At 42.2% G+C, this 122010-nt stretch overlaps 5 protein-coding genes, 1 non-coding gene and 1 pseudogene across 9 annotated transcripts; 6 read left to right on the top strand and 1 right to left on the bottom strand.

The window, feature by feature from the left end:
* Window positions 1-77: 77 nt before the first annotated feature.
* LOC125346164 (acyl-CoA desaturase 3-like) lies at window positions 78-14195 on the bottom strand. The gene is made up of 5 exons (XM_048338477.1): window positions 14154-14195; window positions 8050-8272; window positions 5013-5143; window positions 3190-3395; window positions 78-444 (listed from the first exon to the last, which is right to left on the bottom strand). The coding sequence occupies exons 1-5, from the start codon at window positions 14178-14180 to the stop codon at window positions 189-191; spliced, it is 843 nt and encodes a 280-aa protein (XP_048194434.1). The 5' UTR covers window positions 14181-14195; the 3' UTR covers window positions 78-188.
* A 2817-nt stretch (window positions 14196-17012) lies between these two features.
* Pkd2l1 (polycystin 2 like 1, transient receptor potential cation channel) lies at window positions 17013-47543 on the top strand. 3 transcript variants are annotated; one of them, XM_048338476.1, is made up of 15 exons: window positions 17013-17537; window positions 21928-22021; window positions 22538-22651; window positions 38319-38446; window positions 38873-39126; window positions 39981-40205; window positions 40370-40598; window positions 41221-41391; window positions 41530-41711; window positions 41994-42114; window positions 42883-42981; window positions 43171-43292; window positions 44963-45089; window positions 45765-45871; window positions 46153-46820. In XM_048338476.1, the coding sequence occupies exons 4-15, from the start codon at window positions 38330-38332 to the stop codon at window positions 46361-46363; spliced, it is 1965 nt and encodes a 654-aa protein (XP_048194433.1). In that variant the 5' UTR covers window positions 17013-17537; window positions 21928-22021; window positions 22538-22651; window positions 38319-38329; the 3' UTR covers window positions 46364-46820. The 3 variants fall into 3 exon arrangements, with proteins under 3 accessions (XP_048194433.1, XP_048194432.1, XP_048194430.1); XM_048338475.1 differs by lacking the exon at window positions 17013-17537 and adding an exon at window positions 46922-47543 and having other exon boundaries at window positions 21492-22021; window positions 46153-46276; XM_048338473.1 differs by lacking the exon at window positions 17013-17537 and having other exon boundaries at window positions 21492-22021.
* On the top strand, window positions 34685-35709 carry LOC125342089 (annotated as a pseudogene).
* Window positions 47544-49480: 1937 nt separating the features above from the next.
* Window positions 49481-56252, top strand: Bloc1s2 (biogenesis of lysosomal organelles complex 1 subunit 2). Its single transcript, XM_048338478.1, has 5 exons — window positions 49481-49577; window positions 49852-49968; window positions 53692-53811; window positions 54470-54574; window positions 55778-56252. The coding sequence occupies exons 1-5, from the start codon at window positions 49523-49525 to the stop codon at window positions 55807-55809; spliced, it is 429 nt and encodes a 142-aa protein (XP_048194435.1). The 5' UTR covers window positions 49481-49522; the 3' UTR covers window positions 55810-56252.
* Window positions 56253-62103: 5851 nt separating this feature from the next.
* On the top strand, window positions 62104-83105 carry Cwf19l1 (CWF19 like cell cycle control factor 1). Its single transcript, XM_048338481.1, has 14 exons — window positions 62104-62235; window positions 62775-62859; window positions 64017-64095; window positions 65206-65307; window positions 66300-66514; window positions 69644-69762; window positions 71782-71866; window positions 74144-74284; window positions 76229-76343; window positions 77507-77586; window positions 78956-79165; window positions 79888-80007; window positions 80171-80268; window positions 82681-83105. Exons 1-14 carry the CDS (start codon window positions 62213-62215, stop codon window positions 82823-82825), a joined length of 1617 nt encoding a protein of 538 aa, XP_048194438.1. The 5' UTR covers window positions 62104-62212; the 3' UTR covers window positions 82826-83105.
* LOC125347463 lies at window positions 79566-79703 on the top strand. Its single transcript, XR_007210232.1, has one exon. It is a non-coding gene; the product is annotated as a small nucleolar RNA SNORA12 (small nucleolar RNA).
* A 1912-nt stretch (window positions 83106-85017) lies between the features above and the next one.
* Chuk (component of inhibitor of nuclear factor kappa B kinase complex) lies at window positions 85018-121408 on the top strand. Of its 2 annotated transcripts, none has more exons than XM_048338480.1 (21): window positions 85018-85197; window positions 90177-90271; window positions 92548-92662; window positions 93786-93855; window positions 94841-94929; window positions 96512-96601; window positions 96744-96868; window positions 97038-97145; window positions 98072-98207; window positions 101336-101530; window positions 103001-103103; window positions 105521-105644; window positions 106755-106906; window positions 110305-110366; window positions 111461-111570; window positions 112688-112737; window positions 115515-115611; window positions 115902-116049; window positions 116651-116767; window positions 119502-119601; window positions 120601-121408. In XM_048338480.1, the coding sequence occupies exons 1-20, from the start codon at window positions 85093-85095 to the stop codon at window positions 119568-119570; spliced, it is 2160 nt and encodes a 719-aa protein (XP_048194437.1). In that variant the 5' UTR covers window positions 85018-85092; the 3' UTR covers window positions 119571-119601; window positions 120601-121408. The 2 variants fall into 2 exon arrangements, with proteins under 2 accessions (XP_048194437.1, XP_048194436.1); XM_048338479.1 differs by having other exon boundaries at window positions 85019-85197; window positions 116651-116784.
* The last annotated feature ends 602 nt before the right edge of the window (window positions 121409-122010 follow it).

A 122010-nucleotide genomic window follows, 5' to 3' on the forward strand; every position in this document is an offset into this window, starting at 1 on the left:
AAATGAATTTCAAAACTTGGAACTAAGAGGAAGCCTTATTTTTCACCTTTTTTGCATAAAACTTGTTGTATGACTTGCAAGGTTATCCCCATTTGGTAACTACTAGTTTTGTGGCGAAAAATCTCAGACACAAAATGTCTCACAGACTCAGATGGCATTTCCAGCGCTTAACTGAATACTGAATGTGGTCACGTTGACACTGCTGACTTACCCAGAGATCCCAATGAAACCAGGACATTTTCACGGGCATCAATGTTCTTGTCAAAAGGGCGATATCCATAGAGGTGGGCAACGCTGTTCACCAGCCAGGTCACATGGAGCACTACAGCGTATCTCAGGAAAGTAGCAACATACAAGCTGTGTCGAATAGTTTCACCCCAACAATACCAGGGAACTAGTGTGGGCAGGATGAAGCACATCAACAGGAGACTAGGCTTGTAGTACCTACATGAGAGACCGCACAGTGAGAGAGCATGGGCTCAGGATTTTCACACAAACCTGGATTATTCAGTCTTTCTGGGCGGGGCCTAGTATTCTGTCCTATACTGTGAATACAGGGGCAAACAAGCTAAAGGAAATAGGGTGGAAAACCTTCTGGGAAGACAAAAATTGGTCTTTCACTTTTTTTGTTTGTTTGCTTTTGTTTTTTGGCCCGTCTGAGCACTGTCCTGGCTTCTTTTTTGCTCAAGGCTAGCATTCTACCTCTTGAGCCACAGTGCCACTTCTGGCTTTTTCTGTTCAGTGGTGCTGAGGAATTGAACCCAGGGCTTCATGCATGCTAGGCAAGCACTCTACAGCTAAGCCATATCCCTAGCCAGCTCTTTCACTTTTTAAATAATGCTATAGGGATGTGTTAAATAAATGTTCTAAGTGTTAACCTGACATGCTCCTTTTCTCAGGTTGGCCCACAAAGGGCCCTTTTGGTGCAGGCAGCAAATGACCAGCTTTGTCCTTCTCACCTTGACATTCCATTTGGTTAGTTTCAGTCATAAATGGTAACAGCAGCCCCCCTTATCTACTATTTGGGAAGCTTCCATAAATTTTAACCCACCGCAGTGGAATCCTCTGCTCTCACATCCCGCATTAAATCCCAACATAGCTCCTCTAGATTTTAAGAACCTCGTTAGACAGAGACAAGCACTGGTGAGAGAAATACCCTTGTCAGCACTTCTACTGACAATAAAGCTCTTTCTCTGTATGTGACTGTGTGTCCTTGTGGTTTTCTGGAAGGGGTTCTGTCACTAAGATTGTCCCATTAGGAATAAAAAGATAAGAATATCATATCATCATGCTAAATGCCTTGTTTCTTTTCTGTGTGTGCTGGTCCTAGTGAAGTTAGGAGGCTGAGTCTAAGTAATTTACAGCCATCCTGGTGCTTCTTTCTGGGGGGAGGTGAGAAAGGCCATTCATTGAACACAGATGCCTACCTCAAGGTGAGCTTGGAGGGCTCCGCTTCAGAGAAATGCAGATGCCACAGCCTTAGGAAATCTTTGCATAGCCAATGCTCTGATTTTGCCTTGATTGCCTCCCTAAATGGCTTGAATCACCCACCTCTGAGTAGCCTCTTAAGATATCCCCTGTATGGAAGGAGGTTGAGGTGTATCTTCCCTAGATGGAAAAGTTCTGCTGGTACTTGAGCTTGTACTTAAGTATGTCCATATAAAGTGTGCTTTTGTTAAGGCTTAGTCTCCACACTAAGTACATTGCTGTTGTGTGTGAAAGCTTGGTGCAAGCTCTACTGGGGGCTGCTGGGTCTTTGAAACAGGAGTCCACCATGCAGTCACTGGCCTTTTAATAAAGACTCCTGATTCAGTCTTTCAAAATAAGGCTTCTCTGTTTTCTTACCATACAACACTAAGGCTTGAACTCAGAATGTGGGCACTGTCCCTGAGTTTGTGTGCTCAAGGCTAGCACTCTGCAACTTGAGCCACAGCTCCACTTCCAGCTTTTTGGTGGTTCATTAGAGGTATGAGTCTTCACAGACTTTTCTGCCCAGAATGGCTCTAAACCACTGTCTTCAGATCTCAGCCTCCTGAGTAGCTAAGATTACAGATGTGAGCCACTGGTACCAGGCTTGCATCATACATGGGTTGCATCTTTTCTTTTCATGGGACCATGGATCATGTTGGTCACATAGGCAGGGGCAAATCACAACCACATCAGCCAAATTCTGCTGCCTGAATGGTCTGCCTCTGGACACCATTCTCTTGTTCACTAGTGTCATTTGCAGAAAGTATGGTAAATGTCATGCCTTCATTTCCTGCTATCACCCCTTAGTTCTTTGCTCTGCGTTTCCCTCAGGAGGTACACTAAGTGTCTGTGACCACAGCAAGTCTCTCCTTCAGGAGGCCCTGTTTCCTTCAGTCCGATGTAGACAAAAGAACATTGTCATTCCAAGAGAATCAGTTGCCTGTGTGCGTCAGTAACATCTTCTGTTTTGATGTCACTGACATTCTTAAATAAAACTCTTCCTCTGTCCTGCCACTGCTTCCTTGGCTTGAGTCCTCCCTAACATCAGTCTTGTGTTTCCACTCCTCATCTCTGCCTGAATGATACTTTCACTTGTCCTGAGAGTGACCTCTTCAAAGCATACCTGACTGTCACACATGCTGCTGGAAAATCTTTTATAATTCCCTGTTGATGACTGAATGAATCCTAAATTTTTATAAAAGCCACAGCTATATCTGTCTACCTTTCAGTCCCTTTCCCTGTCATACAGGGAAAGATTGCTTCAAGTACCTGCTTGATGTGTTAGCTCATGCTTTTCTTTCTGAGTGCTATCTACTCATCCATATTCATAATAGTCTCTCTATATAGGTAGGCTCAGTTATACGTTGTTCATGAACATCGACCTCATGTTCCTAACTGACCAATTTGTTTTGCTTTGTATAATGGGTATCTTGAGTACTTCCTTATCTCTCTACTCCACTAGGTTACACACTCCCCAAAAGAAAGATGTCAGCCACATTCATTTTTCTGTCTCTGACTATCCTACTTCAGTGAAATTTGTTGCACTTAATTGATTTTATTAAGATAATTCAGAGAGAAAGAAACAGAAGAATAAACCATGGCTGTGGGCTTTTATACCATAAAAATGATCAAAAATAACAATTTTGAAATTTTGAATACAGAAACTTAGGAAATTACTCAGGTATTATAGTACATGTCCTAAGAGAGAGAGTTCCTCACCTCCTCTGGAACATCACCAGTTTCTCCGCTTTGAGGTCAGATAGGTCTAGCAAATCACCCTTCTCTTTGACAGCTCGGTGTTTGCGCACAAGCAGCCAACCCATGTGACAGAAGAAAAAGCCACGACGAGAATTGTGAGGATCAGCATGAGTTTCTGAGAACTTGTGGTGGGCGCGGTGATCTCGGGCCCATTCATATACATCATTCTGAAGGGACAGAAAAGAAGGAAACTAGGCTTGCGGAGAGATGCCCTCTCGGGAGGATTGAAATGCTCATATGTCTGCAATGGCCCAGAGCTCTCAGCCCAGCACCACAGTTCCTAGGACCTGGGCTCCAATGAAGGCACAGGGATCTGTTTTCTTCTCAGCATTATCTCCTGACACTAATGTGGAAAATCAACTTCCAAAGCATAGGAATACTGCTGGTGCTTCCTGAAGGTTATATGGCAACAGCCAAGGAGTTTCATTAGCCAAGAACTGCAGTTCTTCATCAGGGCATGAGGAGTAAGTACTCTTGGGTGTGACATCCGTGAGCACAGAGAGTACAAGCTAGATGGCATGGACCCTAAGGTGCTGCTCTCTGGATAAAGCTTTGAGAAGCTCCTTTCCCACACAATAAATACCCAACACCATAACTTGACCAGAATGTAGTCATGACCGTGAGCACATTTCCAAAGGACCCTGGGCTTGTTAGAGACTATCCATTCCTCCCAAATTTGTCAGTATGTCTCCTCCTTCCCTTTGCCTCATGAGGACATTGTGCAGGCAGGGATGATTAGTGAGCCCTTCAGATCTGCCACGACAGTGGAGACTAATATGGGTTCTTTTTTTCCCCTCTTAAATTATGCCTCACATAACTATAGCCAGGAGAGTTCTCCTTCCCTAATTACCTTTAATCTGTCTGTTGAAAGCTTGTAGCCTGATCTAACCTCATTATTTGAGTTCACTAGCATGGCATCCCTACTTAACACTAACCTCTCTGACTCAGTTTCCTCAGTTTCCTGGACAATAGGTATAACATTGCCTCCTACCTCCTAAGACCTCTGTAGAGAGGTAGTGAGTTAATTTATATCAGTTTTTTACCATAGTGCTGAGCACATAGTCATTGCTACACAAGTAGTCTGTGTGTGTGTGTGTGAGTGTGTGTGTGTGTGTGTCTGTCTGTCTGTCTGTATGCAAGAGTGTACACATGTGCTGGTCATGGAGCATGAACTCAGGGCCTGGGTGCTATTCTTTAGCTTTTTTGTTCATAGCTGTTTTGCTTTACTTATGGACCACAGTTCCATATCTGGGTTTTTGGTAGTTAATTGGAGATAAGAGTCTCACAGACTTTCCTGCCCAAGCTGGCTTCAAACTGATTCACAGATGTTAGCCTATTGAGTAACAAGGATTACAGGTGTGAGCCACCAGTGTCTGGCTGTATTTACCCTAGTTATCAGCAATTATCACTATGTGCTACATCACCTTTAATCCCATTGTCTTGAGTCCTAAGATAGTAACCATTAAATTTAATGTCAACCGACTGCCCTAGAAACCAAGGTCAGGGCCTGGCTCTTACACTATGGTCATCTATTCTGAAGGACCACAATGGCCACACTGTTAGATAAAACATAGACCTAGGATGAAAAATGACCATATACCCGGTGAACCTTTCCTCTCTACTTCTTTCCCAGTGACTCCAGTTGGAGTGACCATATGAGACTGGAAAAAGCCATGTCTATGTCTATCCTGCTGGGACTCCTCTCCAGGTGTCAGTCCCCTTCTCTCCATCCTGGATCATTGATAGAATAGAGACACAGGAGCTGAGCAGTGCCAGCTTCTCACCTGGAATGCCATGGTGTTGGCAATGATGAGGAAGATCCTGAGAGGCAGCCGTGCTTTGTAAGTCCGGTGGCTCCACAGGCGATGCACCCCTGCTGTGATGCCCAGGATACTGATTACATAGCACAGAAAAGCTGCCAGGATAAAACAGTAGAAGAGTCACCACCTGATGAGAGTACAGCGAGGCGGAGGGGAGGCATGGCAAAACACTCCTGTGATGCCAGAGCCAGCTTCTTTAGACTTTAGGAAACGATCTGCTTTATCTTAAACACTAGGAATGCCTAGTGTTCGAAGCTTCCACCACTTGAAAATGTGTGCTCATCACTTACCCTCTCCTTCCAAGAGTGGAGATAAGCTAGAGTCACAGAAGCTAAGAAGGAATGCAAAGGAATAGGGCTCTCGCCCACTTGTCATTGTCAGGCCCTAGACATATGGTTCTCTCTCCTTTGGCCTTCACTGACCTTTCTAAAGTGTTCAGGACAGACTGTCATTTGCAAAGGCGAACTGAATATCATAGAACAGCTTAGACCTGCTCAATTGAAAACACCTTAAATTTCAGGAGACACAGAGGTGTGTCTGTCAATTTGTACAACATCATTTCAGTATTATAACAGACAATATGGCCCATGAGGGTCCCTCCACACAGTCATATTTGAATAGTGGTTCAAGCTTTATCAAAATTGTTAATCTCATATTTACCACACAGCTTGAACAGGGTAAATACTATTACTGTTGCATGTCACAGTTGAGAAAACAGATGAAGTAAGAGCTGTGTTATTCAGGGTCACAGGACTAGTGAAGCCATGTCTGAAGCTATGGAGAACTCCAAGAATGGCCTTCTAGAGAACTCCAAGTATGCTGTTCCCTGCCATCCTGAAGGCTTGCAGGCTCAGAAGATGCCACACATGATCTCTAGTGGGCAAGGGGTTCCTTGGTATATCCATTCTTCCCTTTCTTCAGTGGTACTAGGAGGAAGGGCTGAAGCTTTGGTTAAAAATTTATAACTCACTCTGAGAGAACAGATTGAAACAATAGATTGTTTGTGGTTATAGAACTACATGGAAGGCACCATACAACTTGTAAGTTGTCCTTTTCTACTGAAGCTAGAATGGATTTCTAAAGAGCTTTTTCTCCTCTCCCATCTCCTTCATCTTATCCTGTCCATCAGGATCCCTGGAGTAGCCATAGGATTAGTATTTATCCTACCCAACATTCTGTCCAGATTTCTCAGATCTGGAATAGATACCCTGGTGATATGTGGCCTGGCCATGTAGTGATTGATATCATCTTCCCACATACAATACTACCCACGTAATTAGGAAAAGTATGGTGAATTCAGAGCCCTATAATCATCCAGAAGGAAGGCCCTGGATTCAGGAAAAGCAGAAACTCTCTGCTCAGTGCCAAGAAGTCATGTGTGTTTGTGTCATGCTGCAGACATATTGGTTCTGAAAGAACATGCAATGACTATTAGCAGCGGAATTGGAACCAGAACCCAGGTACTAGGTGACCATTCTGTTATATATCATGTACCCAGCTGAAGTCACTTATTCATTCTCTATCACCAAGGAAGGACTGTTAGTGTCCACACTGATGTTTAAGCAACATCTGGTAGCTTTGCCCTGAGAAGTGGGCTGGAGAGTTTTGCCTTTCAGACCCTCAGTGATGTCAAACATATTTCTCAGACCTGCCTGAAGGGCTTTTCTGAGCAGCTCCAAAAATAAAGAGACAAACCATCCTTTTATTTTTTTTGCCAGTTCTGAGTCTTTGGACTCAGGGCCTGAGCACTGTCCCTGGCTTCTTTTTGCTAAAGGCTAGCACTCTACCTTTTGAGCCACAGCACCACTTCTGGCTTTTTTTGTTTATGTGGTGTTTATAGCATGCTTTATGCATGCTAGACAAGCACCCTAACACTAAGCCATATTCCAAGCCCAACAAAACATCTTAAAATCTGAAAATTTTCAGTTTCTTTTGGGATAAAACAAGAAAAGTACCTAAAAAGTGGCAAGGAGAAAATGCCCAAGCTAAGACCTCTACACTTTTTTTTTTTAACCACAGAGGAAATTTGAAATCCACATTTCACCATAGACATTCTGTCAACATAGTCACCCATCAAAAGGCCCAGGATCAAGAGTAGAATGAGTCACCATTTTAGTTCTGTGTACCAATTTCTGTCCAAAGTCACAGCAAATCCACAAAAGCAAGAGACTAAAGAGGTAGTAGCTAGTCAGGTGGCTAATCACAGACTGGTCAAATTAGGAAGTGGGTGAGGCCTACAGGAGTGCTACTGGCTGGAAGGGGCTTGCAACTGATGAACTTGTTTGTGAAGAATCTCCTGGGCAGAAGGGATGGAGAAGGAAACCCATTCTTGCTCTGGATTCATTATGCTAGAGCTCAAGCTCTCTGAGTGCACCAGTAAAAGAACACAAGTGTCCCTCTACAACTCTTCCCCAATATACAAACTAACCTTTCCTGCTGTATAATTGAACTTTGCTTCTGTGGCAGTGATGAAATCATGTAACTGAAGAAGCATAGCATTAACATGTGTTGTTACCCTTTACTTGGTACCCAGCCAAACAGTTGGCCTGAGGATTGGAGATATCAGTTGAATTTCTCCAGGGCACTGGAAGATTTCCCAAGACAAACCCCAGGGATCAGTTCCCACCACCTAGAATACCTAAAAGGCTGGGGTGGCTGTGGCAGCTCCTCCCTACCCTCCAAAAGAGCTGCCTAACACTCCCCTCACATTGGGCTGCTCCTCCTCCTGTCTTCTGGAGAGATGACACTAGGCTCCACTCCCACTCCTGACTAGTCATCCTCCCTGGAAACCAAAAGAAAGGGCTGGAAACCCAGATTGAGAGGGATGATGTCCTGTGGGGATCCTAATTCCATCAGGCTCTATTCCAACTCAGTCAACCTCTGAGGAACCATATAAAGAGCCGGGAAAGCTGAGAGGGGACACTGACCTATGTAGGATTGCACCTCATTAAAGAGTAGGGAGAAACCTGGGCACTGGCTCAGGAGGAGGGGAGCTGCTTACCCCAGAGCCAGGTGTAGGCCTTGCAGGCAGGAAGCAGTGTAATCCCATACAGGGCTCCCAGGTGCAGCAGAGCCATGAGGATGATGTTTCTCCACACGTACTCCAGCTTCGGAGGGGGGCCCACCTCATCCTGGTAGGTGGGGTCATAGATGTCCTCTTTCATTTCAGGGCGGATGTCTTCTTCAAAGTATAGGGGCATCTTCTTCAGCTTCTCTTTTCCATTCTGCAGGTCCATAGAAAGAGGTGTTGTGATGGTGGTTGTAGAGGAATTGGAGACTTACAGGGAGAGAGCATAGTGTGTGAGAAGAGCAGATGCCTGGTAGGTGACTGGGAGCACTTTGCTCCATGCTGCAGCTGTGGAAAGGGCACAGTAGAGGCACAGACCTTGTGCTTTAAGCAACAAGATGAAATGAAAGGGAAAGTGTCTCAACATTTTGCAGGTGATTGGTGCTAAAACCTCAAGGTGAAGGGGTAGACCTCAAGTGACCGACTCTGCATTTTCTTTTTTTTTTTTTTGGCCAGTCCTGGGCCTTGGACTCAGGGCCTGAGCACTGTCCCTGGCTTCTTCCCGCTCAAGGCTAGCACTCTGCCACTTGAGCCACAGTGCCGCTTCTGGCCGTTTTCTGAATATGTGGTGCTGGGGAATCGAACCTAGGGCCTCGTGTATCCGAGGCAGGCACTCTTGCCACTAGGCTATATCCCCAGCCCTGCATTTTCTTTTAATCTTGTGAAACAAAAGTCGATGAATCAACTCCTCAAACTGCAACTCACATCTTCACCAACAAATGCAGCATACCAAGTTCTTTGAAGCTCTTCACTGTCCTCACCTGCCCACAAGTTACTCAGAATCAGGAAACTTAGAATCTGGGTTTCCTTATTGAAGAAAGAAAAAGAAAGAAAGAAAGAAAGAAAGAAAGAAAGAAAGAAAGAAAGAAAGAAAGAAAGAAAGAAAGAAAGAAAGAAAGAAAGAAAGAAAGAAAGAAAGAAGGAAGGAAAGAAAGAAAGAGAGAGAGAGAGAAGGAAGGAAGGAAGGAAGGAAGGAAGGAAGGAAGGAAAGAAAGAAAGAAAGAGAAAGAAGGAAGGAAGAAAGGAAGAAAGGAAGGAAGGAAAGAAAGAAAGAAAGAAAGAAAGAAAGAAAGAAAGAAAGAGAGAGAGAGGGAGGGAGGGAGGGAGGGAAGGAGGGAGGGAGGGAGGGAAGGAGAGGGGAGAGAAGGAAGGAAGGAGAGAAGAGAGAAGGAAGGAAGGAGAGAGAGAAAGAAGGAAGGAAGGAAAGAAAGATATACGTATGGATGTGTAGATATATATATATATGGATATGGAGATATATATATATATATGGAAAGCCATTGTTTTAGTCTAAATTCCTGCACTAAGCTTCGAGACCAGACAAGTCCAAAAAGTAATCATTTCTTCTAAATGTCTAAATATCTAATTGTCGAAAGACAAAGTTTTTCACAAAAGAGGAAGTTCCAGTGTATTCCCCACTGCCTAATAAGAAATTCCCTGCCTTACAAACCAGAATCCTATGGCATTTTGTTGGTGGTGGTGGTGGTCGTGGGGCTTGAACTCTGGGCTTGGGCGCTATCCCTGAGCTCTTCAGCTCAAGGCTAGTGCTCTACCACTTGAGTCATAGTGCCACTTTCCAGTTTTCTGTGGTTAATGGGAAATAAGAGTCTCATGGACTTTTCCTGCCTGGGCTGGCTTTGAATCTTGATCCTTAGATCTCAGCCTCCTGAGTAGCTAGGATTACACGTGTGAGCCACTGGTGCCCACCCACTTTAGCACTCTTAATTACCTAAAATATGATGGGTGTGAAAAACTTCTTTAGGTAGTGCTACATCACTTATTTGCTCCCTGATTAGAAAATAAATATTTTAACATCACTATTCACCCATTTAAAAACCTTCAAGTGGGCTGGGAATATGGCCTAGTGGCAAGAGAGCTTGCCTCATATACATGAAGTCCTGGTTTCGATTCCCCAGCACCACATATATAGAAAATGGCCAGAAGTGGCCTTGTGGCTCAAGTGGTAGAGTGCTAACCTTGAGCAAAAAGAAGGCAGGGACAGTGCTCAGGCCCTGAGCCAAAGCCCAGGACAGGCAAAAAAAAAAAAAAAAAAAATCCAAAAACAAAAACCTTCAAGTTACTTCAAAATAGAGACCTGCCTATGCACCTAAGATTTTGCCATTTCTTCTCATCAATGTATTACATATACATAAAGTGCAAAGACAACCATTGCAGAATAGTAAAAGACAAAATATATAAAAAATGTATGTCACAGTAGCATTGTCAACATCTTACACCAGTAAAAATGGATGTTTTATTGAGTTAAATACAAGATGTTTTATTGTAGTCTTCTGATAATGACAATGGGAATTAACTGTCAGATACTGTCTTATTTCTAACTGGCACATAATTTGTATCTGGCACATAATTTGTATCCAACACAAGCCTGGGCTGGAGGCATGGCTCAAATAGTGGAGGGCCTGAAGTGGTAGCACACCTGCCTAGCAGGGCCCTGAGTAGACACCCAGCCACTGGCCCCCTCCATAACCCTGCCTCGAAAAGTTATTGTTCCAGCAGAAACACAGAAGATTTAACATATTTCTATATATTTGTTGCAAGTCTAAACTTAACTAAAGGTTAGTTTGCTACTTTGGATACTCTGGTCTCCATGTAGCAGTGGTTAGCCTCTGCTGTACCCAAATAAACTCTTTTCACAATTCAGATTTACGTTTTCAATGATGAACTGCTTCCCACATGAATTCATTAAGAAAATAAAAGGTATGATAGAGTATATTTTGTAAGTCCTGTAAATTGTTAGGTAAATGACTTCAGAATAATGTATTGAAGTGATTTCACTTAAGAAGTGCTAAGTGATCCATAAAAAGCTGTTGGTCACACTGAGATCCCCTGTTCTTCTCAGTGAGCCTCAGGGTTATAAGTTCCTTTCTGTTGAACTCTGTTTTTACACTTACCCCATGATATATTATTTTTGTTTTGTACTTTGAGCCCAAAGTTAGTGTGCCATGAAAATGCATATGATAAAGCTCAGAGGTAGAGCATTTGTCTAGCAGGCCTCTGGGTTTAATCCACAGCACCTTGTACATGTATGTGTACACACACATCTTATGGCTTCCAGTGAGGTGAAAGAGATCATGTGAACTTTTAGGTTTTCAATGGCTGACTAGTTATCATCAAGAGCAGAAATCATGACAGAAACAGGACTTGGTCCTGTAGGGAAACCTCAGGTATCTGACTAGGACAGTCACAAACTAGTTTCAATGACAATTACAGTACTTATCCACAGGAAGTGTGTTCCAAGATGCCAGAAGATACCTGAAGCTACAGCTAGTATTAAACTCTATATACCAGCATTGTGCCACTGCAGTCATCCATCTGATAACCAAGATAATTGCCACATGGCATACAGGTGGGTAACATATATACCATGAATATTCTGAGCAAAGGGAAGATTCTTCTAAATAGGATGAAGTAGTGAAAGAGGGTCCCAGTTACTAACAGATTAACTTCTTTTATTTCTCTCTTTAGCTCTATTTTGCATCTTTATTTTCCTTCTTGAGTCACTCTCTTCTATAGTTATCTTGGATCTAGGAACAACAGATTGCCCAATCAACATCTGCACGACAGAGCATCAACAAGCCTCACAGGACAGATCACCTCTTAATGAAATCACCCCAGATGAGAGCTGTTACCTGAGATGGGGAGGCTGCACACCAGAACCGGGATAATCAGCTTCTGGCATTGAGATTGCTCTTTTTTTTTTTTTTTCTTTGCCAGTCCTGGGCTTGCACTCAGGGCCTGAGCACTGTCCCTGGCTTCTTTTTTTTTTTTTTTTTTGCTCAAGGTTAGCACTCTGCCACTTGAGCCACAGCGCCACTTCTGGCCGTTTTCTGTATATGTGGTGCTGGGGAATCGAACCCAGGGCTTCATGTATATGGGGCAAGCACTCTTGCCACTAGGCCATATCCCCAGCCCAACATTGCTCTTTTCAAATGATGACAGTGATAATAGCTTTTCTACAACCACTTGCAGAATCTAAATTAAGATAATGATCAGGGCTGGGAATATGGCCCAGTAGTAAAGTGCTTGCCTCGCATACATGAAGCCCTGGGTTCAATTCCTCAGCACCATATACATAGAAAAAGCCAGAAGTGGCGCTGTGGCTCAAGTGGTAAAGTGCTAGCCTTGAGCAAAAAGAAGCCAGGGACAGTGCTCAGGCCCTGAGTTCAAGCTCCAGGACTGGCAAAAAAAAAAAAAAAAGATTATGATCCCTCCCACCATGGACCTAATTAGGATTATCCACTCTGTCAGCTGTGTACAACACAAATATATCCTTTGTTTTCCTCTTCTATAAAATCTCAAAAGTTCCTGTCAGTAGATTTTGTACCACTGGAGCCCTTTATCTGTTCTTCCCAATGTTGCTACATTGATTAAAATCTTTCTTTGCCCTGGCTTTTCTCTTCCCTTCACTACTACTGTGCTTTGTTTGGTGTATTGGGTAGATGCCATGGTATACTCTATTGGAATCATGGGAGCCTGGGCTTTTGCCCTAAACATATGCAATAATAGTGATGCAAGAGAATGTTGTTCAACCAACTGTATGTTAACTAAAAGCTTCTGAAACAGAAGAGCTGCCTCTCAACAGGATACCTTGTGACCACTCAAACAGAAATTCAAGAACTTTCCCTAATCAGCTTTAACCAACGCAACTAAGCAAGATCTGTCCTTATTGTTACTATTTTAGTAACATTTATTATTGTCATTATTATAATTTCCATCATGTATCTGGTGCCATTACACATCAGAAAACTATATACCAACAACAAACAAACCCTATGGAACAGAAAATGGGAATAGACTCTATTTTGGAAACTACCCAACTGCCATTCTGGGAATTCTTTACCTCTCCTAAGCCCACCTTAATCCTCACCTTTAATAAGCTTGACAATAAGATCTGCTGTCTAAAACTCAAAAGGGTGCAACTTAATGTGGAGAATATCTACATTTATCTTTTGGGTTTGTGTGTGTATGTGTGTGTGTGTATGTATTTGTGCATGCACGTGCATGTGCTAGTGCTGGGCCTTGAACTCATGGCCTGGGTGGTATCTATCCCTGAATTTTTTTGTTCAAGGTGACTGTTCTATCAGTTGAGCCACAGCTCCACTTACAGCTTTTTTGGTAGTTGTTGGAGATAAGAGTCTCACGGCCTTTCCTGCTCAGGCAGGCTTCAAACCATGATCCTCAGATCTCAGTCTCCTGTGTAGCTAGGATTACAGGCATAAAATGCCTATCTCTCACTTTCTATAACAATCAGTACAAACCTGGTGCCAGTGGATCACACCTGTAATTCTGTGTTTCTGATGGCATTACTTAATCAGGTTATTTTAAAAATTGTTTCTTTATTCTTACCTTATAAAACTCAAAATTATACAGTTGCTCAAATGGAGCATTCATTTCAGTTTTGAAGAATGGAAGATGCCCCATTCAGTGAACAATCAAAGTCAATTAGATAAATAACATATTTACTGTACTTGTGATATTTGAAAGTTTACCTAGGTGCTCCTGGCTCACACTTGTAATAATCCTTGTTGCACTGGAGACTGAGATCTGAGGATTCCAGTTTGAAGTCATTCTGTATAGGAAAATCTATGAGATTCAACTCTATTTAGCCCCCAAAATGTTGGAAGTGGAGCTGTGGCTCAATTGGTGAGTACTAGCCTTGAGCACAAAAGCACAGGGACAGGGCCCAGGCTCTGAGTTCAAGAAGACCAGCTTGCAAAAAAAAAAAAAAAAGAAAGAAAGAAAGGAAGGAAGAAGGAAAGACAGAGAGAGAGAGAAAAAGAGGATGTTATGTATAAATGGACCTGTTAAAAGAAAGCACCCTCATGCTACTAAATTATGTCAATTATAAACAAGCAAATATGCACATAAAAATTCCCAAATTATAGTTTCAATTCCAAAATTGTGGAAAAGATGACCAATCTTCCAAGATGCTCTGAACTCTCTTACCCACGGACAGCTTTGCTATAAGCCCAAACTGAGCTGCAAACATAGCTGCAGAACCATTCTGGGATGCTTACCTTCTCTTGCAGCAAGGGCACAGGCATTTTGGTTTCAGACACTGGGAAGACTTTCCCAGGACTGAGGCTGCAGAGTGGAGTGTGGTACTGCCAGGACAGAAGATGGTTTCTTCTCCAGAGCCTGCTTGTGTGCTGCAACTAGGCGCTGTCCTCGGAGCCCTTCACTCTGCACGATAGGCCGGATCTTTGTGTACGGATCTCTCTGAGCTATAGCAGCTGAGGGGTGACCAATGTGCTATATATCCTCAAGGACTTTTTTTCCACTGCCAAGATGAGCAAAGCTGTCCCAATTACCCCTAACCAAAGTGGAGAGTGCTTGAAGGGAGATAAGAGAAAGTGGATGCAGGCAGAGATTAAGCAAGAGCTTGAGGATGTTGCAAACACCTCTCCTACATCTAATCTTTCCCCCTGAGAAAATTCACCTCTGGCGCATAGTTGGCCAAAGAGAATTCATTGTCATCTCCACCCACCATTGCTACTGGCCTAGTATTGGACTAAATTCTTTCCAGCACAGCTCTATGCCCTTTCTCCCATGCCTTTTCTCTAGGCTTCAGTCCCAGAGGCTGTTTGTGTTCTCCCTGGCCTTAGAGGGTACTAAGGAGATTTCCTTCTGGAAAAGAGAGAAGACCTATTGCCCCATAGAGGGCTGAGTCCAAGCCTAGAGATTCCCTGGGAATATGGTGAAGGTTGAGCAGTGGGGTAGTTACACAGGAAAAATGAGAAAGCCATGGTGGTTCCCACCGTTCATGGTTCCATGTTGTTCTTCCCCAGGAGATGGTGCTGTACATCTTTCACTGTGTGGTCCTTGTTGGAGAAGAGATCAATGAAGTTGCCCAGCCCTGTTCTCTAGGTTTACCACATGTATGTGTCCATATTATACACAGACTGCCCCTGACCTCCTCTTCACTTCAACCCTTCCCTCCTGTTCCTCCTGTATCCAATACAGAGAGAAAGAAAAAAAAGGGGGGGGGGGGAGACACACACACACACACACAGATGCAAGCCTGTGTATAGGCACAGGTAGGTGGGCTAGAGAGGATTCTTGGGGCTGTGATTACCTATTTTGAGGATCTGTTGGCAGTGCTGCAGATCAGAGAGTGAGTGTGACTATGACACTTCATGTCACAGGGCAGACTGATAGGCAGAGTGGATGATAGGCGTTGATAGTCTGGAAAACAGACATGGAGCCAAAGGTTTTAGGGCTCTGCCAGGACTTTAACTTTCTGTGGTGGCTTGACTCTGTAATGATGGCTCTTCCTAGATTATAGTCTCTCTGTCTCTCCCTGTCTCTCTCTCCCCCTGCTTACAGCCCCTCCCACCCCATGGAGCCCTACAGACAACCTTTTCCAGCTGAGAGTCAGCCCCATACCCGAGTTTACACAGAAAGGACAGACACAGAGAAGGATAGGCTGACCACCAGCTCTGAGTCTCCAAGGATGAATTAATGAACAGAAAGGAGGTCCTTGCTCTGACTCTGCTTCTAAACCAATGTGGGAGATGAGAGGAATTTGCCCCATCTCCGCCTTTGTGGTAGAGCATGGTAGAGCTAGTCCCATTGGTCAGGAGTGCCCAGAGGGAGCTGCCATCATCTCCACAGTCCTGAACCAGTGCCCTCCTCTCTCCCAGAGGCACAAGAAACACATTTAACCCATTCCTGCTACCCTTGGCAAGTCTTTTATTTTTTAATCTTTATTTGTTTTTTGTTTTTGTCAGTCCAGGGGCTTGGACTCAGGGCCTGAGCACTGTCCCTGGCTTCTTTTTGCTCAAGGCTAGCACTCTGCCACTTAAGCCACAGTGCCACTTCTGGCCATTTTCTATATATGTGGTGCTGGGGAATTGAACTCAGGGCTTCATGTATACGAGGCAAGCCTCTAGGCCATATTCCCAGCCCATGGCAAGTCTTTTTTCTTTTCTTTATCCCTCCCTAGCTTCTTTCCCTCAACCTAACTCAACCCTCTTGCTACATCCTACGGCCTGACCCTGTTCTACAGTTATGCATCTGCACTGATATCACCCTCACTTTGCACTGGCTAGACTGGCCAGAGCATGTTTGCAAGACCCAGAGGACAGCTGCCCATGGCCTAAGAATGTTTCCCAACTAGGATTCTGTCTCCCAGCCAGTCCCTCTGTGCCAAGGTGCCTACCTGGGAATTGAGTGGCCACTGGAAGGCCAATACTCCCTCAATGCGGGAGAATGGAGAATGTTCCTCTGTGACGCTGGGGAATTCACAGGTTTCTAAGAGAAATGGGACAAAGCACAATAGCGCACTATGCTGGCCGGTATCTGATGGGCACAAAGAATAAACATACTATATTATATGGGGGTAGGAGATTAGGGAAGGGAGAGGGCTCTCAATAGAGGAGCAGGCTGGGAAAGGTTGCTGAGGTGGGGGATGCTGTGGTGGGAATATACTGGAGCCTAACATCTACTAGATGCATGCAGGTATCTTGTGTGTCTTCCATGCATAAAATAAGTCGTTGTGTTTTTTTCTTTCCCAACCATAGAAGAAACATGCTAATAAAAAACCTGGGCCCTGTTTCTCCTGGTCCCACCTCTACCCACACTGTTATCGACACTGTAGAAACTGGTCCTGAGGCTTGGGAAGGGAATGTCTGAAAGTTCCTCCAAGCCAATTAGAGGCATTTTCCTTTTACTCTACTGTCCAACTTAATTTCCTTCTCATCTCTCCCTGTTCAAGGGGGAAAAGGGAAGTTCCTCAAGCTAGTTCTCAGCTTTGCTTTTGTCATACAAGGTGAAAGTAAATGTAATTTTGGTGAACTTCCAGTCTTTCCTCAGCTGCTGCCCCACCAGAGGGTTTGGCTGGATTCTCTTTTTCACTTCTTACTTCCCAAGGGACCTAGATTTGCAATGCCATCTACCCCAGAGTTACTCTTTGGAATGCTTGTTTTTTCGATGGCCTTCTGTCATGCTGCAGTCCAAGGAGACAACTGCATTGATCCCTGGGGACCTGCCAGGCAGAGAGGAGCCATGTCCAGGGCTCCATACTCTATAGCCCCTATCCCTCCTCACAGAGGGAACACTTCCAGAGGCACTAAGGGGTCTTGTCTAATCCTTAAGACATAACAGGCCCCAGCATTCCTGCCAACCAATTTTATGTTCACAAATATCCATTTATCACAGACAACCTGTTTATCAACCTGCTCTGATGCTCAAGAGGTGGCTCCCTGTCCCTCTGAGCGACTTGGAAGTGCTGTGTCTGACGTGTCATCTAGCCTGGCATTGGCCTGAGCCACAACTTCATGGCTGAGTCTGATGCCAAGAGAGGGTAACCTGAGAACATAGTCTTCAGGGAAAGGGATCAAGCCTGACGCTCATCGCTCAACTTTCTGCCAGAACCTGTGGGATGTGGCTGAAGTTAACAGGTAAGAAGTCAATCTCATTTCTCCTGTAATGTTCTCCTACTATGAGCGAGAAGGAATCAAAGACAGAGATGTGAAGGGCTGAGGCTGGCACGGTGAGTCAACATATCTGGCTTCTTCAGGTCCAGAATCCCCTTCAGCAACTGGGATGAACCAAGAATTGAGTGAGATCAGCACAGGAAGTAAGGGGTGAGGAGCGAATTGTGCCTCCTGAGAGTTGGAGAGCACACAAGGCACTTGGTAGAGACTGCTCCTTCTGTAAAAGCGGGCATGGAGGCTACAGGGAAGAACCTCCCAAGCGTCTAGCTTTTGGGAGAGTCAGTGACTGACTGGTCACCTGGTGGCTGCCATTTCCAGCGCTGCTCCCTCATGGTCTCAGGAACCATTTTTTAGATTCTACCACAGTCATTCACCCAGTATGCCTTCTTCAATCTTACTTGCTGATTAGGCTCACTGCCTGTCAGCAAAAACATCCCTTCTACCTCATCCCCACCTCCCTGGCCTCTTGTTCCCCTGCCCTTCCCCCATGTTCTTTCACAGCTGTTTCCTCTCTAAAAGCCTTGAGGACATGTAGTCTTTGCATGCTGGCCAGAGCGCCCTGCTCCACAGAGGCTTTTAGGCCTCCAAATGGCCAATCCTTGTGGGTTAGCAGGGTAAGGTAAGACAGGAATCTTCACACTTACCCAGAGGAAAAGAGTAACAGAAAAGAGGTAGTGCCTGCACTGAGAGTACACAGCTCTCCAAACTGCATTGTAGGCATTTCCTTCAGGAAAGAGCCAGGGCTCCCTGTGGATGGTCATGCTGCCACCCAGTGACTGTGACAGGGAAGGAAGGACTGGAGACCCATCAGAGCCTGATTCTGAAGCTAGAAGTTCCCTCTCGCTGATTCCTCTGTCTTCATCTTATAATCCAAACCTGCCCTGTGACAACTAACTGAAGCAGTGCTGTTTAACATGTCTAGCCATGGATAGTAACTCAATCCTAGCTATGCTTTATTTCTGTTTCTTGAAACATTCCCCATCCTTCAAAGCCTGTCTCAATGTCATTTCCTCCCAAATTCCTTTTCTGACCTTCCTACTTCCTGGCCAAACCAACCTCCTACCTTAGCTTCTGTCTCACTGGCAGCCCAGGTGGGGTTATTCTCCTTGAAGCATCTGTAGGATGATAACAAGTAACCAGAAATGTGCCCCCAGAAGCAATGGACAAACTGACTGGAAGACATCCCACTGAGGGGTGTTTTTGGTTCTGATAGACCACAGGGGTGTCTTGTGATTTTTGTTTTGTTTTTCTTTGCTCTGTGTGTGTGTGAGGGGGTGTGTGTGCATGTATGTGCATGTGTGTGCAAGTGTAGACACACACACAGAGGCACCACCAGCCAGTGTTTGCCAGGCTTGAACTCAGGGCCTGGGCTTTGTTCTTTAGCTTTTTTGCTCAGGGCTCATGCTCTGTCACTCAAGACACAGCTTTTTTCATGGGGAGGAGATTAATTGGAGATATGAGTCTTTCACTGCTTTGGCTGGCTTGGAACCTTGATCTTCAGATCTCAGCCTCCTGAGTGGCTCAGATTACAGGTGTAAGCCACCAGCACCTGGCTCTCTTTAGAGTTGTTTTCATTCAGAGTCTACCTTCCAAGTCTCTGCAGCCTGCAGGTATTGTTCCATGCTTCTGTTCTCAGCAGGTGGGAATGGAACTGTGTGAACACAGCCAGTTCTGTCTCCATGTCCCTCAAAGACAATGTCAACCCAGCCCTGGCTCAAGGCCTTGCCATAAACTGCATAGCTTAATGGGACAGGAATAGATGATATGAGATGATGTGGTCTCAGCTTCAGAGAAGACCTCTTACAAGGCTTCTCCATTCTCTAAAGCGTTCCTTAGTAGCATCATGACAGGTTCACGGGTGTGGTGTGTGTGTGTGTGTGTGTGTGTGTGTGTGTGTGTGTGTGTGTGTGTGTGTGTGTTACTGGGGCCTGAACTCAGGACCTCAAGCTTGCTAGGCAGATGCTCAATAACTTGAGCCATGCCTCCAGCCTGTCTTTGTGTCCATTGTTTTTTAGGCAGGGTCTCATTACAAGTCAGCCTGGGTTGAAATCCCCCTACTTGTGCTTTCCCTGGAGCTGGTATAAAAGGCACTCAGCCACTGGTTGAGATTAAGTCTTGAAAATTTTTTGCCTAGGCAGGCCTCCATCTAAGATCCCCCAAACTCTGCTTCCCAAGTAGCTAGGATTACAGACTTGGACCATCACATTTAGCCTGGATAGGCATTTTTATCAACACTTTGTTCATATGTAAAATAATCTCCAAAGGGACTTGTCCAAAAGCATTAGTATGTTGCTGAGCAAATAGCTAAATTCAGAACTGTAATCCAAATTAAGGATTACAGTTCAAAGCTAACCTGGTCAGAAAACACTGTGAGACTTAAGTCCACAAAACTACCAAAAATGCCTGATATGAATCTGTACCTTAAGTGGTAGAATACTCGCCTTGTGCAAGAGAAGTTCAGGGACAGCACCCAAGCCCTGAGTTCAAACCCCAGGACCGGCACCAAAAAACAAAAAAATCAAACAGAAATAAAAAAAAGGAAAAGAAGAAGAATTTCAAATACCCAAAGGTAATAAGAAACCATCTTGAGTTTGTCTCCCTGCTTCTCAAGACCACACTGTTGCTTTCCTGTGCTAAATCTTGTCTTTTATTCATTTACTTACATATTTTTGGCAGTACTGAGGTTTGAATTCAGGACCTTACACTTGCTAGGCAAAAACTCTACCATTGCTTTAGGTATTTTTGATAAGTTCTCATGTTTTTGCCTTGGATAAACCTTGGACAATGACTCTCCTACCTATGTCCTCACAATTAGCTGAGATCTTAGGCACACAGTCCTGGCATATGTGTTTGGATGAAATCTCACTAACTTTTTTGTCCAGACTGGCCTCCTACCATAATCCAATTTTTTTTTTTTTTGCCAGTCCTGGGGCTTGGACTCAGGGCCTGAGCACTGTCCCTGGCTTCTTTTTGCTCAAGGCTAGCACTCTGCCACTTGAGCCACAGCGCCACTTCTGGCCATTTTCTGTATATGTGGTGCTGGGGAATTGAACCCCGGGCCTCATGTATACGAGGCAGGTACTCTAGCCACTAGGCCATATCCCCAGCCCCCATAACCCAATTTTTTGATAGCTATGATTATAGGTATGAGCTGATGCACTGTTACCCCTCATCCTGTCTTAAGATACTGTTTTGCAAGACAGGAGCCTTGGTGCAGCTATTGAAAAGGCTCTTTCTTGCGGGAAATGCAGTGGACAGCTCAGCTGGGTAGATGTCCATTCCCATGAGGGACTTCCAGGCGGCATGGTTCCTGCCCTGTGCTCATTATTCATCCCCCACATCAGGCCACACAGAGCATTTTTCCCAAGCTGAATTTGTTCTTGAGGAACATACTTCTATGGGTGCTGTGCCTGTAAACCATGGAACAAAAGCTTCAGGAAAAACACACACAAGAACCTGCAAGTCTACAGTCCTCTTTCCATCCCCATAAGGGGACAGAGTGTGTTCCTTAAGATGTGAGTTCAGGACTCCCCCTGCATCCTTCTTTCTCCCAGCTATGGAAGTGAGATGGGGGAGGGAGCCTCATTCCCCACTCACTAGGAGACAGCTCAAGGGGGAAGTCTGAAGGAGCCCCAAGAGACCACTGTGCTCACAATGGAGTCCTGAAGCCTGCCTCTTCCTTCAGCACTTCCTGTTGCCCTTTAATCAGCTTTTCCCTGAGACATAGGGACATTTCTCTCAAACCACCATCCCTCCACAAACCTCTGGTTCCCAGCTCCCTCACAGCCCTTTCTTCTTGTCCCTCAGGACTTCTGAGGAGACAAGAGCTGGAGGGGGGGTGGGGGGAAGACAGTCACAGACACGGACAGAGGGGGAAAGGGGGAGAGAGAGAGAGAGAGAGAGAGAGAGAGAGAGAGAGAGAGAGAGAGAGAGAGAGAGAGAGAGAGAGAGAGAGAGAGAGAGAGAGAGAGAGCATCTGTCCTGGCAGGACTGATGATCATCTCACCCCCACCCTCCTCTGTTCCCTCCCCTAATCTGTGTCAGCTTTCCTACTCAGCCCAGAGGCAGGGAATGAGTGAGAGCAGCCTGAGCAGCTGCTTTCAGACTTCTCTTCCTTGCCCTCTGCTGGCTGTGCTGAGCTGAACCTTCCTAGGGATCCTCCTGTGACAGTGGGCACCTGCAGTGCCAGGCCCCCACCTCCTTCCCCATGAATTCCATGAGAGTTGCCCAGGGGCAGGAACTGCACAAGCTGGATAATGGAGCCTGGGACAATCCTGCCTACAGTGGTCCCCCTTCCCCTCCTGGGATGCTCAAGATCTGCACTGTCTCCAATGTGGCAGCCCCCTCCAACCAGCCTCAACCCAGGAAGCCTGAACATGGACTCCAGGAGAAGACCCACAGGAACCTGGGGTCTAGCTGCTGCCTCTATATCTGTGGTTGCATCAGAGGTACCAGGCTCACTGGGGGTGGAAGGTTTCTGGGATATTGGGGTCAGGGGGATAGGGCACTAGAGCTTTGAGGGACAAAACTGATCTGAGGCAGAGGTGTCATCATGGTGTCTCTGATGGTCTGGGGTAGAGCCGCTTGCCCCAGGTGCAGAAGACAGTCTTGGGTCTGCCAGAGGAGTCAATTGCAGGGTTATCAATTGTAGACCCAGAAAGTTGAGTAGCAGTAAGTCTGAGAGAGGACTCAATTCAAGCAGGTGAGACTCCAGACTATTGCCTGGAACAGGTGCCTGTCTCATGGCTTCACTGTCTGTGACCCAGTGCCTTGTCCTGTCTCCTCAGGGGATTTGGGGAGGAAGAAGGCATGGATTTGAATAGAGTTAGCAGATTCCCCTGGAGGTCAGGGGATGGGAAAGGAAAGGCTGGGTGAAGATGGTGCAAAGGCTAGGGACCAGTGGGAATGGATAACTGGGCAGAAAGTGCTGTCAGAGACTCTGGGCCCCTGTCTGATTCCCTCAGCACTCTGGGGAACAGCCCTGACTGAGAACACAGCTGAGAACCGGGAGCTGTATGTGAAGACCACCCTTCGGGAACTTCTGATATACATTGTGTTCCTGGTGGACATCTGCCTGTGTGAGTAGCCCTGTCTCTGTGGCTGTTTGTCTGTGAGAAGCATGAATGGGTGTGACATACCTGTATACACCTGTCCGGGGCCATCACCTGCTGGGTAGCATCCTGCTGTGGGAGGTTTGTGTCCTGGAAACTCTAGGTATCAATTTCAATTTCCATATATTCCAGTTTTAGCTTAAGATAATGTCACAGAATTTGGTGGAAGGAGGCAGATAATTAGGAAGATTCTTTTTTTTTTTTTTCTTTTTGCCAGTCCTGGGGCTTGAACTCAGGGCCTGAGCACCGTCCCTGGCTTCTTTTTGCTCAAGGCTAGCACTCTGCCACTTGAGCCACAGCACCACTTCTGGCAGTTTTCTGTATATATGGTGCTGGGGAATCGAACCCAGGGCTTCATGTATATGAGGTAAGGAACTCTACCACTAGGCCATATCCCCAGCCCCATTAGGAAGATTCTTAAGGGAAGTGTATGGAGTTATTGTGGAAACCCATTTTTTTAAGTTGAACGTCCTTTGAGTCAGTGGCCATGGTTTTCTGTTGGCAGGAGAAAAGTTTTACTCTCTCTAAAGAGTGGGGTTCACCATTTTCTGTGTGGTAGGTTTCCTGTGTGCACTTACTGCACAACATCTCATCCGTGAGCCTTTAGAGGCAGGAAGAGAATGATTCCATTTGCAGGCTCATGAGAAGAGGATTAGGAGCCATGGTGGTGTCTTGTGAGAGAGCTCACCCCATAGGTGTCAGGGGAGCACCTGTGAGGCTCCTGCTGTAACCCCACACTGGGTGGATTTGGTCTCTGAGTTTGATAAGAGAAGCAAGTGGAAAGATGGAAGAGTAAACTATGGAAGGAGAGCTCAGGAACTGTGTGGAATAGTGAAGTTGAACACAAGCATCTGTGAATGAGGGTGAAAATTAATTCTTTCCTTAAAAATTTACAATCACCAAGTTATGCAAACAGCCTAGCTGCTCTACATGGATGAATGGATCAAGGAAATATCATATATTTATATATATACACATATATCACATTGTTTGTTTGTTTGTTTTGTTTGTTTGTTTGTTTGTTTGCCGGTCCTGGGCCTTGGACTCAGGGCCTGAGCACTGTCCCTAGCTTCTTTTTGCTCAAGGCTAGCACTCTGCCACTAGAGCCACAGTGCCACTTCTGGCCATTTTCTATATATGTGGTGCTGGGGAATCGAACCAAGGGCTACATGTATACGAGTCAAGCACTCTTACCACTAGGCTATATTCCCAGTCCTATCACATTGTATATATTATTATACATAATATATATTATGCCTATATGTATATATTATGATATCTACCTTTTTTTTTCCTCTAGTGTTCCTAAGGCTTGAAATCAGGGCATGCATACTGTCTCTGGCATTTTTTCCCCCCTCAAGACTGGCATTCTACATCTTGAGTCATGGCTTTACTTCCAGCTTTTTAGTTGTTAATTGGAGATAAGAGTCTCATGGAAACTTGGTGCTGGTGGCTCATACCTGTAATCCTAGCTACTCAGGAGCCTGAGACCTGAGAATCACAGTTGGAAACCAGCCTGCGTTTTAAAGTCTGTGACACTCTTGTCACCAATAAACTACTCAGAAAAAGCCAGAAGTGGTGCTGTGACTCAATAGTAGAGCTCTAGTCTTGAGCATGAAGAAGCTCAGGGACAGTGGCCAGGCCCCTGGTTCAAGCCCAACGTCTGTCAAAAAGGGGGGGTGGGGTGGGGAGGGCTATAGAATTCCTGCCCGGGTTAGCTTTGAATGGTGAGCCTTAGATCTCAGCCTTCTGAGTAGCTAGGATTACAGACTTGAGCCTCCAATGTCTGGCTGTTATACCAGTTTTTTGTTTGTTTGTTTTTTTACCCGTCCTGGGCCTTGGTCTCAAGGCCTGAGCACTGTCCCTGGCTTCTTTTTGCTCAAGGCTAGCACTCTGCCACTTGAGTCACAGCGCCACTTCTGGCCATTTTCTGTATATGTGGTGTTGGGGAATCGAACCCAGGGCTTCATGTATATGAGCCAAGCACTCTTGCCACTAGGCCATATCCCCAGTCCTGTTATACCAGTTTTTAAATGAAGCATTTAAAAGGTAAAAATATAAACAGAAAAATTCTGCTTCTGCTGGAGTGAGTAAGGGTGTTGTTTCTGCTAGCATGTCAGGGGTGTGAACAAAGTAATGTCTGACACATTTACAAGTATGCATTTATGGCCGACAACACCTGTTATGAGCCTTAGAATTTGGGTAAGCGCAAATAATTTTGTCTTGTTGCTTCATCCACTAGCTTCCTATGTGGCTTGGCCACATAGATAGCCAAATCTTTTTTTTTTTTTTTTGGCCAGTCCTGGGGCTTGGACTCTGGGCCTGAGCACTGTCCCTGGCTTCTTTTTGCTCAAGGCTAGCACTCTGCCACTTGAGCCACAGTGCCACTTCTGGCCGTTTTCTGTATATGTGGTGCTGGGGAATCGAACCCAGGGCCTCATGTACATGAGGCAGGCATTCTTGCCACTAGGCCATATCCCCAGCCCCCAAATCTTGTTTTGATTTGTGAAATGGAAGAGATTACAAAACAAATACTGTAGATCTGTTTGAAGCGGTCCAATGAGATAGCACAATGTTATGCATACTAAAAAATGATTCAATGGCTTGGTAAGGTGGCTCATACTTATAATCCGAAATACTTGGGATCCACAGATAAGAGGCCAGCCAGGATTAAAATAAAAGTGAGACTTTATCTCAATGAAAAAGCTGGGACTGGAACTAGGAATGTGGCAATGTGGGAACATAGCAGTAGAGTGCTTGCCTAGCAAGCACAAAGCCCTGGATTCCATTCCTCAGCACCACATATACAGAAAAAGCCAAAGTGGTACTGTGGCTCAAGAGGTAGAGTGCTAACCTTGAGCAAAGAGAAGCTAGGCATGGTGTTTAGGCCCTAAGTTCAAGCCCCAGGAAAGGCAAAAGAAAGAAAAAGCTGAGTCTGATAGTGCATATCTGTAATCCAACATAGAAATACCCTCCTCCAGTATTAAAATCATATTCTACTTGTTACACAATGGATTAGGTTGACACATTATTATCACCCAGTCAGTAGTACACAATGGGGTTCACTCTTGGTTTTTCATATTTTATAGGTTTAGGCAAATATAAATTGACATATTTCTGTCATAGTGGATTCATACAGAGTACTTTCAAATCTTAAAATCTATCTGAACACTAGTGGCTCACCCTTGTAATCCTAGCTACTCAGGAAACTGAGATTTGAGGATGACAGTTCAAAGCCAACTTGGTCAGGAAAGCCTGTGAGACTCTTATCTCCAATAAACTACCAAGAAAAAAAGCTGGAAGTGAAGTTGTGGATCAAATGATAGAGCATGGTATTTGAGCAAATAAGTCCAAGAACAGAACCCAGGCTCTGAATTCAAGCCCCAGGACTACCCCTCCACCCCAGTGAAAAGTCTTAAAATCTGACCTTCACCTGTTTGTCAGTCTCTCTGTTCATTCTCTGGCAACCACTGCTAATATTTACTATCTCCATAATTTTGTCTTTTGCAAAGTGTCATAGTTACAATGCAATATGTAGCTTTTCAAATTAACTTATTTGACTAATCTTTTTTGTAATCAGTCCACAGATCCAAATGAGTGTTTTTGAAATCCTACAAAATAACAAATCGATAATTATTAGCTGGGCTCTAGTGGTTCACACCTTTGATCCTAGCTACTCAACAGGTTGAGTTGTAAGGGTCACAGCTCAAAGCCAGCCTGCAGAGAAAAGTCCATGAGACTCTTATGTCCAATTGACCAGCACAAAATAATAGGAGCAGATGTGTGGATCAAGTAGTACAGTACCAGACTTGAGTGAAAAGCTAAGTCAGAGTGTGAAGTCCTGAGTTTAAATCCCAGGATAAGCATGCACAAAATAGTTTATGTAAAAACATTAAAGAGCCAGATACTGGGCTCCTGCCTGTAATCTTAACTACTCAAGATGCTGAGATGTGAGGTCAGAGTTTGAAGCTATTGTGAATAGGAAAGTATGTGAGAATCTTATCTCCAATTAACCCCCCAAATCTAGAAATGGAGCTATGGCTACAGCAAGGCTAGATCTCCAGCCTGGAGCATAAAAGCTCAGAGACAGCTCCCAGGCCTGGTTTCAAGTTCCATGACTACTACAAAGAAAAAGCAAAAAACTGAAACATAAACAATAAGAACAGGGGCTGGGGATATGGCCTAGTGGCAAAAGTGCTTGCCTGGTATACATGAGGCCCTGGGTTCATTTCCCCAGCACCACATTTACAGAAAATGGCCAGAAGTGTCGCTGTGGCTCAAGTGGCAGAGTGCTAGCCTTGAGCAAAAAGAAGCCAGGGACAGTGCTCAGGCCCTGAGTCCAAGCCCAGGACTGGCCAAAAAACAAAACAAAACAAAAAACAAAAAAAACCAACAATAAGAACATTTTGATCTATAATTCACCATTATCATATCCAAAGATATCTGCTTTTTCGTATCTCTAGTGCTTATGTATATAATACATATTTTACCCAATTGTAGTATGTTACACATTTTCACAAATAATTACATCACAAATAACCTGTTTTTTAATTTTATGATCACAGTCATATTTGTGCCTATTAGGTTCTACCCCCCCTTTTCTTGAATTGTAACCTTATAGTACTTTCCAAGGAGAGAGATAATTAGACCAAAAGACAGGAATAACTCCTTCACATTGGCTATGTGTTCTCATTATGCTTCTGTAAGGGATCAGACACATTGTGTATGCCATTCAGGTTGTGAGATCACACCAGTTTTGCCACAATCTCATCAAAACCGGATATTCTAGGCTGGGAATGCTCGCATGCATGAAGCCCTGGGTTCAGTCCCTCAGCACCATATATAGAGAAAAAGCCAGAAGTGGTGCTGTGGCTCAAGTGGTAGGGTGCTAGCCTTGAGCAAAAAGAAGCCAGTGACAGTGCTTAGACCCCGAGTTCAACCTCCACCAGTGGCAAAACAAACCAACAAAAAACCTGTATATTCACTTATAATTTTAGTCTTAATAATTCTTGAATGGTAAGATTTGCCTTGAATGTCTTGTCTTTGATTACTAATGAACATGGAAAATATTATGTTTAATTTATAATGTGCTTATTATTTTTTAAAAAATAAATTGCATAAAACAGAACTTAAGAGGGATGAGGGGAAGGCTTGAGGGAAGTTGTATCCTTAAACTTTTGTGAGAATCAACCACTCAGTTTCTCATGTCCACCACTGGAGCTTTGAAAGTAGAAAGAATAGCTTATGACATTGGTTGGATAGCTACTGCTTAGGGATTTTGACTATCACAGACATCAATACTGACACATTTCTTCCTTATGCTTTATTCTAGAGACCTGGTAGGCTTAGAAACCAGGGCTGTTCGTGACTCATTTGGATAAAATAGAGCTATCATTTTTTTTAGGCAGGTGATATGCATGAATCATCAATCTTCCTGAAACAATATCAGTTGTACAGTCCTTAAACCCATGATCCCATTTGACTCTGACATCAATCCTGCAAGCGGTAGATGCCTATTTATATCCTAGGAAAATGTCACTTTTATCATTGCACACAAGCTGGAATAATCAGTCATTAAGAAGAATTCCTAATGGTTACAGATGGTCATCAGCTATTGCTCAATGGAGAAACTGTTGAGAATAAGTGAATGATTTGTTCTCTTCTTCCTTCTGTCCCATTCCCCTCACTTTTCCCTTGTCATCATGATTTGTCATGAAAGCCTTCTGGCCTCAGTACTCTCGGAGGATTGGTTGTGGCCTTCTGTTGATAGAGGAAACAATGAAGGGCTTTGTATAGAAACAATAGCTGTTTGTTTTAGGAGATATTATTGTTATCTCAAAGGTGCACCTGGGACTGGGCCTGTGTAGGAGAGGCTGTGAGCCATGACCAGGCTCAATCTGGTCACCATGGATTCAGGGAGGACAGTAGACCGTCAGCCTTTGAGGACTCCTGTTGCCTATAAATTAATGTCTGTTGGAAGATCTTTGTCTATCTCTGGTTGTAAAAAAAAAAAAAAAAGCCTACTTCTGTTCACTCTGCTTTCTTTTAATGTGTTTCAGGGTTTGGCCACAGTTTGGTAGGATCTTACATCAAAGAAGAGAATAACTGAGCTTGGAGATTAGGAATGAATTGTCTTTTCTGACAGACTATTTCTAGAGCTAACAAGGGAAGCAACAGAATGTATATTGGAGATCCAGGTGACTGAGCCCCTATGTGTCTGTAAAGGTGAATGAAGGTGACTGGCTACATGATGTTAATGAAGGCACAGTGGTAGAACAGAAAGCATATGATGCCTGGAATAAAGCCACCAGTTAGTGTGAGGCCTTTTTGGTGAAAGTACTTAAGTCTCTGAGGATAACTGTACTTTGTGAGGTTGGTAGAAAAAAGAAGATACCTAGTGTTGATAGTAGGCTCTCAATAAGTACCAATTGCCATTCCACATGAAAATACAAATTAGGAAAGTTCTGAAAAATCACCCAATACTTTAGATTGCTATCGATGTGATCAGGCTCTGGCTCAGCTGTTGTAAATGGACAGAGAAGAGAAGGTAGCTCTTTTATTTTTTTTGGCCAGTCCTGGGCCTTGAACTCAGGGCCTGAGCACTGTCCCTGGCTTCTTTTTGCTCAAGGCTAACACTCTGCCACTTGAGCCACAGTGCCACTTCTGGCCATTTTCTGTATATGTGGTGCTGGGGAATCAAACCCAGGGCTTCACGTATACGAGGCAAGCACTCTTGCCACTAGGCCATATTCCCAGCCCCAGGTAGCTCATTTTATACAGCACCAATCTGAGTACTGGCTCTGCCTCCCACCAACTGAATGACCCTGTGCAGACCCTAGGAACTGAATATGATTCATGGAGAACTTTTCTCTGGGCTAGATCGAATCAGTAGACATGTCTGATAGACAGCTTAGAGATAGTCTGAGGAAAAAGCCTTGAGAATTATGAAATATGGTACACAGGTAAAAAAAGCTAAGGACATTGTTATGGGTCATAATGACAGCAGATTTTGTTTTGTTTTGTTTTTGCCAGTCGCGGGGCTTGGATTCAGGGCCTGAGCACTGTCCCTGGCTTCTCTTTGCTCAAGGCTAGCACTCTGCCACTTGAGCCACAGCGCCACTTCTGGCTTTTTTTGTTTATGTGGTGGTGAGGAATTGAACCCAGGGCTTCATGTATACGAGGCAAGCACTCTTGCCACTAGGCCATATTCCCAGCCCGTTTTTTGTTTTTATATTTTTAAAAATTGGAGCTGGGGGCTATGAATATGGCCTAGTAACAAGAGTGCTTGCCTCCTATACATGAAGCCCTGGGTTTGATTCCCCAGCACCACATATATAGAAAAGGCCAGAGGTGGCGCTGTGGCTCAAGTGGTAGAGTGCTAGCCTTTTGCAAAAGGAAGCCAGGGACAGTGCTCAGGCCCTGAGTCCAAGCCCCGGGACTGGCAAAAAATAAAAATGTAGCTGGGAATGTGGCTCAGTGGTAGAGTGCCTGTCCATCATGCACGAAGCCTGTGCCACATAAACAGAAAAAAAAATGGAAGTGGAGCTGTGGCTCAAGTGGTAGAGCACTAGCTTTGAGCAAAAGAAGCTCAAGGACAGTGTCCAGGGCCTGAGTTCAACCCCATGACTGACAAAAAAATTAATTTACTTTATTGTTATTGTAGAGGTGATGTACAAGGGGTTACAATGACATGTCAGCTAACGAGCACATTTTCTTTCTGGCTCCACTCATGAGTGGTATAGTTCACTTTCATCAATGTCTAGTGAGCTCCAGTGGTTCACTTTTTCACCATTTTCGCCTAGACTTCTGTGCCCTCCCCTCTCCATCCTCCCAAAGATATACACGTGAACACACCATACATAATATAAAGAAGACAGAATCATTAAGAACTAAAAAAGAAAAAAAGTCTGTTTCCTTATCTTGAAGTTCGCTTTAGTGTGTGTACTATTTTATGTAAATATGAAGAGGCACTTAGGCATCACACCTTTGTATTTCTCTCCTAAAGAGAGTACCCTCTTTTGGTCTCTCTGTGAGTGACAATCTAGAATCCTGTATAATTTATCATATCTCAACACGTTTTAGAGCTAATTTCCTCATATCAGAGATAACATGCACTGTTTGCCTCCCTGAGCTTGGCTTATCTCACTTAGCATGATTTGTTCCTGTTCTGTCCATTTCCCTGCAAATGACGTTATTTTATTCTTTCATCATGATGGCTGTATAAAAGTCAATTGTGTAGAAGTATCGCATTTTTTTGGCAGCAGGTTTTAAGTTCAAAATCTGGCAGAAGTTTTAATCCCAGCAATGAGGCACAGGGCAATGTTCTCAAGTGTGTGCTTTGAGGCACCTGGGGGCTTCTTAAGACCCAGAGGGACATTAAATGCCTCATTTAGCCAATAGTGTGTATTTGTATAACACTACTTTCTTCCTCAACCAAAGCAATACATTGCAATAGTTTGAACATAGAAGCAGTTATGAGAATCTAGCCATCAGATCAACCCAAACATCAAGTAGATTTGCAAATGTATAACACAATACCATGTTTCATAGTAATTTTTTAAAGAAATATAGCGATTTTGAGCTAGGCACCAGTGGCTCATTTCTGTAATTCCACCTACTCAGAAGGCTGAGATCTAATAATTGAAGTTCAAATCTAGCCAGGCAAGAAAGCCTGTGAGATTCTTATCTGTGTAACACTCCACCCCCCCCAAAAAAAGCTAGAAGTAGAGCTGTGTGTCATGTGGTAGAGTGCTAGCCTTGAGCAAATAAGCTCAGGGACAGTGCCCAGGTCCTTGGTTTAAGGACAAGTGTGCACAAAGGCACGCACGCACACACACACACACACACATTGTATATATAGTGATTTGGGGCTGATGGAATATGCTTGTAATTCCAGCACTGAGGAGGCAAAAAGCAGAAGAATCACAAGTTTCTAACTAGCCTGAGAGATATGTGTGTGTGTGTGTGTGTGTGTACACAACATACATATATATGGCCTGTAACGCCAAGTCTTCAGCATCTCAACTAGTAAGTGGGGTAGTACTATTCACCTGTGGTCTCAATTCTGCAGGAAACATAGGTAGGAGAACCACATGTCAAGCTGGCCCTGGGCAAAAACAGTGACCATTCCAAAAAGTAAAGTATAAAAGGACTTGAGGTGTGACTCGAGTGGTAGAGTGCCTACCTCACAAGGATGAAACACTGGGTTAAAATGCCACACATGGGGCTGGGAATATGGCCTAGTGGCAAGAGTGCTTGCCTTGTATGCATGAAGCCCTGGGTTCGATTCCTCAGCACCATGTATATAGAAAATGGCCAGAAGTGGGCTCTATGGCTTAAGTGGTAGAGTGCTAGCCTTGAGCAAAAAGAAGCCAGGGACAGTGCTCAGGCCCTGCGTCCAAGGCCCAGGACTGGCAAAAAATAAAAATAAAAATGCCACACACACACACACACACACACACACACACACACACATACACACACAAATCAGGAAAAAATGGAAAAGAAAATACGTTGGGGTTTTAAATATAAAAGTTAAATAAGAAAGTTATTTATGTTTATACATATTATGATTGTCATTTTTTTTATTTTTAATTTTGTTTATTTTTATTCTTAGGATTGAATCCTAGGACCTGGTGCATATTTAACATGCTCTCTACCACTGCAGCTAAATCTCCAGCTTGTTATTATCTTTCATTTTTTATTGATTAATTAATTAAAAATTAATTATATTTTCCTCAGTTTCAATTTCTAATAGGCTGATAGATATAATTTTTTTAAACCCCTGGAATTCTTGAGAATTTTAAGTTAGAAAGGATTCCCAAGAATGAAATTTTGGGAACAACTGACATAGATTCTAAGCTAATCAAATGAGGTTATTTCATAGCATGGAGGAAAATAAAAATGGGAGAAGGATTTTATGAACCTAGTAAATGCTTTTGCTTGTTCATTTTTTTTGAGACATGGTATCAGTTTATAGTCCAGGTTATCCTCAAACTCAAGATCCTTCTGCCTAATCCCCGTAGATCTATGGTTATAGTGTGTGCCACCGTAACTGTAAACAATTTTAACTTAGAGCTCTATGAGTAGATTTAACTTTTGTCAGAATAGCAATGTTTATAGCCAGTTCTTGACTAACTTTTTCCCTCTGCCTATCTTTGTTTTCTTAGAAAGGTTCCTCTTGCCAAGTACTCATGTGACACAATTATACACATAGGAAATCTTCAATTTCTGTACTGATTTATCCTCAATAGCAACAGCAAAATAACAGCAAAAAAGATAAGATGAAAATCTAGGTTTCACTCACAGACGAGTCTGGAACAAGAAGGCTTGGACTAATATGAGGCTGTACAGCTGTGTTGTCCAGGCTCCTTCTACCTTACTACTTTGCTATTCTCAACATGCAGCTGGTATCTTATGGTTAGCTGCTGCCCTTCTGTCCATATACCAGCTAGCAGGAAATGGGAAAGAAGAAAAGGAAGCATGTTCTTCCCTTTTATGGACTTAATTAAATGGTCAATATGTCCAGCTACAAGGGAGTCTGGGAATAGCCTCTTTCATTGAATAGCAAAGTGCCTCCAGTTAAAATGATTATGAGGGGGCTGGGACTATGGCCTAGTGGTAAAGTGCTCTCCTCGTATACATGAAGCCCTGGGTTCGATTCATCAGCACCACATATATAGAAAAAGCCGGAGGTGGAGCTGTGGCTCAAGTGGTAAAGTGCTAGCCTTGAGCAAAAAGAAGCCAGGACAGTGCTCAGGCCCTGAGTTCAAGCCCCAGGACTGGCAAAAAATAAAACAAAACAAAATGATTATGAGGAGAGGTATTGGTGGGTATTTCAGTCCATGCTAAATAAAATAAGAATAAATCTTGTCCATAGTTTGGCACTGGAGACAGGAACAATTAGTGAACAGAACTTGGAGCAATCAAGGCATAACCTGGAGTAAAATCACTAGAGAGATTAATGAGTACTGCTTGTCTTCTACCAAGAGAGATTCTTATAGGGATTAGCTAAACTGTTGTGAAAGTACTGTCAGGGGTTGTTGGGGAGGAATAAATAAGAATCATGAGTCTCAATACTGCATTTTATTTCACAAGAAAAGAGCATCACTCTGTTTGGTAACCAAAGATCACCTCCCACCTGAAATTTTTCATATGCCAGATCCCAGCAAGATTCTGTATGTCAAGAATTAGGTAGAGGTATTTCAGAAAACTTCTCAATGAGTCAAGTGCTAAGAAAAGTTCAAGAAGAGGCCAAGAATAGGTAAGGCCCAAGGGCCTTCCCACTCTTCAACCGCTGGAGAATGGCAGCACAGCAGAGGCTGAATCCACACAATGGCTTTTAGGGTAGATGGGGGTAGAAGAGACTCCAGCATGGCTGCTTTCTAACCTAGCAAGGAGCAGTTGGCTTTTGATGTAAAAAACATACAATTTCCAATACAGGAGTACTGTAGGTGAATGAAGGAACTGTATACTCACTGCCAAAAGCACCCCAGCACTCTGAGGGGTTTTTGTCCATTATTTGAGGTGACAGATCCCACTTCTGCCCAAGAAGAGTGTGCTAGAAGAGGTGGCTGTGTTCCATTGCATAGTAATTAGGGGCAGGGAAGGAGCTCAGTAGCATAGGATGGCCCGTGTGGCAGTCCATGCGAAAGAAGAAGCATTAAGTTCTGCACTGACATCTGGGTGTTTTTAAAATTGTTGTTATTAAGGAGTTTTATAAAGATGTTACAATTCTATAAGTCAAATAATGAGTACAATGTTATCATTAGACAATACCATCCCTTCTTTCACTTTTCCCCAGTTTCCCTGTCCGTCCCTACCCACAAGTTGCATAGTTTATTTTTTCCACAGTGTATATTAAATACAATGACTATATTTGTTTACCTTTCCTCCCTCCATTCCTGTGTACCCCTTTTACTAACCCTAAATACAAACAAACAAATGTCCCCATTTCCTTGAATTTGTTTTGATACAGTACTTTGGCTGTTCAGAGGAAGTATGCGTTTGGGTTCTTCCTCTAATGTATCCTCCCTCAGTCAGTGTAAATGTGCTGATTTCTTGTTTGTCCTGAGCAGGGAATATTTGCCAGCAATTCAAATGAAAGGTGAGAATATTCCATCTGTAAACACAGAAATGGATAAAATCAAATTATTATGTAATCTCAGGATATGATACACACTGTCATACTATTTCAATAAAAATATTATGTTCTGGGCTGGGAGTATGGCCTAGTGGTAGAGTGCTTACCTAGCATGCATGAAGCGCTGCGTTTGATTCCTCAGCACCACATATATAGAAAAAGCCAGAAGTGGCACTGTGGCTCAAGTGGTAGAGTGCTAGCCTTGAGCAAAAAGAAGCAAGGGACAGGGCTGGGGATATGGCCTAGTGGCAAGAGTGCTTGCCTCGTATACATGAGGCCCTGGGTTCAATTCCCCAGCACAACATATACAGAAAATGGCCAGAAGTGGCACTGTGGCTCAAGTGGCAGAGTGTTAGCCTTGAGCAAAAAGAAGCCAGGGACAGTGCTCAGGCCCTGAGTTCAAGCCCCAGGGGTGACACCCCCCCCCCCAAACAAATCTATGTTCCACCTATGTCTTAAAGGGACCAAAGCCAATTTACATTAAAGAGCACAGATACTTCTGGGGACGGTGTCTAAAGGACATGAACAAAATTATCCATACCGCCGTAGGCTTTCCTACAACAAAACCAGGCTGTCCTGAGCCCCCGGCAACAGAATTGTTTACCTTTACACCAAAAAGGTTGGGAAAGCACCCAAATCTGCATGTGGTGTGTGCCCAGGTTTCGTGCTGTGAGACCTAAAGTCCTCATGCGATTGTCTAAAACGAAAAAACATGTCAGCAGAGCCTATGGTGGTTCCATGTGTGCCAAATGTGTCCGGGACAGGATCAAGTGGGTTTTCCTTATCGAGGAGCAGAAAATCGTCATGAAAGTGCTGAAGGCACAAGCACAGAGTCAGAAAGCTAAATAAGAAGAGGAAGCTGCTTGTGTTTGCTTAGGAAGTAAGAGGTCTATAAATTGCTAGCAAAGAAAGAACCTTTTTGATAAATAAAAAGGCTTGCATAAAAAATAAAATAAAAAGCACAGATAATAGCTGGGTACTCATGGCTCATTCCTGTAACCATAGCTAGTCAGGAGGCTGAGATCTGAGGATCTTTGTTCAAAGCCAGCCTAGGCAGGGAAGTCCTGAGACTCTTATCACCAATTAATCTACATCCCCTCCCCCTCCCCCCCCCAAAAAAAGCTGGAAGTAGAGTTGTGGTTCAAGTAGAAGAAGGAGGAGGAGGAAGAGGAGGGGGGGAGGAGGAGGAGGAGGAGGGGGAGGGAGGGAAGGAGGGGAGGAGGGGGAGGAGGGCGAGGAGGGCGAGGAGGGGGAGGAGGAGGATGGCAGCAACAACAGCAAGATGGAGGGAGATTTGATTCACAGGTCCAGAGGTTTTTATCTATGGTCAGTTGACTCCATACTTCAAGGCACATAGCAAGGATAAAATATCATGGAAGAAGAACATAGCTGAGAAGGGCTGCCAGGAGGCAGGCAGGAGTAACAGGAAGGCACCAGGGAATGATACAACCTTCAAAGACAAGGCCCCTTTATAACAGTTATAGGGTTCCTTTGTGGTCTTTTCTGTATATATGTAATTCTATATGTATGTAATTCTGTGTATATGTAACTCAGTTAAAGTGTTCTGTGTGTTGATAGGCATTTGACCAAGGGAAGCCAGTGTTTCTCAGAATATATAATCTTTTATGTATTGGGCTTGAACATATACCTCAGGGCTAGAACACTTCCTAGCATGTGGAAGGCCCTAGATTCACTCCAACACAGAAAGAGAAAGAGAGAAATGTAAAGAAAGAGAGAAAGTGAGAAGGAAGGAAAGAAGAGAAGGGAAGGAAGAAAGAAAGAGAAGAAAGAATATCCCTAAGTGTTGGCAAGCAGTTCAGAACAATGCTAATTGAAGAAAAAAAAGCTATAGTAATGGGTACCGCCTAGTGGCCATTTACAAAATTTAACAGTTTAGTCCTATAGCACTAGAAAAAGTGCAGCTTATCAATCATTAGAAAATTGCCTAAATTTCTCTACATATTAAGGACAAGTAACTGCAAGATATATCTTGAACTTTATTAATAGGGTAGAGTGAGGAAATATGAAGTAATAATGCTTTCCTTCCTGATTTCCATCTCTGGAGAAGCACAATGCATAGTACATAATAAGGAATACCTTCCCCCCCAACTCCATAGGCAAGATCCATTTCGCCCCCAAGTCATTCCATTTCCAAATGGGATGGTGAGAGAAAATAAAGTCCAAGAAAATTTAAGGAAATTGCTTATGGAAGGCTGACTAGTCCTACTTTAAAATTTTTAATGCAGGGGCTGGGGATATGGCCTAGTGGCAAGAGTGCTTGCCTCGTATACATGAGGCCCTGGGTTCAATTCCCCAGCACCACATATACAGAAAACGGCCAGAAGTGGTGCTGTGGCTCAAGTGGCAGAGTGCTAGCCTTGAACAAAAAGAAGCCAGGAACAGTGCTCAGGCCCTGAGTCCAAGCCCCAGGACTGGCAAAAAAAAAAATATTAATGCAATTATAGACAATTATAGAAAAATAGCAAGAATAAGACAAATATTCCTACACATACTTCAAGCAGTTCATACATTTCCCAAATATGAGCACTCTACCATGCCTACATCCCCCCTCTTTCTACACATACCACCATTACCACCACAGTTTGAAAGCAAATAGCAGAGATAATACATTTTGCTGGGTGTGTATATTAGGGTGGTTGAGGAAAATGCTGACTTTAGGCAAAGGGAAGCTCTTTTTTTCTTTTGGTAAATCTGGAATACAATGAGCCCCTAACCCAGGAGATATCTGTGACCAGCAGGAAACCCTAGCAATACCCAGGTGCCATGCCCACTCCTATTTCTGTGATGACAGAGTCACTGACACTAGAAGCTAGTGTAAGGTGCTTAGCCAGAGTGGGCCTTAGCATATTCTAGAATCAGAAGAAACTTTCCAAAGGGGACACATGCAAGCAAACACAATCCAATGTAGCAGTCTCTTGGCTCTGGAGAGTAAGAACTGTAAAGATAAGCTGAGTCCAAAGAAAAAGTGAAATTTCAGATTGATGATTTCAATCAACAATTACTAAGCAGAGTGCCATCTTTTTAGGAGACTTTGTAGCCAAACTCTTCCTTAACGCAGCCCCTGGTTTTCCCAGTGCCACCATAAGACTTCCTAGCCAATTATAATGAGTACGTCTTATGGACAATGCAACCATCTAGGGAGCATCTCTTGTGCCATGGAAGTGGGCTTTCTTGTCTCCACTGGGGAATAGTGATGGGAACTGTGCCAGTGGCTCATACCTGTAATCCTAGTAACTCAGGAGGCTGAGATCTGAGGATCGTGGTTCAAAGCCAGACTGGGCATGAAAGTCAGTGAGACTCTTATCTTCAAATAACCACCAGAAAACCAGAAGTGGTGCTGTGGCTCAACGTGGTCAGGTGCTAGCCTCAAGCAAAAGAGCTCAGGGACAGCACCTAGGTCCTGAGTTCAAGCCCTATGACCAAAAGCAAACAAAAAAGAAAAACACCAAAGTCTCTTGGGTTGTTTTCTAGTGACCTATGGAATGACAAGCTCCAGTGCCTATTATTATACCAGAGTGATGTCTGAGCTCTTCCTACATACCCCATCAGATACCGGAGTTTCCTTCCAGACCATCAGCAGTATGGCAGACTTCTGGGATGTGAGTATGAGATCTCCACCCTTCTTTCTCCTTCTCAGTGGCCTAAGATTAAAGGCCAAAGCTCAGGGAGGTCAGACAGTGGATCAGGCTTAATGCCCAGAGATCGGTTCAATCTAGAATCAGACTGAGTCAGAAGGTTAAGCTGAATTAATGAACTAGACCAGAGTTCAAGTGAAGGTGAATGAGGGATTGAAATGCTGACCTGGGAATCAAACCAGGAATTATTTAGACTATTACTGAGAGAGGCAGAACTTCAAAATACCTTTTCAGTAAAGTCAGGTCAGAATCTGGCAGAGGTACGGGGGACAACTGAAGAGAATCTAGCAAAAGCTCCTAGACAAGCTAGGAGTCAGAGAGTGGAAAGGCCATTCTAAGGGCAGGGGTCAGGAGGAGGCTGAACAAAGCCCAACCCAGCTGTTCCTGCAGTTTGCCCAGGGTCCACTCTTGGACAGTTTATACTGGACCAAGTGGTATAACAACCAGAGCCTGGGTCATGGCTCACACTCATTCATCTACTATGAGAACCTACTGCTGGGGGCTCCAAGACTGCGGCAGCTGCGCGTGCGCAACAACTCCTGTGTGGTGCATGAGGACTTCCGTGAGGACATTTTCAGCTGCTATGATGTCTATTCTCCAGACAAAGAAGAGCAACTCCCCTTTGGATCTCTCAATGGCACAGCGTGAGTCCCCTGTGAGCCTGACACTATCCTAGGATGTGGAAACAACTGAGTCTTAAAATCTCTAGGGGTCAAAACTTTGAGATACCTGGAGTCATCTCCTTGAGTCTCAACTGTGAGTCATTGGGAATCTTGGTGTATCACACAGAGCCATAGATTTCAGGCCTGTGACAACACACAGGTCACAGTTACTCTCCTCTATAGGCAGTGCCCCATCCCCCAGGGAAAACATCTGCCCACAAGTCTCTTGGGTATGTGGAGAGGGGATGAAGTTGACACAGCCACACAAATCATAGTTGAAAAGTTCAACCCTTGGGACTGAAGTGTGTCACAGCAGAGGGTCAAGGAAAAAAGAGGAAGAAGCTGGACAAGACAGTAATGAAGGAAGAAGAAACAAGGAGCTAGAGTAGACACTTAGGAAGGCTAGAGCAGAGAGTCGTTGAGTTGAGCAGCCATTACACATCCATAAGTACTGGAAGCATCCTTCCTAGATTTATGGTCCAGATGCTTCCCTCAGGGAGACTATTGGTTGGGTTGGGACAGGGCTTGGCTTTGCCCTCCCTATCCTGGAGTGCCATAATGAAAAATGAGAAGCTTTACCTCTGAGTTTCAGTACTGCCATTATAGAGCTAATTGTCTTGAAAATCTCTGGGTATTGATTTCCTACAGAGACTTCTTCCACATTCCCCATGGAAAGTGTACAGGTACTGGTTATCAAGGACACTGCATGGATATACATACAGGAAACACGTGAAACCGGAAAGCCCATACAATCATAAGGTGTTGTCGTTGCCTTGGGAGATGAGCTTGTGGCAGGCTCAGGCTTCTCTTTGCTCAGATGGCTTTTTCTGTGGCAGGTGGACATATCACTCACAGGATGAGCTGGAGGGCTCCTCCCACTGGGGCAGGCTCACAAGCTACAGTGGAGGTGGCTACTACCTGGACCTTCCAGGATCCCGACAGGCCAGTGCAGCGGCTCTCCGGGACCTTCAGGAGGGGCTCTGGTTGGACAGGGGCACTCGGGTGGTCTTCATAGACTTCTCAGTCTACAACGCCAACATCAATCTTTTCTGTGTTCTGAGGTGGGCCCTTATTCTCCACTTTGTCCCTCTAGCTGTGGTTCTTGCTGTGCTTTTGATCCCTCCCTAAATTCGTACCCTGTAGTGATACAAAAGATTGTGTGGGGATGAGCTATAGGGGGAAATATCTCATCCCAGACCCTGCTAGCCATTTCCTTCCCCTACAGGCTGGTGGTGGAGTTCCCAGCTACAGGAGGTGCCATTCCATCCTGGCAAATCCGCACAGTTAAGTTGATCCGCTATGTCAGCAACTGGGACTTCTTCATCATTGGCTGTGAGGTCATCTTCTGCATCTTCATCTTCTACTACGTGGTGGAGGAGCTCCTGGAGCTCCACATGCACCGGCTTGGCTACCTTAGCAGCATCTGGAACATTCTTGACCTGGTGGTCATCCTGGTGAGGGACAGAGGCTTTGGACTTGGGACATACCGGAGGGTGGTAGGGAGCTCCAAGCCCTCCTTCTGACATGTGGCCAAATCACTGTGCCAGAGCTACCAGAGAAAGAGGCTAGTATCCCTTAATCTCAGCCCTTAGGAAGCCTGTCTCACACTTTTCCTCTTGTGAGCCTGTGATCTTGGCCCTGTTCTTTTCTTTATGCAGATAGTCCTCTTCTGTCCTTTGCCTTTATGACTTGTCCCCTTGAAAAGCTCTGCCTTTTCTTTTCTATTCAGACATTCTGCATCTTCACCTCTTTCTCATTAGCAAGACATAGTCATTTCTTTACCAAGGCTTGGAAGTGGTAGGTATGGAGAGAAATCATGCTTTTTGACTCCAATTCCCTGCAGATCCTTTATATTCAACCTTTTTGCTTCTGGCCCCAAAGCCTTCTCTTGATCTGTAGAATATCATATACCAGCCCCCATTCCACCTGAACTTGAGCTAGTGAATGCCTCCAAAAGGAAGGGTGTTTCTTGTCCACCTGGCTTACTTGCCTCCGCTCTTCCCTGAGATTTTATCTTTGAGCTTTGCCTGAGACCCTCTTGACTTCTCTGACAGTCCTGTGACCCCTGTGTGACAGCTTTCCTTGGTGGCTGTGGGCTTCCACATATTCCGAACCCTCGAGGTGAACCGGCTGATGGGGAAGCTCCTAGAGCAGCCAGACACCTATGCTGACTTCGAGTTCCTGGCTTTCTGGCAGACACAGTACAACAACATGAATGCTGTCAACCTCTTCTTTGCCTGGATCAAGGTACCAAGGACTTCCCCTTCCCAGTTTGCCTCAATTTGTGTCTCCTTTTCCTTGTTTTACTTTGCCACCTCTGGAGTGGACTATTCAATGCGTTTCCCTCTTTCTCCTTCACCATGGGGTCCCCCATGGGCCTTACAGATATTCAAATACATCAGCTTCAACAAAACCATGACCCAGCTCTCCTCCACGCTGGCTCGCTGTGCCAAGGACATCCTGGGCTTTGCCATCATGTTCTTCATTGTCTTCTTTGCTTATGCCCAGCTTGGCTACCTGCTTTTTGGAACGCAAGTGGAGAACTTTAGCACTTTCATCAAGTGCATGTATGTGCCCTGTCCCCACCCTGGCCCCTCACTCTCCCAGATGTGTCTAACCTTGGGGAAAATGGGGGGAGGTGTGTGGGTGTGGTCTGTTCTTAAAGCACCCGGGGGAGAGTCTACGGGAGCCTGGATGTGTGGTCAAGCAATTTACACACCTGTCCTCTCCATCAGATTGGGTCAGAGGTGCCAGGAGGGGTCTGTCTGTAGTTGGGAAAGTGGGATGTGGTATGCCTTAGGGCCAGGGTATGGTTGGGCTCAGGGTAAAGCCCATACCTGGTCTTTCAGTTTTACTCAGTTCCGGATAATCCTTGGGGACTTTGACTACAATGCTATCGACAATGCCAACCGAATCCTGGGCCCTGTCTACTTCGTCACCTACGTCTTCTTTGTCTTCTTCGTGCTCCTGGTGAGGGTCGCTCTGAGAGAATCCCCAGGGTGATATTTTCACCTTTCCTGCCTTCCATTCAGAATTATAATGGGTTTCTCAAAGCAGGGATGGAAAGGACATTGGGTGGGGAGGTTCATTTGGGCCTTCTGAGAGGTGGCTAACACGGTCAGCATGCCAAGCATGATTAGGTGGTTTGCAGAGAAATTAAACCTTCATCTTCCAAGGAGAGGAAAGTGCCTCGTGAGAGGAACAGCTGCTACTAGAAGCCTCTATCCCTCTTCTCCAGATGTGCCCTCATCTGGGGACATCTTGCTGATTTGTGCTGTTCTATGCTGATTTCTGCTGTTCTATTGGCTTGATGTTCTCTTTCTACCAACTGGGAAATATCTAGGTTTGATTTTAATTAACATGGGAGGAAAGTATCTTTATTTAATCAATTGATGTGGATACAGACTTGAATTGTGTTTCACCTTCAAAAGCTTCTGGCTTTAGTGATTAGTAGACCCTTGTTTGGAGGGGTCTATAGCATGTGTTGGGGTATTTTGGTGGACAGAAACTGGATGGCAACTGGATGTCTGGTTGGTGAAGGAACCTGATTCATCCCTAACAGAAATGAATAAAAGGCTGGGCTGTGAGGCCCTTGAGAGACAGGCCATGAATTGACTGCAGAGCCAAGGCTGAAAAATATTAGCCCTTTAGAACCCATGTCTGCGATATCAGGTCAGTGGGCTCAATGTTTTTAGTGGGTTTGAGAGTGAGGACCCAAATTCTTGCTTTATCCTGTAGAACATGTTCCTGGCTATCATCAATGACACATATTCAGAGGTCAAGGAGGAGTTGGCTGGACAGAAAGATGAGCTGCAGCTCTCTGACCTCCTGAAACAGGTGACGACTCAGCACCCTTGAATAGCCTATATACATCCAAGTCTGCCTCAAGGCTCCGTGTCATGGTCTATTACCAACTGCTATGCTCTCTTTTGCTTTCAACTACCTCCTGGCATGTTTTAGTTGGAAGTGGGACCAGGAATGATGAGAAGCCCATGGTGACTTCTACCTGTTTTCTTTCCTTTTCAGGGCTACAACAAGACTCTACTAAGGTTACGTCTAAGGAAGGAGCGGGTTTCAGATATGCAGAAGGTCCTTCAGGGTGGACAGCAGGAGATCCAGTTTGAGGATTTTACCAACACCTTGAGGGAGTAAGCAACCAGAAACCCAACCTTCTTTGATATTGCCCTATACATCTTTGACTCTGAACTATATATCATTTGCTAACAAAATCTGACCTTGGCTTATGGGCCTATGACCTCGACTTCTAGGCTCCTGGTCTTCCCCCTAGGCCTCTGATTCTGAATTTTAGAATTACATCCTTGCCTTAACAGTCTTTGAATATAACCTACAATGTTCTGGACCTTGCTGAAGAACTGTTAGAACTAATGTAATAATATAATTCCACCATTATTATGTTGAATAGGGGAAACATTAGGAACCCAAAGACATGTAAGCAAATAAACCAAATCACAGAACAAGTTTAGCAACTGAAATGACTTGAAAGGAGTAGACATGGAGTAAATAGTTATTGATTCTTTTTGAACTTAGGGAGAGGCTTCCTGGAAAAGTAGAGGAAGGTCATTCTAAGAAAAGATAACAGGTCAGGCATCGGTGGCTCACACCTGTAATCCTAGCTACTCAGGAAGCTGAGCTCTGAGGATTATATTTCAAAAACAGCTTAGGCATGAAAATCCGTGAGATTCATCTCCAATTAACCACCAGAAAACCAGAAGTACCTCTATGGCTCAAAGTAGTAGAGCTCTAGACCTGAGCTGAAGAGTTCAGGGACAGTACTCAAGCCCTGAGTTCAAGCCCCATGACAGACCAAAAAGAAGGAAAAGGAGAAGAAGGAGGAGGAGGAGGAGGAAGAGGAGGAGGAGGAGGAGGAGGAGGAAGAAAAGATGACAGAATCAACAGTAGGAGAGATTTAAAGCTAAACAACATATATAACAGAACTAAATAGTTGATAATTTCTAGTAAAAAGAAAAGATGAGTCTGGAGGTGAGGCTGGAGAAATGGGTTTGGTTACTTTGAGAATGGCTTTAATATCCCAACTCTGTCCAAGGAATTGGGTGTCCAGGATGGATTTTTAAGTTAGAAAGGCTTGCATTTTATTTATTTTATTTCATGGTCTCAAAAATAAGTTTGGGGGCTGGGAATATGACAGCGGTAGAGTGCTTGCCTACCATGCATGAAGCCCTGGGTTCAATTCCTCAGCACCACATAAACAGAAAAAGCCACAAGTGGCACTGTGGCTCAAGTGCTAGAGTGCTAGCCTTGAGTAATAAGAAGCCAGGGACAGTGCTCAGGCCCTGAGTCCAAGCCCCAGTTAAAAAGAAAGAGAGAGAGAGAGAGAGAGAGAGAGAGAGAGAGAGAGAGAGAGAGAGAGAGAGAGAGAGAGAGAGAGAGAAAGTTTGCCTATCCTGAACTTTTGGACTCAATTGATCCTTTCTCCTTAGCCTCTCAAGTAGCTGGGACCAGCACACTTGATCTACCACCATTCGGTCTGAAATTTTAAAATAATAATATTCTAGCTATGTTACAGAGGGTGGACTTCAGTGGCAAGGAGTAGAGGGGAAGTGGGGAGGGAGTGGTGGCAGGTTACTTAGAGGCAAAGAGATATTGCAACCATTCCTATAGACAGAAATCATGAGGCTCTGAGCCCTGTCAGCAGGGGTCAGATCAGGAAGAAGAAATAGATTCAAGTAATTTCTTGGGCGTAGAATTGCTAGACTTCCCATGTGATCTGAGGAGTCTGTAGTTAAGCAATCACAACTCCAACAGGGCAGATGTCATTTTGTCATGCTTTTCTCCTCAGACTGGGGCACGTGGAGCATGAGATCACTGAGCTCACGGCTGCCTTCACCCAGTTTGATCAGGATGGGAATCACATTCTGGATGAGAAGGAACAGGAACAAATGCGACAAGATCTGGAGGAGGAAAGGGTGAGCAGGACTGGTTGGTGAGGAGACAGTGTAAGAACATTGGTCCTCTAACCCCTATTCAGTATACCTAAACACAAGTCAAAATGGAACATCCTCTCCATACATAAGTGGGAAAGAACTCTCCAGAATATGGGTTCTCAAGTGATGGCACATTACATACTCTGGGGAGCTCCTAGACCAATTAAGAGGGGTGGGGCAGGGATGTCAGATGTTTTCCCAGATGATTCCATCGTGTAGTCAAGATTAAGGATCATTTCTCTAAAGCACAGTCCTAGACAAAGTGTGCTAATTGCCTGAGAGTCTCTGATAATTCCCTCTGAGGATTTGTCTTCTTGGAATTTTCAACCTCTGCTTCTCAGCTGTTCTTACTATACCTGCTCTATCTCTACTCCAGCAGAGAGAGAGTATCCCAGAGAGAAAGTACCAAAAAACATTCTGATACTATCTATCCTGTCCCAACATATGTTTCATGGAGCGTGTTTGTTTCCTTGGAAGGTGACTCCCTCTTTATAGGCTAGTCTACCACTACCCTTTGACCCTACTGGTTCTAGAGCCTGGGAGGGAGGAGGAATATGAAGAAGTGGAGTGCATTTGGAATACGAACAGATGATGGACTAGGAATAGACAACTTCTCAGAGGCATCTCTTCCCCTCTAATTTCTGACTTCCTGATTAGGTAGCCCTCAATGCTGAGATTGAGAACCTGGACCAGTCCATTGTGCAAAACCCAGCAGGTGAATTGGGCACAAAGGCTGCCACAATTTCTGAAGATGACTTCTACACGTACGTACAACCAGGATCCCAGAGCTAGCTGCTCATAATATTCTTTGTTGTACTTCTTTCTATAATTTTCTATTCCTTGTAATTCTCCCCACAAGACTGTGTATTACTATTCTGTTAACCCTTCTCTTATAGAAACACCCATTCTGTTAATCCTTCTCTTATAGACACAGCCATTCTGCTAACCCTTCTCTTATAGATACAACTATTCTGTTAACCCTTTGCCTTCCCCAGCACTCAGCCACATATTTCTGACCCCTTTGTTTCTTTCAAATCCTGCACAGGCTCACAAGGAGAGTCCTACAACTGGAGACTGTTCTGGAAGGCGTTATAGCTCAGATTGATGCTGTGGGCTCAAAGCTGAAGATGTTGGAGAGGAAAGGACAGCCAATTTCCTCCTCAGGATTGGTGAGTAACATTTCCTTGTTCCCCACAGTTGAAACCTACTGTTGTTCCATCCAGTTTGAGTGGGTAGGGGGAAAGAATAGTTTTTAAAGTCCTTCATTTTCAGAATCCTGGGGAAATATTCACAGTGATCTATCTATAGTGGAGGTAGAGCAGGAGTGAAGTAAGGCCTGGGAATTGATTGTCCTGGCCTAAGGTTTGGCTTGGCCTCTGGAAGTCTGTGTCTTCATCTGCTTGATTTGTTACATGAAGCATCATACACTGTGCCGCTTGTAAGCAACAGACATCTTTTTTTCCATTTGGAAGGCTGAAAAGTCTAAGATCAAGGTGATGTCAGATTCAGTATCTGCTGAGAACCAGCTTCAGGTTCACAGGCACCTGTGTTTTACTAATGTTATCACATGGTGGGAGGAACAAAGGTACTTTCTTTTCATAAGAGCTCTACGCTCAGGATCTAATTAATCACTTATCAAATGCTGCACCCCCTGATACCATTACATTGGGTGTTACATTTCAGCACATGATTTGGGGGGACACAAGCATTCAGTCTATATCAGTCTAGGTTCTATGGAAACAGATCCAGAGAAAAAGAAGGTAGGACATAAAGTCCTACTTCAAATGACTTGTTGTTTTTCCCCCTTCTAACAGGAGGAACAGCAGTTTGGGAACTCGTGTATCCAGCTATAGTTGAATTCCAGCTCCCTAGGGAGTCTGGGCAGGCACAAGAGTGGTGGAAAAGGGGTCCTATAACAGATGTTCCTCTCTCCTCAGAGAGGGCAGCAGATCCCATCTGGAAGGTCCACCCCATGTATGGCCATCTGAGCCAATGTTTCTGTGTGTAGTTGGGCATCATGCTTACTTAGGCTTGTGACTTGGTGTTTCTGTCTCTAGCCACATAGTGCTGAGAAATAACATTTCCCACTGGGCTTCTTACTTCTTGTGCACTTAGTCCTGCTGTGATTTAAAAATAAATTGTCAAGAACAAACAGGATAAGGAAATGATTCTCCTTAAACACCTAGACAGCCATGATTTATGAAAAAGGTAGAAGCCAAAAGAGTAGGTAGTGTTGAAATGTCTTTCGATTTGTTAGTACATCTTATTCCTATCCTTTGTAAATCTAGAGTTCTGCTGCTTGCCTCCATAGGTTTCTTCCCTTCCCCAACAGAGTTTCTGTAAAAGAGAAGCATTAGAGGAGAGGAGACTCTTACAAGGCAAGATTCCAATGTAGCAGAGGAGTTAGCGTGATACCCTCCAGAGCAAAGTTAACAAAGGCTGCTCTGGGGGTTGGGAATATGGCCTAGTGGCAAGAGTGCTTGCCTCATATACATGAAGCCCTGGGTTCGATTCCTCAGCACCACATATACAGAAAACGGCCAGAAGTGGCGCTGTGGCTCAAGTGGCCGAGTGCTAGCCTTGAGCAAAAAGAAGTCAGGGACAGTGCTCAGGCCCTGAATCCAAGGCCCAGGACTGGTCAAACAAACAAACAAACAAACAAAAAAAAAAACAAAGGCTGTTCTGGAGGAGCCTGGCTCTTGCCTTTCTGATGAACACTGGGAACTGGGTGGGTGTATGCCAGGAAATGAAAATAGACTCTGAAAGGAATCAGATGAGAAAATGACCTCAGGATTCAAAGACCTTGAAACTAATAATGATATGTAGTGGACTATGACACTGTTCTTCCTTATGACATTGTGAGTTTCTCAGCTGTTTGTTTATCAATAAAGTTCCATTGTAAAACTATGTTTTTGTATTTGCTTCTGGGACCATAAGAAAGAAAGTTAGAATTTGAACCATCTATGGGCTGGAGTGGATTCTCATTCTTTAGGAGGTATAGAATAGAGGCAGTGACAACTATCAAGGAGATGAGCTGCTCCAGGAGTCCTGAACTAAAAATCTCTGGCTCAGGAATGGGTTGAAACAGTACTATGATGGTTTCATTAGAAAGAGCGGAGACAGATGACCTAGGGAGATTCCATCCTACCGCAAAGAAAATCAGGTTATGAGGTTTCAAGGGCAGGAATATATATGCATGTGTCTGTGAAGATGGAGGATAATCAGGGATAAGACAAAAACAAACAAACAAAAAACCCTCCTAAACCAAGATGGTGGGTGTCCAGGAACCTGCACCCTGAGACTGTCTGTCCTCTTTCCTCTCCTGTGACGTTTATCATTTTGTCTCATCCAGTCCCTTCACTCACTTCCATTCTCCTATCCAGTTAAATACTTCCTATACCAAAGAAGTGTGTGAAGCAGCTAAATGCAAGGAAGATAACCAGCGGGTATCCTTAGCCCTGAACATGTTAAACTTCCTTCAAGAAAGGCCCTATAGGCTTGACTCGAGTGGTGAAGTACTTGCTTAGCATCCTGGGGCTCCTGGGTTCAATCCCCAGAAACAGGCACAAACTATAAAATGGAGAGAAGGAAGTGCGAGAAGGCAGAGGTCAATGAGTTGGTGTTAATCTAGGACACTGGGAGGGAATGTGTTTAGGACCTAGTCAAGGCTTGGAGAATAAGATTACCGAAAAACCCAGGCCTGTGGCTCACATCCATAATCCCAGATGGTTGGAAGATGGGAGTCCAGCTTCTTTTCTGTTGGAGGCCTGGTGGGGCAAAAAGTTCGAGAGATTCCCACCCACCCCCCACCTCAACAGAAAAATCTGGATTTGCCGTCCCAGCTACCATGAGAAGCTTAAATAGGAATGCAGTTGAGGCCCACCCTGAGGAGGAAAAGGGAGACCTCATCTCAAACATCATCAGCGCCAACTGGGCTGGAGGCATGGCTTCAATGGTGGAGCTCAAAGCCCAGTAGCTCCCAAGGGGAGTGGGGCAGAAAGGCTCCCTGCAAACGCACGGATTTCCTAAACAATCTTTCATGACTGACACCTGCAGGGTGCGGGTTGTGTGCGGGGATAGGCAGCCAGACGCCAGTGATTCCGGTGAACAGGCCCGTCGGCCACGGATGAAGCCAGACGCAGTGGCTGGCATAAATCAAGTGGCCACTCCAAGGTGTGGCTGTGGCGACAGGAGGAACCTCAATCCCAGACATCGTGACTCCCAGCAGCAGATTCATGTAGGATAATCTATTTTCCATTGTGGCTTCGGTTAAAAGTCATCCTTTGAGGCGTGACTCAAGCCAGAAGCTCAAGAAGACAGCGTGGGGCGGGCGGGGCGGGCGGGGCGCGCGCCCGGCGCGCGCATGCGCAGACGCCAGGGCCGGAAGCCGCGCACGGGCCGCGCACGGGCCGGGCATGGCGGCGGCCGCAGAGGGTGTCCCGGCGACGCGACCCGAGGAGCCGGCTCGAGGTACCCAGCGTGAAGTGGCGGGCCAGGGCGGAGTGTGTGGTTGCCGGATCCGGCCGGTTGGAAGGGTTGCCCCTGTGTGTCCTAGCCGGGCAACAGAAATGGGTGGGCCGCGAGCGCGGGCGTCGGGTGGGCGCGGGTGAGGCAGCGGGGCGGGTCATCATGGCAGAGGGACCCCAGGGCCGGCGCGCCGGGACCGGCAGGGGTGAGGAGGAAGCGGCTCGGGATTGGGATGGAGTGCACGGTCGGACACTAGCCCAGCCCTCCCTTGACCTAGATGATGTCGCTGTGGAGACGGCCGAAGAAGCCAAGGAACCTGCGGAGGCTGACATCACTGAGCTCTGCCGGGACATGTTCTCCAAAATGGCCACTTACCTGACTGGGGAGCTGACAGGTGAGGCCGGGGCTGGGTTGATGCCGTAGGGCTGGGGTGTGGCACTGCCGGGACTGCCGGGAGGCGGTGGTTTAGCAGCATCAGCCCCGCCTCCCCTCCCCATGCCCCATGCCCCATGCCCCATGCCCCATGCGGAGGTCATGAGTGGGAAGGAAAGAGCCCCATCCCTCCTCAGGAGAAGCTCACCAGCCGCTCTCTGAAACACTTTAAGAATACGTTCTTAATACAACTCTGCCTGCAGGCCTCTATAGCCATGAGAATAAATAAACAAATAAAACCAGCCATATTCTAGAAATGTTTCCCTTGGAGGTGTGTTTTGAGCTGGATTGTGAAGGGAGGGATAATGGAAACTATACCTTTAGTGAATGGAATAGAGTAAGCCAACTCATTTGTTTGACTAAAGCAAATGAGAGAAATGAAATTGGAAAATGGGGAGTGACCTGCAGATTTAAGAGTCTCGTAGGTTGCTCTGTTAGGATTTGGTGGCAAATCCTTTGAGGTTAGTTTTTAGTCCATTGTGTGTTTTTCCAACTGGACACCTGACCTCTGTGGGGAGGGAAGTGAGAAATCGAAGTCTGGTCCCAGGAAGCCTCTGATGAGTATTTACTCTATTGTTTCACTTCCCCAGGAAATTGCTGCCTACTACGTTTGTGAAAAAGGTGTATGAGAAAAATAAATTTGCAGAAGAGAAGGGGTCTTGAGTCACTAATTTCTTAGCCTGATTGTTTGCTTTTGAGCAAGAGAAACCAAGTAACAAAATCTAGACTTTTGGCTTTTTAACAAAGGCCAAACATTTGGCAATACTAATGTCCATTCTTTTTCTTTCTTTCTTTTTTCTTTTCGTTAGTGATATAGGGAATTACAGGCCTGTATTAATACCCGTGTGTGTGTGTGTGTGTGTGTCTGTCTGTCTGTCTGTCTCTTTCATTACTGGGATAGAATTCATGGTCTTATGATAGTGGTAGGTATAAGGGCTCTACTACTTGAGTCATGCACCATTCCTAAAGTGGAACAATTACCTGCTTTAAAGAGACTAATATAGTTCAGTTTGTCTTTATATTCTGTTTTCTTCCCTCTATTAAGACCCAGTTTCTGTTGCCATTTAGCACTGTTCTCTTACTATTGCTTTTTATTAGCTGTAGTACAGAAATCGTATTCTATACCAATGTCCCTTTCTATAATTTTTGTGTAATATAAGGATAGATCAAGAGGGGTTTTGTTTTGGTTTGGTTTAGTTTGTTTTTTTTGCCAGTCCTGGGGCTTGAACTCAGGGCCTGAGCACTGTCCCTGGCTTCTTTTTGCTCAAGGCTAGCACTCTACCACTTGAGCCACAGCGCCACTTCTGGCTTTTTATATATATATGTGGTGCTGAGGAATCGAACCCAGGGCTTCATGTATATGAGGCAAGCACTCTACCACTAGGCCATATTCCCAGCCCACCAATGTCCCTTTCAAAACGGGCAAAATAAATGCTAAAATCAGAGGACCACATGTTCCAAGAAATGAAAGGCAGCATATTTCTTGGTGAAAGTACATAATTTTCTTAGGAGTTTAATGTTCAAACACCTGACTTGTTTCACTCATTTATACAACCTTGCTTCCTTCTAGGTATTTGAATGCATAATGCTTGTTTTAAAGTAGTTTGATAGCAGTGAGCATACACGATACAGAGAAGAGATACCCAAAACAAATGAGCAGTTATTCAAATGAGAAGTAATGATAGCTGAAGCCAAGTGCAGATGGAAAAAGAAATAGAAAGCAGAGTGTGACTGCAAGAACAGTGTAGATGTAGACTTTGGAGAACTTGAAGAAGAGTTTGAGCAACTTAAGTTGTTTCTAAGGAAGGAGGAACCATGTTTTGGCTTCCCTGCCTATAGATACTACTAGGACATCCAGAAGACCTGCATATGTGACTCTAGTGCTTAAAGACAATCGGGAGCAGGATAAGCAGATCTGAAGGGGGAATGCCTCTTGGGAAGACACAGAGACATTTAGAAGTTAAGTCAGAGAGGTTGAAGCATCTTATGGTACCTGGCTTGGCTTTTGCAAAGACCGGAGTAGAAGCCATTTATTTTTATATGGATGGGAAGATATCAAGGATGTGAGAAGCAAACAGATGCTTTGGAAAATCATTGGAAAAAACAGAATACACAGTGATAAATGAGTCACTAAGAGGTGGCCAGGCTCTAGTTAATAACATATATGTTATGAAATCCTCGAGAACATGTTTTCATGCTGTAGAAGTACCAAGACCATTTTACCTTCTCTCTCTCTCTCTCTCTCTCTCTCTCTCTCTTTTTTTTTTTTTTTTTAAGAAAACTACAAAACTTCATTTATGTTGGTACTGGGCCTTGAACTCAGGTCCTGGGCACTGTTCCAGAGCCTCTTTGTATTTAAGGCTAGTGCTCTACCACTTGAGCCACAGCACCACTTCCAGCTTTTTTTTTTTTGCCAGTCCTGGGCCTTGGACTCAGGGCCTGAGCACTGTCCCTGGCTTCTTCCCGCTCAAGGCTAGCACTTTGCCACCTGAGCCACAGCGCCTCTTCTGGCCGTTTTCCATATATGTGGTGCTGGGGAATCGAACCTAGGGCTTCATGTGTAGGAGGCAAGCACTCTTGCCACTAGGCCATATTCCCAGCCAGCTTTTTTTGACTAGTTTACTGGAGATAAGAGACTGACAGACTTTCCTGCCAAGGCTGGCTTTGAACTGCAGTCCTAGGATTACTGCTAGCTAGGATTACAGGTGTGAGCCACTGGTGCCCAGCTCTTCCCTTTTCTTTTTTTTTTTCTTTTTCTTTTTTTTTATTTTTTGGCCAGTCCTGGGCCTTGGACTCAGGGCCTGAGCGCTGTCCCTGGCTTCCTTTTTGCTCAAGGCTAGCACTCTGCCACTTGAGCCACAGCTCCACTTCTGGCCATTTTCTATATATGTGGTGCTGGGGAATCGAACCTAGGGCTTCATGTATACAAGGCAAGCACTCTTGCCACTAGGCCATATTCCCAGCCCCTCTTCCCTTTTCTTAAGACATGAGTTTACCATTTCCCAAGGAGATGAGCTATGACTCAAAACCTTTAGGATTGTTTTTTGGCTTAAATAGTTTTCCCATTGTCGCTTGAGTTTCTAGTTAGTCATTCAGAGAATATAGGCTGAGTATAAATGTTATAGGTTAAAGTCTTGAACTAAGTGCTGGGAATATGGCCTAGCAGTAGAGTGCTTGCCTAGGATGCATGAAGCCCTGGGTTTGATTCCTTAGCACTATACCACATAAACAGATAAAGCTGGAATTGGCACTGTGGCTCAAGTGTGAGTGTTAGCCTTGAGCAAAAAGAAGCCAGTCAGTGCTCAGGCCCCGAGTCTAAGCCCCAGGACTGGCAAAAAATAAAAATAAATAAAAAATCTTGATCTACCAGTGGGCTCTGCCACATTGCTCCTGTAATCCTATCTCTTACCTGCTCCTGAGACTGAAATCTGACAATTGAGGTGTGAGGCTAGTTGGAGCTGGAAGGTCTGTGAGACTCTTACCTCCAACTAATCATTAAAAAGTCAGGAAGTAGAGCTATGGCTCAAGTAGTAGAGAGTTAGCCTTGAGCAAAAAAGATATGGGACAAGTTCCAGGACTGGCAACAACAACAACAAAAAAGTCCTGAACAACCATTTGACTTAAAACTCCATATTTCAATGATCTCAGACAAATAATGGCATCATATCTTCTGTTTATTTTAAAGCCACAAGTGAAGACTATAAACTCCTGGAAAATATGAATAAACTAACCAGCTTGAAGTATCTTGAAATGAAAGATATTGCTATAAACATTAGTAGAAACTTAAAGGACTTAAACCAGAAGTGTAAGTAATAATTTTTATCATTAAACACGTTTATATTTAGTGTTGGTCTGTTCTTGGGACTAAAGAGAGGGCAGGACCATGGCATCCCTTCTGGGGTCATCTTCTAAAAATGAATTACAGTACAGGTGAATTTCTTCCCATTTTGCAGATTAGCATGTTTTGGTGATATTGTTATTTTTGCTTTTCAATCTTGAGTTTACCAGTTAATTCCTAGAAGGGAAGGAGACAGAAGAGATGATGGTAAATCGATGTAACAAAATCCATGAGGGATAACTCTGGAAATAAAATCAATAAATAGAAAATGTTAGATTAGAGTGGCTGAATATATTTTTCCATTAACTTACATTTGTATTTCTTATCAGGGGACCATTCTTTCCTGGTATGAGAGTATAAAGAAACTGAGGAAGTAACTAGAAGATTGTTTAAAAAGTAATTTTTTTTTTTAGTAAAGGAAAATTAGTAAATAAGAGAGATTTCCTTTGGCTAGGCTGAATAACCTAGCTGCTGTCTCCCAAAGCATCTGATCTGCCAACCAGGAGTCATGTTACCCCGCCTAGCCTATTTTAGGCATAGCTGGAGCAACACCAGCATTCTTACTTTCTGCTCTTTTTTTACATTTCTTGTTCAAGATATGTAAACATGCATTTTCTTTCTAAAGATGCGGAACTGCAGCCCTATCTGGATCAGATCAATGCGATTGAGGAGCAGGTAGCGGCTCTGGAGCAGGCAGCCTACAAGTTGGATGCATATTCAAAAAAACTGGGTAACCATGTTTATTTGTTTTGATTTACTAAAGAGTACCCCTTAGCTAGGCATAGTGATGCATTCCTGTACTTCCAGCTTTAGGGAGGCTGAGGGTAACAAATTCAAGGCTAGCCTAGGCTACATAGAAAGACCATGTCTCAAAATCAAAAACAGTAGCTGGATGTGTTGGTATGTGCCTGAAATCCTAGCTCTTTTGGGGACTACAGTTTCAAGTCAGCCCCAGACCAAAGAAGTTTATAAGACTCCATGTCAACCAGTGGCTGAGCATGATAGCACATGCCTGTTACAGAGAAAGCATGTCTGGGCACAGTGGCGCATGCCTGTCATCCCTAGCAACACTGGCAGGTACAACATCACAGCCCAGGGCCCGCCCAGACATAAAATGAGAACCTACCTCAAAAAAAAGCAATACAAAAGGGGGTTGGAGGCATAGCTCAAGTAATAGCTTGCAAGTTTGAGGCCCTGAGTTCAATCCCCAATGCTATGTCTTTCCCTGAAAAACTCTACCGAGTATTATTATTTTCAATCATTATTAGAAACATTTCCTTTACTTAATGATTTGTCAAGTCCTGTTCTAATTAATGCATTACATGGTGTGCGTGTGTGTTTGGCCAGTCCTGAGGCTTGAATTCTGGGCCTGGGTGCTGTCCCTGAACTTTTGTGCTCAAGGCTAACTCTCTGCCACTTGAGCTATAGCTCTACTTCCAGCTTTTTGGTAGTTGTAGTGGTGCTAAAGTCTCACATACTTTGCTGCCTGGGTTGGCTTTGAACTGTGATCCTCAGATCTCAGCCTCCTGAGTAGCTAGGATTACAGGTGTGAGCCACCAGTACCCTGTATGTATTATGTTTTTTATTCTATAAATCTGTGAGGCAGTTTATGATTTTTTAATTCCCATTGTGTAGGAGATGAAAATATAATTCAATAGGTTTAATTTACTTATGAACACAAAGCTAAGACAGATGCCATTGGCTCATCCTTGGACAAGAAAGTCTGTGAGACTATCTTCAATTAACTACAAAAAGAAAAAAAGCTGCAAATGGAGCTGTGGCTCAAGTGATAGAGTGAAAAAGCTCAGGGGCAATGCTTAGGTCTTCAGTTCAAGCATTTGTGTGTGCGCACACACAGACACACATACACACACATGCACGCATGCATGCGATATAACTAATGTCTCCCTTCATCCTCCCTGATCACCCACAGAAGCCAAGTACAAGAAGCTGGAAAAGCGATGAAAACTTATTTCTATGGGGAAAAGCCTTTTTTTTTTTTTAATGTGGAAGAATGTTTTATAACACATGAATCTGAGGCTGATAAATTACCCAAAGCTTCTCCGAAGAAATCTATACTGGTCATCCTAGGAACATCCCAGTGATGGATAAGCTGGAGGACTGTGGCTGCTCATGAATCTTCTTTGGGTCAGTACCCTTGAGAAACGCACACTTACAACTTCTCACATTTTACGTGAAGGCTTCATCATTCAGAACAGATACCCTCAAAGCTCAGGATAAACCTGGGCTTGCCAGTAGAACCAAATGAGGACCCGTTTTGTCTGATAGAATTTGATTACTGTATTATTTTCTCATATGTCTTGTTCTTGAGTTTATTATTGTGTAAATAGATGTTTTTTTCCATTAATGATACTTAATATTCTAAATTAAAAAAGGAAACAAAACAACTGTTTTTGTTTTCCATTTATTTCCTTCTGTGCATCAGTAATTTTACCCTTCTATAACGTTGTAAATGACAACATGGTAAAATAATTCCAAGTCAGGTCTCAATGAGAAGAATGCTGGACAGGCCCTTGTGTCTCACACAACTGTAATCCTAGCTCTTCAGGAGGCTGAGATCTGAGGATTGTGGTTTATAGCCAGCCTGGGAAGAAAAGTCCATGAGATTCTTAATTCTGATTAACCAGCAAAAAGCCAGAGTGGAGTTGTGGTTCAAGTGGTATGTCAGCCTTGAGCAGAAAAAGCCAAGCAAGATCACGAGGTCCTAAGCTGAAGCCCCAGTCCTGGCAACAAAAACAAGGGCTGGGAATATGGCCTAGTGGTAGAGTGCTTGCCTGGTATACATGAAGCCCTGGGTTCAACCCCTCAGCACCACATATACAGAAAAAGCCAGAAGTGGTGCTGTGGCTCAAGTGGTAGAGTGCTAGCCTTGAGCAAAAAGAAGCCAGGGACAGTGCTCAGGCCCTGAGTTCAAGCCCCAGGACACAAATAACAAAAACCCAAACCCTGAGCAGTATGTGAAAGTAGTGTTAGTAAGTGTGGAGTGCACCCCTCTGGTCTCTTTTGCGAGTCAGATGTCTGATGTGTTCCCTTTTGGAAATGTGATAAAGACAAGATTGTGTGTGTGTGACTGTCACTGTGTTAGGTAAGGAGCTGGTGTTTGACATTTTTTTTTTTTTTAACATTTTCTACTTCTGTGTGTGGTTGGGGAGCTTCTGGGAACTCAGTCAATTGGGCTAGGAGTCTTTATTTAGATGTACACAGCAGTGTCTGTTTGCCACCACCAGGATGGTGACAAATAGTGCCGGGGCCAAATAGAGCTGGGCTTTTTAAAAGGGCAAGTATCACTTGTACCACTTTGCCGGGCTTTGCTCTACCTCCCATCTGCGTGGAGGTCCTGGGCCTCTCTGCCTCATCCTGTGTGGTCCTCTATCGCTCTCACGCATCCCCTGGCCAGTAGAGATTGACTGCGGGAGCGAAGGCCACGTGCAGCCTCAGTCAGCGTGTGGTCGAGAGAATGTCCTGCCCCCTCCCCATATTTCCCAAGGAAGAGACAGGCGCGTGGACTTCTTGGAGAACCCTCAAGGGGTGTTCTGGTTTAATATGGGAGGGGCTAACAGTCTTATACCAGTAATGACACGCTAAGGAGAGGGACTGGCCAGATGCCAAGGATAGGCTGACGAGCGTGTCCATCACGGTGATATCACAGAACTTCCCACAGAGGTGGAGATCTCTTGGCTCCACCTCTGGCTCATCTGGCAGCCACCTTGACACACGTGCTCGCTGCTGAGAGCCCAGGGGCTGGCCTGGCTTCTCTTCTGGTTGAAGAACCAGAAGGGGGTGGGACAGGCTAGAGCCAGCCGTCCCCTCTTAAAGGCATAGCCGTCCCCTACACCACTTGTTGTAGGGAGTACAGCTGACGCCATTTTGATGAGGGAAACATGGTAGGAAATGTTGGGGGGAGTAGATTAGGTCAACCTGACCCCAAAATTCTGCTTCTGTACATGGCTTAACTTGTTTGTTGCTTGCTCTACCCCCTGCGTCAAGCCCCTACATCTGTGCTGTGCTTTTACCTTTATAAACCCCAACTTGACTGCTCAGGGTCACGGTGGCAGCTCCTGAGTCTGTGCTGCGTCCCTGGCTGGTCAGTTTGCTTTTTGCTTCCCCAATAAATCCATCTTTTTGCTTGAGACTGTCTCTGAGTGGTAGACTCTTGGAGGGACAGGGAATCTCCTCCCTCAAACCCTGGCGGGTGGCCATGGGGTGAGGAACACATTCACCACATGCTGGCAGGTTAGGCAAAGCAAGGAAGCAGAATTACTGTTAGTGATTACAATCCCAGTAAACCCCAGCAATCAAAGCAATACAATTCCAGTAAACAAGGCAAACAAAGCAAATCTTCCTGGTCTTGGTCTTATCCTCAAATCTTTCTCTTCCTAGAACTTCCCCTAAACTAAGTGGTCTTCCTCATTCCTTTCTTTTGCCTAGGCCCAGCTGTTTTGGCCTCCTGTTATTCGGCTTAGGTTTGCCCCTCCCAAGGCCGACTACTTTGTCTAAGCTTGCTGTTTCTAGGGACTCAAAAGAAAAGGGGGTTCTGCTACACCTTTCACTTGGTTTCCACAAATCCTTTAGTGAGGGGCTGGGAATATGGCTTACTAGTAAAGGGCTTGTCTCATATACATGAGGCCCTGGGTTCAATTCCTCAGCACCACATATATAGAAAAAGCCTGTAGTGGCGCTGTGGCTCAAGTGGCAGAGTGCTAGCCTTGAACAAAAAGAAGCCAGGGACAGTGCTCAGGCCCTGAGTTCAAGCCCCAGGACTGGCAAAACAAACAAACAAAAAAACACAAATCCTTTAGTGACTTTTCATGAATTCATTCACAAAAGCTGTAATTGTTACTGTGTATTCAAAATTTCTATGGCAAAGATAACAATTCCAAGATGAGTTTTTATGGGAACCTCTAAGTGCAGAGCTATAAGGTCAGCCTTAGAGAATTGGACCACCATTGGCCCTGACAAGACCTATTGTGTGTAGCATTACAATGGCTACAATTTCTGCCCTTGGAGCTTGCAGATGGCCTATTCAAATTGGCTGTTTACTGCTCATCTTTACACCCTGTTTTCAGGAGGTCACTAATCCTAGGATTATTCCCCCCACAGTGGTGCCCGTATCTCTAAGTTGGCTACCTTGTTTTCTGCATGTACTCTCCTGTTTGATAATGAATAAAAGCCCTGTTCAGGGGACCCTCTGGATCTGTTCCTGGAGTGAGGCAGCAGGTCCCTTGGCACCTGAAACCAATTCTACAGTCTGGTCTCCATCATTGCTTTGCTCCTGGCCTTGCTCCCGGCTGCAGCAGGACATGATGCTCACAACGGTTTGCAACAAGTTTTCATATTACTTATTCATCATATTACTTATTCATCTTGGAATAATTACCTGTCCATATTGATTGGCAAAGTTGCACATTCTTTAAGATTCAAGTCTTGAATGCTAGTCCCAAAGAGTGCTGCATTATTTCAAAAGAAAGGGAAATCTGTGGTTAGGTTACCAGTGAAGTAGAGAGGCATCAAGGTGTAGAAAACAAGGACGTTTGTATTTGCTAAAAAAAAAAACTACTGCAGAAATTATGGGGAAAACCAGAGTTTTGTTATTCTTTCTTGAACTTGTTTAATTTTGAATCACTTGCTGTCCTTTGTTTGTAGAACTTTTCTCCTTTGTTTCCACTTTCTTATACACCTTCATCTTCTGCCAATTGCCCCAACTCTTCAGAAAAGTCAGTGTCTTGAAAAACAACCCCCCAAAAAGCTAGGTGAGATTTTGTTGATTAAGAGACTAGAAAGCAGCTGGGTGCTGGTGGCTCACACCTCTAATCTTAGCTAATCAGGAGCCTGAGATCTGAGGATGGTGGTTTGAAACCAGGCAGAGCTGGAAAGCCATTAGACTCTACCTCCAGTAAACCAACCTGGAAATGGAGCTGTGTCTCAAGTGGTAGAACACTAGCTTTGAGAAAAAGAAGCTCTGGGACATCCCCCAGGCCCTGAGTTCAAGCCCCTGGGTTGGCGCGCGCGCGCGCGCACACACACACACAAAAGCTGGTAATCCTACCTACTCAGGAGGCTGAAATCTGAGGGTCATGATTTGAAGCCAGCCTGGGCAAGAAAGCCAGTGAGATTCATCCCCAATTTACCACTAGAAAACTGGAAGTGTGGTTCCAAGTGGCAGAGTGCTAGCCTTGAGCAAAAGAGCTCCGGGACAATACCCAAGTCCTGAGTTTAAGGCCCATGCCCAACACCCCCCCACCCCCCGCAAAACAAAAGGACTAGAAAGTATGAGAAAGATATTAAATGTAATGGCATCCGAGGGGGTGGAATCCCCCATCCCTCCAAGAGTCCACCACTCAAAGACAGTCTCAAGTAAAAAGATGGATTTATTGGGGAAGTTCCGGATGGACCGGTCCCAGGTTTCAGAAAAACATATAACAGAACAGGACAGTGGCACAGAGACTTACTTCCAGAGGATTCCAACAAACCAAGTCAGCTCCAATGGAGAGCTGAATTGGGACGCCATTGGGAATGACAGACACAAGACTCAAACATGCAGCATGGCGTTAACGGCGCCTGAACTGGCCTGCCCCTAAATAGGGTCAGGCCAGGGGGCTGGGTCACAGGGAGCTCCCAGTTCCAAGCACTTGACAGACAGGTTCAGTAACCTATAGGCCATGTGCCCACCCCTGTTTCTTGGGATTCAGGAACTCCCATTACCTGGGGATGGGGGTTCCCTGGGGCTTCCCTTCCTGTAGGAATCCAGGCACACCCATCAAGAATTGGCATGCTGGGGCTGGGAATATGGCCTAGTGGCAAGAGTGCTTGCCTCATATACATGAAGCCCTAGGTTCGATTCCTCAGCACCACATATGTAGAAAATGGCCAGAAGTGGCACTGTGGCTCAAGTGGCAGAGTGCTAGCCTTGAGCAAAAAGGAAGCCAGGGACAGTGCTCAGGCCCTGAGTTCAAGGCCCAGGACTGGCAAAAAAAAAAAAAATTGGCATGCTGATTCAGGGGGCTTGGGGCACTATTGTTTACCGGGAGCCTCTGAGCAGGAGGGCTGGGGAGAGAGTGGAGATGGAGTCAGCTTCTGCCCTCTTTCGCTGGCCAGATCTGACCTCCATATTACATTCAGGAGAGAGAGAACCGAATGGAAGTGTGATGATTTGTTCCTGAATGAAAACAGATTCCAGATATAAAGTCAGTCTAGGAGGATAAATGCAGAACTTTAAATATGGGTGCATATTAGGTGATGTTATTGGATTAATATTTTTTATGACAGACATTATGGCCTTGTAAGGTGATGTCTTCTTAGAAGGTGTATGCTGAGGCATTACTGGTGGCAACACTTTCAAATGATTCAATGAGAAGCAAGTGATTGGACATCTTGAGAGAAAGGGAAAGTAAAGGAGCAAAGCTGCTAAAGTGGTGGTGACATGCTGAATTGAGATGATGGCCAGTGTTGTAACTTTTTGGTAGGTTAAATGTGTTTTTTTTTAAGAGGTGGATACTGGTGGCTTGAGCCAGTAATACTAACTACTCAAGAATATATGTTATGTGCATCACAATTTGAACCCAGTCTGGGGAGGAAAGTCCTTGAGACGCTATGTCCAATTTACTAACACACACACACACACACACACACACACACATACACACACGCTGAAGTTCCAGCCTTGAGCAAAAACAGGCCCTGAACTGTACTGACACGCGTACAAGTATTTTTAAAAGCATGACTACACAGTGTCTGCCTAGCCCAGCAGACCCATATAGTAAAATTTAGTTAGGGCTCAATACTGTGCCAGGAATGCACTTACCAGATCACTAATTTCAGTTGTTCCAGAAAGGAAAAAAAAAACAACAACAAAGTAAGCCAAAAAAAAATTTTTTTTAAAAGAAAATTACAGGATCCGGGGCTGGGGATATGGCCTAGTGGCAAGAGCGCTTGCCTCGTATACGTGAAGCCCTGGGTTCGATTCCCCAGCACTACATATACAAAAAAATGGCCAGAAGTGGCGCTGTGACTCAAGTGGCAGAGTGCTAGCCTTGAGCAAAAAGAAGCCAGGGACAGTGCTCAGGCCCTGAGTCCAAGCCCAGGACTGGCAAAAAAAAAAAAAATGAGCTTTTAAGAAAATTACAGGATCCTTTTGGCCGGTCGCTCTTCCTTCATCCTTTCCTCTCTTTACTCTTCCTGGAGGCACAACCATGCAGACTCCGGTCCCTCGGCTCTTGCCGTCCACACCTGAATCCGCATTGGCTGACAAGCGATGACGTCTTATTGTAGCGCCGTGGCCTAGCTCCCGGCAGCTTGTGTAGCGGGACCCAGTGTTAAGTGGTCGTCCCAACTTCAGCTATTGGGACCGATGGCTCAAAAACCGCTGCGCCTGTGAGTGACCCCGATTCTGAAGTGTGTGTGTGTGTGTGTGTGTGTGTGTGTGTGTGTGTGTGTGTGTGTGTAGGGGCGGGCGGGGGTGTTTATCGGGACAGGACGTCCAGAGGGGAGAATGAGAGGTGGAGGTCCGGGCTGCTGGGGGGCTCTGGTTAAGTCTTGGCCTCTCGGGGATCGGCCTTGGAGAGGCGCCTGCGGGAGGGGTGGGGAGCGGGAGGACGGGGACACTCTCTGGGATGGGCAGACGCTCCTGTAGTCTCGCCTTCCACATTTTTAAGCCAAGGTAGCCAGTGACACTCCATTTCCCCTTCACTTTTCGGCCGCCCCATTAGTTTATTAACCAAATACGTCTAGACCTTGGGTGCAATCGATGTTTAATTAGTCTGGCGCAATTTTGTGGCTCAGTGGTGGATAATCTGGCACACGTTCGTGGGTCACAGGAGAGGCTGTGCGATCCTGAAGAGAGGACTTCGTTCATTCAGAAAGTACTCACGGAACCATTGTAATGGGCCATAATGTGTATCTCTTGTTTGCAGCTTGGCTTGTGGAGATGTTGAAGGGAAGTTTGATGTTTTATTCAATAGAGTTCGAGCAATTCAGAAGAAAAGTGGAAACTTTGATGTAAGATATTCCTAGTTACTAAATTTAATTTTAGTATTTTAGTCAGATACACAAATAGTTTGAGCTCCTTTGTTAATATCTTAACTGAACACAGATTCTTTATTTTTGTTTCGAGTTCATTTTTTATGAGAACTTAGTGTCTTAGTGAGTGATGGAGGAGGGAGACCTGTTTAGTATGGAGTGTTTTTTGGACTTGAATCTTGTTACTTTATTACTGTGCAAAAACCTTAAAACAGCCAGGCACCAGTGGCTCATGCCTGTAATCCTAGCGGTTCAGGAGGCTGAGCTCTGAGGGTCATGGTTCAAACCCAGCCTGGGCAGGAAAGTCTGTGAGAGCCTTATCTCTAATTAAGGACCAGAAAGTCGGAAGTGTCCCTGTGGCTCAAAGTGATAGGACACTAGCCTTGAGAGAAAAAGTCAGGGAAACAACCTAGGCCCTGACTTCAAGCCCTGTGACTGGAAAAACCAAACCAAACCTGAAAATAGGCTAGCAAAACCTCCCTAGACAATTCAGCCCCCTAGGTTTGGTAAGTACAGACCTGGTTCATGAATGAGTCATATGGAGTAAATCAGGTAACATGTAAATGATTCACAAACTAATGAGGTTTACATACATGTTATGTGTGATTGCCAGTTATACTATAAACTCTTAACAATACAAAACAGCATTTTAAGGTATGGTATAATTTATTAAAGGCAGCATGCAAGAAATGTGTTTTTTATGCCCTATATTTCTAAGGGTATCTAATATTTAAGCTATGAATTTCACAGAGGGATTTTTAAAGTCTATTTCTCCATCACTGTATGCTTCAAAGAAGGAGAAGGATGGTGATGAGAGTCATGGAATGGCCAAGTAGGACTGGGAGTATTTGAAGAACATATGAATTGTGACTTCTTTTGAAAATTCATTTTCCTCCCCCTTCCCTGTCTCCAGGGACAGGGAATTGGACAGCCAATGAACTAAAGTTTAGTAATTCATGGAATGAGTAACTGTTCCATTGCTCCTCAAGAATTGTGCATTGCAATGCTGCAGATTCATGAAGAACAAAAACTTGGTTTGAGATGATCAAATAGGGTAATTAGATGCATATTAATATCAATAATGCAATATTTGATATTTTAAAATCTCATATGTTTGTTTAAAAAACTCATTTTAGCTGCTGTTGTGTGTAGGAAATTTCTTTGGCTCAACCTCAGATGCTGAATGGGAGGAGTATAAGACTGGCATCAAGAAAGGTATAAACATTTTTGTTTAGCTTATGATTTTGAAGTGTTATGGTTCGTGTTAGGCTGTTTTTCACATATTAGTTACTTAAGAATTTCCTAGTTAGGTTCCAGTGGCTCACACCTGTAGTCCTAGCCTCAATAATGTGTAATCTGAGGGTCATGATTGGAAGCTAGCCTGGGCAGGAAAGTCCATGAGACTATAATCTCCAACTAACACTCAAAAGCCTGAGGTAGACCTGTGGCCCAAGTTGTAGGGTGCCAGCCTTGAGTGAAAGAGCTCAGGGACAGTGTCCAGGCCCTTAGTTCAAGCCCCAGTAACACACACACACACACACACACACACACACACACACACACACTTCCTCCCCACCATTCCCCCCCCCCCCCCCCCAAGCATGATAGCATCCACCTGAATTTCAGGACTCAGGTTACCAAAGCAAGAGGACTGTAAGTTCCAAGACAGTTTGTGCTACATAGTAAGATTCTGTCTTAAAAACACAAATAAACTGAAAAAATATTCCCCTGGCTCTGTATTGAGCTAAGAAAGTATGCATATGAGTAATGTACATGTTCACAGGTTGAATTTTGTTCCAGAAAAATAATACTTATTTAACTTGACAAGAAGTGAATAAGTGCAACCAGGTGTGCGTTTTCCTTTTTTTTTTCTTCTAGTTTTAGTGTTTTATTCATTAAATTCTTCTTTAGGTTGTAATTTTTTCCTCATAAGTTGTGATTTCCCCATTATATGTTGATCGACCACTTTAAGATTTCACTTCAGTGGCACTGGGGCTGAAAGTGGTAAAGTGTTAGCCTTGAGCAAAAGCAGAAGAGCTCAGGGACAGTGCCCAGGCCTGAAGTTCAAGCCCCACCACGACACCCCTCTTCCCCCCGCAAAAAAAAAAAAAAAAATGATTTTATTTCATTAGCCTAGTGACATCATTTAATAGTCAAGCTACAAGGCTGGTTTGTCCTTAGTGGTGACTACGCTTGCATCACTGTGGGAGTAGGAGGAGGAGGAAGACTGCTTACTCTTGCTAAAAGTCTTTCTCCCAAAGCATTTCTCATTTTTCAAAGTAGATTTGATAACTTATTTGGTGCCATGTTTGCTTCCTTCACTAGCTCCTATTCAGACATATGTGCTTGGTGCCAATAATCAAGAGACAGTAAAATATTTCCAAGATGCTGATGGGTGTGAATTAGCTGAAAACATTACTTACTTGGGTAAGTTGATATCTCTTGTTTGTAATGAATATAACAAAATATTTTCAAGAATTAATCTCTAAGGAAATTTTTGACTAGACTCTTCTGCCATTATTGCAGAGAATAGGGGTGAGTAGGAGTGTTCTTCCACAGGTCTGTGTCCGTGCTCTTTGGACCATAGTATTTTTTGTTGTCTCTTCAACTTCCTCTCAATCTCCTTGTGTTGCCATAACTGATTATTTAGTCTTGTAGCCAACTAGAGAGGTAAACTTCTTACCTATAGTGAATGGAGCATTTAAGGTATAAATTGTGTTCAGATAAAGAAAATTTAATCTATATGCTTTACCACAATCCTTGCTTGGACATATACAGCTTACTTGTCAAGTTAAGCTCCTACACAGCTTAGCTCTAGGTTTTATTCTAACATTTTGGCAGTTAGTTAATTGGAGATAAGAGTCTCACAGACTTTGTTGCCCAGGCTGGCTTTGAACTGCGATTCTCAGTTCTATGCCTTCTGAGTAGCTAGGATTACAGGCATGAGCTACCAGCTTTTGGCTTGAGCATTTCTTCTATAGACTAAATGTTCAAAGCCACAGTCTTTTTTTCTTTTTTTTTCTTCCTGTTTCCAGATATCTTAAGTTTCTTTCAGTCTATGTAGACTCTTCTTTAAAAGACAGAAAGCTTTCTACTTGATCACTCCTTCCCAAAGTGTATCAATGCTATTTGAAAAGTACATGGCATAAACAGAACAGCCCATGGGCTCCAGTAGCCTCTGTATAGAGACTGTTCAGACTTACTGAACAGGAATACTGTTGGAGGCAGGTAACCTGAACATCTTCCAGCCAGAGTGGGTGGGGCCACAGAGTTTATACTCATGCAGGCCTGTGGAATGGCAGAAATAAAGGAGGGTTGTAACAAGGGCAGAGAGATTTCTTGATGGCATTTCTTGATATCTTGATGGCATTTTGTTTTGAAGTTTTGTCTAAAACCTAACCATCTTTTTTTCAACCCAGGTCGTAAAGGCATCTTCACTGGAGGCTCGGGACTGCAGATTGTGTACCTTAGTGGGATAGAGTGTTTAAGTGAGCCAGTCCCTGGCTACAGTTTTGGCTCCAAAGATGTGTCTTCCCTGAGAACAATGCTGTGTTCAACATCCCAGTTTAAGGGTGTTGACATCTTGCTTACATCCCCATGGCCCAAGTATGTGGGGAACTTTGGGAATTCTTCTGTGAGTAGTGCTTGTTGGAATTTCTAAAACAAATGATAATGGCTTTATTTGGGATCTCAAACATTTTTTTTCTGTTTATATAGGATATTTTAGTTCTTAGTACCTTTTTTTAAGCAGGGGAATGGGAAGGGAGATTGGTCATAGGGCCTGAGCTTACAGCCTGGGCACTGGGCTCTTTTGCTCAAGGCTAGTGCTCTACCACTTTGAGCCACAGTGCCACTTCTGGTTTTCTGGTGGTTAATTGGAGATGAGTCTCATGGACTTTCATGCTTGAGCTGGCTTTGAAACATAATCCTCAGAGCTCAGTCTTCTGTGTAGCTAGGATTATAGGTGTGAGCTACCAGGACCCAGCAAGTACTTTTTACTAGGAATGTTATATGAAAATTTTCATGGTTCTAGAAGCTGTTATTAACTTAAAGCAAAAGTTGATCTCAGAAATATGGTTCATAGACAAGATTGCTGTATATCATAACTGTAAATGAAGAATTCTTCATATTCTCTCTGTCAATTGTGTTCTTTCTCCTCTTATGTTTTAAGGGTTCACTAACTGTGAGTAAAAACATAGTAAGGGCTGGGAAAGTGGCCTAGTGGTAGAGTATACATGAAGCCCTGGGTTCGTTCAATCCCTCAGCACCACATATACAGAAAGAGCCAGAAGTGGTGCTGTGGCTCAAGTGGTAGAGTGCTAGCTTTGAGCAAAAAGAAACCAGGGACAGTGCTCAGGTGCTGAGTTCAAGCCCTAGGACTGGCAAAATACACACACACACACACACACACACACACACACACACACACACACACACGTTTTAGCAGTTAGTATCTTTTCTCCTTCCATTCCAGATTATTGCTTTTTGGCTATCAAAATATTTTTAAAAGTTAAATCCTTGTGGGATGAGTTTAATAATCTAAAGATCTATAGATGAGGAACAAGTTACTGTGCTTCTCTGTTAGGATATGTTAATATTGGGATGCAATATTTTTATGAATAATTTTGAAGAGGACTGTCACTACACCATAGCAACAGCTTTCATGGGGAGTGAAGTACTACTGTGGTTCACCTTAGGCTAGGCAAGATCTTCTAAAGGGTGAATGTGGCTGGGCTCACACCTGTAATCCTAGCTGCTCGGAAGACTGCTATCTGAGGATTGTGATTCCAAGCCAGCCTGGGCAAGAAAGTCTGTGAGACTCTTTTATCTCCAATAAAACTACTCAGAAAAAGCCAGACGTGATGCTGTGGCGCAGAGGGTAAAGTGCTAGCCATGAGCACAAAAAGGCTCAGGGACAGCTCCCAGGCACTGAGTTCAAGCCCAGGGACTGGCAAGAAAAAAAGAAAAAAGAGCGAGAGAGGGAGAGGAAAAAAAAGGTTGAATTTGAAGGCAGAAAGCATCAGCTAAGCCTCAAGGGTGGGAAATTTAAGAGTGTATTTGGGGACCAAACTCCATGAAGGGTTCATAATTAACAGTGATGATCCAGAAGACAGCCCTGTAGACTACTTCTTGCCTATTCCAATACCAAGTGTTCGTGACCAAAGAAGCCAACAACAGACCAACCATTATCAGGCAGAATGCTGAAAGGAGAGGGATAGAGCTCTCACCTACTGATCAATGCTTACACTACCTGGGGCAGTACTAGCTGTAACATAATGATAAAGCAAAGCTAGGGAAAAATCGAGAGAAGGGCTGCTAAAGTGACAGTGAAAGAGAGAAAGACACGATCCTCTGCAAGAAATTAAGTACCTTCATTTTGGGGGGAAGATAAAAGTCTAGTTTGGGAACAATACAAATATTTATGGAGGAGTAAATAATATAGTTCATCAATTCCTAAGATATTACAATTTACTTCAAGGCCAGTCCCCTGCCCCTAAGCAGAAATATGCAGGAGGAAAACATGTTACCACTAATTGTAGAAGTCCCTGCTGTATTTAGTAGGGGAAAACAAAAATTGGTAATTTATTTCCAGTTCATACCTTTTTTTTTTTTTTTTTTTTTTTACTGTTCTGGGGCTTGAACTCAGAGCTTGAGCACTGCTCAAATCTAGCACTCTACCCCTAGAGCCACAGGGCCACTTCTCGCTTTTTTTGGCTTATGTGGTATTGAGAAATCAAACCCAGGGCTTCATACATGCTTGGCAAGTACTCTACCACTTGGCCACATTCCCAGCCCGTTTGTTTTGGTTGGTCACAGGGCTTGAACTCTAGGCCTGGCTGCTGTCCCTGAGTTCTTCAGCTTAAGGTTAACGCTCTACCACAGTGAGCCACAGTGCCACACATACCTTCTTTTAGAGTAAATAATGTTAAGGATGACAGATCACATAATTGGCTGTTAACAAGCTAGGAATATTCTGGAAACAAGTCTAACTTGACAAACTTTATGTTATCTGCAGGCCTCCTAAGTAAGCATGTGGTAATCGCCTTCCACATACCACTAGTTCCTTGAATAAAACCAAGTATTACATGATTGTGTGATGAGATCCCCAGATAGTTAATGGGTCCTAAAGGATCTGAAGGCTAGCTTTTAATTTTTATTTCTTGTGTACTATATCTTCACTATCAGATAAACAGGTACGCCACAATGCACATAGTAGAGGTATGGTTTCAGGGTTCCAGAAGAGACCTAACTTTTCAAAGTATTTTTTGGGGTGTAAGGAAGACTTAAACTCAGGCCTGGGTGCTGTCCCTGAGCTTTTCATTCACGACTAGTGCTCTACCACTTGAGCCATAGCTCTACTTCTGATAGTTTTGGTAGTTAATTACATATGAGTCTTACAGACTTTCCTGCCTAAGCTGGCTTCAAACCATGATCCCAGGTCTCAGCCTCCCGAGTAGCTAGGATTATAGGCGTGAGCCACTGGCACCCAGCCTGAAGTATGTTTTAATTATATTTTGGTTATTAGTATGGAGAGGTTACCATACATTATAACCTCTGGCTTCCAATAATTGTTGCTGTTTCTGCTATCTTAATAGCCTAATGAGCTTGATTTTTCTTTGATTGCTATAATTTATTGTGTAAATACTAGTGCCCACATTTGTATCCATGTACAAATATGAAAGACATTTTCAAAATGTCTTATTTCTTTGCATTTCTTGATAATTCCTAGGTCTGTGTGGATGACTTCATTTCTGTTTACTAGGGGGAAGTGGATACCAAAAAATGTGGCTCTGCTTTGGTCTCCAGTCTTGCAACAGTCTTGAAACCAAGATACCATTTTGCTGCTTTGGAAAAGTCCTATTATGAGAGGCTTCCATACCGGTGAGTAGCTTATCATTCTTGCTGGCTTCTTAGAGAATTTACAACTTACCTTGCTCATTTTTAGTATATTTAATATTTAATATTTAAATATTAATTTTAGTTCCTTTTCATTCCTTATGCACTGAAATGAATGACTCTTATTCATGTTTGAATTTGCTTAAATTTCAATCCTTTAAAATAAAAGGGATTGGATTTCAAAGTTTGAGTGTCTCAGGTAACAATACTACACAACCATTATAGTCATATTTTCATTATTACTAATATTTATTTTTGCAGTGCGTGTGCTAGGCAAGTGGTTTACTACTGAGCTATACTCCTAGGCCATCATTGTGTTTCTGTGTAGCAGAACTTGACATATTACAAAACTCAGTTCTTTAAAGATAATCATTTTAGAAATATTTCAGATTAAGAACTTCTATCAAGTGTTTTTTTTCCTTTCAATTACAAATAATTATTGATTAGTATAAAATACCTTTGGAACACAGAAGAGCTCAAAATATCTTATATAGTTTCCATTATTTTTTCTATAATACATACTTAGGTGTTTGTTTTTTTCCTAGAAAAATGAAATTATGCCATTTTACTACTTTTTTTTTTGGCCAGTCCCAGAGCTTGGACTCAGGGCCTGAGCACTGTCCCTGGCTTCTTTTTTTTGCTCAAGGCTAGCATTCTGCCACTTGAGCCACAGAGCCACCTCTGGCCATTTTCTGTATTCCAGGGCTTCATGTATACGAGGCAAGCACTCTTGCCACTAGGCCATATCCCCAGCCCCCACATTACTACTTTTTAACAATGCATAAATTCAGTTGATTTTTTTTTCTTTTTTTTTTTTTGGCCAGTCCTGGGCCTTGGACTCAGGGCTTGAGCACCGTCCCTGGCTTCTTCCCGCTCAAGGCTAGCACTCTGCCACCTGAGCCACAGCGCTTCTTCTGGCTGTTTTCCATATATGTGGTGCTGAGGAATCGAACCAAGAGCTTCATGTGTAGGAGGCAAGCACTCTTGCCACTAGGCTATATTCCCAGCCCCATCAGTTGATTTTTTAAAAATCATACACTGGTTTTTAAAAGGTGGATTTTTATTATGGTATTTTCATACTTAAATACAAATGTATTCCAATTGGCTTCCCCCCTACTCCCTCTTAAAACAATTCCAACAGGATTTTCTGTTTTCCTACGTACAAACAACTTCAACCATTTTTTATCCTCATTCACAGTTTTGCTATTGGAGGCATTTTTTTTTTTTTGCCAGTCCTGGGGCTTGGACTCAGGGCCTGAGCACTGTCCCTGGTTTCTTTTTGCTCAAGGCTAGCACTCTGCCACTTGAGCCACAGCGCCACTTCTGGCCATTTTCTGTATATGTGGTGCTGGGGAATTGAACCCAGGGCCTCATGTATATGAGGCAAGCACTCTTGCCACTAGGCCATATCCCCAGCCCTGGAGGCATTTTTTTCCCCCATTTAGAATACTTTTTATTTAGTTTTCACTATTTTAACCTTTTTTTTTTTTTTTTTTTTTTTTTTTTTTTTTTTGCGAGTCCTGTGGCTTGAACTCAGGGCTTGAGCACTGTCCCTGGCTTCTTGTTGCTCAAGGCTAGCACTCTACCACTTGAGCCACAGTGCCACTTCTGGCTTTTTCTATATGGTGCTGAGGAATCGAACCCAGGGCTTCATGTATATGAGGCAAGCACTCTTACCACTAGGCCATATTCCCAGCCCCAAAATGACCCTTTATGACCTCATTACTTAGTTTCAGCAATTGTCAGCTCTTTTAGAACTAAAGATTAGAGTTTGGTGTTTTTCAGAGATAGGATCTTATTTCTATGTAACACCAGCCCTGTGGGGTAAGTATTATTATCCTACCAGATGGTCATATAAGTCCTACTAGATGCATAAGGAACTTCTCTGAGATAAAATATGACTTGTAGTGGTGAACTCAGGACCTACTCTTCATGTAGTCTACATATGTCAAACTGCAAATCAAAGCTAAGTGGTAATAACCTGTTATCTCTCAACTGTTGTAGGAATCATGTTGTTCTGCAAGAAAATGCACAGCATGCCACCCGATTCATAGCTCTGGCAAATGTTGGAAATCCAGAAAAGAAAAAGGTAAAGATTAGAGTATTTGGTAGTAGGCTAATATTCATTATCTGCTTCATAAATGTTTATTTTGCCCAGATCATCCCTTCTCCTAGCCGCTTCAGGAGCCAGCGATTCCTTTGAAAAGTTAAGGTAATGAAAGATCAGGTTTCCTTAGTACTTTATGAGAGATTTTAGGTCAAGATTTGGGAAAATAGGAGCAGTAACAAGGAAAGGTGTTCCTTCCATATACATCTTCCATATACATGTGGTCATCTGTAGGTATTTGCAAATTTGCCCTTACATGGCATTCTTGCTAGCTTCTTTTAGAAACTCCACTTAGTGGAAATAATAAAATTCTCCCACAAATTTACCTAATCCTTTCTTTTTCTTTTCTTTATCTCTGTCTGTCTGTCTGTCTGAGTCTCTCTCTCTCTCTCTCTTTCTTTTCTTTTTCGTGTGTGTGTGTGTGTGTGTGTGTGTGTGTGTGTGTGTTTGTCTGTTTGTCTGTTTGTCTGTCTGTCTTGGGGCAGCAACTCGAGGCCTGGATGCTGTCCCTTATCTTTTTCGCTCAAGGCTGGTATTCTTGGTATTCTATCACTTGAGCCACAGCTCCACTTCTGGCTTTTGGTGATTAATTAGAGATAAGAGTCTCCAATTAACTTTTCTGCCAGGGTTGGCTTTGAACAATGATCCTTGGGTCTCAGCTCCCTTAGTACCTAGGATTAGAGGTGTGAGCCACCAGCTGTTGGCCTTAACCCTTTCTTGTCTTTGGGAATCATTAGCTATACCTGGAACATGTCCTTATATTGAAAAATAGTGTAGCTAATAAAAGAAAATATATTACGCTGTACCTGAGAGCATTTATTTTTTCAAGACCAAACACTGACTGTTTCATAGATTGCGACAGCTAAAATCTGAGTAATCAGTGATGGTAAAATTAACAGAATAATCTGCCTGAATAATTTGAAGACTATTCCTTTATAACATTACATAGTCAATGTGCATACACAAGATAAGTGAATATGTATATTTTGTTTTTTCCATACTTTTAAGATTTTTTTTTGTGTGTGTACGTGTGTGTGTGTTGTGTGCATGTGCTGGTACTGGGCCTAAATTCAAGGACTCTCGTGTTTTCACTCACACTTGGCTCTCTATCACGTGAGTCTTGAGGTTGTGTGTTCAGGCTGGCTTTGAACCTCATTTCTCCAGAGTTCTAGAATTATAGTATGAGTCACTAGCACCCAGCTCCATACTTTTAAGATTTTAAGCTCAATTCTTTCTTAGGAAGTTTAGACTTACAATTTTAAAAGTTGTCTTTTCAAACTGAATAGCACTTGTCATGTTTTTATCTGTAGCTTACTCTCAGAGACATGTGAAGCCACTTACACTTCAGTGTGCACATTTTAAAATTTTGTCAAGCATTTTGTCCCAACCAATACCTCTGCCAGTCACTATATACATTTTTTTTTCACACTGTCACGGATATTGTTGTTGAAGTTTTTGCCATTCTTAATAGGTAGAAGATAATCTTTAGTTGCATTTTCCTGCTCTTAGTGACGTTGAGTATCTATTTATATCTAACTTTTTAAATCATTGTGCCTTTAGTTCAAGGTTCTAGGTATTTATAGGAATTTTTACTTCTTTGCTACTAATCCCTAAGAAAAATTTATCAGCATATTTAGCAGAATGTGTGTAATATCAGAGAAGAAAACACTAAGTTCTCTAATAATTGTAGTGTCTCTTGGCAAGTTCTAAAAGACAAAAGGCTCAGATATAGAAACAATTTGTCTCCAAGATTTATGGAGCAAACCCCTCCTGGCTTTGTAGCAACAGTGGTCATTATTCTTTTATACAAGTGAGGAGCCTTGATTTGTGTAAAGTCTGGGGCCATGATTTGTTACTCATTACTTTGTGAGCCCTTTGTAGTCCCTGCTGAAGCCATTGAATTGGCATTTGATTTATTGCTGTATGTTCTCTGTGCCACAAATATGCTTTTAGTTTTTCTTTTTTGCCAGTCCTGGGGCTTGAACTCAGGGCCTGGGCACTGTCCCTGAGCTTCTTTTGCTCAAGGCTAGCACTCTACCACCTGAGCCACAGTGCCACTCCGACTTTTACTGTTTATGTGGTGCTGAGGAACGGAACCCAGAATTTCATGCAAACACTCTCCCACTAAACCACATTCCCAGCCCTGCTTTTAATTTTATTTAGTTTCAGATGCTTTCTGTGAAATATTCATATTAAAATAGATTGCCTACATTGGGATAAACAGTATTTCCTTTAATGTCATATTCTTTTTCTTCAAAGTATCTTTATGCATTTAGCATTCTTCCCATGAAACTAATGGATGCAGCAGAACTAGTAAAACAGCCTCCGGATGTCACCGAAAACCCTTACAGAAAATCTGGGAAAGAAGCATCCATAGGAAGTCAAATTCCTGCCCCTGAGGTATGTTCTGATATAGGGAGGTATTGTTTGAGCTGGATATATAGTGTAATTCACAAAAACACTTAATTCTTGGAATCAAAATCTGTTTTTGTTTTTGTTTTTTTGTCATTGGCAGATATGGTAATATTTTAACTAATCTCAGTGTTTTTTATTGTCATTTGGGGTTGACAGATTCATGTTGTCTTTCTTTGTCTAAACTTGACTCATATGTTGAGATTACTTTCATGTGCTTTTCCTGGTCTAAAATAGTCTATTCATAGATTTTTCAGGCAAGGATCCAGCTTAGTAGAGCATAATTGATTTTATAATGATTACTAAAAATAAGATTCACTGAAGAAATTTTCAACCTGGGACTCCTAGCTCTGGGGTCCCTCCCTATAGAAACTGTTTTACTCTTTTCCTTTCATTTTCAAATAAACTCACTCTGTTTGCTTTACATAAAAAAACAAAACAAGGAAGGAAGAAAGGGAAGCAATATTGGAGTTTAAATTTGGGTTCTTAACGCTTGCTAGGCAAGCATTCTACCGGTTTACCCTGCCTGCAGCTCCTGTCTTTTGGGTAGGCGCTTTTATCTCTAGGTTGTGTAGGACAGTAGATCTCCTGTTTATTCTTTCTGCATAGCTAGAATGATAGGCATATGGTTAGCATGCCCAGTTTTTCCTGACTGAGGTGGGGTCTAGTGAATTTTTTGCCTGGGCTGGCCTCAAACTGTAATCCAATCTCTGTCTCCTGAGTACCTATGATTACAGGCATTAGCCAAATGCTCCCAGCCTTATTTAAGAAATTTTCTTAAAGGAGACTTCTGAAATTAATATTTTCTCCATAAAAGCAAGGAATATCAAGTTCCCTTACTAGGATGCATGGTTTGTTTTTTCAGACTGTTCTGTGTTCTCAGAGCCACTTCTCTATCTTCTCTTTTTATACTTGTTTCTCATGATTTCATGATTTCCCCCCCCCCCCCCCCCCCATCTTGGTGCTTGAATACAGGGCTTGAGCACTGTCCTTGGCTTCCGTTGCCTTGTTGGTTTTTTTTTTTTTTTTTTTTTTTTTTGGGTCTTTTATTCTTTTGGTCTTTTTTTTTCCAGAGCTGAGGACTGAACTTGGGGCCTTGTGCTCGCCAGGCAGGCACTCTTCTGCTGAGCTAAGTCCCCAGCCCCCTATCCTTTTGCTCAAGGTTAACACTCTACTACTTGAGCCACAGCACCACTTCCGACTTTTCCTCTTTATGTGGTGCCGAGGAATCGAAACCTTCATGCATGTTAGGCAAGCATTTTACCGCTAAGCCACATTCCCAGCCCCCTGATGATTCTTTAGTATTTAAAGTTTAATTTGATTTGCTTAATCCGTGAAATTATAGGATTACCCCATGCCTATGTTTGTATTGAGAGAAAGAGGGAAAAGAATTTGGATGCGTTCATATTGTTCTGTTTTGGACAAGAATTATACTAGTTAAAGATAATAATAATAAAAGGATTGTGCCCAAACTGCACATTAACTTGTCTTTTCAAAGAGATGAATTTGTTGGTACCTTAGATAAACTGTTCAGACATGTGACTGTGAGTCCAAACATCTAGATTAGGAAGGTATTTATTTCCTAGAATTGGCAGAAATGTTCCCTTGCATTTGATGAGTTGGCTACTTGTCTAAAGATTAAATAATATATTTCTGGGCTGGGGATATAGCCTAGTGGCAAGAGTGCCTGCCTCGGATACACGAGGCCCTAGGTTCGATTCCCCAGCACCACATATACAGAAAACGGCCAGAAGCGGCGCTGTGGCTCAAGTGGCAGAGTGCTAGCCTTGAGCGGGAAGAAGCCAGGGACAGTGCTCGGGCCCTGAGTCCAAGGCCCAGGACTGGCCAAAAAAAAAAAAAAAAAAAAAAAAAAAATATATATATATATATATATATGTATATATATATATTTCTCTTCCATGGCCATTCTAGGAAGAATCAGCCCCTCAATTCTTCTTTGACTTGAATGTAAAGCAAGGAAGGAAGCGTTCATCCACAGGCAGAGATAATAAACTTTCTTCTCATCCAAAGCAGCCTCGCAAGCCTCGTAAGTACCTGGGTTCCAGTTGTCTCTTACGTGAGCAGTAAGTGTTACTTCTTGTGTATTAGGTGGCATTGCTAAGAGAGCAGAAGAAAACTACAGTCATTACATTAGAAGCAAATGTAAAAATAAAGTAATACAAACATAGCCGGATGCCTGTGACACACACCTGTAATCTTAGCCAATCAAGAGGCTGAGATCTGAGGACTGTGGTTCAAAGCCAGCCTGGACATGATATTTTGTGAGACTCTTATCTCCAATTGACTTCCAAAAAAAAAAAAAATGTTGGAAGTGGAGCTGTAGCTCAAGTTGTAGAATACTAGTCTTGAGCAAAAAAGCTCAGGGACAACCCCTAGACCCTGAATTCAGGCTACACTACTGACACAAAAAAATGAATGAATGAATGAATGAATGAATAAATAAGTAAAATTGTTTTAACTGGTCTTACTTTGAGACCATCTGAGGCCCTTCCTGTAAGAAGTGTAGAAGAAACTCCTTTTCTTTGTGTAAAACAGAGTGAATATACCAAGTTCATGTCGATTCATAAAATAAACAGACTTTCAAGCTATTTCATTGAGATTCTCTGTCTCTACCTTCTTTATGGTCAGTGGGGCATATCTGGGACTGAAATGGGTAAATGGAACACCCCAGTTCAGTGTGCTTTCATTGTGTAGCCTATTGCCTATTACATGCTACTCTAATATGTAATATGACTAGTGTCCAGTATCCCCATGGCCTTAAGATGCTTAATAAATGATACAACATGAAAGGGAACATAAAACTCAATAGGTAGAAGAAGGAACCTCAAACACAGATATATCCAAAGAGGCAGATAACTATATTCTCTGTACACTTCGCAGAAAGGTTTTCAATGAAAAATATTTCTATCAAAATCAAAATACACAGGATATATACTCTAGTCATTATGTGATAACCTATTTGTAGATCACCTACAAATTCAGAACTCTTTTAACAGAGGTTTACTTTAATTGAAAATGGTGCTGAGTTTTGGGCAGGAGGGAGATGATAGTGAAGAATTAGCCTGTCATGTCTGTGCTGTATACAGTTTTTGCAGGATATAAAGATCCTTTGATGCTGAGTTCTAGAAGGTGATTTATATGTTGTCATGCTTGGACCATAGTAACACTTGTCTTTCTCCCCACATAAAGCACAGCCTCTAGGCCCCTGCTGGTTTTGCCTTGCCAGCCCTGAAGTGGAAAAGCATTTGGTGGTCAATGTTGGCACACATGTGAGTTATTTCCATGAAGGCTATACCTGTTTATGTATTTTTATTAAATTTATTGAGGCATGGCCTACATCTAAAGTTTACCTGTTTTTTGTTTTGCTTTGTTTTTTGCCAGTCCTGGGCTTTGGATTCAGGGCCTGAGCACTGTCCCTGGCTTCTTTTTGCTCAAGGCTAGCACTCTGCCACTTGAGCCACAGCGCCACTTCTGGCCGTTTTCTATATATGTGGTGCTGAGGAATCGAATCCAGGGCTTCATGTATACGAGGCAAGCACTCTTGCCACTAGGCCATATTTCCAGCCCTAAAGTTTACCTGGTTAAAGTGTACAATTAGTTGATTTTTAGTAAGCTTACTGAATAATTCAACCATCACATAATATAGTCTAAGAACATTTCCATATCTTCAGTAAAATTTATTGTGCACATTTACTCTCATTAATTTACTTTCTGTCTTTATGACGTTGTGGGTTTTGGACATTTCCCAGAACTAGAATCATACAATATATGGTCTTCTGTGTCTGGTTCTGTTTTCATTAGCATCATATTCTGGAGGTTTTTATATGTTATAATATGCATGAGTATTTTATTCCAAATAGTTTTCTTTGTATGGCCTACTACACTTAGTTTTCACTTTACAGCTATTAGGAATAATATTGCTTTACAAGATTTGTATGCAAGTCTTGATGCAGACATGTTTTCATTTCTTTTGAATAGACCTCGGGATAAGGATAGAATGACTAGATAATATGATAAATGTATGCTTAACTTTTTAAGAAACTGCTAATCTATTGTCTATTTGTAGTCTTACTAGTAATGTATAAAGGCTTTCTTATGTCTTCACCAATATTTGAGTCTTTTCTTTTTTTTTTTTTTGTAGTATTAGGAAGCAAACCCAGGGCTTTGTAAATCCTGAGCAAGCACTTTATCACTGAGTTATATTCTTAGCCTAGTGTCTGTGTGTGTGTGTGTGTGTGTGTGTGTGTGTGTGTGTGTGTGTGCGCGCGCCAGTCATGGGGCTTGAACTCTGGGTCTGTGCGCTTTCTCTGAGCTTTTATCATCAAAGTTAGTGCTCTACCACTTGAGCCACAGCTCCACTTCTGGCTTTTTCTGTGATTGATTGGAGATAAGAGAACTTTCCTACCCAGGCTGGCTTCGAACCACAATCCTCAGATCTCAGCCTCCTGAGTAGCTAGGATTACAAGCATAAACCACCAGCACCCGGAAAAAAAAAATCTTTTTTTTTTTTTTTGAGCAAGAGTATCTTGAGCAATTTTTTTCTAGACCCTGAGGCTTTTTCTTAGTGTAGGGTTTTTTTCCCCCTGGAGAACTGTACATGCAGCATTTCTGTCTCAGCTCTGTGTGCTTCTTCCTCAGTGCTACCTTGCCCTGGCCAAAGGAGGCTTAGCTGATGACCATGTCCTCATCCTGCCCATTGGGCACTACCAGTCAGTGGTAGAGCTTTCCACAGAGGTGGTGGAAGAGGTGGAGAAGTATAAGGCCACCCTGAGGCGCTTCTTTAAGAGTCGAGGGAAACAATGTGTTCTATTTGAGAGGAATTATAAGAGCCATCACCTCCAGCTACAGGTAGGTGTTTTCGGTCTAGGAACTTAGAAGGCACTATGGTGATCTTGAGATTGGTGAATGAATAACTTAAATAGTGGTTAAATTTAGTATTTAATTTCAATTTCATTATGATATTTAAATAATGTTACTTCCGAGGCTAAGATCATCAGGTGATAATCTGATTTCATAGGGAAGCATGTGGTGATTATAAGTGAACAGCAGGATGGTAAGTGCTTTGTTTAGAAAAGGAGTGGTTATTGAAAAAGGTGCAAAGGAAGATGTGGGCCTTGTGAAGAGTTTGGAAGGAGTATTTTGTATGGAAGTCCAGATTTAAGTGAAGATTTATAAGTAGGAAATAGTCCCAGAGCTGGTTTGAGATTAGCTCAGAAATTTAGTTATTATTTATAAATAATTTATCTGCACTTGTGGTGGTTTCTTTCTGGCACATTTGTTAAGTTTCAAATGGGCCTGACTCTGCCACATACATTATATAGGAGCTAGCAAAGGCTTGAAAACAGAATTCTCTCTTGAGCTACATCAGAGATGGGCTCCCACATGTAGCAAGGTGTCTCATAAGTTTAAGTCCTATACACAGACAGAAGCTGTCTGGCCTGAGGAGAGTCTGTGCTGAGGGGTGTTTCTATACCCCTGTGATGGATTTCTTCCTTCTCAGAACTCTGTAGATACAACCTTTTTGGAACCTATATAGAGGATTTCTCCTATTCTCTTTACCATCCACTCAGGTCATTCCTGTGCCACTCAGCTGCTGTGCTACAGATGACATTAAAGATGCCTTCATTACCCAGGCACAAGAGCAACAGATAGAACTGCTGGAAATCCCAGAGCACTCCGACATCAAACAGGTGAAACAGTGCAGGGATGAGGTGGTGATGTTCAGGGAGGTGGCAAGATCTGGTTTCTTATATTTCTGGACTGAAGGTTTTGCTAAATTAGAGCTTATTGGGAATGGGCTTTAAAATTTCAAAGCATTATTATTATATCATCCTATAACTCCATTTACCTTAGATTGCACAGCCAGGAGCAGCATATTTTTATGTTGAACTTGACACAGGAGAGAAGCTTTTTCACAGAATTAAAAAGAATTTTCCTTTGCAATTTGGAAGGTTTGTATGTTTTTTTTCTTTCGAATATATTTTCAGTGATGTACTATCAACAAAATGATGGGCTGCGTAGACAACTAGTAAAAAGCCAAATAGCAAACAGTCCTTTCTCAAGGAGCTTATAGTCTTAGTCAGGTATTTACATACATGATGCAATACAGAATGTGCACAGTACCATGGCAGGATTTTAAAGAATAATTACTTTAGAAATTGAGAGGAGAGCTCATTTATAGAAGTATCGAAGTTGAACATGAAAGACAGATTTAGATGGCGGTGATTGGGATGAAGGAATTTTAGCCTAAGGGAGTGCTACCATTTGTACCATTTGCTGTGGGTCAGGCAATATGCAGAACTTCACATGCATTGCTTCATTTAACTTTTACAACTCTAGCCAGGTGCTAGTGGCTCACTCCCGTAATCCTAGCTACTCAAGAGGCTGAGACCTAGAAGATCATGGTTTAAAGCCAGCCTGGGCAGAAAAGTCCAGGAGACTATTTACAAACTAACCTGGAAAAAGCAGATCTGGAGACATGTCTCAAGTGTTAGTGTAACACACACACACACATACAACACACAACAACAATAACAAAGCCACACAGAAAAAGTCTTCACAACTCTGTAAGGCAAATACTCTTGTTTCAATTTACCACTATGGAAAATGAAGTTCTAGAGCAGAACTTTGTTGAGTAGAACTTCTGCCCAACAGAACTTTCCTAAGGATGAAATCCTTCTCAGGCTTCACTTCTTCTCATGTCAGGCAGAACATGACCGTGTACAGGGTAGGGTAAGCTAGGCCAAGATTGAAGACATGAACTTATGATGAGAAACAGTGGAAAGGGAGGCAGAAATGTACAGAATGTATTACCAATGCTGCTATGATTCGCAGCTGTCTGTTTCTTCATCTTTTTGTTTATATTGTTAGAACTGGAGTAAGCCCCTTCCCTGGACTAATATTGAAAGTCTCCCAGAAATTGCCCCATTGAATAAATCCAACAAATGTAGTTTATTTTTTCAAAAAAAATTATTGATAAGGCAGGGTGCCAGTGGCTCATACCTGTAATCCTAGCTACTCAGGAGGCTGAGATCTGAGGCTTGTTTGAAGCCACCCCAGGCAGGAAAAAGTCGTGAGACTCTTTATCTTCAATTAACTGCCAAAAAAGGTGGACGTGGAACTGTGGTAGAGCTGTAGTAGAGTGCTAGCCTTGAGTAAAAAAGCTCAAGGATAGCACCCAGTTCAGCCCTGAGTTCAAGTCCCAGGACCAGCATCAAAATTGATGAAGTAGAACAGTTCTTTGAGTATCTGAGTTGATCTTTTTGTTGCCTTAGCAAACGACATGCTATGCACTGTGATACACATGCAAAGCCCACAAAAGGGAGATCCTTTGAATGTTTTTTGTGATCATATAGTCATTTGATTAAACCATGAATATTTTTTGAACACTTATAGTCAATAGCATCCTCTACTTAATAAAATACTTGAAAAGTCAGTTTTTTCTCCCAGCTGTATAGGAAAAATGGTTCTGTCATTTTACAAATAAAGAAACAAGCTCAAAGGTTTGCCCAAAGAGGTGAGACTTGAATCCAGGTCTTTTGACTTTTAGAAGATTCCTGTTATTTATTTCTAAATCTTCTATTTATTGTAACTTCAAAGTGGAAAATGAGCCACGTAGATGCACAGAATTATTTCTAATATATCAAAATAAGTAAAGGCAAATATAAAAACAATAGAAATTAGAAGCATCTGTGTATGTGCCTCTAATGTAGTTGTTCCCTAGTCCTGATGAGAGCCAAGATAGGTTTTCTTCATACTGAATTTCTCTAGTGTGCCTTGGTCAGTGTAAGCCTGTAGAAGGAAAGGCAAAAGAATTTAAGTCAGAATGAGTGTGGCATGTGACAGTACTATATCCTTCACAAACTCATGGTCTGATTGGATAACAAAATCAGGTTATAACACTGCCAGTACACTTTGTGTTACCTTTGTACTTCACAAAACCCTATGAGGTAGGTGCTCTTACTTGAGTTTATAAATGCAGCAATGAGGTGAGGTAATCTGTTCAGGTCATGGACAGGAAGTGGCAGAGTTCAGAATGGAATCCTTTCTCTGGGATTTCTGACATTGGAGTCTACCCTCATCCCCCCCGCCCCCCCCTCCCACCCAAGTGCCATAGAAGAAGTAAGGGGAGTGTGAAGGGTCAGGAAAGAAATAGGACACAGGCTGCTTTTGTAAAATAAATTGTGATTTGAATAGATGAGGTGACTGAGCCATCTTGGGCAGGGGAGCAGTAAAAGCAAAGTCAGAAAGATCTGTTAGTTTCTGTGAGTGATGTTGGAGAGCCCTGGCTGGAGAGGAACAGAAGGGCGATGGAGTTTGGAGCTAGTGAATCCCATTTTAACTTCTTTGTGCTTTTTCTGAAGAGAGGTACTGGCCAGTGAGTTCATCCTTAATATTCCTGACAAATCTGACTGGAGGCAGTGTCGGATCAGCAAGGAAGAGGAGGAAACCCTAGCTCGACGTTTCCGAAAAGACTTTGAGCCCTTTGACTTCACTCTGGATGACTAAGCAAAAGGAAAGACTTTATGAACTTGACAGGAGATTGTTGCTGTCTGCTTTTTAAATGAAATTTGCAGTCTCCCATGAAGACTGCTTACTGCTTTTTTGTGCATTCTCATGGGACTGGCCCTGCAGTAAGAGGATTAGGATTTTTTTTTCTTCTTGTCATTCTAGGATGCAAATTGTATGCTAAAAGAATTTGAATGTCTTATCCAGCTCTTAGAACAGCTTCTGTTTATTTACATTTTTGCACACTTGTTAACTACTAAATAAAATCCAAATGCTTTTCCATGGTGTGAATTGTCCTATGCCATGTTCCCTATGTCCTGTGAAATGAGGTCATGTGCAATCTAAGAGGCCAGTTTTAGGACTTGCTATTATCCCTGAATTATACACAGAGTGGTTTTCCCTGAGCAACCAAGGTGGACAAAGAACTCATAGTCTTTGCTATTTTTCTGACATTAATCTCACTCACTCACATATAAGAGCTCATTCAGTCCTACAGATGTTTGATGCCTATGGAACAGGCTTTTTTTTTTTTTTTTCTAGGCTCCAAGAGTATAGTCATGTCCTGATGTGGTACCTGTTGTTCCAGAGATTACAGTCTAATTGGGAAGAGGGGGAGCAGGTTTACAAAAATCTTTTAGATTTCTGAGATATCTCACAGATGTGTCCAGTGTACTGCTGGGTAGTTCTAAATTCATGGAGATTTGGGTTGATGATAGGACTTTAGCAATCATCAGAGTATAGGCCATAAATGGAATTATGAGAATAGATGAAGTTAAGATAGGGTGAACTAGTCCTAAATTAAAGGTGACCTCTAGAGTAATACGAGAGTAAGTGGAGAAGATGCAGCAAGATCACAAGAGAATGCTGGTCTTAGAAGCCAAAAGAGAGAGAGAGAGAGAAAAAAAAAAACCTTCCTGTATATTAGGCACTTAAAGCTCTAACAATTTCACATAACCCCCCCCCCCAAAATCTTTGTGAATTATCCCCATTTTACATATGAAAAATTTGAGGCTTTCAAACCTGAAAATTATGAAGACGGAGGCCAGCCATTCCAGCAATTTAAAAGAAAAAAGAATGGAAGTGTTCAAAATGAACTATGGGAACCAATCTGGTTTCTGCAAAGTTAGCCAATAGAGAGGTCAGCCCAATTGTCACCGCCTCTACTAGGGTCCTCAACATTCTTTCTGAAGGTATATAACAACGAAAGAGAGGAATTTATACTGCTAGGATGATCAGTACCGCCATATTCTGTGCAGTCTTCTCAGGTGTAAGTGATGAGTTCTCAAAGGCTCATTTGCCATTACCTCTAAGTCTAATACTCATATGGAAACAACACAATGGAAACCGGCATCTTCCATAAACCCACATTTTTAATGACCCACAATACTGACTACATTGTGCAGCACTGTCGTTTTGGTTGCATTGACATATTTGATATTTTGATTATTACTCCATCTACTTTGTGTAACTGAGATTCCTAGGTGCCTGGAGAGCCAGGAGCTGGATCATTCCCCAAGCTGCCACATTCCCCAAGCTTACCTTGCAGCCTTTGGAGCAGCCCTTGGAAATGGCTCTTCGGTCAGTCTTGGCAAACCCACATCTGCAAGACTGACAGCCGTTACTTGAGGAATTTAGGGAAGTTCCTAACGTCTGAAAGAACATCCGCCCCCCGGCGGAACAATGTTATATCCTAGAGCTGTTTGGATTTGTAGACAGGAAGATCTAAAATAAAGTTTCTGGAACAGGTAAGAAGAAAGAAGAATGTAAGAAGAAATGCATTCAAAGAACTTATTAGTGTTGGATTCTTAACAAGTCTTTGGATCCCGCACTACCTAAATCACTGGTGGCTTTGGCCTCTGTGGACTCCGCGGGTCCAGGGTTGGAGAATGGACAGGAAGGATCTGAATGCAAACCGGTGGAGAGGAGACTGGTCTGGAACGTGACTGGAAGGGAATGTCGGATTTGGAGAGAGCTTCTTTTTCAAAACTAGGAAAAGCATATGTAGGTTCTCGGAGACAGGAAAATACTCAAGGCACGAAAGAGGGCGAAGAGAAAACCTTCTGGCCCGTTCCCCCCCCACCCCCACCACTTCTCTTCACCAGCCGGGAATCCGGGCGCACCTGCTTACAGGGGGGCGGAGCTCTTTCTGAGGCCGCCACCGGAAGTGACGCAAACATCTCGCGAGAAGAAAGACGCGCGAGTCTCGGCGGCCCCGGAACCGGCCTTGGAACAGCGGCGGAGCCTGAGGCCGTTAGCCCTCCCGCCCCATGGAGCGGCCCCCGGGGCTGCGGCCGGGCGCGGGCGGGCCCTGGGAGATGCGGGAGAGGCTTGGCACCGGTGGCTTCGGGAACGTCTGTCTGTACCAGCACAAGGTGAGGCGTGGCGCCGGAGGGCGCGGCGGTGGAACGCCGGGCTGTCAGTGGGTGGGAGACTGTCGGTGAGTTCTCGGGACGTGTTTGTGGGCCAGTGTGCGTGTGTGGCGTGCGTGTTGTGCGTGCGTGTGTGTACTGTGCCTGGGAGCCTTGTCCTGGGGTCCTGAGCCAGTGTGGTGAGCTCAAGCTGTCAGGGAGAACTTGGTTATGAGTGTCAAGACGTGAGCAACGGTTTCGCGAGTGTGGCAGTGCGTGTGTCTCTGTGAGTGTGGTGTCTGGACGCGCGCCGACTGCCTAAGTGTGAGCATGAATGAGTGACAAAAATAGGGCGGGAGGGTAGGCTAGCTACTGTCGGGCGTGTCTGTAGACGGGGAAGGTGAGCCTTGGTAGACTGTGGGGTTTGAGGGTGTATTCCGGGCAGCTGTGAGGGTGACCCGCTTGCCGATCGTGGCTTCAGAGGGAAGACGGTAGATTGGAAGTCGGAGGGGAAGGAGAGGGGCATTTGGTTCCGTGGAAGACAGCTCCCAGCACACGAAGGAAATCAGCTTCAGTGGAGAACGCTTAACCATTGTAACAGCAGTTAAGCATGTTTGAGTCACGTGACTTTCGATGCACCAATTAAAAGTATGAACCCTTTGGCGGGGGCGGGGAGTAGGGGGGGGGGACTACGACGGAGGATGCTCAGATGAACATCCGCACAACTTAGTGCCTGGCCATTAGGTTTCATGCTTTTCCGGAGGACATTTTAGTTGAATAGAGCCTGACCTACTAACTCCTGCAGTATTACTTACAATGTTTAGACATCCTGGGGCTGCTCGAGAGTTAAATTACAGTAATATGTGTAAAGCTAAGTTCAGTAGTAGGCCTGGGAAAGCTCCTACTGTTGTCCTCTGGGTGTTATAATCCTCCTTGTCAAAGACTGGCTTTAGAAAAGAAAATATCTTCTAGCTAAGTTTTATTAGAAAAACCTATGGGACAAGATGAGCATTAAGTTAAGCTTTACGGAAATACTTATACTTGGCTTGTGAATAGAGAATTGAATCCAGAAAGAGAAACTGTAAGTAGCTGTTTTAAGGACAATGGTGTGAGTGCAGAGCTCATAACAGCGTAGAAGAGAGGGGAGATAGAAATCTATTTTGGGAGAGAAGACATGTTTGTAGTGCAATCAGAAGAGCAAATGCCACTAGTAGAACTAAGAAAACTGTGAAGCAGGTTTCTAGGTAGGTAATAGGAGGAAATCTTAGAGGCAGGGAAGAAAGGGAGAGAATGGAAAGTGAAGGACTAAGACATAAAGCATTGTAATAGTAAATAGTAATAAATATATCATCAGAGGGCACATACACATAGAAAAATAAAAAAAGAACTAAGTGTTCTAATGTTGCCTATGGCATCTAAACCTTCCTGTCACCCTTCTCATAAGAGAAAAAGTATGTATGCTAGCATTATTTTGTGGCTGTTTCCCTTGGTCCTTAGTTGAGGATGGATGCATTTATCGCTTCTCTTTATTGTGACAAAATAATACATAACATTTAGCATTTTAATAATATTTAATATAGTTCAGTAACATTAAGCGCAGCAACACTGGTATGAAGCCATCATTGCCATCATCACCAAAAGTTTTTCATCTTCCCAGACGGATACTCTGTTCCCATTAGACAGCTCTTCATTTCCCCTTCTCCCCAGCCCCTCACAGTAGCACTTGGCTTTTTCGTGTGTGTTGGGATCCTTCCTTCCTTCCTTCCTTCCTTCCTTCCTTCCTTCCTTCCTTCCTTCCTTCCTTCCTCCCTCCCTCCCTCCCTCCCTCCCTCCCTCCCTCCCTCCCTCCCTCCCTTCCTTCCTTCCTTCCTTCCTTCTGTCCGTCTGTCGTGGGCCTTGAACTCTGGGCCTGAGCACTGTCCCTGTGGTCTTTTTGCTCAAGGCTAGCACTCTGCCACTTGTACCACAGCGCCACTTCTGGCGATTTTCTCTATAAATGGTGCTGGGGAATTGAACCCAGGGCTTCATGTATAGGAGGCAAGCACTCTTGCCACTAGGCCATATTCCCAGCCCCATATGTTGGGATTTGAACTCAGGGCCTGTGTGCAGTCCCTGAGCTTTTGTGCGCAAGGCTATAGAGTTCTACAACTTGAGCCACAGCTCCACTTCAGCTTTCCCCCCACCTCCTTGGTTAATTGGAGATAAAAGGCTTACCAACTTTTCCTGCCTGGTTGGCTTTGAACTGCTATCCTCAGATCTTATCCTGAGTAGAATAATCCCATTACTCCTATAATAGAGGTGAACCACCGGTACCTGGCCCATTCTATCTAGTTTTTGTCTCCATGGAATTCATTACTTAAAAAATAAAAAATATATAATTTTATTGTTATTATTAAGGTGTACAGAGGTGTTTCCGTTTCATAAGTCAGGTAATGAGTATAGTTCTTTTTTAGATAATGTCATCCCTTCCTTTGTTTTCCCCGAGTTGAATTCATTCCTAAATAGAAGAGATTTGGGGGTCCACTGAAATCTTAGAAATTTCTTAGGAACTTTCCAATTGATCAGAGGGCTCTTCCTCCAAACTGGAACATTTGACAACTATGTTTGTACTAAGGACAGAAGGAATAATCTATAAGAAGACTTGAGAACAGGGTAGTTTTCTTTTTCCAAACTTAACTTTGTGGTTGCATTTATAGCTTTTACTTTATGCTAATGTTTTACTTTATGCTCATGTTTTGTTTTGAAGCCTTGTCCCAAACTAATCTCTACATCTCTCAGGACACAACGAGGAAGCAGAAAAGGCAGGGGATTGTTGTACAGTTAATTGTTATACTGTGTGCTAATGGTGTTCCAGCAACAAGAACTGTATTCTCTGCTCTAACGGAGATTTCAAACATATTGAAAGAGATGGACATACAGTCCAAAGCATATCAAGCTGTGGTGCTTTATTCTTGAAATCCTAGCACTCACCAGGTCTCAATTGAGGCCCGCCTGGGCTACACATGATTAGTCTACGTTGCATAGGGAGACCCCTTTTTCAGAAGAAACAAACAGAACAAACAAAAGTAAGCAAACAATATAATACTCAATAGTACAAGTATTTACAAAGTGATAGAAACCATAACAGAGTAACTAAAGAACTTTCTAGGTATTAGAGTATTTATCACTTCTCCAAGAATGTTTGGAAAAACTAATACCATGGAGTACTTTGAAGAATGGGTATAGAGTTTCACTGATAGAGTGCATCCTTGATAATTTAGGTTTGAGCCTTGCACTTAAAAAAAAGAAAAGAGGAATGGAAGAAGAGAAAAAAGGAAAGGGAAAGGGAAGGAGAGGAGAGGAGAAGGGAAGAGAAAAGAAAGGCACATTAGTTTTGCCAGAATACGATGTGTAGCTATTTCCTGTAATATGAATTGGATGGTTTTAAATTTTGTCAGAATTAGCCTGAAATATCATAGTCAAGGTTCATATCATAGTTAGGTTCATTTTATAAATACCACAAACAGAAGTACAGTCCTTCTTAGGATTTTTTTTCCATGTTATTTGAGATGCAAATGTAATGTTCTGAAGTCTACTTTTCGTTTTAGTTATGCTGGCAGTTGGGTCTTTTGTTGTCTTTTTTTTTTTTTTTTTTTTGCCAGTCCTGGGCCTTGGACTCAGGGCCTGAGCACTGTCCCTGGCTTCTTTTTGCTCAAGGCTAGTACTCTGCCACTTGAGCCACAGCGCCGCTTCTGGCCGTTTTCTGTATATGTGGTGCTGGGGAATCGAACCCAGGGCCTCATGTATATGAGGCAGGCACTCTTGCCACTAGGCCATATCCCCAGCCCCTCTTTTGTTGTCTTGACTGAATTTACAGAAAGGGATTCTCGGGGAGACAAAATTTTATATTTTTCTAGCACTATGTGTAAGATGGTATTCTGGTGAGACCTGTTATAAGATTAACTTCAGTGACTTTTTGCATAAGTGCCTGGTTTGTTAATTTTAATGCATTGATTTAATAGTCTTACGGTTTATTTAACCAAATTGTTGGCCCAAGAGAGCTGTGGTTTTTCTTTTTTTTCTTTTTTTTCTTTTTTGCCAGTCCTGGGCCTTGGACTCAGGGCCTGAGCACTGTCCCTGGCTTCTTTTTGCTCAAGGCTAGCACTCTGCCACTTGAGCCGCATCGCCACTTCTGGCCATTTTCTGTATATGTGGTGCTGGGGAATCGAACTGAGGGCTTCATGTATATGAGGCAAGCGCTCTTGCCACTAGGCCACATTCCCAGCCCACGAGCTGTGGTTTTTGCTCCCTGTTGTTACTGTTTTTTATTTCTGCACCCTTTGTCTTATATGTAAGTTTATCTGATTTGGGGAAGGGAATGAGGATCAGAGAAATGGCAGGACAAAAGTTGAACCAATGTAACAGTGACACTCACCAGACACTATGTTGGAAATGAGCTTTACAACTTGGGGTGAGGGGATTCATGGTGGGGCAGAAAAGGTGAAAATGAAGGAGGGGATAAACTGTTCAGAAAGAAATATACTATGACTTTACCTATGTGACTGTAACCCCGCTGTGTATTACCTTTATAATATATTTTTTAAAAGAGCTATGGGTAATGCTTAATTAATAAAACTAAAAAGAATATTGTTAACTGGGTACTAGTGGATTATGCCTATAATCCTGCTACATGGGAGGCTGAGATCTGATGTTTGGGGTTTGAAGTCATCCTGAGCAAGAAAGTCTGTAATACTGTTACCCCCCAATTAAGTACCAAAAAGCTGCAAGTGGAGTTATAACCTGAGGGGTAGAGCACTAGCCTTGAGCAAAAGAAATCACAGGGTCAGCACCCAGATCTTGAGTTCAAACCTTGAGACCAACACACACACACACACACACACACACACACACACACACACACAGACACAGTATTATTTCCCTGGTTTGGCATTTCTTTTGATTACAAAAAAAATATATGCAAGAATATTATTTCTTTACATTTCTTGTTGATTTTGTTTTAACAGGAACTTGATCTCAAAATAGCAATTAAATCTTGTCGTCTAGAGCTAAGCACTAAAAACAGAGAGCGGTGGTGCCATGAAATCCAGATCATGAAGAAGTAAGTGGACTTGATAACTTACATCTCCTCACTTTTTTTTTTTTTTTTTTTTTTTTTTTTGGCCAGTCCTGGGCCTTGGACTCAGGGCCTGAGCACTGTCCCTGGCTTCTTCCTGCTCAAGGCTAGCACTCTGCCACTTGAGCCACAGCGCCGCTTCTGGCCGTTTTCTGTGTATGTGGTGCTGGGGAATCGAACCTAGGGCCTCGTGTATCCAAGGCAGGCACTCTTGCCACTAGGCTATATCCCCAGCCCCACATCTCCTCACTTTTACAGCTAATCAGTTGTTGCCACAGAGAAAGAGGCCAGGAATCTATTTTTCTCAGGATCTTTTGGGGAACATATTTTCTGTAATAAACATATGTATTCTATTTCAAATAATATGATTAAGAAAGCTTAGTTAAAAAAGTTAGCTAAGGGGGCTGGGAATATGGCCTAGTGGCAAGAGTGCTTGCCTCGTATACATGAGGCCCTGGGTTTGATTCCTCAGCACCACATATACAGAAAATGGCCAGAAGTAGGCGCTGTGGTTCAAGTGGCCTTGAGCAAAAAAAAAAAGAAGCCAGGGACAGTGCTCAGGCCCTGAGTTCACGGCCCAGGAATGGTCAAAAAAAAAAAAAAAAAGTTAGCTAAGTATTAGGAAACTTGACCTTCTAAAGGCAGAATTTCTTTTGGATATTGGTCAGCTATATAATTTGTGTGGGAATCATTACTGTTCTTATTTCTTCTGCACCTGCTTCTGTTAGTGTATCTGTTATTTTGTAGAAAATTATCCCCAAGTCCAGTGGCTTAAAACTATAAACCTTTAGTTTCTGTAGCTTAGGGATTTGGAGTGAGGTAGCTGTATGATTCTAGCCTTCAGACATCTCAGAATATTGACTGAAGCCACAGTTATCTAAAGGCTTGACTGGGACTACAGTTTTAGCTTTCAGGTTCACTTATGTGGCTGTGGCTAGAGACATCAGCTCCTCACTATGTGGGCCTCTCCCCAGGAAGGCATGATTACCTAAATGACATGGCATGAGCTTCCCCAGAGCAAGTGGGTCTGTGTAAGAAAAAAATGCAAGGTGATATATCTCTCATGAAATTGGCTTGGAAGTCACACTTCATTTTTTTCCCTTGCCTTCTGTTTCTTAGATATGAGTCACTAAGTACTCAAGGAGAATACAATTAATCTCATGAAAGGTAGAAGTAGACATATTTTAAATTTTCACAGATCCTTTGTCCATCAGTAGTATGTCTTAGAAATCATTTCTCTAGTAGTCACAGCCTTGTGTTTGGGTATTATTTTGTAAATGAGGAAGGTGACACTCATACTGGTAGTTAATAGCTGGTAGAGTCTGGATTTGAAATGAATGCTCTGACTGTAGTGCTGTGCCCAACTCTCTTTCTATAGCTCTCAAATTCACTTAGTGGCAGAATCATCAAGAAAGCACAATAATTCCCCTGGTCCTCCATATGGAGACATTTCTTTAGTCCCTGGGACATGGGAACCTATTCTAGTTTATGGATTCGTTGCCTCATGAGGATGATGGTGATGGATTATTGCTAAAAAAGAAAAAAAAGAAAGAAAGAAAGAAAAAGGGGCTGGGAATATGGCCTAGTTGTAGAGTGTTTGCCTCGTATACATGAAGCCCTGGGTTCGATTCCTCAACACCACATATATAGAAAAAAAAAAAAAAGACCAGAAGTGGTGCTGTGGAACAAGTGGCAGTGCTAACCTTGAGCAAAAAGAAGCCAGGTACAGTGCTGAGGCCTAGGACTGGCCAAAAAAATAAAAACCAAAATAAAAAAATAAAAGAAGAGCTACTAAAAGAAAGCATATTAAGTACGTACCAAACAATTATGTTTACACACAGATTAAAACCTGGAAAAAATATGCCCATAGTTTATTAGTGTTCACTTCTGGGTGACATTGTAAGTGACTACAGGAGAGGCAGTATTATCATAGTTGAGTCTTTATTGAATTCCTTACTGTTCAGTCATATGTTACTTAATTTATGCTTCCATTTTCTCCTGTGTGATGATGCTATTAATAAATCTACTTGTATTAGGATTGTGACAAGTTAATATATGTAAAGTACTCTTTGGCACATAGAAATGTAATGGTGGTATTTTGTGCATTTTCTTTTTAAATTACTTTTATTTATACAAGTCATAATTTACAATTTTATAAAACACCAGTCTTTCTTCCTCATCTCAACCACCATCCCTCTCAGTTTAGCTATCATTTCAAACTTCCTGGAAAAATTTTTAATAAAGTTTTCCCTTCTTGTTAGGTTGAACCACGCCAATGTTGTGAAAGCCTGTGATGTTCCTGAGGAATTGAACTTTTTGATTAATGATGTGCCTCTTCTTGCAATGGAATACTGCTCTGGAGGAGATCTCCGGAAGGTAGTGCAGATATTCTGAGATGATGAGCTAGTAAATCACAAACCTTAGTAGTGTTTGAAACATACACAATATGCTAAACTAGACCTAGGATAAGAGTCAGAGAAGTGTGGCCGGCTAGTATCTTGCAACCAAGTTTTGTTGGAGTACAGTCCATGCTCATGGCTGCTCTCTTTCATAGCTGAGTAGCAGTGACAGAGACATATGAGTTGTAGAGCCTCAAGTATTTACTATCTGGCTATTGCAGAAGGACAGAAAGATCTTTATTTATTGGCCCTTAATATAGCATGAGCATTTTTGTTTCCAAGATAGGATTATCACCAAAACATCAAAAATGCTGTCTTTTTTATTACACTCTTTCTGATCTCATTTTAAATGTGTCCATATGGACATATGTGTGTGTTTGTGTGTGATGTTTCAACCATTTCCAATTTCAAATACTTCTACCCCTGACCTTTACTATGAGTTTGTTGTGACATTACACAAAACATCCTCAGTATGGATTTGATGATTTCTTTTTTCTTTCTTCCTTTCCTTTATTTTATTTTCCTCCTTTCTTTCTCTCTTTTCCCTCCCTCCCTCCCTCCTTTCCTTCCTCCCTCCCTTCCTCCCTTCCTTCTTTCATGTGTGTGTATGAACTTGGGGCTTTCTTATTACTTGGTAGGTACTCTACTGCTTGATCCACACCTCTAGTCCTTTTTGGGATCAGGTCTTGCTTCCCCCCGCCCCCTGGGCTGATCTGGACTATAAGTCTTCTATTTGTATTTCCTTCCACAGCTGGGAAGGCAGGTGTGTACCACCATGCCCAGCGTTTCTGTTGAGATAGGGTCATAGGGTCTTGTGAATTTTCTTGCCAGAGCTGGCCCTGAACCACCATCTTCTCAATCTCTACCTCCTAAGAAGTTGAGATTACAGATCTGAGCCACTTGGACCTTGGATCCTTCTGCTTTAGCTTCCCTGAATGCTGGGATTACCACACCTCAGTATCTCATCAGTTATTTATTTATCATCAGTTATTTTTTCATTTTAATGTTCTTTTACATTGTAATGATTAGTATGTATGCTATTAATGCCCAGCAGTTTGCAGTACACAGTTTTTAACTTCTTTTCTCCCCCCCAAATTTAGCTCCTCAACAAACCAGAAAATTGTTGTGGACTTAAAGAAAGCCAGATACTTTCTTTACTGAGTGATGTAGGTATGTAATCAATATTAAAATACCACTGTAATTTTTGTTTTGTTTTTTGCTAGTCCTGGGGCTTGAACTCAGGGCATGAACACTGTCCCTGGCTTCTTTTTGCTTAAGGCTAGCACTCTACCACTTCAGCCCCAGCGCCACTTCCGGCTTTTTCTATATATGTGGTGCTAAGGAATCAAACCCAGGGCTTCATGTATACAAGGCGAGCACTTTACCACTAGTCCATATTTCCAGCCCACCACTGTAATTTAATGCCCCTTTAGTCCATAAAACATACTGTATACTGCATGGAGACTGAGAGTTGTTTAAATATACAACACATGGAGATTTTTAACATAGGAAATTATAAAAGTCCAGTGCAGTTGATACTAAATTAAAACTATTATACTTCCTTTTTTTATTCTTTGGTTTTGATTAAGAGTCCTTCTTTACCTAATAGTTGTTCTAGTTGCTGATCAATGGTGTAAAATGTTTTTCAGTTTTAGTCATCACTCCCAAATGACAAAGTAATTTTTTGACAGTGTAATTGCTTGTTTTGGAGACTAGGTCCTGATACCAACTCTTAAGGTAAAAGTCTCTGCTTATCAGAATTACTACTGAAAAATAGTTACAATAACCATTGCATAGGCCCTTAGAACTAGCTAAAACCCATTATATTTTGGTGTTGCTTTTCATTTTTTAGGAGCTCAAGTCTAATTGAAGAAAGTAATTTAGGTGAGAAGAAAAAAACCACCAAAGTTTTAGGGATTTTTTTCCAATTGGTTGTTTTATTTTCTTGAATGTTAATTCTAGTAAGTTAAATGAACATAGGATTCTTCAGTATTTGTTTAATGTTACTGTATTTTCTCAGCTACTGCAATATTAGTTATGCAGGTATAATGGTCCATATAAATTTGACCATCAGAACAGATCAGTACAAAATGTAAGATAATTTTTCAACTCATTGTTTTCCATTATTTCAAAATATATTTTGAATTTTATTTAGGATCTGGAATTAGATATTTGCATGAAAACAAAATCATACATCGAGATCTAAAACCTGAAAATATCGTTCTTCAGGATGTTGGTGGAAAGGTAGGTAAAACATATAGAATGGCCCATGCCCATGCCCAGCCAATTGCATACAGGCTCCCTGATATGGTCAGTCTTTGAGTTTTTGTCCCTGCTGTGCATCCATAATTCTTCCATCATTTTCTGTTTCAGTTCTCATGCTGGAGTATAGTATTTTGGTTTTTTTTTAATGTTTGTTTGTGTGTGTGTGTGTGTGTGTGTGTGTGTGTGTGTGTGTGTGTGTAGAGTAATAGACACTGTCCTTGAGCCTTTTAGGCTAGTGCTCTGCCACTTGAGAATTAGCTTCACTTCTAGTTTTTTGGTGATTAATTGGAGATAAGAGTCTAAAGAACTTTCCTGTCAAGCTGGGTTTAACCATGATCCTCAGATCTGCATCCTGAGTAATTAAGATTATGGTTTTTTGTTGTTTGTTTGTTTTTTTGTCAGCTGTGGGGCTTCATCTCAGGGCCTGGCTGCTGTCTTTGGGCTCTTTTGCTCAAGGCTAGCTCTCTACCACTTTGAGCCATAGCTCTGCTTTTGATTTCCACGTGGTTAATTGGAGATAAGAGTCTCTAATTAGGCTGGGAATATGGCCTAGTGGCAAGAGTGCTAGCCTCGTATACATGAAGCCCTGGGTTCGATTTCCCCAGCACCACATATATAGAAAAGGGCCAGAAGTGGCACTGTGACTCAAGTGGCAGAGTACTAGCCTTAAGCAAAAAGAAGCCAGGAATAGCACTCAGGCCCTGAGTCCAAGGCCCAGGACTGGCAAAAAAAAAAAGAGTCTCTAATTAAAGTCTCCAGACGTTCCTGCCTGGGCTGACTTTGAACTATGATACTTAGATCTCAGCCTCCTGAGTAGCTAGGATTACAGTCGTGAGTCACAGCATCCAGCAATTTTTGGTTTTGGGTTTTATGTTTGCTTGTTTAGCCTTTTTTTTTTTTTTTTTGCCTCTTTTGCCAAAGTGGCTCTCTTAGAGAAGGAACTGCACATGTCTTCCTCATGCCTGTTTTCTACCACCAAATCTAGCAGAGATAGTAGGCAGTGAGTAAATAATTTGTTAACCCATACTATTTTAAAGCACATCCAAAGCACATACATGCTGAGTCTGCGTTGGTTTAAGAAAAAGCAGTGTGGATATTTTCCAAACTCATCCTCCTTCTTACCCCAAATCCTAAGTTTTGTGTTTAATTAAAACTTTGGTTTCTTAGGTTCCTAAATGAATCATCCTGAGAAGAGCCAGAAATTGTGAATTGACTCTTAAAAAGTATTCCTTTTCTTCAGAGTAATTCTAGCATCCAAGTTGCATTCTAGTAGAGATGGAAAGCCCTCAGTCTGAACCTTACATTGAATTATGTGCTGACTCACCTAGAGAAGATGATGGTTAGAGGTGATGGAACCTTGACAATAGTTCTTCTAATAGGAGCCTTTCATATATGCTTGCCATCAATTCTTTCTCTGTGTTCTTTCTCCCTTTTCTTTCTTCTCCAACCTAGTACCTTGTACAGACTCGGCAAGTATTATTCTACTACTGAGTTAATGCCAGCCTGCCTTTCCTTTTTAAATATTTCAGCCACTTATCACTTACTTTGTCTTGTTTTATAGATAATGCATAAAATAATTGATCTGGGATATGCCAAAGATGTTGATCAAGGAAGTCTCTGTACATCTTTTGTTGGAACACTACAGTATCTGGTGAGATGTATATTATTTCTTTGGATTTAAATGCATAAAATTATATCCTCATTTCTGAAGGTTATAAATACAGAAATTCATATTATAGTATCTTTTCCCTTACACTATTGGCATTTAGAGCATTTTTTTTTCTCTTTTTAAGGCCCCAGAGCTCTTTGAGAATAAACCGTACACAGCCACTGTTGATTACTGGAGCTTTGGGACCATGGTGTTTGAATGTATTGCTGGATATAGGCCTTTTTTGCATCATCTGCAGCCATTTACTTGGTAAGACATGGCATATTTAATTGGAATGTAAATTTTTTCAATTACTTGCTCAGTTTTTTCATCAGTAGTATAATTGGCTTTTAACACAGAATTGAATGAAATTTAATGACAAGAAGTCTTAAGAGTTTTTGTGAGAATTAGGTTGTAATCTGAAGTATTGTTTTTAAAGGCATGAGAAGATTAAGAAGAAAGATCCAAAATGTATATTTGCGTGTGAAGAGATGACAGGAGAAGTTCAGTTTAGTAGCCATTTACCTCAACCAAATAACCTTTGTAGGTAAGTATATTCTGCTTGAGATTTGCCTCCGTTTCTCCAGCCTCTGTAGGTAAATATATTATAGTTGGAGGAAGTTTGTCTCAGTTTTTCTAGGTTTATGAAAGAACAGTAGAGTAGTTGTCTGTTTCAAGTAGCAATACCCAGTAGAACTTACCATGACTAGAGGAGCATTCTGTATCAGTCACATGAATCTTAATGAGCTTGAAAGGGATACATGTGTAAGCTTGGTAGTAAAGCAGTTAGTAGCATGTGCAAGGTTCTAAGTATGATGCTTAGTACTACCACCAAAAAAAAAAAAAAAGCCAACTACAACTGAGGAATTGAACTTTAAATATAATGGCATTGTGTGCTGGGTGCCTTTGGCTCACGCCTGTAATACTGACTATGCAGGAGGTTGAGATCTGAGGATCATGGTTTGAAGCCAGCCCGGGCAGGAAAGTCCATGAGACTCCAATTAATGAGGAAAAAAAAGGGAAGTAGCACTGTGGCTCCAAGTGGTAGAGCACTAGCCTTCAGTGAAAAAGCACTCAGGTCCTGAGTTCAAGTTCCATGACTGGCAAAAAAATGGAAAAAAAAATAGTATTGTAACCAGTAGCTGCCCCATTGGATTGCACAGATCTGGTGGAGCTGAAAACTGTTGCTATTTGACTGATTAGCTTAGGTACTAAGAAGACTAGGGATAAAGAGCCAAATGGGTTTCCTGGATAGAATTGGATCCATCTGTTTGAGTCACCAGTAGCAAAGTTACATGGCTGCTCTTCTTATGGAAGAAATTGGTCCCATCATTTTAATATTTAAAAGTAAGACTTCAGATGGTGCAGGTAAGTGGTAGGCAAGAAAATGAGTACCTTGTAAAATTGGCTTTTAATAATACTAAAGGAAAACTGGAACATAATGATGTTTATCCTAGTTTTGTCCATTTCTAGTTTAATAGTAGAGCCCATGGAACACTGGCTACAGTTGATGCTGAATTGGGACCCACAGCAGAGAGGGGGCCCTATTGATCTTACTTCAAAGCAGCCGAGATGTTTTATATTAATGGATCACATTCTGAACTTAAAGGTTAGTTTTAGTTCTGTCTGTTTATTTATTTTTCCTTTTCCTTTTTTTGATGCCAGTCCTGGGGCTTAAACTCAGGGCCCAGGTGCTGCCTTTGAGCTTTTATAGTCAAGTCTAGCACTATACCACTTAAGCCACAACTCAACTTGGGCCACAACTCCAGTTTCAGCTTTTTGGTGGCTTATTAGAGCTAACAGTCTTACAAACATTCCTGCCTGCACTGGCTTTGAACTGAAATCCTTAGATCTCAGCCTCCTGAGTAGCTAAGATTATAGGTATTAGCCACCAGCGTCTGGTGGGGTCTATTCCTTAAGATCTATATTGAAGTTAAGTTTATTTTGAAAATGAGCATAAATATCTTTTGATAATTTTTCCCAATGTTAATTTGAAAAAGGAAATTATATTCTTAGAACTAGTGCTTTTGTATTTCTTTGCAAGCTTTTTCATTTTTTTCTAAGTGATCTTTGTTGACTATTCTTTTAAAGCATCTTTTGGATTTTCTCCCTTACCACATCGTTGCATTGTCAGTTCATTTATTTAGGTTTAATCATATTGGGTTTGGTTCAGTAAGAAAGTTTCCTAAGTCTTCCACCTGTCATCTGTGCAGAGTAAATGTCTCACTTTCTGAAAATGCTCATTTGTCTAAGAAACTAACAAAACTTACCAAGTCACATCTAAACTGATCTTGGCTTTTTTGAGATTCCCAATGCAGACCCACCCTGACTAAGTATATTCATCATAGCTGTTTTGATCTTTACCTTACTCAGGACTACTTGTCACTTTTACTTATGTCATCAGATCTTTGTCTGTTTTTGTGCTTTGATAGATGCTATCTTTCTGCCCAGTATGGTCTCCTCTATGCATCTCCTCACTTACACAGGGCCTTATGAAATTTTTTTTTTTGCCAGTCCTAAGGCTTGGCCTCAGGGCCTGAGCACTGTCCCTGGCTTATTTTTGCTCAAGGCTAGCACTCTACCACTTGAACCACAGTACCACTTCAGGCTTTTTCTGTTTATGTAGTGCTGAGGAATCAAACCCAGGGCTTCATGCATGTTAGGCAAACACTCTACTACTAAGCCATATTCCCAGCCCTTATGTTATGTTATGTTATGTTATTTATTTATTTTTCCAGTCCTGGGGCTTGGACTCAGGACCTGAGAACTGTCCCTGGCTTCTTTTTGCTCAAGGCTAGCACTCTACCACTTGAGCCACAGCGCCACTTCTGGCTTTTTCTGTATATATGGTGCTGAGAAATTGAACCCAGGGCTTCATGTATACAAGGCAAGCACTCTACCACTAGGCCATATTCCCAGCCCCCTATATTACATTTTTATATGTAAAAAAAAAAATCAATTTTTTTTTGATAGAGTGGTACATGCCTATAATCTTACCTACTCAGGAGGCTGAGACAAGAGGAAGATCATGGTTCACGCCAGCCTAGGCCAAAATTAGTGAGATATCCTATCTCAAGAACAAGCCAGGAATGGTAATACTTTCCTATAAATCACAACTATTTAAAAAGTAGAGGTAGAAGGATAGAGGTCCAAGACTTGTAAGGCAAAAGCATGAGTTCCTATCTTAAAGTAAAAGTGAAACGATTTAGGGAGACATGGCTCAAGTGGTGAGGCCCTGAGTTCAATTCCATTACTGCCCCTCCTCACCTCCCAAGAAAGGAAGGAAGGATTTAAAAGAAGAAAGACATACTTCAGGGGAGGGAACTATGAGGGATAGGTTCTACAGATGAGTAAGATTGCCTTTGTGTTTACAATGCTTAAAACCAGACAGAGCATTCATAGAATTGGGAGTGGGAAGACAATACTGTTGTCTATTATTTTGTGTGTTTAAAAATGTCAAGTGTATTTTTATTTTTTTAGTGGTTGTTTTGGTTGTCCAACCTAGTGCCTGCTCTGTCCAAGTGATATGTCCTTGTATGTTAAAAACAAACCAAAGTGAATAATAGTGGCCTTTGAACAATACTGTATTCTTTTTTTTTTCTTTTGAGACAGAGTTTCACCGTGTAGCATAGATAGAGCCATGTAGCCAAAGCTGACCTTGAACTTGCCATCTTCCTGCCTTTGTCTCTTTAAGTCTGGGGACTATTTCCTATTTTTATAGTAAGGATTTCCAGCAAAGATAATTTTAATCACTTGCATTTATTATTTAATGCAAGGAATTAAGAAATGTAGGGATTGTGAGGTTTAGTTAAGAACCAAAGAAGAAGGATAACTCTGAACTGATTTCCTTTTCTGTGGCTTCCTTGGTTTCCTGGATAGAGCCCCACCATACTCAGCTTCACACTCTCTTGGCTTGTGTCAGTTTCCTTCACTAAGGATTTAGGTTTGTCTATCTAACTTTGAGCCCTTAGGCAGGTCACTGCTTTAGGATTTTGGTTGAATGACAATGCTTTTTCCTGGACTCTTACCTTTCTTTTCCTGGATATTTCTTGAAACACCTTGAAGCAGTCATGCTTTACTTTAGATCTGAACTCTACCTGTCCTAAAACCTTGGTTTATCTGTTAAGAGGAAGACTAGAAGATTTACCGGTGATGAAGTTTTTTTAATTTGTGTGTGTGTGTGCACGCGCGTGTGCATGCGTGTGTGCATGTGTCCGTGCGCGTGCATGCTGGCCCTGGGCTTTGCATGTGGGGCCTGAGCACTGTCCCTGACCTTTTGCTGAAGAACTTGAGCCAGAACTACCATTTGAACCAGAACTCTACTTGTAGCTTTTTTTTTTTCTTTTGCAGGGGCGGGGGTATTGGAGATGAGAGTCTCACAGACTCTCTTGCCCTGTCTAGCTTCAAGTTGTGATCCTCAGATCTCAGTCTCCTGAGTAGCTAGAATTAGGGTGCGAGTCACCAGTGCACAACTAGAATTCTTATTCCTTGATTTCCTGTATCTCTTGTACTTTGAAATTTTATTTTATGGCATTAATACCTAGCATAGAAGATAAATTCTGCTATTGTTTTCAGAATGCATTTTTTACTTATAGAAGAAACTCACTATGGAGAATGAGTGAACCCATTTAGTGTAGAAAAAAAGCCTTTTCCTCATATTTCCCTCTTACTATTTTGCACTAAATTGTTTATATAAGAAATGACCAATAAATTTGTCTCTTTTTAAAATTTATACAGATAGTACACATCCTAAATATGACTTCCGCGAAGATAATTTCTTTTCTGTTACCATGTGATGAAAGTCTTCATTCACTGCAGTCTCGCATTGAGCGTGAAACTGGAATAAATACTGGTTCTCAAGAGCTTCTTTCAGAGACAGGAATTTCTCTGGATCCTCGGAAACCAGCCTCTCAGTGTGTTCTGGATGGAGTTGTAAGAGTTTTTTTTTTTTTTCCTCTTTTTAAAATTACTGTTTGTTTTCTGACAGTGCCTCACTATGTAGCCTCCCAATCCTGCCTCTGCCCAACCAAGTGCTAGGAATATAGGTATATATATGCCACGATGTCCTGTACTCTTTTTGTTTGTTTGTTTTTCTGATCCTGAAGCTTAAACTCTGGGACTGGGTGCTGTCCTTGAGCTTCTTTTGCTTAAGACTAGTGCTCTACCACTTGAGCCACAGCTCTACTTCTGGCTTTTTCTAAGTAGTTTATGGAGATAAGAGTTTCACAGACTTTCCTGCCTGGGCTGACTTCCATCTGTGTTCCACAGGTCTCAGCCTCCTGAGTAGCTAGTATTATAAGCATAAGCCATCAGCACCCAGCTTCTTTTTGGTTTTTAGTGGGCATATTTGGCCTTGTTTTTGAGGTACAGTATTATAATTTGATACACATATATAATGTATAATGATCAAGTCAGTGCAGTTAGCATATCCATCTTTTTTTTTTTTTTTGTCTGTCGTGGGCCTTAAACGCTGGGCCTGGACACTGTCCCTGAGCTCTTCAGCTTAAGGCTAGCACTTTGAGACACAGTCCATTTTTGGTTTTCTGCTGTTTAGTTGGAGATGAGCATCTCATAGAGTTTTCCTACCTGGGCTGGCTTTGAACTGTGACCATCAGATCTCAGCCTCCTAAGTAGCTAGGATTACAGGTGTGAGCCACAGGCACCCAGCTGAAATGATGCATTTGTTGTTTTGAATTTGTAAGACTTTTTCATTGATGCAGTTTCTCTTGAACTTTGTTGTCCTTCTTATACTTGAAGCCTAGAACTTTGAAATTAATTAGCAGTCTTATAGTTCTTATAAGAGGCTAAGTGGGTGGCAAATATGATTGTGGTCATGACTTTTATTTTCTGTTGCCTTTATGACATTATGAAAATATATTTTGTATATCACTCAGTTTGAAAACATTTTTATGTCTTGTGCCCATTAACTGTTAACTGTTAATTTTATTCTAGCCTGTTAATGGCAAACCATTAATACGCTTTATATCTCCATAGATTTGTCCTTTCTGAACATTTCATATAAATGGAATTATATAATATATAGCCTCTAGTTTCTGCCTTTTTTCATTTAGGTTTATGTTTTTTTGAGGTTTGCTTGTGTTATAGCACATATTAAGAATTAATTCTTTTTTATTGCTAAGTAGTATTTTCATTCTATGGACATATACATGCCTTATTGTATTGGCTCTTTTGGATCTGGCAATCATTTTTCACTTTAGTTCATGTATTTTTTTCCATTTTTCCTTAAGTAAAGTTTAGATCATAAACTGCAAAATGCGTGCTGATACGCATTGACTTTGTCTATTTGCGTTTCAGAATAGGAAATCTGGGCTTAAGTATTTAGAAAACATAAGGTTTTCCGGGATCTTAGAACAGAATTGTAATTATATATTTCTTTTTCAGAGAGGCTGTGATAGTTACATGGTTTATTTGTTTGATAAAAGTAAGACTGTATATGAAGGGCCATTTGCTTCCAGAAATTTATCTGACTGTGTAAACTATATTGGTAAGTATTTTTGCTTGAGCTTTAATTTTGACTCTCAACATGATTAGTAGAAATAATCTTTTGGTGTTTTGTTCTCTTCTAATTTGAGACTTTTATATGTGGGGGAAGAAAGTGAATGTATATAATTTGGAAGGTGGAAAGGTTGATTTTAAATTACCACTTCTGAAAGAGAGATTTTTTTTCAGAAGAAAATTTAAGCCTACTTTAAAATTATTCCCACATTATCTATGCATGTGCAAATATTTATGAACATGTCTTCTATATAGAACTCTTTTTTTTGGGGGGGGGGAGGCTTGTTTGGACTTAGGTTAGGGCCTGAGAACTGTCCCTGGCTTGTTTTTGCCCAAGGCTAGCACTTTACTTCTTGAGCCACAGCACTACTTCCAGCTTATTCTGTTTATGTGGTGCTGAGGAATTGAACCCAGGGCTTCATGCAGCATGCTAGGCAAGCACTCTACTGCTAAGCCACATTTATAGCCCCTATATAGCACTCTCAATACTGAGCTACACACTCCTATCCCTCAGGTATTTATTTCATTTTATCTTAATACTGCTTGATGTTCAAATTTTTTCATTTATTCTACAAAATTACTTTTTTCTTTTGAAAAAGTTAAGTATTATATCAGTTTATATCTACCCATACTAAAATTGGGCTCAAAATTATAAAATCAAGAACAAATTTAGGTCTTGGCAAAAAAAAATATATACACACACAGACACACACATATATTGCACAGATCAAATAGCTTAGTGATTCACACATATATGTATGTGTGTGTGTATGTATAGCTAGATAGCTAGAATCATAAGAAAACCTTAATATACCCAGTTTGAGAGATAAATCTGTACAGAGGGATTGCATGTGCTGAATTCTTTGTGATATGTATCTTACAATAAATCTCTTTGTTTTGCCTTAAGTGGTGACTGAACAAGAAAGAAATTAAATATTTGTTGTTTTAAACTTTGTAAGCTTTTATCTTTGGTACCAGTTCTCTTGCATTTTTTTTGCCTTTGTGTGTGTGTGGGGGGGAGAGTGTGTGTGTGTGTGTGTGATGTTGGAAACCATAGGAGGAACCAGGGGTATTCAAGAACAGAAGAAAAGCTAGTTGAAACTACTAATCATTATTAATGGAGGCATAGATATATTCAGATATTTATATTTGATTTTTAAGTCTGTTTCAGATCATGTGTGTTTTCAATATGAATACTAGTATAATTAGTTTTGTCTAATCTTTCTCTGAAGGTTTTTCACTCAATAAGAATATCAGAGAATCTATTTGCCACCTTATTGTTTGAATACCTGCAGTGTTGGGGAAATCCCATGATGTTAAAATGGATTTTCATTGAGGGCTGGGGATATAGCCTAGTGGCAAGAGTGCCTGCCTCATATACACGAGGCCCTAGGTTCGATTCCCCAGCACCACATATACAGAAAACGGCCAGAAGCGGCGCTGTGGCTCAAGTGGCAGAGTGCTAGCCTTGAGCGGGAAGAAGCCAGGGACAGTGCTCAGGCCCTGAGTCCAAGGCCCAGGACTGGCCAAAAAAAAAAAACAAAAAAAAAAAAAAAACAAAAAAAAAAAAAAAATGGATTTTCATTGAGCCTAATGAATAAATTGTCATGGTTTTAGAAAAGTAATATTCTCATTACCAGAGCCATGAACAAGAGATAACTAAAAATAGTTGTTGAGAACTGGTAGTGTGACTCAAGTTACTAAATGCTTGCCTAACATGTGCAAGGTACTGGGTTCAATCCCCATTAGCCCTCCTAAAAAAGTAAAAAGTCAGTATTTTTTCTACCACTTGCACCATGCCCCAAGCTCCTTTTGCTTTTAGTTTTTCAGATTGGGTCTTACACTAAACTTTGATCTAGCTTCCTCAAACCAGAGTCTCCTATCTCTACCTCCCAAGGCATGAACCACCATGCTTTACTGGTATATCTTCTTATACTACCACTTATCTTAATTGCTGTCTTGAAGCTCAGTTAATGATCCAGGAAATATCTTTTACTATTCAGAAATAGGAATGGCCGTGTGGTGGTTTGTGAAGAAGGTAAAACTTAGAGAAACCATTCCAGATTGTAAAGAAACAAGTAAAAAAAATACAACTGTGTATATACACATATACATGTTTGTATATATATGCGTATATGTGTACATGCATGTATACATGTGTATTTATTATGCCCATATGTACATATGTGTATATGCACATTTATGTGTGTGTGTGTGCATATTCTCAACCTTGCCAGATTTGAGATGATGTGATTTACTTTCATTTTTCCTTATAACTGGAACAGGGCTTGTCTATTTCAGGTGCAAGTTCTTTGTAGCATCTATAGCAATGCTATTTGGAAAGAAAATCACAGAGAATGAATTCTAAAATAAATTCATCTCCTCTTTTTCTTATCTTTCCTATAGTACAAGATAGCAAAATACAGCTTCCAATTGTACAACTACGTAAAGTATGGGCTGAAGCAGTACACTATGTATCTGGACTGAAAGAAGACTATAGTAGGCTCTTTCAGGGACAAAGAGCAGCAATGTGCGTATATTCTGTTCATAAACATAAAGTTATGGGTGTTATGTACTCAAGAATCAGTCTTCCTAGTTTTCACTGCTTAGTATTGCATACAAAGTTGGGTGTGGTGGCATACATGTTTACTCCCACCACTCAGGAAGGAAAGGCAGTAGGATCATGTGCTTAAGGCTATCTTAAGCTACATAGCAAATACAAAACTAGCAAGATCTTGTCTCAAAAAAACTACAACTGGGTTGGAGATGTAGCTCATAGGTGGAGTACTTGCTTGCCATATACAAGGTCCTGGGTTTGATCCCCAGCATCAAAAAAAAAAGCAAAAAAAAAAAAAGCCACCCAAAAAATAAAAACAGGAATGCATACAATACTAAAAATTTTGAAGTCTACTATTTTGTTCATGCTTATAGATTTCCTACTAATTATTGAGACTTCTGATTGCAAAGACTTATGTAGTTCCTCACTATTCCTAGTATAAGAAGATTATTTATGGACTGGGAATGTGCTGGGTAGAGTGCTTGCCTAGCATGCATGAAGCCCTGGGTTCGATTCCTCAGCACACATATCCTGAAAAAGCTGGAAATGGCTCTGTGGCTCAAGTGGTAGAGTGCTAGCCTTGAGCAAAAAGAAGTTCAGGGACAGTGCCCAGTCCCTGAGCTCAAGCGCCAGGACTGGCCAAAAAAAAAGATAGTTTATCACAGAATATCATGGACAGGAAGTTTTTAGAGACTAGATTTCAGAGATCAGTTGTTTCTCATTTTTTGACAGTAAGCTGTAAGTTTTGGAATTTGGGTGATTTATGTTTTGAAATTTCTATCTATCTATCTATCTATCTATCTATCTATCTATCTATCTATCTATCTATTTTTTTTTGCCAGTCCTGGGCCTTAGACTCAGGGCCTGAGCACCGTCCCTGGCTTCTTTTTGCTCAAGGCTAGCACTCTGCCACTTGAGCCACAGCGCCACTTCTGGCTGTTTTCTATATATGTGGTGCTGGGGAATCGAACCCAGTGCTTCAGGTATATGAGGCAAGCACTCTTGCCACTAGGCCATATTCGCAGCCCTTTTATTGATATTTTTAAACGTTGATAGTATTGTTTTATTTTTCTTATGGCATAGGTTAAGTCTTCTTAGATATAATGCTAACTTGACAAAAATGAAGAACACTTTGATATCAGCATCACAGCAACTGAAAGCTAAATTGGAATTTTTTCACAAAAGCATTCAGCTTGACTTGGAGAGATATAGTGAGCAGATGACTTATGGAATATGTAAGTATGTGGGTGTTATGTATTTGTAAGAAATGGCTCGTGGGGCTGGGGATATGGCCTAGTGTCAAGAGTGCTTGCCTCGTATACATGAGGCCCTGGGTTCGATTCCCCAGCACCACATATACAGAAAACAGCCAGAAGTGGCGCTGTGGCTCAAGTGGCAGAGTGCTAGCCTTGAGCAAAAAGAAGCCAGGGACAGTGCTCAGGCCCTGAGTCCAAGGCCCAAGACTGGCCAAAAAAAAAAAAAAAGAAAAGAAATGGCTCGTCACTTGAAGTTATTTGCTATTTTACTTTCTTGACACCTAGTCATTTGTCATTTACATTCACATTAGAACAGAGACAGAATATCTTAGATCATCATAACCTGTATTTGCTTTTAAAAAAAAACCCTTAGTTGAGGAACTTGTCACAATTGGAATAAAGTAAGCTCCAGAAAAGTAATACAGAAGCAATCTAATAATCTGTGTATTTTAAAGTCTCATTTTCAAAGTAGATGTAAAATTTACATCAGATCACACTTTTTGTGTGTGTCATTTCTGGGGCTTGAACAACTCAAGGCCTAGGCTCTGTCCCTTACTTTTTTTGCATAAGGTTGGTGCTCTACCACTTGAGCTACAGCTCCACTTCTACCTTTTGGCAATTAATTGGAGATAAGAGTCTGATGGACTTCCTTGCCTGGGATGGCTTTCATCTGTGATCCTCAGATCTCTACCTACTGAGTAGGATTACAAGTGTGAGCCACTAGTGCTCAGCTCTGCGATGACGTCAGTGCTATGGTTGTGCCCCTCCCCCCCAATTCATATGTTGAAATCTTTCCATGCAAGGATGAGATTAGTAGCTTTATTGGAAGAGGTCTGAATGAGAATCCCTTCACCCACTTGGGCCATACAAGTACAGAGTAAGAAGATAACCATCTATAAACCACAAAGCAGCCCTCACCAGACACTGAATCTGCCAGTACCTTGATCTTGGATTTCTCAACTTGTAAAACTGAGAAATAAATGTCTGTTATTTATGTGCCACCCAGATGTGCTTTGTTTTGTTTTGTTTTGTGCTGGAACCAGGGCTTGAACTTGACCTCATACTCTTGCTTAGTGTTCTTGCTCACCACTGGTATTTTTGGTATACCTCTTTAGCCACAACTCTAGTCTGGCTTTTTTTTTTTTTTTTTTTTTTTTTTTTGCCAGTCCTGGGCCTTGGACTCAGGGCCTGAGCACTGTCCCTGGCTTCTTTTTGCTCAAGGCTAGCACTCTGCCACTTGAGCCACAGCACCACTTCTGGCCGTTTTCTATATATGTGGTGCTGGGGAATCGAACTCAGGGCTTCATGTATGCAAGGCAAGCACTCTTGCCACTAGGCCATATTCCCAGCCCCTAGTCTGGCTTTTTGATGGTTAATTGGAGATGGAGTCTTGTAGATTTTCTGCCTAGTCTCGCTTTGAACTGAGGTCTTCTGGATCTTGGATAACTAGAATTATAGTCATGAGCCAGTGCCAGGCTCAGAATATGGTATTTTGTTGTTGTTTGCAATGTAGCAGTTCCTCAAATGGACTAGCAACAACCAAGGGAGACTTAAATTACTTATATTTCTATTAAAAAATGGGTAATTCCAAGATTGCTTCCAAACCACCTACCGTGAAATTCTAATTTGGGGCGGGGGTGGGGGACTTGAACTCAGAGCCTGGGTGCTGTTCATGAGCATTTTTGTTCAAGGTTACTGTTTTACCACTTGAGCCCCAGCTCCACTTCCAACTTTCGGATGATTAATTGGAGATAAGAATCTCATAGTCTCCCCTGCCTTGGCTGGATTTGAACTGCAGTCCTTAGATCTCAGTCTCCTCAGTAGCTAAGATTATAGGTGTGAGCCACTGGTGCCCAGCTTAATTAATTTTTTAAAAATTATACATAGTCTCCAGGTTTTCAGTATTTTACTCTAACCCTATCATCCTTTGGCCTTATTAATAAAGTGTAGAGAGTAAGTATATTTGTAATTCCATACTTGTAATCTATGCTGGAGGCATAGATAAGATTGTAATGTGAGATTCACTAAAAATAACTAAACCAGACATGGCTTAAGTGGTAGGTAATAGGCTCTGAGTTCAAACCCTGCAATACAAAAAGTTCTTTTTCAAATAAGCCTGAAGGGGTTACCACCCATATTTCATACACAAATATTTTTTGGGAAACAAGCATTGTTTTTACATTTATCCTGAAGAAGACATGTTTATCAGAATAAATGATAAAAGTATCCATTTAGGTGAATAAATTTATTCTCCATAGCTGTTTGTTATTTCTTATAAAAGAGTGAGAAGTAGGCATGATGGCCTACACATAAAAGCCCAGCTACCTGAAAGGAAGTGATCAGAAGAATTGCAATTGAGGCCAGCCCAAGCAAAAATTTAGCTAGATTCTTTCTCAACAAACAAAGCAAGCATGGTGGTATATGTCTGATCCCAGCTACTCAGAAGGCATAGGTAAGAGGGTCTTGGTCCAAGGCTTGCCTTGTATAAGCGCTTCTCTGAAAAATAAAGCGAAAAAGATGAGGGTGTGACCCAAGTGGTAGAGCATCTGTTTAGCAAACTCAGGACCCTGAGTTCAAAACCTAGTAATGCAAAAAAAAAAAGAAAAAAGTACAACAAATCTGTATATACTTATTTAAGAGATTAGTGGAATATTTTATTGGAAGTTATAGAAGTTAAGTTATAAAAAAAAAGAGATGGGTATATAGATTGCCTTACTAATAAGGAAACAGGCTACATATCTATCTATATATATCATAATAGATTATTTGGGGTAGAGGGTCACAGAAGAGATTTTCTTTTTATTGTGTTTAAAATTTCAAAACATGTTGGTGTATTTTTTAGAAAAACTTGTGTGTACTGCTTTTCTAGTATTTTGATAACAAAATGCCATAAAAACAAACAAAACACCATAAACTGGGTGACTAAAAGCAAAAGAAATATATTGCCTCACAACTCTCAAGGCTAAGATCAAGCTGTTGGCTAAGCCAACCTGTAGGGAAGAATTCTTCCTTGCTTCCTCCCAGTTCCCCGTGATTGCTAGCAACCCTTGCTGTCCTTGGCTTCCAGCTGCAGCAATTTAGCCTGTTCCTTGCTCCCACATGGCATTCTCACTTGTCTGTCTGTATCCCTGTGTTTCTTTTTTACTGATCAGTGGATTAAGGACCCCGAGTAATCTAGTATGAGTATTTAGTTAGCTAATTATATTTGTAATAACCCTAATTCCAATAAAGTCACATTCTGAGGGGTTAAGACTAATGTATTTGGGTGTGGGGATGTGCCGTTCAATCCATACCAAATCAAGGCAAGGAAGCAGATGGGCTAATATTAAATTTCGGAGTTGTTATTTCAGAGTTAACCAACTTAAATTGTGTTTTAGCTTCAGAAAAAATGCTAAAAGCATGGAAAGAAATGGAAGAAAAGGCCATCCACTATGCTGAGGTAAAATCACTGAGCTTATTCTGTATGCTTATCAACTCTTGATACCTTCCTTATAAGCTTCTTTTGATTTTGTCTTTTATAAAGAATATTTTTCATCTCATTCCTGAAAGTTAGACAAGTATCTGGTAGATGTTTTGTATATACAGATGATACCATTGTGGGTAAAAACAAAAAGCATGGGGCAAATTACTCAGTATAATTTTGAGAGCGAAAGAAAGTATGACGGATAATTATGGGAACATATCGGGTATAAATTGGGACAGTTGGCTGCATATTGTCTTCTACCTGAAACTGTCCCAGTTTATACCCAATGTCTTCCCATAATTATGTCATAACTCTCTTTCCCTCTCAAAATTATACTGGCTCAGGCAATACATTATATGGTGTTCCAAAAGGTACAATATTTTCTAGGGAGCATATTCTTTATCTTTCCTGTGTGACTGGCAAGATCCTAGATCCTTGATCTACTTAGTGCCAGTACCTATTTATCAAGGGGGGTGGGAGGGAGGGGAGACTGTTGGGATCCTGAAGCTGAAGCTCAAGAAATGCCAATGGTTTGTTAGCTGCTTTTCTTTGTTTATCTTGTTAGTGGCACTTGTACTTTTTTGCTTCTCCAGAGGAGAAAGCAAATGCTAGTAGTTTACTGTTGTGAGAGAAGAGAAACACAAGAATAAATGTATTTTCATGTGAAAAATTATCCAAAGCTGAAGTGTAAAAAGGTTTGAACAAATGGTAGGTGTGTGGCTTAAGTGATAGAGTGCTTACCCAGCCAGCTCAAGGCCCTGAGTTTAATCCCATTACCACCTCACCCCTCAAAAAAAAAGAAAGAAAGAAAGCTTTAATAAGCTATTTGTGGCACCCACCAAATTCCAATGCTCAAGGGACTTAGGGAGGAAGATGGAAAATTCAGGGCCAGCCTGGACAATCTAGTTAAACTGCCTTAATCAACCAATTAGTCAATCACAAAATTATTGTTCTGTAATAAAACATTCAGCTCTGCTGCCAGAGCAGACCATTCTCTACCCTTAAGTGTTTTGTTTTGTATTGTGTGGTGGCAATCTTTTCATGTCTTTTGCATTATCATCACATTTTAGGTTGGTGTCATTGGATACCTAGAAGATCAGATTATGTCTTTGCACACTGAAATCATGGAGCTCCAGAAGAGCCCTTACGGAAGACGCCAGGGAGATCTGATGGAATCTCTGTAAGGGTGTACTTGTGTTTTGGGTCTTGATGTCTGTAACTTCGTAGTTTATTCTTTCTGCTTATGCTAGGTAGGTTAAGCCTCAGTGTGATCATTCTCTATTCTTCTCCTCTATCCAAATATACTGGCATTGTATTTTAAAAGGAAGCGATTTCTTTTTCTTTTTTTGGTCAGTTGTGAAGCTTTGAACTCAGGGCCTGGGCGCTATCCTTGAGCTCTTTTGCTGAAGGCTAGCTCTGCACCACTTGGAGCCACAGTGCCACTTCTGGTTTTCTGCTGATTAATTGGAGATAATCTCATTGAAGTTCCTGCCTAGGCTGGTGTTGAATTTCAGTCCTCAAATCTCAGCCTCCTGAGTAGCAAGGATTACAGGTGTGAGCTACCAGTGCTTGGCAAGAAAGCTATTTCTTAGTTACAGTAAATTTGGAAATCATTCTTTGTATTAACCTTTTTAAAAGGTTTCTCATGTGAGTGCTAAGAATTTTCCAAGTGTATTTAAGTGGCACGTTATTTTCTTACTTAACTATACTTCAGGTCCACTTAAGTGATCTAATAAGCCTAACTTTCTAGTTTATTTGTTTTGTTTTTTTGTTGCCAGTCCTGGGCCTTGGACTCAGGGCCTGAGCACTGTCCCTGGCTTCTTTTTGCTCAAGGCTAGCACTCTGCCACTTGAGCCACAGGGCCACTTCTGGCCATTTTCTATATATGTGGTTCTGGGGAATCGAACCCAGGGCTTTATGTATACAAGTCAAGCACTCTTGCCACTAGGCCATATTCCCAGCCCTTAAGCCTAACTTTCTGAGTGTCTGGATTAGAAATTTCAGATTACATCTAATCACAAGCCATAAATTTTTGCCTATTTAAGTGTTAGTGGTTCAAGGATGTTGTATTTATGGTGAGAGATTAGAGCAAGTATGAGGTATACTAGCCTTCACATTTTTAAGAACTTGTCCTTGGTTATTACTCAGTGAAATGCAATAATGCTGTGTAAACTATCTATTGGCAGCTAGTATATACTTTAAAATGAGATCATTATTCAAGTAATAGTATTCTTTGTTTCAAGTTGTAGATTATTAGTAAACTGCTTTCATATCAGAAGCATGTTTTCTCTTTGCAGGGAACAGCGTGCCATTGATCTGTATAAGCAGTTAAAGCACAGACCTACAGGTAAGATATTTCTATTGCAGTATTTGAAGACATCTTAAGAAACCATCACTGGCTTAACAGACTTTGGGGATTTTAAATTAAAGCATTTTTAAATGGCAGAATAAATTCCTGTTTTGGTATTACCATTTAGATATTTATGTTATAATAGCTGTACACTTATGAGAATGTAAGAGCTTAGAAAGTTAAAGTAATAAGGAAATAGAAGTAGAAAAAATTTCAGAAGGAAAGTGAAAAGAAGAAATAGAGTAGAAAAATAGGAACTCAAAAAACAGGAAGAATAAGCGAAAATGTATTGAAAAATTGAAAAGGAAAACTAAAGCCTTTTTTTTGGCAGTCCTAGAGCTTGAAATCAGGGCTTGGGCACTGTCTTTGAGCTTTTGTTGCCCAAGGCTAGCACTCTACCACTTGAGCCACAGCACCACTTCTGGCTTTTTCTATATATGTGGTGCTGAGGGACTGAACCCAGGCCTTCATGTATACAAGGCAAGCACTTTACCACTAGGCCGTGCCCTGTCTAATAGTTTTATTATTTTATTTTATTTTGCTAGTCTTGGGGCTTGAACTCGGGGCCTGACCACTGTCTCTGGCTCCTTTTTGCTCAAGGCTAGCACTCTACCATTTGAGCCACAGCACCACTTCCAGCTTTTTCTGTTTATGTGGTGCTGAGGAATCGAACCCAGGGCTTCATGCATATGAGGCGAGCACTTTACCACTAGGCCATATTCCCAGCCCGATAATTTTATATTAATAGAGGTGTGTATGTGCATATATGCCTGCACATCTAAACACATACACATATGTTGCATACATATGTTGGTGGTTTTTAATAGAGAGGTATGGACTAGGCATTGAGCTATTTTTGCTCTAACTACCTATAACAGTAAGAAGGTGATCATGAAAAAGCAAGTTGACCCAAAAAGCCAAGGTTAGAGTCCTAGGTAATACCAACACTTGCAAAATGAGTTGAAGCAGAGGAGTCCATGAAAAAGATTGAGAAATAGCCATTATATGCAGAGACAGTTGTGTGACAGAAATTGCGAAGAATTGAAGGAGAAAGTGATCACTATGATGAAATGATGAAAATGTTAGTAAAAATTCATTCAGTTTAGCTTTTTGTTCTCTTCTCCAAACAGTTCTTTTTCCTAAATCCCACAGACCAAGCCCAAGAGAATTCCGAGCTAACTACTCTTTTAGACAAGGCCTCAGAATTTTAGCCCTACCCAATACAGTGGATGAAGAAACTCAGTTCCATCTTTTTCAGTTTAACAAATCTCAAGTCAAATTTAAAAAGAACTTAAAATTATACCAGAGACCATATATCAAATGAGACTACATAAAAACCACTGTTTTTTCATAGCCTTGTATCTAATTGTTGGTGAGAGAGAGATATGTGGGGAATATAGTTGGACTGCTTGAGGAGCTTTCTAGAGTAATAACAAAGGACACAACTTTTTTTTGGCCAGTCCTGGGCCTTGGACTCAGGGCCTGAGCACTGTCCCTGGCTTCTTCCCGCTCAAGGCTAGCACTCTGCCACTTGAGCCACAGCGCCGCTTCTGGCCGTTTTCTGTATATGTGGTGCTGGGGAATCGAACCTAGGGCCTCGTGTATCCGAGGCAGGCACTCTTGCCACTAGGCTATATCCCCAGCCCAGGACACAACTTTTTTGTTGACTGAGTTGGGGATTGAACCCAAGGCTTGTACATTCAGGCAGGGGCTCTACCAGTTAGCCCCAAAGTATACTTAAACCTCTTTTAACACATGTTTTAACAGTTTCCTTTTTTTGAAAATTAGGGTTAGCAGAGGTAGTCATGTATTATAGGACTTTTATGAAAGTTAAATAAGGAAATTATAAATAGTAGCAGATACTCGTAATAGTACTATTTATGTATTTGGGCTTAATTACTGTCCAAGGAAAATACCAGTATGATAGATAAGCAGCTTTCCACTTTTTCAACTTGATAATGTCTGAGATATGACAACTAATGCTAGTGACGTTTTAAAATTAAAATGGCATCTCTTGGAAGTTGTAAATTCACTGTGACCAACAGCCATCCTGTGTGAGAACATCTATCAGTCCTAGTTGGCTTTAAGATGAAGTTTCAGGGTCTCTACAGGTCCCTTTATTAGTATTAACAGATTTGGTTTAAGTTTGTCAGTTTTTTTTAAAGTTTTGTTTTTTTGTTTTTTTTTTGGCCAGTCCTGGGGCTTGGACTCAGGGCCTGAGCACTGTCCCTGGCTTCTTCCCGCTCAAGGCTAGCACTCTGCCACTTGAGCCACAGCGCCGCTTCTGGCCGTTTTCTGTATATGGGGTGCTGGGGAATCGAACCTAGGGCCTCGTGTATCTGAGGCCACTCTTGCCACTAGGCTATATCCCCAGCCCCAGTTTTTTTAAAAGTTTTATGGGCTATAAACAGGTAAAATTCAAAGCAACCTAGTTGGAACAAGGGCCTCCTTTTTTTGGGGGGGGGGGTGGGCAGGGGACAGTTGTGGGGCTTGAATTCAGGGCCTGGTTGCTGTCTCTGAGCTCTTTTGCTCAAAGCTAGTACTCTACCACTTTGAGTCACAGTTCCACTTCTGGTTTTTTGAGTGGTTAATTGGAGAGTCTCATGGGACTTTTCTACCCAGTCTGGCTTTGAACTGTGATCCTCAGATCTCAGCCTCCTGAGTAGCTAGGATTACAGGTATGAGCCATTGGCGGCTGGCTAGTTTTAGGTTTTTAAGAGTTTGGAGAAGTTTCTGTTTGGAAGGTTATACCCACTCACTAAAGTCTTTCATAGATCACTCCTACAGTGACAGCACAGAGATGGTGAAGATCATTGTGCATACTGTACAGAGTCAAGATCGTGTTCTCAAGGAGCTGTTTGGCCATCTGAGGTAGAAAAATTGCCTTATTTCCTCCTACAAAGCCAAGACATTTTTATCATGTTCCTTTCAAAGTATAGTACCCATCTTTGGTAAATATATTAGACCCAGTAAGTATTCTAGCAGTACCTTGGGTGGTAGCTTGACCACAACTGGATTTATGTCCTGTTTGTATGAAATGCTTTGGATATCAGTCATTAAATGTGACGATGATTGTTGTTTATTTCCCAGCTGGGTTTGGGAATGTGGTATATAGACTTAAAGGATGTGGCAAAGATCTGACACTGATTTAATCTTTTTAGCAAGTTGTTGGGCTGTAAGCAGAAGATTATAGATCTACTCCCCAAAGTGGAAGTTGCCCTCAGCAACATCAAAGAAGCTGACAATACTGTCATGTTTATGCAGGGGAAGAGGCAGAAAGAAATATGGCATCTCCTTAAAATTGCCTGTGTAAGTATTTATTAATGAATGTGACATTAAAGTGCTATTATTCTCTGCAAAAAGGAATTTTGTCAGCATGAGCTGAGTTCTCTTAAATATGTATATATATTGTACTAGGTTGTTCCTTATATTCCTTGTTTGTTGTCTGACTAGCAGCAAATTTGCAGGACTTTTGCATTAACCCTCCTTTCCCATATTTCTTTCTTTCTTTTTTGTTGGTCATGGGGCTTGAATTCTGGGCATGGGCTCTGTCCCTGAGCTCTTCAGCTCAAGGTTCCTGCTCTACTACTTTGAGCCACAGTGCTACTTCTGGTTTTTGAATGGTTAATTAGAGATAAGAGTCTCCTGCCCAGGCTGGCTTCAAACCACAATCCTCAGATCTCAGCTTCCTGAGTAGTTAGGATTACAGGCATGAGCCACTGGCACCTGGCAGAGAAGTCAGTACAGTTTTAGTCAAGGAAAGAAAGTATTGGTATGTAGTTGTGGGGACAGTTTTATACAGAAATAATCTGGTTGTGCTTTTAAGTAGTGATATAAATGTCTTAAGAGTATGGTAAGCAATTGTGTGAATTCACAGAGGTATTTTACTGTAATTCTTTTTTTCCTTCAGACACAGAGTTCTGCCCGCTCCCTTGTAGGATCCAGTCTAGAAGGTTCAGGAACCCCTCAGGCATCAGTGTGGCTGCCCCCGACTTCAGCAGAATGTGAACATCCTCTGTCATGTGTGGTAACTCCTCAAGATGGGTGGGTTCACTTTGTAACAATAGATAGTTGTTTTCAGAGCTATGGTAGGCCTGAGGCAGTTAGGTGTAGTGGGGTAAGGCAGTCTTCAGTGCCTTCTGACCAGGATTAAATGTTGACTGTTCTTGGGCAGTATATTTAACTTTTTAAATGTTCTTATTTTCCTTTAAAATGGGAATGTCTTAATAGAACCACTGTGAAAGTTCAATTACAGTGTATATAAAAGCTCTAGAAATAAATATGCAGCAAATGTTACTTTCTCTGTTAATGGCTTATCAGTTTCTTTTCCCCAAACCATACTCCTTCCTTAGCCATTTAATTTAATTTTTGTTGCTGTTGTTTTGCCTATCCTGGGGCTTGAGCCTTGGCCTGTCCCTGAGCTTCTTTTTGCTCAAGGCAAGCATTTAAGCTACTTTGCCACTTCAGCTCTTCTGAGTAGTTTATTGGAGATGAGAGTCTCCTAGAGTTTCCTGTCAGGTTGGCTTTGAGCCTTTATCCTCAGATCTCAGCTTCCTGAGTAGTTAGGGTTACAGGTGTGAGCCACTGGTGCCTGGTAACCATTTAATCTTATAAGAAACTGTGCTATTTTTTTGTTTATCTTTTTGCAGTCCTTGAGTACCCTTTTAATAAATTAGTGAAATTTACTTTATAAACTTAGTATTTCTAAATCAGATTTTTAAAATTCCTTAAATCAGTTTTACAAATAAGAACTTGTTTGAAACCTTGTATTTTCTTTTATTCTTACCCTTCTGCTAAAAGCTGAATGACTATCGTCTCTTATTTTCTCAGCCGTGCTGCATCCAGAGCCAGTGGCTCATTGCTTGCTTCTGTATTGTCGCTTTTCTCACAACTCAAGGAGATCTCTACAACACCAGCATTTCCTGGAAGCTCTGCCCATAATTAGTTTTGCACAATTGCAGCCATGTTACATCACTGCTCAGGAAGTCATGCAGTTGGCACTTTCTATACTCTGCTTTTATGAGAGAAAAAGCACATGGCAGGAAGGCAAGCTGATATCAGGTATTTTATTTTTTTAAAGAAAGCAAGCTCTAGAATCTATCTGGGGTCATTATAGATTTGGCCCACTGTAGGACATCTACAGGTGTAGCATAGGACATAATTAACTATGCAGAGTTTAGAAAATACTAGAGTTGAAGGATGTAAAAATTCTACATTTTTAACTTTTTCTTTTTGTTAAAGGCATTTGGATTTTGTTAAGGGATGCAAATGTCACCTCTACAGGTACTTTCAATTTGAGGTTATAGTCATTCACAAAAGCATATCTGATTTTAAGCCAGGTCCCAAGGCTCATGCTTATATTCCTAGTTATTTAAGAGGCCTAAATTGGGAATATTATGGTTCTAGACTAGCTCAGACATACATGTGAAACTTCTTCTCAACCCATAGTTGGGGCACTGTGGCATGTACATATCATCCCAGCTGTGTGGGAAGCTGAGATTGGAAAGATGGTGGTTCTAGGCCAGTCTGGGCAGAAAAGTTTGGAGGACTTCATCTCAATGGAAAGAAGCTGGATGTGGAACGTGCCAATACAATCCCAAGTGTGCAACCAGGTAGAAAGCAAGACTCTGTCTCAAAAATAACCTTGTCAAAAAGGAGATGGAGTCATGGCTCAGTTGTAGAGCACCTGCCTATAGCAATCGCAAGGTCCCAAGTTCAAACTCCAGTATTGCCAAAAAAAAAAATCTAATCCTTTTATTTTTGAGGTGGGGGGGGGGGGGGGACAGTTGCTGTGGGGCTTGAACTCAAGGCCTAGGTGCTATCCCTGAACTTTTTTGCTCAAAGCTAGTAATCTGCAACTTTGAACCACAGTGCCACTTTGGATTTCCTGGTGGTTAATTGGAGATAAGAGTCTCACAGACTTTCCTGCTCAGGTTGGTTTTAAACCGCAATTCTCAGATCTCAGTCTTCTGAGTAGTTAGAATTATAGAGGTGAGCCACCAGCACACATCTGTATTCTTAATTCTAACTAACTACTAAGGATTAGAAACTGTTAGCTTCAATTTTTCCATTTATTGAAGAAGAGCTGAATCACATTTAGTTAGTTCTAAGCTAATCATGGCTGTCATTCATGGCCTAAAACTGACTTGATAAAGGGTGACAATAAAGGTCATATGGAAGAAGAAAGCATGAAGGTGGAAACTAGAATCAGGATCACCTTCAAATACAAATTTACAGGGACATTTTTTGGTTCTGGGTAGTTCTCCTGTCATACTGCTTTCTTCTGCCAACCCCAGGAATCTGCTTGCTTGATTTGCTTTTTATTACTTTAATCTTTTAGGTTTTTTTGTTTGCTTGTTTTCCTTTCCTGATTTCTGCAGGGCAGATTTTACTTGAATTGTCTCCCCTACCCAAAAAAATAGTCTCTCATCTATCTGTGCCACAGGATCTTTCCTCCCCAGTTAGCATTTTCAAGGTAGGGGAAAGTTGTAGGAAAGTGCCACTTACATTTCAGAGGAAAACAGGAAGTTACAGTGAACTAATTAAGAGCTGGACCTAGAAGGAATGGCTTGAATGAAGTAGACTTTGCTTCTGGCTGTGAGGGATGAAGAAACTGAAGACTACAGCAGTCAGCTCCCTCGGGGCACTTGGTTATATATATGGGAAGGGCAGTGATCATCCTGACTCAGAAGACCAGAAAAGTAGTGGGAATGCATATGCCCTTTTGCTGAACTTGAAAGATTTCTTTTTTGATCTTATAGGGAGACTTCAGCACAAATGATAGAAGAAAATTTGAACTGTCTTGGCCATTTAAGTACAATTATTCGTGAAGTAAATGAGGAACAGAACTGTAGTATGATGGTAAGTATTATTTAGATTTGAGTGTATATTTTAGATGTTGGGTATAAAAGGTTTAAATCCTTATAGTAAATGTATCTAGCATTTGAGATACATATAGGGACTAGAAGAACTCAGAGGAAAAAAGCATTTGAACCTCAAATTCCCACCTGTGTTACTAAGGACTATACTAGGGTTATGTGATCACTACACATCAACAGTAGCATTTTTGGCCAAATTAAGCTTTCTTTGCAATGTGACTGGTGAAATAAAATGATCTGTATGGGGATGGGAATATGGTCTAGTGGCAAGACTGCTACCTCGTATAAAATGATCTGTACCTTTTTGCTTGAGCAACCAGTTTTCTCCAACAAGATGGAAATTGTACTATAATTCAAGTATAGTACCTGTTGGATATAAATTGAATCAGTGGAGTTGTAATTAATAAAAGTGCTTATACTAATGTTCAGTTAGGATGAACTACTGATTTGCTACAACCTGGAGAAACTACAATGAATGAATTGTTTATTGCATTAACTTTTACTTCATTCTCTGTGAACTGTTTATATTCCCTCTTTTGTTAAGAATAGTCATTTGGCCAGCTGCTGGTAATTCACCACCTGTAATCTTAGCTATAGAGGAGGCTAAGATTTGAGGATCACAGTTCAAAGCCTGCCTGGGCAGAAATGTCTTTGAGACTCCTACCTCCAGTTAACTAGCAAAAAGCCAGAAATGGAGCTCAAATGGTAGAAAAAGCTAACAACAGTGCCCTGAGTTCAAGCTTCAGTATGAGCACTCATACAAAAAAAAAAATCATTTTCTTCAGGTTTTTATAAAACTCTTTGAAAATGTTTTTGAAGTTAGTAGAAAATAAGGTGACAGTTCATGTTACTTTTATATTTTTGATTTTCCAACTTTTGGTTATACTATTTTTAAACATACAAAAACCTGACAAAATGAATACACATGCACTTGCCACTGATAGTCAACTTCTGATTATAACTCTTTCATGCCTGGTTTTAGAATCTGGATTGGAGTTGGTTAACAGAATGACTTAACACTTGTTTGCTGTCCTCAAGCCTATGGAAGTTAATGCTCTACATGTTGGAAATTTGCTTTTCCTCTCTGAAACTATTCTTCATACACCAGTCAATGGAAGAATGGCTGTGAGCAGAAACTACAAATGATTTTACAAGCACAATATTTTGATTTTGAAAAATCATAACCTCTAAACAGATAGGATGTTAAGAAAAGTCAATGGAGTTAAGTATTTGTTTTAATACTAGGGATACTTACGAGCATCATCATGACCTGTTTGTCTTCAAACTTCATAAAATGCTACTTACATAACTGACAAAAAAATGCCTTCTGAAGTTTTAACTTTCAGGCAGTAAGGCCAATTCACAGTATTGTATACAGACAAAAACTTCACTGATGTACATTTTAAGTACCTGTGTTTCTGTGGAAGAGATTGCTCACAAGTAAAATTTGTTATTTCTTAAAGAATAAATCCTACCTCCTTGTGGTACATTCAGCAAGTGCTCTTCCTGGCATCATAAGGAGTTGGCTTAATCCTATTTCTAATTTTACCGCACATTTGACTGTATAATAAATCATGTTGTGTGCTATGTGTATATGTATTTAAGATGTACATTTGATGATATCAAAGAGAAGATGCTTGTTAATTTATAATGTATTTGAAAGGTAATGCTTTTTTTTCATTTGTAAAAATGGGTCTGTTTAATCTTTCATGTCTTGTCATCCAAGTTTGTAAAGGTCTTTATTCCCTAATCTGTAATTGTAATTTAAAAATCCAAGAAGTTCTGAAAACCAGGTTTTTATAAGCTGAATGAGAGAATTCATTTGCTTCCAAATCAAATCTAAGCTGATATTCACTGTACTTATCCCATTTAGTGTGAATATTCATTTGTTTTCTTGTAGAAATATTAACCTGTGTGATCACTGAGCTAGAGGTGCTGCCACAAAATCTTTTGGGGGCTAATGTATTATGGTATTATATGCACTAAATTAATTACTTTTCTAAAATCTGAAAATTTGGGCTGGGAATATGGCCTAGTGGCAAGAGTGCTTGCCTCATATACATGAAGCCCTGGGTTCGATTCCCCAGCACAACATATATAGAAAACGGCCAGAAGTGGCGCTGTGGCTCAAGTGGCTGAGTGCTAGCCTTGAGCAAAAAGAAGCCAAGGACAGTGCTCAAGCCCTGAGTTCAAGCCCAGGACTGGCAAAAAAACGAAAAACAGGGGCTGGGGATATAGCCTAGTGGCAAAAGTGCCTGCCTCGGATACACGAGGCCCTAGGTTCGATTCCCCAGCACCACATATACAGAAAACGGCCAGAAGCGGCGCTGTGGCTCAAGTGGCGGAGTGCTAGCCTTGAGCGGGAAGAAGCCAGGGACAGTGCTCAGGCCCT

This window comes from Perognathus longimembris, chromosome 2 (genome assembly GCF_023159225.1).
Source record: "Perognathus longimembris pacificus isolate PPM17 chromosome 2, ASM2315922v1, whole genome shotgun sequence".
Taxonomy (NCBI): domain Eukaryota; kingdom Metazoa; phylum Chordata; class Mammalia; order Rodentia; family Heteromyidae; genus Perognathus; species Perognathus longimembris.

Excerpts from the sequence above, each read along its gene's own strand:
- LOC125346164 (XM_048338477.1), bottom strand. The coding sequence starts at position 14,180 with ATGCCTGTGCCCTTGCTGCAAGAGAAG. Across the intron at positions 8,273-14,153 it reads TGCCCTTGCTGCAAGAGAAG|AATGGAAAAGAGAAGCTGAA; the intron begins GTAAGCATCCCA and ends ATGGACCTGCAG. Across the intron at positions 5,144-8,049 it reads GGCCTACACCTGGCTCTGGG|CTTTTCTGTGCTATGTAATC; the intron begins GTAAGCAGCTCC and ends TTATCCTGGCAG.
- Pkd2l1 (XM_048338473.1), top strand. The coding sequence starts at position 21,781 with ATGAATTCCATGAGAGTTGCCCAGGGGCAGGAACTGCACAAGCTGGAT. Across the intron at positions 22,652-38,318 it reads CCTGGTGGACATCTGCCTGT|TGACCTATGGAATGACAAGC; the intron begins GTGAGTAGCCCT and ends GTTGTTTTCTAG. Across the intron at positions 38,447-38,872 it reads GTATGGCAGACTTCTGGGAT|TTTGCCCAGGGTCCACTCTT; the intron begins GTGAGTATGAGA and ends CTGTTCCTGCAG.
- Bloc1s2 (XM_048338478.1), top strand. The coding sequence starts at position 49,523 with ATGGCGGCGGCCGCAGAGGGTGTCCCGGCGACGCGACCCGAGGAGCCG. Across the intron at positions 49,969-53,691 it reads CCTGACTGGGGAGCTGACAG|CCACAAGTGAAGACTATAAA; the intron begins GTGAGGCCGGGG and ends TTTATTTTAAAG. Across the intron at positions 53,812-54,469 it reads AAAGGACTTAAACCAGAAGT|ATGCGGAACTGCAGCCCTAT; the intron begins GTAAGTAATAAT and ends TTCTTTCTAAAG.
- Cwf19l1 (XM_048338481.1), top strand. The coding sequence starts at position 62,213 with ATGGCTCAAAAACCGCTGCGCCT. Across the intron at positions 62,860-64,016 it reads AGAAAAGTGGAAACTTTGAT|CTGCTGTTGTGTGTAGGAAA; the intron begins GTAAGATATTCC and ends AACTCATTTTAG. Across the intron at positions 76,344-77,506 it reads AAAGCAGCCTCGCAAGCCTC|CACAGCCTCTAGGCCCCTGC; the intron begins GTAAGTACCTGG and ends CCCCACATAAAG.
- Chuk (XM_048338479.1), top strand. The coding sequence starts at position 85,093 with ATGGAGCGGCCCCCGGGGCTGCGGCCGGGCGCGGGCGGGCCCTGGGAG. Across the intron at positions 111,571-112,687 it reads GGAGATCTGATGGAATCTCT|GGAACAGCGTGCCATTGATC; the intron begins GTAAGGGTGTAC and ends TTCTCTTTGCAG. Across the intron at positions 119,602-120,600 it reads AACAGAACTGTAGTATGATG|AATCTGGATTGGAGTTGGTT; the intron begins GTAAGTATTATT and ends GCCTGGTTTTAG.